Raw genomic sequence first — 139,433 nt, 5'->3', positions numbered from 1 at the left:
GCATAAGGTTCGTGTTACGGAGGACTTTCTTTTAATTGGCATCTATTAAGTGCTTGCTATGAGCCAAGTACTGGGGCAGCTACAGGATGATAATCAGATCAACATCATCCCTTTCTCACAGGTTATTCACAAGTTAAGAGTAAGGGAGAGAAATAGTAATAGTAATAGTGCCTACATAGTTAGGCACAGTCTTTGGCCCTCGGGGGGGCTCGGAAAGATAGCACAGTAAGAACACAATGATAATAGTAATAATAGTGGTATTTGTTAAACGCTTACTATGGGCTGAGCGCTGGGGTAGATATGAGATATTCAGATTGGTCACAGTTCCCGTCCCACATGGGGCTCACAGTCTAAATAAAGGGAGTAGGGTTTAATCCCGCTTTACAGATGTGGTAACTGAGGCACGGAGAAGTTAAGTGACTTAAGGTAACACAGCAGGCAAGTGGCAGAGCAGGCATTAGAAGTCCAGGTCCTCTGACTCCCGAGTCTGTGCTCTTTAAACTAAAAGAGAAGCGGGTTCCTGGGGCTCACAACTCAGCCACAATAACGACCCCGGCTACAGTCTTCACACTGTTTTCCAAATTGTGTGGAGCTCATAGGTCGCCGCTGCTTCTGTCCTTTCTGATACATTGCGGCCGCAAAGCAAGGGTCGCGGCATGGGGAACCACTGATAGCGCGGCAGAGGGGGGGTGTCAGAATCTTCATCATCATCAATCGTATTTATTGAGCGCTTACTGTGTGCAGAGCACTGTACTAAGCGCTTGGGAAGTACAAGTCGGCAACATATAGAGACAGTCCCTACCCAACAGCGGGCTCACAGTCTAAAAGGGGGAGACAGAGAACAAAACCAAACATACCAACAGAATCTTGCCTGTACAGCCGAGGTACAGTGCTTTGGTTCGCTAAATCAGCAAATGCCACTTCCATAGCAAAGCCCTTCCGATCGGGGTACCGGGGGAAGAGAAGCGACGTGGCTTAGTGGGTAGAGCACGGGCCGGGAGTCGGAAGAACCTGGGTTCTAATCCTGGCTCGGCCGTACGTCCGCTGTGTGAATTTGGGCAAGTGGCTTAACTTCTCCGGGCCTCGGTTATCTCCGTAAAATGGGGATTAAGATTGTGAGTCTATCGATCCCAGCACTTAGAACTGTGCTTGGCACAAAGTAACCGTAATTATTAAGAGAACTGGGATTGCCCGGAAAGGACGGGGTTGTTTGGAGGACGTGGGCCGGCCGGGTGCGAGTGGAAATCACGGCCTTGGGTGAAGCCGTCTGTCCTCGTGGAGCCGCGGATCTCGGTGGGTTTGCAGTCAGCTAGATGCTGGGAACCGTCTTTCCAAAACTGCCAGAGGTAGAAGTGCTGTAGTAGGGTCTCACTGCCCCCGAAACAGTCATCCCTGCCTACGCATCCCACTCCAAAGAGCCTTTCCTTTTCCGGCTCCTGTCTAGTCGTGCGGAGGACAGCTGCTTTCTTTCCCTGATGCCCATCTCAGTTACTTGCTTTTCCCTTAGTCTTCGCAAGGAAGTGCCAGGCTGCCCTGAGGACCCTACTCAGAAATGCAGCGTGGCTCAGGGGAAAGAGGACGGGCTTTGGAGTCAAGGGTCATGGGTTCAAATCCCGGTTCCACCACGTCAGCTGTGTGACTTTAGGCAAGTCACTTCACTTCTCTGGGCCTCCGTTCTCTCATCTGTAAAATGGGGATTAAGACTGTGAGCCCCCCGTGGGACAACCTCATCAGCTTGTAACCCCCTCGGCGCTTAGAACAGGGCCTTGCACATAGTAAGCGCTTAATAAATGCTATCATTATGATTATTATTAAATGACTTACGAAATGGGTGAGGACACAAATGGTAAACTGAGGTACAGAGAACTTCAGTGGCTCGCCCAAAGTCATTCCACGGGCCGGGGGCAAAGCTGGCGTTAGAGCCCGCGTCCCCAATTCCTCGCTCTGCCCGGCAGGCCATGCCACCTCCCTTTCCATCCAACAGTGCGACACCCAGTTTACCGCTGCTGGTCTCTTTCCAGGATCTCAGCCTCCTCGTGCCCCTCGGTGTGGGAAAAGGACGGCTGCGATCCGCCCATCGGTAAAATGTATTTTACTTTATTTTTAGCCTAAATCTTTGTTGGAGACCGGGCGTAATGTAGGGCACCGCCGATTAAGTAGCTAAACCGTAGCAAACTGGGTCATTCCCAACCCCTCTCTTCGTCCCGGGGGCCTGAGATCTCTGTCACGGAAGGGAGAGCCGGCCATAAAGCAGCCTAATTAAATAAGGGTAGACGGCAATTGCTGCCTGAATAGTAATGTCTGCGGGGACGCGCTTGTGGAGGAGGGTGGGCCGTGGTGGCGTGGATGTGCTGCCCGCTCGTGCCCGTGGGAAAGCGCAGCTCTGTCGTGCCCACGGGGTAAAGTTCCCGCTCGTGCTCGCGGGGACGCGCAGGCCCGTCCAAACCAAGACTGAACTCCTTGTCTTCCCTCCCAAACCCTGCCCCATCCCTGACTTTCCCATCACGGTTGACGGCACTACCGTCCCTCCCGTCTCACAGGCCCGCAACCTTGGTGTCATCCTCGACTCCGCTCTCTCGTTCACCCCTCACATCCAAGCCGTCACCAAAACCTGCGGGTCTCAGCTCCGCAACATTGCCAAGATCTGCCCTTTCCTCTCCATCCATACTGCTACCCTGCTCGTTCAAGCTCTCATCCTATCCCGTCTGGACTACTGTATCGGCCTCCTTTCTGATCTCCCATCCTCTTGTCTCTCCCCACTTCAATCCACACTTCACGCGGCTGCCCGGATCGTCTTTGTCCAGAAACGCTCTGGGCATGTTACTCCCCTCCTCAAAAATCCCCAGTGGCTACCAATCTGCGCATCAGGTAGAAACTCCTCACCCTCGGCTTCGAGGCTCTCCATCACCTTCACCCCCTCCACTGAGAGCTCAACTCCTCCAGGAGGGCTTCCCGGACTGAGCCCCTTCCTTCCTCTCCCCCCTCTCTATCCCCCCGTCTTGCCTTCTTCCCGTCCCCACAGCACCTGTATATATGATTGTACATATTTATTACTCTATTTATTTTACTTGTACACATCTATTCTATTTATTTTATTTTGTTAATATGTTTTGTTTTGTTCTCTGTCTCCCCCTTCTAGACTGTGAGCCCACTGTTGGGTAGGGACCGTCTCTATATGTTGCCAACTTGTACTTCCCAAGCGCTTAGTACAGCGCTCTGCACACAGTAAGTGCTCAATAAATACTTTTGATTGATTGATTGAGAAGTGCTGCCCACTCTTACCCGTGGGAAAGTGCAGCCTGCGGAGAAGTGCTGCCCGCTCGTGCCCGCGGGGAATAATAATAATAATAATAGCAATGGCATTTGTTAAGCGCTTACTATGTGCAAAGCACTGTTCTAAGCACTGAGGCTTTACAAGGTGATCATGTTGTCCCACGTGGGGCTTACAGTCTTAATCCCCATTTTCCAGATGAGGTAACTGAGGCTCAGAGAAGTGAAGTGACTTGCCCAAGGTCACACAGCAGACATGTGGGGGAGCTGGGATTAGAACCCATGACCTCTGACTCCCAAGCCTGTGCTCTTTCCACTGAGCCACACTGCTTCTCTAAGCGCAGGCCCGTTGTGCCCGTGTAGAAGGGCTCCCGCTCGCGCCCGTGGGGAATCAATCAATCGTATTTATTGAGCGCTTACTGAGTGCAGAGCACTGTACTAAGCGCTTGGGAAGTACACGTTGGCAACATATAGAGACAGCCCCTACCCAACAGTGGGCTCACAGTCTAAAAGGGGGAGACAGAGAACAAAACCAAACTAACAAAATAAAAAAAATAGAAATGTACAAGTAAAATAAATAGAGAAATATGTACAAACATAAATACAGGTGCTGTGGGGAAGGGAAGGAGGTAAGATGGGGGGATGGAGAGGGGGGCGAGGGGGAGAGGAAGGAAGGGGCTCAGTCTGGGAAGGCCTCCTGGAGGAGGTGAGCTCTCAGCAGGGCCTTGAAGGGAGGAAGAGAGCTAGCTTGGCGGAGGGGCAGAGGGAGGGCACTCTATTTACTTTACTTGTACCTATCTATTCTATTTATTTTATTTTGTTAGTATGTTTGATTTTGTTCTCTGTCTCCCGCTTTTAGACTGTGAGCCCACTGTTGGGTAGGGACTGTCTCTATATGTTGCCAACTTGTACTTCCCAAGTGCTTCGTACAGTGCTCTGCACACAGTAAGCGCTCAATAAATACGATTGATTGATTGATTGATTGATTGATTCCCGGCCCGGGGGAGGACGTGGGCCGGGGGTCGATGGTGGGACAGGTGAGAACGAGGCACAGGGAGGAGATTAGCGGCGGAGGTGTGGAGGGGGCAGGGTGGGCTGGAGAAGGAGAGAAGGGAGGTGAGGGAGGAGGGGGCGAGGGGATGGATGGACAGCCTTGAAGCCCAGGGTGAGGAGGTTCTGCCCCGTCGTGCCCGCGGAGAAGGGCTCCCGCTCGTGCCCGCGGGGACGCGCAGGCCCGCGGAGCAGCGCTGCCCGCTCGTGCCCGCGGGGACGCGCAGCCCCGTGGCGCCCGCGGGGAAAAGTTCCCGCTCGTGTCCGCGGAGAGGCGCTGCCCGCTCGTGCCCGCGGGGAGGCGCTGCCCGCTCGCGCCCGCGGGGACGCGCAGGCCCGCGGGAAAGCGCCGCCCGCTCGTGCCCGCGAGGAAGCGCAGCCCCGTGGCGCCCGCGGAGAAAGGCTCCCGCTCGTGCCCGCGGGGACGCGCACCCCCGTCGTGCCCGCGGGGAGGCGCTGCCCGCTCGTGCCCGCGGGGAAGGGCTCCCGCTCGCGCCCGCGGAGAAGCGCTGCCCGCTCGTGCCCGCGGAGAGGCGCTGCCCGCTCGTGCTCGCGGGGAAGCGCAGCCCCGTGGCGCCCGCGGGGAGGCGCTGCCCGCTCGTGCTCGCGGGGACGCGCAGCCCCGTCGTGCCCGCGGGGAAGCGCAGCCCCGTGGCGCCCGGGGAGAAAGGCTCCCGCTCGTGCCCGCGGGGACGCGCTGCCCCGGCGTGCCCGCGGGGAAAAGTTCCCGCTCGTGCCCGCGGAGAGGCGCTGCCCGCTCGTGCTCGCGGGGAAGCGCAGCCCCGTGGCGCCCGGGGAGAAAGGCTCCCGCTCGTGCCCGCGGAGAGGCGCTGCCCGCTCGTGCTCGCGGGGAAGCGCAGCCCCGTGGCGCCCGCGGGGACGCGCGGCCCCGTCGTGCCCGCGGGGACGCGCAGCCCCGTCGTGCCCGCGGGGAAAAGTTCCCTATCGTGCCCGTGGAGGGGCGCTGCCCGCTCGCGCCCGCGGGGACGCGCAGCCCCGTCGTGCCCGCGGAGAGGCGGTGCCCGCGGGGAACAGCTGCTCGCTCGTGCCCGCGGGGGAAACTTCCCGTTCGCGCCCGCGCGGGCGCGGGGCGGGCCCAGCTCCTTCCCATCGGCCTCGGGTTGCGGGCGTTTCAAACATGGAGGAGCGGGAGCGGGAACGGGAGCGGGAGAGGGAGCGGGAGCGGGAGCCGTCGGGCCCCGGCAGCCCCAGGCTGGACGTCCGCTCGTCCCGCTTCGACCCGCTGCTGGCCCTGTACGCCCCCCGCCTGCCGCCCATCCCCTACCCCGACGCGCCCTGCTTCGACAACCTGGCCCACTACGAGAGCTTCCTCCGGGGGCACGGGGGCAGGGCCGCCGGGGGCAGGGCCAGGGCAGGCGGCCCGAGCCCCGGACCCTCCGCGGGCCCCTCCTCCGCCCGCCGCCGCCGGCGCCGCGGGGCCTCCTCCTCCTCCTCCTCCGGGGGGCCCGACCCGGACCGGCTGCAGCGGCTGCGCCGGCTCATGGCCGTCAGAGAAGAGCAGCAGGAGCAGGAGGAGAAGGGCGCCAAGGGCACCAAGGGCACCAAGGGCACCAAGGGCACCGCGGACCGCAGGAGGAAGGCGCCGCGCAACGTCCTCACCAGGATGCCCCGTGGGTAACGCCGCCGCCGGGGTGGGGGTGGGGGGGGTCTGCCGTTTAAGAACAATAATAATAATAATAATGTTGGTATTTATTAAGCGCTTACTCTTCCTCACTGTACCTCGCTCTCGCCCCGTCCCTCCATCGACCCCCGGCCCACGTCCTCCCCCGGGCCTGGAATGCCCTCCCTCTGCCCACCCGCCGCGCTAGCTCTCTTCCTCCCTTCAAGGCCCTGCTGAGAGCTCACCTCCTCCAGGAGGCCTTCCCAGACTGAGCCCCTTCTTTCCTCTCCCCCTCGTCCCCCTCTCCATCCCCCCGTCTTACCTCCTTCCCTTCCCCACAGCACCTGTATATATGTATATATGGTTGTACATATTTATTACTCTATTTATTTATTTTACTTGTACACTTCTATCCTACTTATTTTGTTGGTATGTTTGGTTCTGTTCTCTGTCTCCCCCTTTTAGACTGTGAGCCCACTGTTGGGTAGGGACTGTCTCTATGTGATGCCAATTTGTACTTCCCAAGCGCTTAGTACAGTGCTCTGCACATAGTAAGCGCTCAATAAATACGATTGATTGATTGATTGATTGATTACTCTGTGCAAAGCACTGTTCTAAGCGCTGGGGTCGATACAAGGTAATCAGGTCACCCCACGTGGGCCTCACGGCCTTCATCCCCATTTTCCAGATGAGGTCACTGAGGCTCAAATAAGCGAAGTGACTTGCCCAAACTCACCCGGCTGACAAGCGGCGGAGCCGGGATTTGAACCCACGACCCCTTGACCCCAGAGCCTGGGCTCTTTCCGCTGAGCCGCGCTGGTAGTAGAATGGCTTTCGTTGAGCCCTTGTTATGTGCGGAGCGCTGGTGTAAGCGCTGGGGAGGTTACAGGGTGATCGGGTTGTCCCACGGGGGGGCTCACGGTCTTAATTCCCATTTTACAGGTGAGGGAACTGAGGACCGGAGAAGTGAAGTGACTTGCCCAGGGTCACACAGCTGACAAGTGGCAGAGCCGGGATTTGAACCCGTGACCTCTGACTCCAAAGCTCGTGCTCTTTCCGCTGAGCCGCGCTGGTGATATAATGGCATTTGTTAAGCGCTTATTATGTGCGGAGCGCTGTTGTAAGCGCTGGGGAGGTTACAGGGTGATCGGGTTGTCCCACGGGGGGGCTCACGGTCTTAATCCCCATTTTACAGGTGAGGGAACTGAGGACCGGAGAAGTGAAGTGACTTGCCCAAGGTCACACAGCTGACAATTGGCAGAGCCGGGATTTGAACCCATGACCTCTGACTCCAAAGCGTGTGCTCTTTCCACTGAGCCACGCTGATAGATAATAATGACACTTATTAAGCGCTTACTATGCGCGCAGCACCCCTCTAAGCGCCGGGGAGGTGACAGGGTGATCGGGCGGCCTCACAGTCCTCATCCCCATTTTCCAGATGAGGTCACTGAGGCCCGGAGAATCAATCAATCGTATTTACTGAGCGCTTACTGTGTGCAGAGCACTGGACCGAGTGAAGTGACTGGCCCAAAGTCACCCAGCTGACAAGTGGCTTTGAACCCGTGACTTCAGACTCTCTGGGGCCTCGCAGCCCTCATCCCCATTTTCCAGATGAGGTCGCTGAGGCCCAGAGGAGCGAAGTGACCAGCCCAAAGTCACCCAGCTGGCAAGTGTACTTCCCAAGCGCCTAGTACAGTGCCCTGCACACTGTAAGCGCTCAATAAATACGATTGATTGAAGTGGCGGAGCCGGGATTTGGAGCCGTGCTGCTTCTCTGATAATAATAGTAATAATGGTATTTGTTAGGCACTTACTATGCGCAGGGCACCGTGGCCCGGTGGCAGTAATAATGATAATGATGGTGTTTGTTAAGCGCTTACTATGTGCAAAGCACTGTTGGGGAGATGACAGGGTGATCGGGCTGCCCCCCGGGGGGCCTCACGGTCCTCATCCCCATTTTCCAGATGAGGTCACTGAGGCCCGGAGAATCAATCAATCGTATTTACTGAGCGCTTACTGTGTGCAGAGCGCTGGACTAAGTGACTGGCCCAAAGTCACCCAGCTGACAAGTGGCTTTGAACCCGTGACCTCGGACTCTCTGGGGCCTCACAGTCCTCATCCCCGTTTTCCAGATGAGGTCACTGAGGCCCGGAGAATCAATCAATCGTATTTACTGAGCGCTTACTGTGTGCAGAGCGCTGGACTGAGTGAAATGACTGGCCCAAAGTCACCCAGCTGACAAGTGGCTTTGAACCCATGACCTCTGACTCTCTGGGGCCTCGCAGTCCTCATCCCCATTTTCCATTTGAGGGAACTGAGGCCCGGAGAATCAATCAATCGTATTTATTGAGCGCTTACTGTGCGCAGAGCGCTGGACTGAGTGAAGTGACTGGCCCAAAGTCACCCAGCTGACAAGTGGCTTTGAACCCGTGACCTCTGACTCTCTGGGGCCTCACAGTCCTCATCCCCATTTTCCAGATGAGGTCACTGAGGCCCGGAGGAGCGAAGTGACCGGCCCAAAGTCACCCAGCTGGCAAGTGTACTTCCCAAGCGCCTAGTACAGTGCCCTGCACACTGTAAGCGCTCAAGAAATACGATTGATTGAAGTGGCGGAGCCGGGATTTGGAGCCGTGCTGCTTCTCTGATAATAATAGTAATAATGGTATTTGTTAGGCGCTTACTATGCGCAGGGCACCGTGGCCCGGTGGCAGTAATAATGATAATGATGGTGTTTGTTAAGCGCTTACTATGTGCAAAGCACTGTTGGGGAGATGACAGGGTGATCAGGCTGCCCCCCGGGCGGCCTCACAGTCCTCATCCCCATTTTCCAGATGAGGTCACTGAGGCCCGGAGAATCAATCAATCGTATTTACTGAGCGCTTACTGTGTGCAGAGCGCTGGACTAAGTGACTGGCCCAAAGTCACCCAGCTGACAAGTGGCTTTGAACCCGTGACCTCTGACTCTCTGGGACCTCACAGTCCTCATCCCCATTTTCCAGATGAGGTCACTGAGGCCCGGAGAAGTGACGTGGCCGGCCCAAAGTCTCCCAGCTGACAAGTGGCGGAGCCGGGATTTGAACCCATGACCTCTGACTCTGGCTGCCCCCTGGGTGGCCTCACAATCCTCATCCCCATTTTCCATTTGAGGGAACTGAGGCCCGGAGAAGCGAAGTGACCGGCCCAAAGTCACCCAGCTGACGAGTGTACTTCCCAAGCGCTTAGTCCAGTGCTCTGCACACTGTAAGCGCTCAATAAATACGATTGATTGAAGTGGCGGAGCCGGGATTTGGAGCCGCGCTGCTTCTCTGATGATAATAGTAATGATGGCATTTGTTAACTGCTTACTATGCGCAGAGCACCGTGGCCCGGTGGCAGTGATAATGATAATGATGGCATTTGTTAAGCGCTTACCATGTGCAAAGCACTGTTCTAAGCGCTGGGGAGGTGACGGTGATCAGGTTGTCCCACGGGGGGCTCACAATCTTAATCCTCATTTTCCAGATGAAGTCACTGAGGCCCAGAGAAGTTAAGTGACTTGCCCAGAGCCACACAGCTGACAAGCAGCGGAGTCTTGATTAGAATCCATGACCTCTGACTCCCAAGCCCGGGCTCTTTCCACTGAGCCACGCTGCTTCCCCGGGTTTGGGACTCGGAGGACGTGGGTTCTAATCCTGGCTCCGCCGCTTCTCTGCTGGCTGACCTTGGGCAAGTTACTTCACTTCTCTGGGCCTTCGTCTGGAAAATGGGGGTGAAGACTGTGAGCCCCACGCGGGACAACCTGATCACCTTGTATCCTCCCCAGCACTTAGAACTGCGCTTGGCACATAGTAAGCGCTCAACAAATGCCATTATTATTATTATCTGGGCCTCAGTTCCCTCATCTGGAAAATGGGGGTTGTGAGCCCCACGTGGGACAACCTGATCACCTCCTATCTCCCCCAGCACTTAGAACGGCGCTCAGCACATAGTAAGCGCTTAACAAATAACATTATTATTGTTTCAGTCCTCTCTGTGGACCGCTTACAGGGTGCTGTACTAAGCACTTGGGAGAGAACAGTACTACTACCACCACTAATGATAATGATGGTATTTGGTAAGCGCTTACTATGTGCTGAGCAGTGTTCTAAGCGCTGGGGGGGATACAAGGTAATCCGATTGTCCCATGTGGGCTCACATCCCCATTTTACAGATGAGGGAACTGAGGCACAGGGAAGTTAAGTGACTTGCCCAAAGTCACACAGCTGACAAGTGGCGGACCGGGGTTTAGAACTCAAAACCTCCGACTCCCAAGCCTGGGCTCTTTCCACTGAGCCAAGCAGTTATTCATTCATTCATTCATTCATTCATTCAGTCGTATTTATTGAGCGCTTACTATGTGCAGAGCACTGTACTAAGCGCTTGGGAAGTACAAGTTGGCAACATATAGAGATGGTCCCTACCCAGCAGTGGGCTCACAGTCTAGAAGGGGGAGACAGAGAACAAAACAAAGCATATTAACAAAATAAAAATAAATGGAATAAATATGTACAAGTAAAATAAATAGAGTAATAAATACATACAAACATATATACATATATACAGGTGCTGTGGGGAAGGGGAAGGGGATCTGTCTGTTTCTGCCCACAAAGAGCTGGGGGGGGAGAGGGGATGCCCCGAGCCCAGGGGTCTGCGGGATGGCGAGCTGAAGGGGGGGAGCGGGGCTTGAATCTGGGAGTCAGAAGGGCCTGGGTTCTAATCCCGACTTCACCGTGTGTCTGCTGTGTGACCTCGGGCGAGTCACTTCACTTCTCTGGGCCTCAGTTCCCTCATCTGTAAAACGGGGATTGAGACCGTGAGCCCCACGTAGGTCCAATCCAATCTGCTTGTATCCACCCCCGCACCTAGTAGAGTGCTTGTCACATAGCGCTTAACAAATGCCGCGATTATTACGATGAGCTTTCGATCAGTACGATCGATCGATTGGCTTCGAGCTGGAATAGGGCGGGCCGCCTCTGGTCCCGTAGAATCCCACGGGGAAGAGAGAAGGAGAGGGAGAGGAGACCAACAGGGCGTTTCAAAGAGCAAACATCCGAAGAGAATCCGCAGGATAAACGTGCAGGAAGCCAAGGAGGCTAGACTAGGTGATGTGGATGAATCTCGTATAAAAAGAAGAGTCGATCCTCTGCCATTTGGCGGCCTGGCCGGACATCCGTCCGGTGACCTACTTAGCCATCTACAGAAAGCCGGCCGGGAATCGCGGCCCAAATCATGAAATGATCAAGCGCTCGTTAAATGATAAAGCGCTACCTTTTGACCAACTGCTTGCGCTGAAATGAGTGAACGGGTATTTATCGAAAAAGAACGTCTTCGCAGACGCAGCTTTTTTGTAAGTCCAGTGGTTTAAAATGTTAGAGAAAGCCTTCTGTTGTCCAGCTCGCCTCCACCGGTGTGTTGGCATATCCGTGTTACTCCTAACCGAGAAAAGAATAGAGTCTCTGTTTTGTTTTACTCCAGGCTCAAATGTAATCTTGCTACGTTTTCTTATTGTAACAGTGCTTTCCTTTGGGCTCGTTTTCCCACATCTCGGTTTTGAACCTCTCCTAATAGGAGATGAGGTTTCCATTTGCCTATTTTAAAGCGTTTGAACAGTCAGACAGTTGTAGAATAATAATAACAACTTGAATTTGTTGAACACTTCTGTTTTTCCAAGTGCTTTCTCCTCAGTTATGTCATTTTACACCAGATGAGATGACAGAGAGGGCAAGCTCCCATTCGACTTTTGTGATCATCTGCCGGGGATTTGAACGCAGCAAGAAGCGAGTGGCCAAATTACCCTCCTGGCACAGGTGTCCTTGACTCTGTCTGGTCCACTTCCCCTACATTTGAAAACGTAAAATGGATCATTGGCCCCCAAGATCCAGCTTCGTTATCCTCAGAGGTGCATTTTTTTCAGGGGCGAGGGGGTGGGAGAGGGATAAATCAAGAACATGGAATAGCACCTTGTTAAATCTTTAAATGCTGGTGAAAGTCACAGATGTGAAAGTTAAAAGGCCCCAGGCTGGGTTTGCTAATTGGCCTACATGTCTATGTGGTGTGGAGTGCAGGGGAATGTTTCTAAAGTAGATATTTCAGTTCTTTTTCCTCTTTTAAAGAAAAGATGGAGGAAGGCCACTCAAGCCCCAGAAATAAACAAAACCTCAGAGTTTTTATACGAAAGAGCAGTGGGGGTGTGATGAAAGTATTTCGTATTTGAGGCAAGATTCAAGGGGGCCTTTTAAGTGCTGTTAAGTGCTAATACAGCTTCTACCTCCGCTTCCACATCTTCCATGCTGTCTTTTTTTCGGGAATAACCTACATTTCGTCTGCCGAGGCGTTTCCCTCTCATTCCAAAAAAAATCACTTCTTCCCTGCTGCCGTCATCCATCATGCTGGAGCAGTTGATGATGGACTTTTCCCGTTGGATGAGATCAGGACCGAGAACCCATGTGAAGGAATTGATTATTATATATCGTAGAGTGAGTGGCTTGTGTGACACCACTCACACTCTCTTGTCCCTACCAGTCAGGTTCCTGTGGGGGCACTTGATGCAGTGAGAGAGTAGTAGTAGTAGTAGTAGTTTGTGGGGGTTTTTTTTTGGGGGGGGTGTTGGGGGAGGCTGCGCATGACCCATTTACGGTCAAAGTGACCACAGCATAGTGCCGATGGTGTGCCGTAGTGCCACGGACCCACAGGTGGTTGTCGTGGAAGCCGCTGAAGATGTAGGTGAAGTTAGCTGGGAATGCAAGAACTTGCTTTGTATATTCAATTGCTTCACTTATAAATGTATAGCAGGCCGGGTTCCTTTCTTGTATAGGCTGTGCCCAAGACAACCAGTTTGCTTTGAGTGTGTAAGAAGAATTAAGGAATCAGTCTTATTTAGTGTGCAAAGTGCTGTACTAAGCACTGGAAAGAATGCATGGATATTGTTTCAGACACAGTTCGTGGTCCGCACAGTGCTCGTCAAGGGAGGATGGCAGACAGACAGGGCTCATAAAGGGAGCTCTCTTATCGTGGTAAAGGTTTTTGACCACCGCATGTTGCATGAGGTGGACAGGCCCAGAAGGAATCCTGAAAGGCACCGGCAAATGTGGGCGGCAAACGCCATCGTGGCTACCGAGGCAACAGGATGATGGGGGACAGTGGTACGGCCTACCACCGGTACGACTCCACAGGCACTTGCAGCTACAGGTGTGTCCTGCCAGTAAAGTGTTGGTGGGCATTTCTCAACATGCAGCACCCCGGCTGTCTACGTTCTTCATCATCATCATCAATCGTATTTATTGAGCGCTTACTATGTGCAGAGCACTGTACTAAGCGCTTGGGAAGTACAAATTGGCACCATATAGAGACAGTCCCTACCCAACAGTGGGCTCACAGTCTAAAAGGGGGAGACAGAGAACAAAACCAAACCTACTAACAAAATAAAATAAATAGAATAGATATGTACAAATAAAATAAATAAATAAATAGAGTAATAAATATGTACAAACATATATACATATATACAGATATATATATATATATATACGTTCTTGTTACACTCCATGCCCCAACGGGGACGTGACTAGCGGCAGTGAGTGTGGGTGGTGATGCCCAAATCACCCTGACTACAGTCAATTTTTCATGCAGGTTCTCGGTCAGTCACGAGTCACTTACTGGTACTTACTCAGCGCTTACTTTGTGCCAAGCACTGACCAAGATTCTTTTTTATGGTACTTATTAGACGCTTACTATGCGTCAAGCACTATTCTGAGTGCTGGGGTAGATTGAGATGATCGGGCCAGGTTCAGTGTCTGTCCCACTTGGGGCTCACAGTCTAAGTAGGAGGGCGAATGGGCATTTAATCCCCATTTTGCAACTGAGGCAACCGGGGCACAGAGAAGTTAAGTGATTTGCTCAAAGTCACACCGCAGGCAAGTAGTGGAGCCGAGTCCATGCTTTGTCCTCTAGGCCACAATTCTTCCCTTGGTAGGCACGATCTTTTCCCACAAGGAGCTTACAGTCTACAGTGGGAGACACCCATTAAAATCAAGCCTTAATCAGCCTGTTGCTATCTGCTGTGCAGCTGGTCATAGCACTGCTAGATGAGACTGTGAACCCGTTGTTGAGTAGGGATTGTCTATCTGTTGCCAAATTGTACTTTCCAAGCATTTAGTACAGTGCTGTGCACATAGTAAGCGCTCAGTAAATACAATTGAATGAATGAATGACTGGAGAGCTGGGCCTCACACTGTTGGCCTCTCAAACAGCTTAACCACTTGAGCCTGAAACAGACAGCTGGCAGCCTTTCATCCTGAACCCTGAAGCCCTGCCCTTTGCAGGATCACAGGCACCTAGTACAGTGCTCTGCACATAGTAAGCGCTCAATAAATACGATTGATGATGATGATGATGATGGGGAGAGAAGCTCAGCCCCAGTGGCGGCGTCACCTGAGGCCGGGGAATGAGACACCCAAGAGGTGATCAGCGGAAAAGATGCAAAGAGGTTACCTCAGGCCACCCTTAAAATATTCTCTGTTGACACAAATGCTTGGGAACTGGGAGCAAGAGACAGATCCTCAGTGCCAGATGTGCCATTGTATAATCGATCATTTTTGCTGCATCGAAGGAGAAATGTGCTTGGTGACCAGCGAATTTCAGGAGTAACCTTCATGTTACATGGTCACCTCCAGCTGACTGTTCTGGTCTCTAAGTCATGTAGAGCTGAATGGATTCTTCAGGCCCAGCACTTTACTTTGGCACGTTGGTTAAGAAATTAATCCCTTTGATAGACAAATGATTTGTTCCTGTCTTGTTTAAAGATTCTGCCGAATTGAAATTTAGATGCAGAGACTTCTTCGAGTCAAGTCAATTAAGGGCTTACAGTGAGCAAAGGGCTGGACTAAGAACGGGGAAGGATACATGGATATCGTTTCCGATACAGTACCTGGTCCACGCGGGACTCACAGAGGGAGGACGACAGACTCAGGGCTTACAAAAGGGAAGCCAAAAATAGCAGAGTAAAAATGGAACAGAACCAGAAATGACAGCAGTGAAAGAAAACCCATCTATTTCCCATCTCCTCCTAGCCCCAGTCTGGGATACCTGGCCTGAATTGGCACAAGCCTTCTAATGTTCTAACTGTTGAGAAGACAGACTTTGTCTTGCTGCAGCTCCTGTGGCAGCAGGGGCTCGGCTTCTCAGCGTGGGTACGAGTGTGGCGAGCTTGGGGGGGGTCCCGCTGTCCCTCGGCCGCTGCGGGGGCTGGGGCTTTGGCTCCCACAGAGGTACGGTGAGGGCCTGGGAAGTCGGACCACCTTCCCTGGAATCTGGAGCTCTGGTGAAGGAGAGCTTGGGAGGGAGGTGGTCCGGTGCTTCTGCCCACCCTCTGCTCCAGCAAGAATTTTCCATTAGTGGGAAGCCGATCCACCTGCCAGTGATAAAAAGTTGACTCAAATGCTTTTGGTAAAAAGCAACATAGTTTCTCTGGTCAATTAACTGGGCCTACCCAGTGCGGGAAGTGAGCTGGAACTGGCCAGAACTCAACTCTGGCACGGGAAAAAGTCCCAGAGAGGGTGCCTTGGGGAGAGAGGAGGGAGCTGCCCGGCCAAGGAGGAGCTCACTGAACCACCTCCAACTCCTCCTGTCTGCCGTCTCTTTGGTTGCCAACAATCCCAGCCCCACTTCTCCCATTTCACACCCCTTCCCCCACCCCAAGTCTCCGGGCTGCGTGCCTGGCAGCTCCTTCGGTGTCTGGCTGGCCGCCTGCCCCCGCCAGAAGGTCTGCCTCACCACCAGGGTGGTGAGAGCAGTGGGGTCCGCCGGTCTTCTGCTTAGAAGTTTTTCCTATTTTCGGAATTGACCCCACTCCTTTTGTTTCTTCTGGCAGTAAATGGGTATTATAGAAAGACACAAGACGTGGAAGAGAGTGAAGAACATTCTTAACATCTGGTACGAGGCTGGGTGATGTAGTTCCGTGGAAGCTCAGTGTGTTGTAGGAGGCGGAGGGACTTGCGTGTAACTGGGATCGTACTATCCTTTAAAAGCAGCCCCGTGCGAAGCTGCTTGTCCTGGGAAGGGAGTTGGGCATGACAACCTACAAAATTGATGGTATAGGAGGATGTTTTGTATTGTTTTTTTTTCTGAACTACGTTACTCTGGTGTGGACTGTTCCTCTTCTGGATCCGTTTGGGTGGGCTTGGCTGTTGGTTCCAGAGATGCACCCCGCAACCTCGACTCTGTTTACGAGCTAGCCGTGGCTCTCTTCTCTCATTTCAGTGCACGAAGGCAGTCCGCTAGGTGAACTCCACCGCTGCATTCAAGAAGGAGTGAAGGTCAACGTGCACATCCGAACTTTCAAGGGACTGCGCGGTGTCTGCTCTGGCTTCTTAGTCGCATTTGACAAGTTCTGGAACATGGTACATAAGCTTTTATTGTATGACTTGAAAGCCTCATGGGCCAAGGGGATTGGACTTTCTAATTGACTCTGTACCAACATAACTTTTTCCAGAATGTTGTTCAGAGCTGCACCTGAATTGCTTTCAAGTGGAGCCTGGAGTCTTGAGAAGGTCTGGGATCTCTTAATCCTGACAGTTTCCTGTTTCCCTAAACCCAGTTGCAGTCATTTTGGCTATAAAATACATTTTTTCATTATACAATTTAGATATTTCTGGATGAAGTGTTAGAGAACATTCTTCCCACAGCCAAGAGGATCTACAGATTAGCCCAAATAGATTCAGCAAAGGAAGAAGAGTTGTGCATATGCTTATGGTGTGGTGCTATTATGCTTCACCACAGCCTCAGCCTCCTGGTACCTGACGCACAAGACTTTGTGCTTTTTGTTTTTTTGCAAATTTAAAGTATTTAATATTACATGATAGCAGTGAGTGGCAAGAGCATCAATCATTCTGCTAGTGGTGGAAAAGCGATCATCTAGGAATTTGAATCCGTGGTTACTGTTACAGTTTTCCCCAAACACCCGATCCTTCAAGAATATAACCGTGGCATACAACAGAAATGGGTGCACTTGCCTTTACTCTCCTCAGCTCTTCCCCAGGCTCTGTTATTTCTTCCTCAGCAGTCCTGGCAGCCTTCCTTCTCGAGCTTTTTCCAGTGGGTCAACTCACTCGTCTTCCTTCCTCTCCTCCTATACAGAGTTGACAGAGGAGTTCTGTTGTCAGTCAAATCAGTAAATCAGTCGTATTAACTGAGCACCTAGAGTGTGCAGAGCACTGTACTATGCTCCGGGGAGAGGGCACTATAAAAGAGTTGGTATTTAAATGATCATGTTGTTGTACTTAATTGGTCATGTCCTGGTGTTCCATGCCCACACCGGGAACTAATAATGAGAAAATGATTCGTGTCAGTCAAAGGACATTGGAGCCATTCTCTACCAGGCACAACAACAGGATTTGGGAAGTGGAGAAGGAAGAGAGAGAGGAAGAAGAGCCCGATGTTCTGGAGTTTCAAAGTAGGCACTATGATGAAAACAATTTTTTAATGGCGTTCTTATATTCAGGCTGTAGGCCAGAGACTTTCCAGGGACGAGGGTGGGTGGGAGTGCAGATAAAAGCTTCTGAAGGGAGTTGGATCACGATCGCAAATGAATACGAAATCATTAGCTTCTTTTTCGGCTGAGTTTGTCACCAGCATTTTAATGTCATCTATTTTCAATGTCCTGCCTGTGAGCAAGGTCACCTGGTGACTGCACAGTGGTTTTTAATTGCGCTTTGAATTTTTCCATCTCCTCTGACTTTCTAGGCTCTGACAGATGTGGATGAGACATACAGAAAACCTGTCCTGGGTAAAGCATACGACAGGGAGCCTCAACTCACGCTCACCAGGGTAAGGCAGTTTCTGTAGACGTACTGAGACCACAGTCTGCATGCTTTCACTCTCACCCTGCCTCAGTTCACCGAATCCGGAGCTGGGATTTCCCAGCACGAAAACCCCATAGTTGGGAGCTAGGCCTGCCGTGAGGAAGATTGGAGCTTTCTGCCTTCTTCTATAAGCTCAGAGCAGTGATCTACAGTGTCTAAAGCTAATGAAATGCCTTTTGATTTCAGTGCTCCGGAGATAAATGCTGTTGGGCCGAGTTGTTTCTGCCCAACCTCATGAGACAAGATGGCTTTTTTTCTTGGCCAAGTCCCCCTGACAACTCTTTGATGGATTGGAAAAAGGAAATAGCCCATTTGCTTTCCAACTCATGTCAGTCTCAGCCGGGCAGGGAAGGAAAAATTGGGGCTAGGGGATTGAAAAAGTGGCTTTGAACGACAGAGAGACAGGTCTGTCTCCCCGTTCCTCACGTCTGCGTGACTTGTTTCCTTTCAGCTGTTTGACAGGTTGAAACTGCAGGATTCTTCCCTAAAAAAGGAAGCGGATTCCAAGTCTGCAGTGGCGGACTCCACACTGTCCAGATATTCCCAGACATCTACGTGGAAGGTGGCCTCAGTGTGGGGGAGAGGAGACAGCGAGAGCGGGAGCCAGAAGCGGTCCCGTTCGGCTTCCTCTTCGCTCCTGGCAGGCGGGAAAGAGGTTGCCAAGTCCGAGCCATCAGGCAGGACTACGCGGACCGAGGGCTCGAGCGCGGGGGGCACTAATTCCAGGGGCCGGTCCCGTAAGAAAAAGCAGAGGCCCAAAGTGGATTACCAGCAGGTGTTCACCCGGCACATTAACCAGATTTTTATCCGAGGCGAGAACGTCTTGCTTGTCCACCTCGCGCAGTGACCAGCTGAGGCACACACGGGTCTTTGTATTTAAAGAATAAATAGCATGAGTTGTAGTTGTGGTTCTGTGCTCCCCAGCAGCCCAGGGAAACGCAAAGTTGTGACGGTACCCTCTGATCTTGGCTGAAGAGAGGGAGGAGCCAGATTCAGTGCACTCTGACTCATCGGGCAGATCCTCAGAAGGGAAAGGGCAGCGGGACACTCACTGGAGAAGGGCGGGAGGTTGCTCTGGTCAGAGGTAGACGGGAGCCTATTTACTAAGATCTGAATTGGTTTCGGGTGCATTTCTAAATGCAGGCATTAAACACCAAGGGCAGATGATACGCTGGTCCTGGTGGGAATGTCTACAACTCCATCAGATGTTATAGGGTAAAGGAAAAGATTCCCCCAAAGAATGCTTTTCTCACCTCAAAGTAAGTGAATTAAATCTTCAAGAAATTAATACCAGGAAGAGTGGCTTAAATTGGGGGCAGGCTGCCCCTCATTTCCACCGCCAAATTTGGTTTTGCAGATTGGCTCCTTACCCTTTTTTAAAGTCTGCCTTTTCTTTAGAGGTTGCACTGTATCAGGACCTCCGTCTGAAAGAGCGAGGCCGGAGAAGGAGGGTAGGGTTAGGTTTGGGCAGACCTAGGGCAGCAAGCCATTATCTGCCTGGCCACGTCGGTGTCCGTGTCGTACAAAGAATGGCGGTGCCCAGCCAGGCCCACCTCAGCGAGGCCAGTGTCCGCATTTGGACGACCGGCTGTAAATGTGAAGAGGCTGCGCCGTGACTTGGCATCATCCTTTTTTTGCTGTTTCTCTGAGCTACGTGCCATTGTGCTGCTGCATGAAATGGGTGGTGTGGCCTAGTACAGTGTGAGCTGTCTCGTGAGCTAGGAAGTACCTCGCCGGAGGTCGCGTCTTTCGTGTCTGGCTTCAGTGAGCCGCCGAGTCCAGCATGAACTTGGTACTATACATATCGAAAAGCCTCAACTCTCCCTCCTGGAGATGGAAATGCGGGGTGCCTTTCATCATGGTCCTAACGTGAAACAGGGAAGCGGGTTCTTCTCTCACGACAGGCCAGGGGGGCTAGTGCTCATTGCGAAGCGGAGCGCGTTGCCTCGGAGGCACCCTTAACCTGAGCTGGAAAACTCTGCGGGAACCTCTCAGTTATGAAACTTCCAGAAAATCTGTTACACTCCTTCCTACTTGAACAGTTCTCTGCTCTATAAATCACCCAGTGGAGACCAAGAGGGCTGGCTTCCCCCTCTCCCCCTTCAACAGCAAAAGGCAACTTGTTCAAAGTCAGAGTGAGGAATGGCTAACCCGGTAAGTTGCCAGAATGGAAAAGTTTTCTCTTTTTTATAGCATCTTGGATGTACAACAGAATCCCTGTAGAGAGAGTAGCAGTGAGACCTCAGAGCTCGGTACAGAGTCTGGTCTCATTTGTAGGTGCTACCCCTGGATCTGCCCCTGCCTGGATCACTAGGTGACTGTTGACAAGTCAGTTACAACCCCCCCCCCCCGTGCCTCAGTTTCTCCATCTGTCTTATGGGGAGGTGAAATACCTACCTCAGTGGAGTGTAGGGTGGATGAAATAGGGGAAACTGTTTCAAAGACAGTGCTGTATAAGTGCCAGGCATCTTTTTACAGAGTCAACTTCCACAGCCTTTCAAGAGTTTTACTGGCAGGTACTATGTAATTAAGTCAGTATTTATCTTTAGGAATAAGATGTGCTACTCTTGTTATCAGAGATGCCACCTTTTCATTGTGAGCTTGGGGGTGGAAAGGTGGGAAGGGTTTTAAGGAGGATGGAGATGGGGAGGAGAGAGGCTTCAAAGAGCTAAGAAGTTCGAAAGCCACCATTTTGGGTCATTTTGACTCCCGTTGAAGGGGGTCGGCTCTCCCCCACCCCCAGACCCCAGGGCACCAATCCAATTGGATTGTTTTTGTAATCTAGGCAGTCAGGAAGAGCCTAATCGGGGGCATATAGTTTATGGGGAAATGGAAGATAAACCCCCATTAAAATGAAAAATATTCCTGGAGTTTGGTGGGTCACACGTATGAGAGTATAAACAGGGGCAGCCCTCAAAATCATTTTGGAAATCATTCTTTTTAAAAAGTCATTAGGCTGTAAAAAATTCTATTCAGCCCACTTTTCCAGTGCCATCCCTCTCTCTCCTCTGTAGGATGAGAAGACGAGTGTTTGTCTTAGATTCATTCTGAGTTCTCCTCACAAACACGTTCCCCGGAAAATATGTACACTCATGCATGTCTGTAGGATTCTGCTGCTTATCTAGGTACAACTGTGTTCATTTAAATTATTTTAGAACATGTATATTATGTAAGACTATATATCTGCACTGTATAAACCTTGGGCTGGGCCTTGGATGCTGACTTTTCAAATGAATTTAATTCAGTAAACATTTCATCTAGTGGAAAACTTTGATAGTTTTCTTTAAAAATAACCTTGTTCTGCTTTTATAAAATCACTCTTTCCTCTCTCCTCTCAATCATTGAAAATATTTCAAAGAGGAGAAACAAGCGTTTCTCAGGGATTCATCTGCTGCTCTTCCTTAAATATGTAATCCTCTTCGTTATGTCACAAAAGCCACGAAGGTGTCGGTTGTCAGATGTAGGAGATTTGATGGCAAAGAAGGACTAATCATTGGCCCCTCAGTTTGGAAAGCATTAAGACAATCTATGTGTAATGAGTCTTCTGTGTGCAGGAAATCTGCTTTCCAATCTTCTCTAGGATATTGAGTTGGGGGATCTTGCCGTAGGGATAATGTATTTGAGGATTTTCTGATTAAGACTTTTAAAAATGCCTAGGAGAATGACTCTAAACAAAAAAGTTTCTTAAGCTGAACCTTTATTGTATCTGAAAAAAGTCTTCCTGGGGATTGCACAACACTGCTGGCTTTTAAAACCAGGAGTAAAAGGAAAGCTCCGACTTATATGCGCAAGATTTCTCAGTAGGCATCATTCATGTAAATAGTTGGGGAGGACACTGTAATCACCCGCTCTTCCTCCCCGCAAAAAAATCACTATTTAAAGATAGAACTGATCTCTAAACTCAGGTGTGATCTGACGCTTGATTGGGGGGGGATTGTTAGTTCGATACTGACTTACCCCCAGGGATCAGGAATCATCGGTGCTGTCCCAAAGCCCTCTGGAACAAAGGAAACTTCCTCATTCTTGCAGCCGCTCCCTTGGAGCAGGATCAGCGGTGCCCTTCCAGTAAAACCTTAAAGTACTTATTTCCAGGAGGGTCCAGATGGTTCAACGATCCTCTCCCTTGAGACGGGAAACAGAAATCAACAAAATCCTTCGAGAGAGAGAAAAGTCTTGTCTCTTAAGCCCGTATTCAGGTTTTCACAGTCCTACCTAAACAGGAAATGATATCTTGCTGGCTGCATTGGAAAGCTTGGGAACTTTTCCTCTCCTACTGTAGCTGTAGGATTTCATCTGTGGAGTTCCTGTCAAAGCGTACTGAGGTTGGAGGAGGAAGGAGAATTAAGACTCCTCTCTCGGGGTTTTACAAACCCTTTTCAGCACTGCTGTGAGGGCTCTTACTCTTGAATGATGGAAATGAAAGCTTGCTGCCAAGGAAGGAAAAATGGCGTAGGATGTATTTTATTAGCGACTAGCTTCATGGCCTAGGGGAGGAAATGAGCACACCTGAGAGTTTGTCAGCCTTGTATTCATTTAGAATGAAAAGTAGTTAGAACAGCTGGTATAAAAGCCTCATTGGATTTCTTTTTTAATTCCTCTGAAAAGTTGGGAGCAGTCCCTCAGGAAAGATATGAAAGCTGCTCCAGCTCCTTTCCGTGATTGCTTCTGATATTCACTGCTTCGGAGTAAAGTGCGACCACATTGTGGTTTAGTCGTCGTGTCAGATGTGTGAAAAAATATTACACTCTTCTTTTTGAAGGGCATTATTAAGCCGGGGCTGCCTCCCTGTAGTCCTAAGTGTGCCGAGACTTAGGGAAACTGGGCTGGAATCCATTAGCCAGTTGTCATGACAGTAAAGCAAGTCGTGGGTGATGTCTGGAAAAGTGAAATTTCCTCCATGCAGGTATCTGAAGACACCCAGTCTTCCGTCTGGCATCGCAGCCACCAGAGGCACTGGAGGGATTTTGCAATATACTGACTTGTACCGTGTTTGTCTTTAAAAGGCCAATAGTGATGTGAATGTAAGTAATTATATTTGCACTACCCCGCTACCTGCTAAAATACAAAAAACAATGAATTGGAATCTTTAATGCAAATTGTGTCTAATATTTTCTAAGTGTCTGCCCTTTAAGGAGAAATTGCTTCTTTGAACCTAAATGTGAGTGTACAATGTTCTGCTTAATTAAAGTACTGTATATGAAGTCCTGGAACTGCAATAAAATCTCACTTTAATATGTACCCATCTGTTGTTTTGGTTCCTGCTGAATTTTGGTAGCTCTCATCCAGGTCAGCGGCTTCCTCATTGTCATAAAGCTGCCTCCGAGGTCGTGTCTGGCTCGGACAAGTCTTGTGGCGCCATGTGACACATGTGACCTGCTGCCGGTAACCTTGGCTCCTCCAGGTGATTCATGCCACTGGTTTTGTTTTGTTTTGTTTTTTAACTGATACCCAATTCCATTTGTTCACCAATAAAATTAAGTCCTAGGGAAGGACAGTGGACTCACTTTGATTTCACCAGCTCTCAGGTGTGGACTATGGAATTATTACATAAACTAGCTCACTGAATTCAATCTTTTCTCTTTGGCACAGTCTTCTCTGAAACTACCCTGTGCACTGACTCCTTGCATTCTTTTCCTGTGCACATTTAATGTATCTCCTGGCTGATCCATCTTCATACGATCCCAGGCACAGAATGGGCCTTTCACTTGTTCTGCCCGTTTGGTGCCCTTTACCACTTGGGTATAGAATTGTCAAGCGGAGGAGTCCAGGGTACACCCCACTAATTACTTCTGCAAGCTGCACTCTACATCCTAAGTAGCCCCTTTGCTTTTTCTCCCCTGATTTTAATATAGGCTACCAATCACCGACTCTTTATGGCCTGTCCCTCTGCCGTCTAGCATTTGATGGTAAGTTAAAGATGGTATCTCGTGACATTATTTAGCTTGTCTTCCCTGGTTGGGTCCTCTGCTCTTGCTCCATCAGTAATCGTTGCACCTTCCAAGTGTCCAGCTATTTTGGGAATGATTTCCCTCTCTCCTTGAGTGTCATCTGTATTAAAGAGTTGGGCAAGATGGTTGAATCTTTGGAGATGGGCAAATTGAGTGGGGTAAATGGGTGTTTCATTTCCAAGATGTACAGTTCGTCCCTCTTCTGTCTAGCATTTGATGATAAGTTAAAGATGGTATCTCGTGACATTATTTAGCTTGTCTTCCTTGTTTGGGTCCTCTGCTCTTGCTCCATCAGTAATCGTTGCACCTTCCAAGTGTCCAGCTATTTTGGGAATGATTTTCCTCCCTCCTTGAGTGTCATCTGTATTAGAGAGTTGGGCAAGATGGTTGAATCTTTGGAGATGGGCAAATTGAGTGGGGTAAATGGGTGTTTCATTTCCAAGATGTACAGTTCAGTGGAGAACAGAGGGTAGGGACAGAGTAAACCATCCTCAGGACTAGCGGATCTCGTTGGCTTCAGTAATTCTATTGCTCTGCTGGTAGAGTGCATTTGTTTGAAAAACAGTGACACTTGTTAATCCTCCCCATTAAGTCTGTGAACAAAGGGAGTCAGTATCATTCTTCCAATTGTATAAATAGAGAGACAGAGGTTGAAAGATTTGCTTAGATGAAAGCAGTGCTTATGGCGGGTAATAGTGCTTTTCGGAAAGACTCTTTAGAACCAAGATAGGCTAGCCTGAGCCATGGAATTGTGAAAATGTGTCGTTAAAAGGTGTCTGGTCTCTTCCTAAAACCCACCAAATAAACCCTGCCCCATCTTTCAATATGTACAGCACTTATGTACATTTCTTTAAAGTGTGTTATAAATTTATTCATATTAACGTCTGTCTCTCTAGACTGTTGAGTTCGTTATAGACAGGGAGAGTGTCTGCTAATTCTGTTGTATTGTACTCTCCCAAGCATTTAGTACAATGCTCTGCACATAGTAACTGCTCAGTTAATACAAATGATTGGTTTTTGAGGAGCTTAGAGAATACAGTATTTGGGGGCATTATTAGTGATAATGGAGTTTATAATTAGCAAAGCATTTGTGGATCAGCACACAATAAACAGCATTGATAAGGAAATTGGAGCCATGTCACTCAACCTTGGCTCATTCATTCAGTTGTATTTATTGAATGCTTACTGTGTGCAAAGTTCTGTACTAAGCGTTTGGGGGAGTACAATACACCAACAGACATTCCCTGCCTACGAGCTCACGGTCCACTTTATCTTGTAGAAGATTGACTTGTTATTCAGTAATTCACAACAGTGGAGGAAAAGAAAGGCCGTTTGACATTTGAAGTGTAAAGGGGCAAATAGAAGAGGAGGAGAGATGCAGCGGCCCCTTGCTGTCTTCTTCCTGGAGTGGAAGAGACCCCGTAAGCGCTTCCCCAGGTCTTTAGCCTACTCACCCCTTTAGACTTGTGTCCTCTTCTTCTTTAAAGAAGACTTCTTTTAGACTGTGAGCCCACTGTTGGGTAAGGACTGTCTCTATATGTTGCCAATTTGTACTTCCCAAGCGCTTAGTACAGTGCTCTGCACATAGTAAGCACTCAATAAATATGATTGATTGATTGATTGATTTAAAGAAGCAGCATGGCTCAGTGGAAGGAGCATGGGCTTGGGAATCAGAGGTCATGGGTTCAAATCAATCAATCGTATTTATTGAGCGCTTACTGTGTGCAGAGCACTGTACTAAGCGCTTGGGAAGTACAAGTTGGCAACATATAGAGACAGTCCCTACCCAACAGTGGGCTCACAGGCTAAAAGGGGGAGACAAAATCCCAGCTCTGCCGCTTGTCAGCTGTGTGACTTTGGGCAAGTCATTTAATCAATCAATTGTATTTATTGAGCGCTTACTGTGTGCAGAGCATTGTACTAAGCGCTTGGGAAGTACAAGTTGGCAACATATAGAGACAGTCCATACCCAACAGTGGGCTTAACTTCTCTGTGCCTCAGTTACCTCATCTGTAAAATGGGGATTAAGACTGTGAGCCCCACGTGGGACAACCTGATGACTTTGTATCCTCCCCAGCGCTCAGAACAGTGCTATGCACATAGTAGGCGCTTAACAAATACCCAAATTAGTAGTAGAAGTAGTAGTAGTATCTTCTTACTCAGTCACCACCAGATGGCACTGGGTTAAAGTGTAATCCTCGATAGTCCCAGAAGTGCAGGAGATAACGGGCCTCCAATCAACCTAGTGATTTGCTGCTGATTTCCTGGACTGCGGTTTGAGGGAGGGAGCCAAAGAGAAACCGGTTATATTTTAGTAGCAACATAATATTGTCCCGAGGTGACCCTTGGGTACCGGCCATCTCAAGGTCAAAAGCTATCTGATGACCACCTGAGCCAGCAGGCGGAACTCGGAAGTGAGGGTGGGATACCGCCGTCGACCCCCGGCCCACGTCATCCCCCGGGCCTGGAATGCCCTCCCTCTGCCCCTACACCAAGCTAGCTCTCTTCCTCCCTTCAAGGCCCTGCTGAGAGCTCACCTCCTCCAGGAGGCCTTCCCAGACTGAGCCCCTTCCCTCCTCTCCCCCTCGTCCCCCCTCCATCCCCCCATCTTACCTCCTTCCCTTCCCCACAGCACCTGTGTATATGTATATATGGTTGTACATATTTATTACTCTATTTATTTTACTTGTACATTTCTATCCTATTTATTTTATTTTGTTGGCATGTTTGGTTCTGTTCTCTGTCTCCCCCTTTTAGACTGTGAGCCCACTGTTGGGTAGGGACTGTCTCTATGTGTTGCCAATTTGTACTTCCCAAGCGCTTAGTACAGTGCTCTGCACATAGTAAGCGCTCAATAAATACGATTGATTGATTGATTGATTGATACCGCCCCCACGACCAAATCTGCTAGATTGACAGCCCAAGCTGGGAATACAGAAGGTGTCCCTCGCCCCCATGCCAATCAAATTAGGTATGGAGGAGGGGGGAGGGCAGAGATTGGATAGACTGAGGCCGGAAGCTGGAAGGGCCTAGGGGCACAGGCAATAAATACCTGTCGCCTCTGACCTTCGGGGTCACAACAGCAGGACACGTAGCAGCAGCCCACGTGTCTCTCCCTGCCCAGAAGGCCAGATGCCCGCTCTACAACCACAACCAACACACTGAGGCAAGGGCCGCGGGATGGGTGAGTGTCTCATGGGTGGGATCCGGATACCCCTCTGCTGATGGGAATTATGAGTGGATTCCTCCCATGTAGGGAGAGCACATTGTGAGAGCTAGCCGCCCACCACGTGCGCGGGGAATGGAATGAATTCTTCCCATGTGGGAAAGTAAGTGGATTCTTCCCGAGTGGGAAGTGCACATGGGTGAGAGTTAGCCAACTCACCCGCGCGCGATTAACGGATGACTGTGTTCCTCCCGTGTAGGGAAGCTCTAATATTGCTAATTGATTACATTCCTCCCAAAAGGGAAGCGCAATCCATTGCACCTAAACAATTACATAAATTCAATTCACCTCGCGGAATAAATTTTATATAAAACTTAGGCTTTCCGTCCCCGGTCTCTCTCTCTCTCTCTCTCGCCTCGCCGATCACTGAACGAACCCGTCCCCGGACGACGGGTGACAAATATCAATATTGAATTTACTTCATCTGAAGCAAAGGGAAGTCAGCCCCTTGCCTGTAGCAGTCAAGGAATGAGTGAACTGTGTTTGTATCTGCAAACACTATCTCTGTTCCCCCCAACCCACAAATGATAGGGGTCAAGCCTGATTTCCTTTTTTTCCTCAGCTGTTCAGTCAGGAGGCCCAGGTTCTAGATCTCACTTCTGTCACTTGTCCGCTGTGTGACCTTGGGCAAATCAATTAATTTCTCTGTGTCCAGGCTCCTCACCTGTAAATGGGCATAACATTCCTGTTCTGCCTCCCTCTCTTTTAGATGGTGAGCCCCGTGGGGGACAGGGACTGTCTGATCTGATTAGTCTTGTATCTTCTGACAATAAATAGTATGTGCTAATAAATAATAATAATAATAATGGCAGCATTTATTAAGCACCTACTATGTGCAAAGCACTGTTCTAAGCACTGGGGCAGTTACAAGGTGATCAGGTTGTCCCACGGGGGGCTCACAGTCTTAATCCTCATTTTACGGATGAGGTAACTGAGGCCCAGAGAAATTAAGTGACTTGTCCAAAGTCATACAGCTAACAATTGGCAGAGCTGGAATTTGAACCCACAACCTCCGTCTCCAAAGCCCGGGCTCTTTTCACTGAGCCACGCTGCTTCTCATACCATCCTTGTTATTGGCGACTCATTTAAAGTTCAATACTTGAAACCCAGCTAGCAGCCTGAGTGGGGAGAAGACCCTTTGATAACTTGAATCTAGTGCTCAGTATGTTCCAGATTGCACTAGAACTCAGAGCCAGGACCAACGGTCAGAGCTGTGGGCCTTTTCCATCCTAAAAGGGACAGAAGCGCTCATGAGCTATCACTCTGAGAATCATTTAAAGGGGCTTTGTCTTAGCACCTCAGCAGTCCTCCAGCTGAGACACATCAGCACAAAGTCTGAGGCAGCATCATCATCATCATCAATCGTATTTATTGAGCGCTTACTGTGTGCAGAGCACTGTACTAAGCGCTTGGGAAGTACAAGTTGGCAACATACAGAGACAGTCCCTACCCAACAGTGGGCTCACAGTCTCAAAGGGGGAGACAGAGAACAAAACCAAACATACTAACAAAATAATAGAAATAGAATAGATATGTACAAGTAAAATAAATAAATAGAGTAATAAATATGTACAAACATATATACAGGTGCTGTGGGCAGCAGGACTCCGGTCGCCAAACCGAGGCAAGAAGGGTGGGCTTAGGTAGTAATTTTATCTTTGTTTGCAGAGCTGCTTTATATCATCCTTCTCTCTCACAGTTCTACATTCATCCATTCTTCCAGTCACATTTGAGTGTGCAAAGCATTGTCCTAAGTGCTTGGGAGAATACAATATAGCAATAAATGCACCGTGCCCACATTCTCTTATCTGTCCTCAGGACAGATAAGAGAACAGGTGAACTTCACACCTCTTAAATCAATAATGAAGGGCTTAGCTTCCTTTTGGCACAAAGTAAATTCAAATAGATTCTCCTCAGAGGGAAGGACAGGTCAGATTTTACATAATGATCCCTACAGACAGAAGTCAAATCCATCTTAGTTTCCTGCAGCAGCAGAAGGCCCCCCCAGTGCAGAGTGTTTGTCGTTTGCTGCTTTTTTGGTGGTGGGAAGAAATGTTTCCCTTAAGCACAACTATCCCCTCACTTCAAAGGGGAAGGCTTCCCCATTCGAGGACTTGTTAAGAGCCCTCGTGCATAAGCAGGAAGATGGGGAAGGGGGCGTAGAGCATCTGATTAAGTCCCTTTACTTTAAAATGAATGTGGAGAAACTGGAGCGGGTCCACCCACGAGCAATAAAAGTGATTGAGGGTGGAGAAGATAATTCCTAGGAGGAAAGGTTAACAGAATTAGGGGTGTTTAACCTGGAGAAGAGATGACTTAATAATAGTCTTCAAGAATATGAAAGGTTCCGGGAAGAAGACACTAATCTGTTTCCCCATGGCCCCAGAGAACTCCACAGGAGGAAAGAGGCAATTTAGAGAGTTCAGCTGGAAAACTTCCCGGGCTGTCAGCAGGATCAAACCCTGGGATAGGCTGCAAGGGCAGCTTGGGGAGACTCTGGGTCCCACATTGGCCTTTTCAGCCACCCACACTCAGAGACTGTCAGTTCCTTGAGGGCAGGAGTTATAAGTGCTTAGTACAGTGCTCTGCACCCAGTAAACGCTCAATAAATACGATTGATGATGGTCTCTACCAATTCTATTGCGTTGTACTCTCTGCTTAGCGCACAGTAAACTCTCAGTAAATGCCAGTAGAAGCAGCACGGCCTAGTGGATAGAGCATGGGCCCAGGAGTCTGAAGGACCTGGGTTCTAATCCCAGCTCTGCCACTTGTCTGCTGTGTGACCTTGAGCAAGTCACTTCACTTCTCTGTAAAATGGGGATTCATTCATTATTCAATCGTATTATTGAGTGCTTGTGTACAGAGCACTGTATTAAGTGCTTGGGGGAGTACAATACAACAATAATCACACACACTCCCTGCCTACAGCAAGCTTACTGTCTTGAGGAACTGTACAACTGTGAGCCCCAAACGGGACAGGGACTGTGTCCAATTTGATTAGCTTGTATCTACCTCCGTGCTTCACTTCATCTGTAAAATGGGGATTCATTCATTCATTCAATCGTATTATTGAGTGCTTGTGTACAGAGCACTGTATTAAGTGCTTGGGGGAGTACAATACAACAATAATCAGACACACTCCCTGCCCACAGCAAGCTTACTGTCTTGAGGAACTGTACAACTGTGAGCCCCAAACGGGACAGGGACTGTGTCCAATTTTATTACCTTGTATCTACCTCCATGCTTCCAACAGTGCTTGGCACATGGTGAGCACTTAAGTACCGTGACTACTATTATTAATTATTACCATTGAAGGATTGATTGATCATAGATCAGTCGTATCTCCTTCGGGTATAAAGCACAGCTCTATATTATTTCATCCCTGGAGACGTTTAAAATGAGAGGAGGCTACTGTCTGCCCAGATGGTGAAAGGATACTGACACTTTGGCGCCTGAGTTTTTCCTTCACTTCTCCTTTTAGACTGTGAGCCCACTGTTGGGTAGGGACTGTCTCTATATGTTGCCAACTTGTACTTCCCAAGCGCTTAGTACAGGGCTCTGCACACAGTAAGCGCTCAATAAATGCGATTGATCGATTGATTGCGTGCACTGCTGCTCATGGAATTGGGGAGCAATTGTTGTTGTTCCTACTCTCCTATTTTGAGGCAGGGGGCTGAACTTGTTGACCTATCGAGCTGCCTTCCTTATTGTTGTGTTGTACTCTTCCAAGCGCTTAGTACAGCGCTCTGCACACAGTAAGGGCTCAATAAATACGACTGAATTGAACTGAATCCCAATTAGTACTGGTTTTGAGACAGGTTACTGGGTCACGCGTGGGACACCCATATCTCTGTAAAAGAGGTGATTGGCAGAAAGTTACAAATGTTGAAGTACTTAGCACTAAGCTTCCCCCTCAGCCATCACCCAGAAGTGAGACAACCAGGTCATCTGCAGCTCAAACTCTTCTCAACATAATTCAAATTGATTCACAGAAACTGTAATTACCCAAAACAAACTGCTAGGAAAATAGGGCGAAACAAGATTCTCTCACATGATCCTTATTGTTAACATCAACTATTCTTTTAATGTTTTTCCAAAGGTTGGGAAGGGAGTTATATTTCTTCACTCTGTCTACTACAGTGTTATAGTTGAGTCAGCCCTTCAAGGGCACAGCCGGAGAGTTATTTATTTTACTTGTACATAGCTATTCTATTTTATTTTGTTAGTATATTTGGTTTTGTTCCCTGTCTCCCCCTTTTAGACTGTGAGCCCACTGTTGGGTAGGGACTGTCTCTACATGTTGCCAATTTGTACTTCCCAAGCGCTTAGTACAGTGCTCTGCACATAGTAAGCGCTCAATAAATACGATTGATGATGATGATGATTGTGCTGTGATTTGCATTCAGACTCCTCTACCTCACCCAGCTGGAGGCCCCCATTGTGACCAGAAGCATGTTTTTAAAGCAATCTGGTGCTATTTCAGTGGCTTTCACCTCTTTTCCTTTTTCTTGATTACTTTTTGTAATTTGTCTCCTCCTCCCCAACCCCCCTTAGACTGAGTTCCATGTGGATAGGGACTGAGTCCATCCTGATTATCTTATATCTCCCCCAGTGTTTAGTACTGCGCTCGACAAATACCACAATTACTTTGTTATTGTATTTTCATTCCAAGTTTTCTTTCCCAGGTGCCAGGTTTACTTGCTCAAATTTAGAAAGACAAAGAATCCATTGAGTACCTCAGCGCTTAGAACAGTGCTTCACACATAGTAAGCACTTAACAAATGCCATCATTATTATGACGCTTTGGGAAGCAGGGATTGTCCTGTTCCAGACTCTGCACTTGACTTGCTGTGTGACATTGGTCAGGTCGCTTAAAGTCTCTGGGCTTCAGTTTGCCATAAAAGAAGTATCCAAAAACACATCCAATAAATTATTGCTCATGGCCCAACCATTATTCCCCTGACAACCATTGTTCCAATCAATCGATGGTATTTTTGAACACTTACTCTGCAGAACACTGTACTGTTTGGGGAAAAAGCAATACAATTGAGTTGGTAGATATGTTTCCTGCCCATAATGAGTTTACAGTCCAGCCAGGGAGATGGTTCCACAAAGAGTGGGTGAGTACAGTGCTCTGTACATAGTAGATGCCTAATAAATAATAATAATAATAATGACATTTATTAAGCGCTTACTATGTGCAAAGCACTGTTCTAAGCGCTGGGGAGGTTATAAGGTGATCAGGTTGTCCCACGGGGCAGTCTTAATCCCCATTTTACAGATGAGGTAACTGAGGCACAGAGAAGTTAAGTGACTTGCCCAAAGTCACGCAGCTGACAATTGGCGGAGCCGGGGTTTGAACCCATGACCTCTGACTCCAAAGCCCGAGCTCTTTCCACTGAGCCACGCTGCTTCTCTATAACACTGTTCTAAGCGCTGGTGAGGATACAAGGTAATCAGGTTGTCCCATGTGCCGCTCACAATCTTAATCCCCACTTTACAGATGAGGTAACTGAGGCACAGAGAAGTGACTTGCCGAAAGTCACACAGCTGACCAGCAGTGGAGCCGGAATTTGAACCCATGACCTCTGACTCCCGAGTCTGTGCTCTTTCCACTGAGCCATGCTGTTGCTGAGGAGGATGTATACAGCAGATGCTGTTTGGTTTTATTTATTTTATTACCTCTTTTTTGTTATAATGCAAAGCTATATGCAACCTCCTCTGCCCTATACTTGGTTAATACAGGATGGCTTGGGATAAAGCAAGTTAGGTATTTAGTAAGGCCTCCCTCACTTATCGATCCAAGACTGGCCGGTGGCATTAGAAGCCCCTCAGGTGTGCATTGGGTGGGTGAGAGGTGTGTTGCTTCTTTCAGGTCACTAAGATAGTTACTGTAGTGGGAATTTGTTATGAGGTCGTTCAATAGTCTGCAAAAGTGAGTGCTTCCCCTCAGTCGGTGATTGATGTACTCCAGGGAATGGCTTACCAGTTTACCAGACTGTAAGACTCACTGAACCAGAACAGAACACAAGTTTTAGCAGCTTGGGTGTGTTTTGACGCGTCTTTCTTTGAAGTCCCAAGATCAGAATCGTGTTGGCCTGAAACCTATTTGCGGTGACCTATTTGTTTTTTATGTAGATGTTAGGCACTTACTTTTTGCCAGGTACTGTACTGAACACCGGGGTGGACACAATAATAATAATAATGTTGGTGTTTGTTAAGCCCTTACTATATGCCAAGCACTGTTCTAAGCGCTGGGGTAGATACAAGGTAATTAGGTTGTCCCATGTGGGGCTCACAGTCTTAATCCCCATTTTACAGATGAGGGAACTGAGGCCCAGAGAAGTGAAGTGACTTGCCCACAGTCACACAGCTGACAAGTGGCGGAGCCAGGATTCGAACCCATAACCTCTGACTCCAAAGCCCGGGCTCTTTCCACTGAGCCACGCTGCTTCCCTGTACACAACACAAGGTACACAAGTTAGTCACGTTGGACACAATCCATGTCCGACATGGGGCTCACAATCTTGACCCCCCCCCCCCATTTTATAGATGAGATAGCAGAGGCACAGAGAAGTGAGGTGACTTGCCCCAGGTCACCCAGCAGATGTGGTGGAGCCAGGATTAGACACATCACGGCCTAGTGGATATAGCACGGGTCTGAGAATCAGAAGGACCTGGGTTCTAATTCCGGCTCTGCCACTTGCCTGCAGTGTGACCTTGGACAAGTCACTTCTTTGTGCCTCAGTTCCCTCATCTGTAAAATGGGGATTAAGACTGTGAGCCTCATATGGGCCAGGGACTGTGTCCAACCTGATTATATTGTAATTGCCCCAGCGCTTAGAACCCTGCCTCACACATAGAAAGCACTTACAAAGTACCATTAAAATACAACAAAAAAACCCCCAGATCTTCCGACTCACACGACCATGCTCTTCCCACTTCACCACACAGCTCTCAACCCACATTTTACATTTTGTCCACCTTACTCTGCCCTTCTAGCATTGGACAAGAAGATGCACGTTGATTTTTAGAAAAGTTTCTTTGATTGAAAAGTGGGTTCTATATTCTAATATGGTAACCCCTGGGCTAATCTGACCAGAGATAATACAGTTTACCCCAGGTTACATGTGCTCCACAATAGAAGAGCACATTGCAACTCTATTGTGCTGTCCAAAGTGTTTAGTATAGCGTTCTGCACACAGTAAGCTCAATAAATACCACCAACTAATGGATTGATTAACTCCTAGGATACATCCTACACTGTTTGCTGATTTCCCATAATAATAATGATGGCATTTATTAAGCGCTTACTATGTGCAAAGCACTGTTCTAAGCGCTGGGGAGGTTACAAGGTGATCAGGCTGCCCCACATGGGGCTCACAGTCTTAATCCCCATTTTACAGATGAGGGAACGAGGCCCAGAGAAGTTTTAAGATCCAGTCCCAGTATTTCTGCTGATTAACTGCAGATTAACTTAATTAATTAAATTAAATTAATTTAAATTAATTAAGTTAATTAATTAATTAATTAATTAACTGCAGGTTAATTTCCTCCCAGTTGCCCCCTCTTGCACCCAGCCCCCGAACCATCTTCCCTTATTGCTGGCCATTTTTCTGCTACACTCCATTCAGGGGCTTCCTTAGTACTACTGCTAATAATTGTATTTGTTAACTGCTTATCTTGTGCCAAGCACTCTTCTAAGCACTGAGGTAGATACAAAGTAATCGGGTTAGACACAGTCCTCTCCCACATGGGGTTACAGTCTTAATCACCATTTTACAGATGAGGTAACTGAGGCAGAGGGAAGTTAAGTGACTTGCCAAAGGTCACACAGCATCATCATCATCATCATCAATCGTATTTATTGAGCGCTTACTATGTGCAGAGCACTGTACTAAGCGCTTGGGAAGTACAAATTGGCAACATATAGAGACAGCTCCTACCCAACAGTGGGCTCACATTCTAAAAGGGGGAGACAGAGAACAAAACCAAACATAATAACAAAATAAAATAAATAGAATAGATATGTACAAATAAAATAAATAGAGTAAAAAAAATGTACAAACGTATATACATATATACAGGTGCTGTGGGGAAGGGAAGGAGGTAAGATGGGGGGATGGAGAGGGGGATGAGGGGGAGAGGAAGGAAGGGGCTCAGTCTGGGAAGGCCTCCTGGAGGAGGTGAGACAGCAGACAAGGGGTTGGAACCAGGATTAGAACCCATTACCCTCTGACTCCCATTATATCGTCCCCTCACTTTCCCTACATTCGACAGACAGCAACTGGGCCAAATTGTGAGCTAAGCCCCATTGTGATTTCAGGGGTGCAGGGATAATGATATTCTTTAGGAGTTAGCCGAGAAGGGTGCTCATTAGTATCTCGTCAGTCATGGAGAAACAGTGAGATGCTTTGATCTTCCCACAGTCCACTTTCTTGCCTTTCCCCTTGAAGATTACGATGACGACGGCAGCTTTGGAATTTTGTTATATTTCTTCAGCATTCCATATGTGGAAGGGATCTGAACAGAACGTGCCTTCTCTGCTCGTAACTTCAGGCGGATCTGGGAGTTTTGCCATTCTTCAGCTTTCCAACTGCCACGGTGCTGTTTTCCAAAGTTGGAACAGAGGCCGTGTCCTCACGCACTGGCAAGCTCTCTTTTCTTCAGACGATCTCATTCTCAACGCAGAGGGGTGGTGGTAGCAGGATAATTGAAGTGCTATGGATAACTGAAGTGCTATCATTTCCGCATGATTCTTTCCTTATCTGTAACGAGAGTAGGGCTGCCCAGGTCTATCTTCAGGGCTGTAAGTTTATAGAGTATGTCTAGTTTGCTGTCTGTCTCTTGATTTTTTTTTATGGTATTTAAGAGCTTACTATGTGCCAGGCTTAAGTTCTGGGATAGACGCAAGCTAATCAGGATGGACACAGTCCATGGCCCACACTGGGCTCACAGTGTTCATCATTTTACAGATGAGGTAACCGAGGCACAGAGAAGCTAAACGATTTGCCCAAGGTCACACAGCAGACAAGTGGAAGAGCCGGGATTAGAACCTAGGTCCTCTGATTCCCAGGCCTATGCTTTAACCACTAGGCCATGCTGCTTCTCTATCTATGTCTCTTTATAATAATAATAATAATAATGGCATTTGTTAAGCGCTTACTATGCGCAAAGCACTGTTCTAAGCGCCGGGGGGGGGGGGGGATATAATGTGATCAAGTTGTCCCACGTGGGGATCACAGTCTTAATCCCCATTTTTACAGATGAGGAAACTGAGGCTCGGAGAAGTTAAGTGACTTGCCCAAGGTCACACAGCAGACTTGTGGTGGAGCCGCGATTCGAACTCATGACCTCTGACTCCAAGGCCTGGGCTCTTTCCACTGAGCCACGCTGCTTCTCTTTCTGTCTCTTTCCCTCCCTTTTCTGTCTTTCTCTTTCCCTTCTTGGACTACTTTCCCTCCCTAATGAAACTGTGGGTACAAAAGAGAATTTAGATGGTTTTCTTCACCAATTTAATTTATTTTTGTTCTAATTAATAATAATAGAATTGGGTCACTAATGCTTTTATAAATAAATTACTAGTCATTTGCAGCCTTTAAGAAGTGTGGCCTACATATGAATTCATAGTCACGTATGCAGCCCATCAGGAACGAGTTTGACGTGTCTGGTTTAAATTTTTCTACCGTCGACACAATTTGTGCTTTCGTTCCTTTTCCATGAGTTGAGAAGCAGCGTGGCCTAGTGAAAAGAGCACCAGTGTGGGAGTCAGAGGACTTGAGTTCTAATCCCGACTCAGCCATGTCTCTGCTGTGTGACCTTGGGCAAGTCATTTAACTATGCCTCAGTTACCTCAACTATAAAATGGGAATTAAGACTATTCCCTATGTGGGAGAAGGACTATGTCCAACCTGATTACCTTGTATCTACCCCAGTGTTTACTATAGTGCTGAGCACATGTTAAGTGATGGAAAAAATACCATAAAAAAGTTGAAATGTATTACATTGAGCTATCCACTGTTCCCCACATCCCTCCTATCCAAAGCACATGGGCTGGTCATAGGTTAAGAATGCAGTCTGTGGTCAAGGAGCAGAATACTTCTGGTTGACCTCATTAACCTTGTCTTCCTTTTTTTAAATTGGTTTTGAGCACTAACTATGTGTCAAATACCATTCTAAACACTGGGCTAGATACAAGATGATCAGGTTGACCACAGTCTATGTCTCACTTGGGTCTCACAGTCTTCATCCCCATTTTATAGCTGAGGTAACTGAGACACAGAGAAATTAAGTGACTTCCCAAGGTCACACAGCAGACATCTGCTCACTTGCTTCATTTGTCCTGCGAATGTAGCTCCTTGATATTCTGGTATATAATGGGGATGTTCTTTATTCTCTTTGCCCTGCAAAGTCCCAGTCCCCCTTTTAGACTGTGAGCCCACTGTTGGGTAAGGACTGTCTCTATATGTCGCCAAGTTGTACTTCCCAAGTGCTTAGTACAGTGCTCTGCACACAGTAAGCGCTCAATAAATACGATTGATTGATTGATGGACCTGGCTAGGCAAGTCAAGCACTTACTTCTTGGAACACTTTTTCTAGGGTGAATAATGTAATCCAAAATAGGACTACTCGGACATCCAGCTTGCTGCCTGCATTTTTGGAATCAGTAGCCAACATCCTGGGTTATCTATTTGCCTAAATCATTTTCTTTAGAGCATGGTGTAGCCCAACACAAATAGGATGTGCTTGTATAGAGTACAATCTATGCAGTCAGTATTTGTTTATATATACACATATATGAACTTTAGCATGCATCCAGTTACCTGTGAGAAGCTAGAAAATTCAGTTGAAATGTATTCCAGAGTGTATTTTAGAATTTAATCCACTGAATGGGGTTGTTCTTTGTTCAGTTCCATGCAGCTTTTCCTCCACCATTGAGGCCTTGATACAGAGGAGCTAATGCAGACATTTCCCCTCAGGAAAAGTGCCACAGACACTTAGGCTGCGAGATCAACTAATAGGCATGAGACAGGTGCTCTGCTTTTCACTTGTAATGTGAGGAAGTAATTGCTTCATTTGGGTTACCTGGCACAGAATCCAGGAGCATCTCTCAGAGAAACATCTCCGCTGCCACCAGATCTGTTGAAGTCAGAGATGAGCTGTACCCTTTCCCTTCTTCCAGAGCTATCCAGTGAGTCTAAGAACCTTCCTTCCTCCAGGGCCAACTCACAGAGCTAACATTTTTCCGATTTTTCCAGAGGCGAGGCAGAGCAGGGCAGGACTGAGTTCTCCCACTTAAAGATTCCCGAATGGGTTGACACTGCCTTTCTCATACCCGCTGAACTCCTCCCTTCTCCCTACTTTTTAAAAAAGTGCTTACTATGTGCCAGGTACTAAGCGCTGGGGTAGATACAAGCCAATCAGTCGGACACAGTCCATGTCCCACAGTCTTAATCCCCATTTTACACATGAGGTAACTGAGGTACAGGAAAGTTAAGCGACTTACCCAAGCACACATAACAGACAAGTGACACAGCAGGGATAGAATGTAGGTCCTCTGTCTCCCAGGCCAGTGCTCTTTTCTACTAGGCCATACGCTTTCCCCTTGCAAAGGGAAAGTCACTGTGAACTACACGAATGCCCGATCTCCATGACCCATGCCTGATTTTCTTGGGCTGTATGGCTACACAGAATTCATTCATCCAATCATTTATTGAGCAGTTACTGTGTGCAGAGCACTGTACTAAGCTCTTGGGAAAGTATAATACAACAATAAACAGTGACATTTCTTCCCCACAATGAGTTTACAGTCGAGAGTGGGGTATATCTGCAGTGCTGTATTGCTGCTTGCCACTCCTAGTGCCTCACTGAATTTCAGTAGCCTTCCATTTGCCAAAGCACAGTCACTCCAACCATCATTTCCTTTGACCTGCAGGCAGCTATGTGAAGCAGGGATGTATTATCCCCATATTACAGATTAGGAAACTGAGGTGCAGCGAGGTTAAGTGAATGATCTGAGATCACACAGCAGCTCAGCCAGAAGTGAAGACGGCACATGAATCCAGGTTCCCTGACTCCTAGGATGAGCAGATGATTCCCAAATCTACATCTCTACTCCCTATCTTTCTCCTTCTCTACAGGCCTGTATTTCCTCCTGCCTTCAGGACATCTCTACTTATATGTAAGTAGGAAGCTCAAATTTCACATGTTGAAAACAGAACTCTTCCCACCCAAACCCTGTCCTCTCCCTGACTTTTCTGTCACTGTAGACAGCACTACCATTCCCCCATCTCACAAGCCGTAACCTTGGCATTATCCTCAACTCATCTCTTTCATTCATCCCACACATTTTCCAAATCCTGTTGGTCCTACCTCCACAACATCGCTATAATCCATCCTTTCATCTCCATCCAAACTGCCACACCACATTGGTCCAAGGACTTATGATATCCCACCCTGATTACTGCATCAGCCTCCCTGCTGATCACTCTGCCTCCTATCTCTCCCCACTCCACTTTGCTCTTCTGCCTGGATCATTTTTCTACAAAACCATTCAGTCCATGTTTCCCCACTCCTCAAGAACCTCCAGTGGTTGCCCATCTACCTCTGCATTAAACAGAAACTCCTTATCATTGACTTTAAAACACTCCATCATCTTTTCCCCTCCTTGCCTCTCTGATTTCCTTCTTTAACCCAGCAAGCTCACTTCACCACTTTATCTCCATCTCATCTATCTCACCAATGACACCTCATTCACGTCCTGCCTCTGGCCTGGAACATCCCCCTCACCCCCCATCCCTTCGTATCCCTCGAATGATCATTCTTCTCCACTTCAAAGTTATTAAAATCACTTCTCTTCCAAGAGAAGCCTTTATTTCCTCTACTCCCTCTTCATTGTCATTACCCTTGCTCTTGGATTTGTACCTTTTATTTACCCCACCCTCAGCTCCGCAGGACTTATGTACATAGCTATAATTTATTTTAATGTCTCTCTTCCCCCCAGAACATAAACTCTTTGTAGGCAGGGAACACGTCTACTGAATCTGTTATATTGTACTCTCCCAAGCTCTTAAGTAAGTGCTTAATAAATGCTATCATTATTATTATTACAGTGCTCAATAAATGCAATCGATTGAAATGATTAAAAGACTGTCAAATTGAGGGCCATATCTATAAATTGGGACTATTTCTAGGAGACACCTTTAGTTCATTATGGACTGAATCACCTAAGCAGAAAGCTAAAAAATACCAAGGTAGAATAAGGGGATGGACATCATATAATCCACCACTTATCTATGAGTACAATCCAAAGTTTTGCTGATTTTAAAACACAGCTTAATCTACCATTAAAAATGCAGAGAATCTAAACGATAATCTACAACTGGAGTTCGGTATAGATAAGGACAAGTCAACTCAAATGGTGAAAAGCAACTTACTGCAATGGAAAGATCCACTGCCAGTAAAGGCCAGATAATTGAAGAGTTAGAGCAGAGGGAAGCTTCCTTCCCTTAAGAGGAATTAGCCATGCCTCAGTTAATGAGACGCTAAAGAAAATGTTCAAGTTCCGTGTGGAGAAATATTCAAAACACAGCTCGATATAAACAATAATGACAGCTTTAACTAATTTTGGAAGCAGTTCTAAAGTACTCATTTTGGTATTTTAGAATAGCCCGGTTCGGAGCAAGAACTTAATTTGAATCTGTCACCAAATCCTGTTGGTTCTACCTTCACATCATCACTAAACTCTGTCTTTTCTTTCCCATTCAAACTGCTACCATGCTGACCCAAGCACTTATCCTATTTCACCTCGACTACTGCATTAGCCTTCTTGCTGACCTCTCTGGCTCCTGTCTCTCCTTCTTCCAGTCCATTCTTCCTTCAGATCATTTTTTTTTTTTAAAGTGCAGTCCACATCCTCCGCTCCTCAAGAACCACCAGTGGTTGCCCACCCACCTCCACATCAAACAGAAACTCTTTACTTTTGGCTTTAATCACTCAATCAGCTCACTCCCTTCCTCTCTTACTTCCCTGATTTCCTATGACAACCCAGCTCACATACTGCGCTCCTCCAATGCCAATCTACTCACTGCACCTCAATCTCATCTATCTCTCCATCAACCCCTTGCCCATAGTCTCCCTCCGGCTTGGAACTCCCTCACTCTTCATATCTGACAGATCACCACTTCCCCACCATCAAAGCCCTATTAAAATGTCATCTACTCCAAGAGGCCTTCTCCAACTAAGCCCTCATTTACCCTACTTCTCCCTTCTGTGTCACCCTTGCACTTGGATTTGTACCCTTTAAGCACTTGCTTTCACCCCTCCCTAAGCCCCACAGCATTTATGTACCTATCTGAAATTTACTTTAACGTCTGTCTCTCCCTCTAGACTGTAAGCTTCTTGTGGGCAAGGAACATGTCCATCAACTCTATTATATTGTACTCTTCCAAGTGCTTAATATAGTGATCTAAACACTGTAATGGCTCAATAATAATAATGATGGCATTTGTTAAGCACTTACTATATGCAAAGCACTGTTCTAAGCGTTGGGGAGGGGGAATACAAGGTGATCAGGTTGTCCCATGTGGGGATCACTGTTTTAATCCCCATTTTACAGATGAGGTTACTGAGGCCCAGAGAAGTTAAATGACTTGCCCAAAGTCACACAGCTGACAAGTGGCAGAGCCGGGATTAGAACCCATGACCTCTGATTCCTAAACCCATGCTCTTTCCACTGAACCACTCTGCTTCTCAATAAATACCACTGATTGAGGTGAAATATGATGCAGAGTATGTAGATTGCAGAGAAGTAATTAACATTTCAATGGATATTTCAACCAGGATGCAAAATTGAGGGAAGGTTTTTACAGCAAGCTAGTTGTAATCTGAACAAATTAGCTATTATAATTTGTCACATTTTCACACCACTGAAAGATGGGAATAGAGACCCATGATTCTGCAGCAAATCTATGAAGAATTCAACAGCAAATTCAGATGTGGAATTGAAAAGAACTGCTCAGTACTCCCCAGGGGAGGAAGTGTGGACACTTTGATTCGATTTTATGTGGCTCAAATATGATCTCCCTTATGGCTGAAGGAAGGTTTACTATTTCCTGAGAATCAGTGTTACTTGGGTGGATCACCTTCGACCTGTTACTCCGCCCCAGCCACCCAGACTGGGTGGTGTTTGGTAGGTCTAGGAAAACTGGTATTTTCTGAGATTTGGCTGAGAGGCTGGACTAAAGAGTGGCCCTACAAGTCACGCTCTTCCTCAAATGAGTGGCATTAGTATCCCAGGAGTGGATGTCCAATACCATGATTTTCATTTTTTTTCTATGCCCTCCTTCATGATGCTCAGTAGTTAATTGGCCTTCCTGGCAGCCACCAGGTACAAATCCACTTCATTCAGGTTATAACTAACTTGATTTAAAGTATTCCTTCAGTTTTGCATTCTGGAAGGAATATCCATTGAAATGTTAATTACTTCACTACCCTCTACATACAGTAAGATGGTCCTCTCAATCACAGATTTTCAGAGGTACAAATAAAGCTTTGTCATTACATTTCATCGCCTCAGTTAATCAATGCTATTTTTTTATTTAAATTTTTATGGTATTTGTGAAGTGCTTACTCTGTGCTAGGCACTGTTCTAAGCACTGGGGTAGATACAGGGTAATCAGGTTGGACACAGGCCTATGTCCCACATGGGGCTCACGGTCTTAATCCTCATTTTACAAATGAGGCAACTGAGGCATAGAGAAATTAAGTGGGTTGTCCAAGGTCACACAGCAGGCAAGTAGCAAAGCTGGGATTGAAACCCAGGTCCTTCTGATGCCCAGGCTTGTGTTCTATCCCCTAGGTCACACTGCTTCCCACTAGGCCATGTTGCTTTACTGAGTGCTTACTGTTTGCAAATCATTGTATTAAGCACTTAGGAGAGTACAATACAATAGAGTTGGTAGATGTGTTCCCTGTCCACAAGAAGCGTACAGACTAGAGTGGGGAGAAAGATGTTAAAATAAATTATGGATGCATACACAGGCGGGGAAGAAGGTAGGGTGAAAGCAAATGCTTAAAGGGTACAACTCTAAGTGCAAGGGCAACAGACAAAGGAGAGGGAATAGGGAGTGGGGGAAATGTGGACTTAGCCACCACGGATTTGAAGGAACAGTCAACATTTATTCCTAAAATCCCCTTCGGATTTGAAGGAACAGTCAACATTTATTCCTAAAATCCCCTTCCTCATAGCTCACAGCCCAACAGATCATTTGCTCAGCCGCGCTGGTTTGATGGGGGCAGGGGAAGGGAGTAGATTGAGCAAATGCACGGTTGTTGATCAGGGTTGTGGATGAACAATGAATTCAACTTCTGTCTTGACAGAAAGGACTGTAAGATGGCTCTATTCCAGACGGGCTCAGTGGAAGAAACCATTTGATTCTGAGCAGTCAGAAACCTAGATATTTATCTGAAGTAGATTTACATTATTAATACAATTTCTGAATTGATAGATCATGGGACGGAGTCCAGGAGACTGCGGTTTCACTCTAGGCACAAAAATAGATTCTCTTGTAACAAGTCCATAGAGAGATAAGGAATGGCAAAAAAAGCAATTGCAAGATGATTTCAATTACTCTCAAGAATCACCTAGAGGAGCAGTGTGACCTAGAGGCATCAGCATGTGTCTGTAAAGTAGAGAATCCTTTTTCTTCAATGCAATGCCTTGCTTTTGCTTGCTTGCTTGTTTCTGCCCACTCCCTCAGCTTTGTGAGGTCTTTCTGGAATTCAACCCCATCTACCCAACATTTCCTCACCTTAATGACATCTGCGGACTTGGAGGTTTCACTGGGTACTCCTTCATCCGGAGTGTTTATGACTGCCTTAAGCAGAATCAGTACTGTCAGTGATTCCAAAGGCATCTCCCACTCCTTTAACTTACCTATCCAGATAAAGGACTGTTTATTCTAACTCTTTGTTTCCTGTCCTTAAGCCATGATAGAACATTCCCCCCAAACAGGGGTTTGATAAGTTTATTTTTAAAGCCTTTGGTATAGAACACTCTCAAAGGCCTTTTGAAAATCTAAATATATCACATCCACTGGTTCCCTTATCCACATGCTTATTGATGCCTTCAAAGATCTCCAGCAGATTAGTGAGGCACAGTTTCCCCTTTCAGAAACCCATTTTTTCTTTCCCCTCAGGTTGTGTTTCTTAAGTGATCCTAAGCTGAATTAGATTCGACCAATTTGCCAGGTATTGAAGTGGGAGATTCAAAGGAGTATAATTCCTAGAATCACCTCTGTGACCTTTCTTAATGTCTGAAGTTGGACCAGCCACTCTTTATGAGTTTTCTGTCCTCCTCACTCGGGAGAACTTTCCATTTTCTGAAGAATTACTTTTCCCTCCTAGGACCTCTTTTTACTCTGCCAGTTTCCCTTGCTGGGTTTCTTTCTGCGGCCCACATTTTACCTCTCAGTCTCTAATATGGTGTTTCGCAACAACTCCCGGGCTTCCAGTTGATTGCTTATTTTTTAATCTATTCCTTTTACATTTTTCCCAAGGTCTGGATTTTGTCTTGCTTTGCTTTTCTAAAAGAAAATAGTCTCATGCTGGGGACTTTTTAGCCCTTCTTTCTCCACAAGATTATAGAACTGATTTGAAGTGTGATCCCTCTGCAGAGCAACTCTCCCACACGTCCAGCACTCCTCAAATTTAAATCCATTATTTTCTTACCTTGTGCTTTCCCAGACAATCAGAAAACAATTATTTATCCTTTACAAAAACTTGGCCTTCTTGTCTCATTTTGGAGCACTTTTCAGACAGTTGCAATCTCCCACTAGACCGTAGGCTAGTGGGAAGCAGCATGGCATAGTGGGCCTGGGTCAGAAGGTCATGGGTTCTAATCCCAGCTCCAACACTTGTCTGCTGTGTGGCCTTGAGCAAGTCACATCACTTCTCTGTTCTAATCCCAGTTCCACCACTTGTCTGCTGTGTGGCCTTGAGCAAGCCACGTCAATTCTCTATGCCTCAGTTACCTCATCCGTAAAATGGAGATTAAGACCATGCGTTCCATGGCAGGCAGGGACTGTGTCCAACCCAATTTGCTTGTATTCACCCAGCACTTAGTATAGCCTGGCACATAGTAGGTGCTTAACAAATACCATAATTATTATTATTATTATTAAGCTCATTGTGGGCAGGGAACATGTATATCAATTCTATTGTACTCTTCCAAGCGCTTAGTACAGTGCTCTGCAAAAAGTGAGTGCTCAATACATCTGATTGATTGATTTCAGACAGTTGCAAACTCCACTATCACTGCCAGCCCTATACCGGATCAGGTGTAACATGTTCGGCACACTTCTCACCCCAGTCTGATGATCTGTAACAGAGTGCTTCAGCAATATTTTTTTAATTAAAATATCATAATCCTTTCCCTCAACAATAATTTGGTATTATTTCTGCTTATTCTGTTTCTCACACCGAGTGCCACCTTTGGCTCGTATGTCCATCCTGGGCTTTACTACATATTCTTATAACACTGTGCTTCATTGAATTTTTCCTCGCCACTTCATGTCAGAAATGCCAATTATATCCAGGTTCTCATTATCAACCGCCTGCCAAGAATTCCAATCAGCCCATTTTATTTTTTAGGATTCTAACATTAGTACAGAGGAATGTATACGTATGTATTTTGACTTCACTTTCTTGCCAATTCCTATGCCTGTCAGTTTCTCTAATTGGGTGGCAGATTTATTGGTCCTTGTTTTTCTGAAATGTTCTACTTCATTTTTTCCCGATCCCTTCAGCAATTCCATTGCTTTGAATCAATGATGTTGATGATGCTGAATCTCCCTTCAGGAGCCTCCATTCTTTCAGACTGATAACCTGTTTTGAGGAATTAATTATAATGGCAGTGGTTGTGCAATCAATCCATGTTACTTATTGAGCACATACTGTTTGCAGAGCACTGTACTAAGCACTTGGCAGAGTGCAATGGAGTATGTAGATATGATCCCTACCCTCAAGGAGCTTACATTCAAGAAGCAAAGAATGCAGGCTTGGTTGTAGTGCGAGAGGAGAGAGGATAAATAGGAGGGAAAGAGCTGATTGAGTGTTTTAAAGCTGATGATGAGGAGTTTCTGCTTGATGGAGAGATGGATGGGCCACCACTGGAGGTTCTTGAGGACTGTGGAGATATGTGTAGAATGTTTTTTAGAAAAATGAGCCAGGTACTGGAAAGAAGTATGAACTGGAGATAAAAACATCTGGAAGCAGGGAGGTCTGAGGGGAAGCTGATGAAGTAGCTGAATTGGGAGGAATAGATACTTGGACCAGCACGGTGATGGCTAGGGAGGAGTGGAAGGGGTGACTTTTGGCATCATTCTGAAAACAGAACCCACAGAATTTGGTGACTGACTAAATATGTGAATCCAAGGAGAGAGAAGGATTGAGAATAACACCAAGATTACAGGCTTGTGAGACAGGGAAGGTGATGGTGGTTTTGACAGTGATGGGAAGGTCAAAGAGCATGATCCAAGAGCAGGTCAGTCACTCAATCAGTCAGTCACTCAATCATATTTATTGAGCCCTTACTGTGTGCTCTGCACGGTACTAAAGCACTTGGGAGAGTACGATGTAATAATAGACAGACACATTCCCTCTCCACAATGAGCTTACAGTCTACAGTGTAGCTCAATCAGTGACTTTGTGGGAGCTGGTTGGTGACCCTTCCCTCACTGGGCCCATTTCCCCTGAGGCAAAATGGGGAGATAGCGATCCTCCTCCACAGAGGCACAACAGCCCCGGGAGGAGTAAGCTGACCACAGGCTAGGGATCCAGACACAGGCAAGGGGAGGCAGAAAACCCTATTGAAGGTGGAATCCCTCCAAGCAGGCTCCTGGGGGGCTAGGGATGTAAAAACCACATCAGTCAATAGTACTTACTGAGCACTTACTGTTTGCAGAGCACTCAGCTTAAAGAGTTCAACAGAGGTAAAAGACAAAATCCATGCAAGCAAGTAGCTTCCACTCTAACCGCAATGGTAAGTAGCTGGCATTCCTGACTCTCTCTGAGCACTCTCCAGTGAGTGATGTCACCACTGCCACCCCACTCCCCCTGCAGCACAACCGTGTTCCTATCCAGGAGGAAAGTTCTTTTCCATTTTCATTAGTGATGCCATCCAAGAAATTCTCTGACCCAAAGCCGGGCACACCGAGCAATGGCTCAAATTCACCCTCCGGATTCCCACCATTGGCTTTAACGCACTCAATCACCTTGTCCTCTCCTACCTCACCTCTCTACTCTCCTACTCCAACCCAGCCCGTATACTTCGCTCCTCTAATGCTAACCTTCTCACTCTATCTCAGTCATCTATCTCATCGCTGACCTCTTGCCCATGTCCTGTCTGTGGCCTGGAATACCCTCCCTCCTCATATCTGACAGACAATGACTGACCCCTACTTCAAAGCCTTACTGAAAGCACCTCTTCCCCAATAGCCCTTCCCTAAGCCCTCCTTTCCTCTTCTCCCACCCCCCTCTGCGTCACCCTGACTTGCTCCCTTTTTAATCATTCCCCCATCCCAGCCCCACAACTTATGTACATATCTGCAATTTATTTACATTAATGTCTGTCTCCCTGCCGCTAGACTTTAAGCTCATTGTGCATTAGTTTATTGTTGCATTGTACTCTCCCAAGCGCCTAGTACAGTGCTCTACACACCAGAAGTGCTCAATAAATATGATTAACTGACTGATTGACAGACTCCCCCCTCATGGGCCTACACACTACATACAACTGAGCTGTAGCTGTGGTCCTGATAGAGATTGGTTGGCACCAAGACAGGAATTTACTTGGACCTGGTAGAGAGAGAAGGCACGATTTTGAACTGGGTAATCCTGGGCTCTGGAGTTTCCAAGGCTTAGGCCTCCTTAAACAGCCCAGTGTGTAAATCAAGAAATGGTGGAGGAATTGGGGAGCCCAACATCACCAACATTTTGTTAAGAGACTAATTGCCGAGTAGCATATGCACGTGGGACCATTAGTAATTCTGTAGCTATGCAAATTAAAACAGTGATGTATGATTTATAGCTTTAATAATGTTCTGAAGGCTCTTAAATTTTAATCACTTGCAACATCCTTTTTAATATTCAATTACTTTATTAACTAATTAGGTCACTTGCTGAAAAAGCACATAAGGCTGGTGCTATTTTAATATCAGCTGAGCATCACAAAATACCTTTGAAATGGTGTAAATGGCTTATTTATTTTAAACAGATCATTAAGATGTTCTAATTAATAAACCAATTATGAAGGCACCAAAGTGTTAGATACCAAAGTACAATAGCACTGCCCATTGTATTGGTTATTTTCATAAACAGATTTTGAGTAGTGAAACAAATGCAAACCACCACAAATGTGCATGCCTAAACAATTAATTGATGCAATAACAGATAACCCAACTGGATCTAGCCTAACATCTGCTCAAAACAGAAACCCACAACATGCATATTAGCTCTATCAAATTCAACTTAGAATGGAAAATCAAGCACAAGCTTGCTAGGGTGGTCTAGTGGAAAAAGCATGGAACTGGGAGATGGGTGACCTGGATTTGAGTCCCAGATCTTTTACTGCCCTGCTGTGTGACCTTGGGCAAATTACTTAACCTCTCAGGGCCTCCCAAGAAGCAACGTGGCTCAGTGGAAAGAACCTGGGCTTTGGAGTCAGTGGTCATGGGTTCAAATCCCGGCTCCGCCAATTGTCAGCTGTGTGACTTTGGGCAAGTCACTTCACTTCTCTGTGCCTCAGTTACCTCATCTGTAAAATGGGGATTGACGGTGAGTCCCCCATGGGACAACCTGATCACCTTGTAACCTCCCCAGCACTTAGAATGGTGCTTTGCAAATAGTAAGTACTTAATAAATGCCATCATTCTTATTATCAGTAAAAGGGGATCATGGGATAGATTGAGTCCCATGTGGGACCAGAACTTCTTGATCTCAAAGCCTTGTATCTATCCCAGCGCTTACCACAGTGCTTGATACATTGTAAGAGCATAATAAATTGCCATTATTATTATTGAACTTAACTTCGGGTTCCCTTTTGGCCACCAGAATCTCCATTAGAGAAGAAACCCTGGTTTTTCTGTTCCTCTTACTAGGTGTGATGATTGCATCCGTCAAAGGACAGGATTGTTTCCTAGGCTGAGAGAGAGATACACAAGGAAAGTATAAAAGGTCACCAGTCCGAACTATCTGTTCCCCAGCTTCAGGATCTTGGAAACAATAATGAAAATGAATTGACTCATTCCCATAAGTGACTTTTCATTCTATTTCAGAATGGCTTAAGAATGCCTGCAGACGGAATCAGGGAAGAACTGCTTCTATGGCCTTTGAAAGATGCAAGAATAGGACTCCTGCACTTCATTTCAGTCTTAATTAATTAAAAAAAATTTTTCCCAATAATGGACTTTTTGGGACAGGTGGAACATGGGCGTTCCAGGCAAATTTTCCTCTAGTCAGAAGCATTCTGCTTCCTGCTCCACAGACATCTCTTTGGCATCCTCTCCAACCTGCTTCTGTTTCTCAGATGGGTAAACTATGGCCCTAGGACACTGGGACATTCTACCACTTACTGATTTCCTGCTTCCACTACTGTGGTCTTCGAAGAGAGCCACTGAAAGCTTTTCCCAAAATACTCTCCAGGCTTTGGCTTCTGGGCAAGGGCTCAGCTCCTTGGAAGAATCCACCCCTTGAATGACCTTTGGAGCTTGAGACAGCTCTCTCTTCCAGGCCCCATCCATAGGGTTTGGCTCCGTTGAGATGCTCTGTCTCTTTAGAGCTTCTATGGCTCATGACCAGCATCAGAACCCCTTTAGGAGGCCTTAATATGCTTTGTTCCCTCTCAGAATCACACCTGGATAGTTTCCAGTACTGTAGCAGTCTCGGTTTGGGAAGGGAGAGTCAAGCAGAGGCATACCCATTCCATTCCTGGCTTGGGCAGTGGCTAACGAGAGGAAGACAATCTGCTACAAGACAAAATTTACTTATGCTGGGCAGCAGTGGCATAGGAGGGAGTCTAGGGTGGAGACTCAAGTTTACTGCCCAGAAGAAGGCAATGATAAACCACTTCCAAATTTTTACCAAGAAAACTCTATGGATACACTACCAGAATGTATTTTAGATGGAGAATGTGTCTGGGAGAGATGTGTCCACGGAGTCACGATGGGTTGGAGACAACTTGACAGCATAAAACAAGACAATCTGCTTTCATTCTCCTGGGATAACTGGCATCCAGGGTCATATATTTTGGGGGTTAGGGTTGGGTAGTTAGTTTACCTCTCATTTTCTCCATTGATTAAAAAGGGAATAAACCTTCTTCTTTGTTTGAGTCATGGGAGACGGGTTGCTGGTTTGCGCCCATACCTGTGTGTGTGTCTTCCAAATGGTGTGATGTGAGAAAAGTTGGTTTCCTTCCCCGGCAGCACTCACAGGAGACCACATGAGTTTGGGATCAGGGAGTATTGTGAGCAGTAAGCATCTAACAGATAGGGGAATTAAAGTATAATAAATGTTCACATCCTCTGGGAGCATTTGCTCTTTTTGAAGATGAATGCAATTAAAGCTGTAAACCTAATTTTGTGATGAGGGAAGCCACTGACTTCTATAAGTTGGAAGAAAGGGAAGCGTTGGAACACTGCCAAACAGTCATGAGAGAGCTGATCGGGGACACTTCTATGCCCGGAAAAGTTCTGGAAAAACTCATTATAAAACCAATGTGCAAATACTTTGAAGAAAATCAGCATGGCCTAGTTCACAAGCCTGGAAGTCACAGTTTCTGTGTACTAATCCCAGCTCCGTTACTTGTCTGCTGGTGAGCTTGGGCAAGTCACAAATTTTTTGTGCCTGTTACCTCATCTGTAAAATGGGGATTAAGACTTTGAGCCCCAGGTGGGATAGCCCATTGTTGGGTAGTTGCCGACTTGTACTTCCCAAGCGCTTAGTTCAGTGCTCTGCGCACAGTAAGTGCTCAATAAATATGATTGAATGAATATGGTCTGTGTCCAATCTGATCATCTTAAAGTTAATATTTAGAGTGCTTAATACTGTGCCCGACGCACAGTAAGAGCTTAACAAATACCATTTAAAAAGAGAGAGAGAGAGAGAGAGAGAATGTCATGTTAGATTACAATACAGCAGTTTTCTTTAAAAATAAAAAATAAAAAAATCCCATCAGACTTTCTGGGATAGGCTAGATAGACTGAGGTGAAGCAAAAGATATATTTTAGCCTGACTTTCATCTTTCACAGTGTATTCATAGATCTGGATAACATGGTCTAGGTCCCATGAATAATTAGCAAATGGTTAACTAACATTTTCTAAAAAAAAAAAGGCTTTAAGTCACACAGGAGCAATTGTGGTTTCCAACCGTCTCTTCAGGTTGCAAAACCTGGACTTATCACAGGCATCATATGGGGTTTCTTGAAAACTTACATCAGGGTCAACTGCCTATCATTTAGGATCAGAAATAATGAAATCCTGGAACTGTCTGCTAGCAATGCTCATCACACTCCATGAGGGCCAGCAGAGAATAAATGACCTTTCCAATCTTAGTTTCCCAGCCACCACCGCGATATATTTATCTATTCACTTGTGCTTTATTCAAATCTCTTTTTGCACTGTTTTCTGTGTCTATTGTCTCTCCCAAGTAGATTTCACGCTTGCCGAGGGCAGGGATCATGCCCTTCTTGGTATTTTTCCCCAATTGCTAAGCGTGGTGCTGGGCACCCAGTACGTGCTCAATTAATGCTGTTGATACTGATGACATCTGGATTTCAAGGAGCTTTCAAGGAGCTCACAATCTAGGGGAGGCATAGTGAGCTGAGAAGGAGGACTGACATAAGTAGAAAGGTTTTAAAGATACAATGAACAAACCCCTTATATGAGATGGCACAAGTATGAGCTAGTTGGGAAGCAAAAGCAGCAGACAACCAGCTTGGTGACAGGCAGTCCAGAAAAGGATAACATTTTTCAGGAAAAGGCTTCAGAATGATTGATACCAAGGAGCAGCATCAGAAAGATAGTAGCAAATGTGACAACACCATAAAGGATGATCTTTGTCACCAATGGTATTTATTGAGCCCTTTATGTGAGGGGAGAAGAGATGGATTTTTTTTCAGCCATCCTAGCCTATGTGAATAAACTCACCCCATCAGTAAAATAATCTCTGGGCCCAATCTAAGGACCAGTGTCCCCTAAGGGACAAAAAAATCACCATCTTCTACTCATTAAAGTGATGTATCATAATAAGGGCTTAGTCCTAGGCCAGTGTTGCTTAACATTTTCATTAAGGAGCTGGATGAAAATACAGAGCGTTTGCTCATTAAATCTGCTATGCAAAGCTTGGGCCAGCTCCTTGGAAGATCAACTCAGACTTCAAGGTGACCATGGTAAATTGGTCAGAAAGAATCTGCACGAATTTTAGTAAGTGCTGATTAGAATATAGAAGAGGAGGAAAAACCCCGTATAAATTAAAAGGTGGAGTGCAACCCTGGGAAGGAACAATTGAGGGATCACAGTGGATGACAAGTTTCAATACAGTAGGCAATGTAGCTGAAAAAGCACATTATAGCCTTATCTATACACTCAAGCTTGTGGGAAATGTAAGGTAATTCTCCCACTATATATGCCATACTAGAACACAAAAATTATGTTTTTGACGAATCTGTATTCAAAAAGACTCACACTGCAATATCGAAGTTGTACACATGGGTAAAACTGTTTCTTCCAACAACTGTTTTATCCAGACTGACACCTTGTGAGAATGTTCCCTCATTCCACAGGTTTTCAAACGGAAACATGAAATCTGAAATGAAATCATGTTCTATATATAGAACTGACCACACTTGAAACTGGCTGGTACAGGAACTTTCGCTTTGAGTTCACTAACTGAAGCGAGACATGGAAGTCCAGAGGAGAGCCGCAAAGAGCATAAGTCTGATTTATAAAGTTAAAGGGACTGAGATGGTTTGACCCGAAGCAAGTTTTTGTGGTATTGGTTGGTGTTAATGGTCTCCAAAGGTTTTTAGGACTGTCACTCAGAAGTTGGTAACCAGTTATCCTCCACCTCTACTGAGTAGAGAAGAGGAGAAAATGGAATTAAATCATGTCTAAGCGATTGGGTATAGAAGGTCTGTCAAACATTAGGAGACCCAAGGAGGTTAGGAAAGCTCTGGTTATCTTTAAAAATGAGATAAATTCTTATGTTTTGAGTTTTTCAAATGGCATCTTACCTGTGGCTACAAGAACGACTCTCCCTATGACTTTGGTACATGGCGCCGGCCCTGAGACATTTGATTCACAACTGTCGGGTTTCCAGCGTTTGGTTTGCTTCTTAACGGGGGCTTTTGAATCCTTCGATAGCCTTCTGTTGTCTGTTATGGGATTTACAGACATAAGTACACATCAATTGGAAATCCCTCCTGTCGTGGCCGAATTCTATTTTGGAGGATGTGGAGAAAGGTCTTGGAAGAGCAAAATTGGAGACCAGCCTCAGAATTAAGTGGCACACTCATTCCTAGCTTCCTCTGTCTGACAAATGAGGAAGAAGATGCCCATTGAATGATGGCCACCAAATCAGTCGCTCAGTAATGACTGCCAGCAAAAATAAGAAGCTACAAAGACAACGGTACAGAATAGTTAATTGTTAACCTCACAAACTCGATTCAATGTGACAGTGACACTTCACAGCACATTGCATCCAATTTCATTTGAAGCTGACAAAGATTGTTTCTGCTTTACATCTATTGGTTTATTAATGGTCTACAGCCTCTTAAGCAGATGCATATTCATTAGGTAGCCAGCTGTTAGGAGGTTCCCAGATGTCGAATGTAGCTGTCTTGGAATGTACTTTTTTCTTACCATGAAACAAAGTAATTGAGGTCCTATTAAAGAACCAGTTAATTACTAAAGCGCTACCTTATGGCATACTTTTTACATTCAAATTTGAGAACCCTTGGGACAGCTAAAAAAATTGGTAAAGACTATTTAGGCATTACTCATATTTATATTTGTTGTATTAACACATGTACACATACATGTTGTGGAATTATATTCACAATGAAAGGAAAGATTTGACTGCTTAATATTTTCTGGTATACTTACCTTATTCTCTATGAGATGCCAAGTAAAGAAATGTTCATTCATCTAGTTAATTATATTTTAATTTAGAATTGATTTTAAATCAATGTTTAGAGAAATATTTTAAGAATATTCTTTGTACAGAGAAAATTCTTCTTGCTTTTTTATCTTTTTTTTTTTCCAAAGGGAATAAATTTTAACACCATAATTGAGAAGTGTCAATTGGAAATGAGGGTAGGCTCTCACAGTCACACTGATCAATCAATTTATTGGGCACTATGTGCAGAGCACTGTAATAAGCACTCACTTATAAACACTATAATGAACACATTTATAAATTTGCTCTCTAAACCTAACCTTTCAAAAACACGATGATCTTCAGTCGGCAAACTGAAATACTATTAGTCTATATAAACATTCAGTAGACTAGAGAACACATTTTCTTTGTAGCTGGAATTCACCATAGAAGCCTTAGCTGCAAATGCAGTATTAGGTTTCTGACCCAATACCTTCAATGTAGCCCTTTCTCCTAAACCACTATTTCAACTTAACGTAAAAACAAGTTGATAAAATACAAGTTCATATGAACCCTATTCACACATTTGCTTAGAGATTATATAAAAAGTGGTTAAGAGAATATATTTGCATTTCTCAAAAAATACAAAACTGGAGTTTCTCAAAGATCAACTTATACACACAGAAGTGCTACTAAAACATTCTACTGAATGAAGGTATCAAAGACCCACTGAGATAGCCCAGTGTCATAAAATATCATTTCCATGCTGTAGATTGCTATTCAAAAACTGGACTACAAAAAACCTAACAATTTATTAGTATTCCAAAAGATCAGAGTTTGTTTCTCCTCTTCACACTTTCAGAAGCTAGTTAGTAATCCAGATGTCTAAGAAATGGTCACACTTTATGCATTAGATGGAAAAGTCTTGAACTCTATTTTGATGTTCCATTTGATTGTGCTCAGAATCCGCCCCATAAACTACTATGTTATACTCTCCCAAGCGCTTAATACAGTGCTCTGTGCAGTTAAGTCCTCAATAAATACAGTTGACTGATGATAAATTAATGCAGACATAACAGAGTTAATCTCATACCGAGTCAGTCATTCTAATTCAGGAAGAATATTCACCCATTGCAGTCTCAGGAATACATGAATATTTTGAAAATTTTGGTTGTACTCTCCAGTTTGGTGGTAAAATATGTTCTGTGAAGTTTTTGTTGAGGGGATGCTTTTGTTCTTCCTCTTTTAAACTGCCTAAAAAGGATACAACAGTAAATATTTTCAATGATCCCAACGTTCTTAAAGCTCACTATTTTAAAATGATTTACACCTTACAGTGCTGGGCAGCTTTATGAAAAATATACAAATACATAGATCCCACATTTGTTATGAAGTCAAACCTTTTAACTCCAGTCAGGAGGTAAATGAAATCAGCCAGCAAGTCATTCACAAGCAATCTTCCTTCTTGGTGAAGGAATGTTGGCTGGAATGATTTTCTTCCAGCTTTAAAACAAAATGAACAAAAAAACAACAATTTCCCAAGTGTGGGCTGAAGCTTGAACCCGTGTCTGGCAGGTTGCTCTACAATGGGGGACTGCCCCCTTCAAGGCTGCCTTCCTAACAGGATTTCTCCCGCTGGCTCTGGTTTGAAGCCTGCTTAGTTCATTCCTTCATTCCGGGTTTTCAGACCAGATCACACAGCTAGGATCAGCTCACGAAGACTGCAGGGATACTGAGGTTATTGCTTTCTATAGCAGTACTTTACTAATCAGAATATTTCACTGAACATGTAATTCATTTTTAATATCCCCAGAAGCTAAGGATCCTGAAGTTGTTAGGCTTCCCTTGAAGAACAATCAGAGGCTCCTGGGCTTGACTCACCAGGATAACCTACACTGCAAATTTAGGAAATGTTGCTCCAGTCAACCGAAGTCCATTTCTCTTCACATTGTTTTGTAGACTGGTATAATCTAAATGCATCAAGATAAATACCGAAAAAACAGTCACTGAGCTGCCATTTACAAAATAATAGAAATCCATTCTTGATATTTAACATCTAAATAGCAATTAAATCTACCTTGATGTGTGTGACAATTATAACAAACTTTCTCTGCAGCCCTAACAGAGCACCTTTCAGCAGGTGATAGTAGCAATCATAGCATTTATTAACCACCTGTAGGGTTCAGAACACAATTCTGGTTGAACATACGAGCAGAAAAATTTATGGCACTGTACCTTGAATGCTACTTAAGTAAAAGCCAGCCCATGATATTAATATAAAATAAATAAGAATTTGTCTGAGGGACTTCTGGCTTTAAATGAGAAACACCAACACTCCAAAACGCTCTCTAGCAATGCACTTTTTCTAAAAATGGCAAACAGGATAGCTTGAATTATGGAGTTAATCTCAATTTAATTTTTAGAACTGTAACTTTTCAACTCAAGAAATCTGTATAAAAAACTACAAAAACTATCTTCATTTGATGAGTATGATCTAGGAATGTTTACTAACCTGTTTAAAGACACTGCTATCACAACTGCTCACTGTAGGAAGCTAATCAATAAAGTAAAAGCTGGGAATCACAGAATTTTAACACACAGAAGGAAGCTCAAAAAAAGTACAATTTTATTTCAAGAGATCTATCCCTTCATCAATCAATGGTATTTATTGAACCCCTACTGGGTGCAGAACACTAAACTAAGTGCTTTGTGAGACTACAATAAAAATTAGTGGACATAATCCTTCCCCTCAGTAAAATGGTCTACATAGATGTAAGTGTCAAAGGGGGTTGTAAGTACTTAAATACTTGGGTGGTGTGGAAATGATGGAAGGAAGTTGGGGAATCCAAATGGGAAGATTGGAAATTATTCAGGGAATGGCTCCTGGAGGAGATGTAATTTCAGAAAGGCTTTGAGGACAGGGGTAGCTGTGGCCTGTTGAATGTGAAGAGTGTTAGGCAGCACAGAGGGTATATGAGCAAGTGGTCAGTATTGGAAGAAATGAGGTTTCGAAGTTACATATTCTTTATTGGATAAGAATTGAGCTCTTCGATTATTTTTCTGATGTTTTAATTCTAGTTTAATTCTACTGTCAGAAACAGTTTTCTTTTAACGCTAATCAGAAGTAATCAGTGGTATTTGAGCACTTACTGTGTGCAGAGCATTATATTGGGAACTTGGGAGAGTACAATACCATAAATCACAGTACTAAGACCATTAAACCGCAATCAGTCACTAAAACCAGATCTTTCTTGGTAAACAATTCTGAAGTGAATGCAGATGGGGATATCCATTTTCCTGGTTTTCCTCAAAGTAGTTTGATTTCAGTTTTTTTAACTTAAGAATCAGAGTACACTTATTCTTGCAACTCTGTACAGTTCAAAAGTTATAAGGTGATACCTGTCAATCTACCTAAAAATAACCCAAATTTGGGATTTTGTGTTTTAGGGTTTCCAAAGCAAAAGAGATGATTTCTACTGATCAGACACTAGAGCTCAGCTTGATTACTCTGAAGTAACAACACTTGAAAGCTCCTATTCTTTGAAACTAATTTAAACACATTGAATTGTTGAAAGATTAAAAACCGCAGTCAGCTAATTACACTCTCTCTCATCTCTTATTCAGCAAATGAATCACTTTTCATTACCACTTAGCTGAAGTACATGAATTTCTGCCTAATTAGAAATGTTGTAGATGGAGCATTAGCAAGACTGGAGCAGGTCAGGGTATCTTTGCTGCTTCATTTTTAATTCCTACCAGAAGAGTCTGATGGGATAGGATGGAGAGAAGAAGTCATTAAACAATTTTAAATTATTTATAAAAATTACTTTGCCCAAATTATAATTATTTTTTCTCCAAACGGCTTCAAACGTCAAATAGAATCAAAGAAAAAGCGGTTCAACATTGATTTTAATGAACATTTTAATGTTATGTATAACAGAACATTATGAATACAATGGAAACAAAGTTTGATCAATTTAATAAAAAAGAAATCCGACAGAGGGGAGGTAATAATTTGATACCTATATTATAGTGTTTATTTTCAATAATATTCCCAGCTTGTGAGTGAAACAATGCATTTTACACTCCAAACTCTAGAATCATGATTCTCATATGATCTTAATGCAGAATTACAGCAAGAAAACAAAAACATTAATTTCCTTTATTTCCATTAAATCAATAAAATATTTGACTGCTACAGGTCTCCTTTAGTAATATATATATATATACATGCATGTATATATATATATATATATATATATTCAACACCTCTTTATTGGATCCACGGCTGCTAATATCATATTTACACCAAAAAGAAATCAACAAGTATTGTATAAAATCTAAAAAACCAACACTGTTGGGTTTAATCCTTTATAATTAACTTATAAGACAGTAATGGTTTTACCTTTTCTTCTTAGACACCCCAATTTTTAAATAAATATTTTTGCTTGTTTTGACTGCTGATGACTCTGTAAACCAGTGGCTACAGGGATGAACATGGTAAGAAGTCTTGCCAGTTAATCAATGCAAATGACAAAGAATGACTGTTAAAAACAAAACATTGAAGGTTTTTTTTTTTCCTGAAAGGAAACCATACAGCAGCCCTGGATAAAGAATTTCTCCCAGTTCTTCATTTGATGTTAACTATAGTAGTGGAAGTGGGAAGAGAACCCATACCTATCACCGATTTCTCGAAGAGGTTTTGTTACAATAAAAATTTGGACAGTATAGCAGTGACTGGAACATTAGCAAAAGTATATACATTCCAGGTACCTTTGATTTAGCCATAATCACATATGTAAGTAAGCCTTTTGGACAAAAATAGATATTTTTATAAAAAACTGATCATTTGACTTAAGCGACTTCCAGCATGGGCTTGGAGTGGTAGTAAAAGGGAATGGACTGAATACATGACAAGGCAATTCGGGGACAGAAAAATCAAGTTCCTCGGGGGAAAAAAAGTATAAAATTAGAGAGCCAAACAGACTTGCTCCATACGAGTCTAGCATTCCCACAAATTATGGTGTTAAATTGGTTCCTAAAAGCTTTAATGGTGTCACGACGAAATACGGCCTGGTCTCGTTGGAGAAAGGGGAGCCTACAGCCTCATCTGAAGTGCTTCAAGCCTGCTGAATGGGAATACTAGGTCCTTTTTACAAAATAGCCTTTTTTTGGTTCTTTCTGCAAGTTCATTTTAAATAATAGATAAAAAGAAAAGGGCACCGATCTGCATTTTCCACCCCATCCCTCCTATCTGCGCAGCTAAAAATCCTTCATTCCATATGATTCTTTATCATCTATTTGCTAAAGTTGGCAAAATTTGCAAAGGCATCTTGCTTAGGCTGCACAGTTCCAGAAATCATGGCTATATTGGACATTCCCATGCCCACTGTGCCTGTCAAACCTAGCCCGGGAGCTGGCATCCCCATGTTCACATTCATTCCCATTATGCCCTGGTTCATCATGGGAGTGCTCCCAAGAGAGGTCATGCCCATTGTGCCAGTCATTACATTAGACATTCCCACGGACACGGGTCCAGCCAGCAACGGGCTGGTTTGCGATCGGACAGGCACCATGCTCGGCTGGGCGCTTAAGTTCACGGCTCCAAAACTCTGAGTCATCACATTCATCGGTTGTTGCATATCTGGAAGAAAAACAAAAAGCTTTTGCTTTAGGTAGACGTTTTTCACAAGCAAATAACAAAGGGATGCACTTAGAAAAAAAAAATTATACAAGGGCTAATCAGGTCGTTTTGTGAAGGACAGGCAACTACAATGATTCTCCCCCACTCTAGAGTGTGAGCTCACTGTGGGCAGGGATTATCACTCTTTATTTCTGTATTGTACCTTCCCAAACACTTAGTACAGTGCTCTGCACCCAGTAAGTGCTTAACAAGTACGACTGAATGAATGCTTTGTGGCTTGCTAGCCCCCTGCTTCAGCTGCAAGCCCCCTGCCTCAAGTCAAAGGTCAGCAGGAGGCCAGCATGTTGGGAGTTATCTAAACACAGAATCTGTTCTAAGCACAGCAGAAATTAGTAAACCACGAGGCATAAATAATAATGATGTTTCTTGACAGAATCTGAAGCCAAATTTGAAGAAGAATATTTCCACAATGTAATAAGAGGCTTTACAATTCATGACATTGAAAGTAATCACGGTCTTGGCAAGAAGAGAGTCAACTAATGTATTAATTCAAGGTGAAGGTAGAAGGATTGGTTTTAATCACTTACTTTGCTGTTGAATCATTGTGTTAAGCGATGGTTGCTGGGGTTTTGAAGGCTGCATACCGGGTACTAAGTTGTCTAGGCTGATGTTTACACTGGGGTCAGACCAAGTGGATGGCAGGGTTTTGCTGATGGATTTCTGGACCATATCTGTATTCTGATTATAAAGAGGATTAGGCTTCTGCAGCACTGTGTTAACATTTTGCAAAGGCTGAAAGAAAGAAAAATGTTCTAAAAGTGACACCTCTGTTCTTTTAAAATACACTTATCGATTCTTCATGCATAAAGGAAAATAGGTAATTCCCCCCTGAAAACTATCCTAAAATGAACCAGGTGGCTTTGTGACTAGACTTTCATTATACACCCTATTTAAATCATGTTGGGGCCTAAAATAGTACTATCTCCTTTTTGGTAACGCCCCATACAAGAGCCATGAAAGAAGCAGCATGCGTAGTGGATACAGCACGGGCCGGGGAACCAGGTCATGGATTCTAATTCCAACTCCACCACTTGTGTGCTGGGTGACCTTGGGCAAGCCACTTAAGTTCTCTGTGCCTCAGTTACTTCATCTGTAAAATGGGGATTAAGACTGTGAGCCCCACGTGGGACAATCTGATTACCTTGAGCCCGCTGTTGGGTAGGGACCGTCTCCTTTGTTGCCAACTTGTACTTCCCAAGCGCTTAGTACAGTGCTCTGCACACAGTAAGCGCTCAATAAATACGATTGAATGAATGAATGAATCACAGTGCTTGGCACATAGTAAGCTCTTAAATACCATAATTATTATTGTTATTATTATTATTATTATTACAGTGCCAGGCACATATTAAGTGCTTAACAAATACCATCATTATTATCTGAACATGTCTTTAATTTACTGATTTTTTTTCTTCACAACTTTTTCAGGTAACAAACTTCATGTATTTACTACTAACTGTGTTTAAAAAAAATCACCCCTTAAGGATTTTGAATAATGACAGTATTTGTTAAGCGCTTACTAAGTCCCAGGCACTCTTATAGCATTGGAGTAAATACAAGGTAACAGGCTGTCCCACGTGGGCTCATAGTCTTAATCCCCAATTTACAGATCAGGGACTGAGGCACAGAGAAGTGGCCCAAAGTCACAGGGCTGATAAGTGGCAGAGCTGGAATTAGAACCCATGACCTCTGACTCCCAAGCTTCAATCATGTTCCTTCCAATCAATGTTTTTTGTTTCTAGACTGAAAAATTCGATTTTTTTTTTTTTTGGCTGTTGTTCAATCACACAATGGTATTTCTTGAGCGCTTTTTAAGTGCAGAAAACTGAATTTAAGCGCTTGGAGGAGTACAACACAACAGACACGTTCCCTGCCAACAATGAGCTTACAGTCTAGATGGGGAGACAAATATTGTCTATCCTTCATATGAAAGCTGCTCCAACATACTGATCCTTTTTCAGTTGCCCCACTTTGAACATTTTCTAGGTTATATTCTTCCTCAAATGTCAGGACCGGAATTGCATGTTGTATCCTAGGGGCAGAGGCCCTTTGTTTATACAGTGATAAACTTTTGACTTTTTTTGGCTCATCTTTTTCTTGATGATGCCTAGAAAGATGTTGGCCTTTCTGGACTTTTCCACACAAACTAATTATTTAAGCAATCAAAAATATCAAGCCAAGAGGCAGAACACTGGGTTGGAATGATAGCTGGGATCTCAGCCAAGTGACAAAAATTCTGTTCTAAAAACTTCCAGATCTTTTTTTCTAAATTGTGAGCCCAACATCATGTGCATAGACAATTTAGCTTATTTTTCCCTAGGTGCAAATGACTGCCACTTTTTGTCTACTCATGTCGTCCACACCTCAAAACCCTCCAAAGACTACCCATTTTCCATACAAATTATGCAGAAACTATGACTTCAAGGCTCTCCACCAGTTGTCTCCATCCTGCACATCAGTACTACTCTCCAGCCTCCTCAACAGCTTTAGCTCCTCCAATACTCATCTTCTAATTCTACCTTACTCTCTACTTTCCTGCTTCCACCACCTTGCTCATGCCAGTTTCCCTGCCGGGAACTCTCTTCCCACATTAAATATGCCAAATCTTCTTAAAATCTCATCTTTGCCGAGTAGCCTCCCACAGTTAATCCCAGAACCCTTTGTGGCACTGACCCAATAGTCATCCTTGGTAATACTTATATGTATATTCAGTTGTATTTATTTAGCTATTTCATCCAGACATATTGTACCACTATTATATCCTTTTTCTTCCTCCTGGTCCCCCATATTGTACCACTATTATATCCTCCTTCTTCCTCCTGGTCCCCCTATTTTAAAATTATGCCTGTCTCCCCTTTTAGACTGAAAACCCCTCAAGGGCAGGAACTGTTTGTGGTTTCTGTTATGCTTTACTAAATGCCTCGTTCAGTGCTCTAAGAATGCCATTGTTTCACTTTACTCATTTATCCTCATCAGCACAATTCACCACACAGAAGAATTTATGGTCAATTTGTGCACGACCTTTTTCAGATCACATATTTAAACAAAGCTGATCTCCATCCAGAAAAGTTGTTCTTTAGCCCTACGAGTAAACACTTAGAACAGTGCTCTGCACACAGTACTCCAACCCCACTTGATGACTGATTTCTAATCTTTCATCCAGTTTTCTCTCCCTGAAAAAACATTCTCTCCACCTCCTTAGTTGCTTTAAAGCCTTTGGTGTGGAATTCTGTCAAAGGTTTATTTAAAATGTACAGATATTTAACTTCTTCTCCAGTTTGGGCTTCAGAGGCTGTAGTTATGGCTTCTCTGAAACAATGAATTCTTATTCTGCTGGCCAACTATTCTTGCCCTGGAAGCAGGTGCTCGAGGAGGTAGGAATACTTTGGGCTCTTGCTTCAACTGAACTCACCTGCCTAGCCCTTCTCTTGTCCTATATAGACATGATTTAGTATGACCAGTTTTTATATCCTGGTTTATTACGAACCCCTTCGAAAGATAGATTAGTGTAGCCTGACTTTACCTTACAGAAATCATTCCTCATTCCCCCACCAGATTACATTTTATTAGTTTTGGTATCCCTTGCTAAATACTCTCCTGCTTCTTGTACGGTCCACCCAACTTCCTGTTTGCATGATTCTTTATGGCTTTTCTTGTTCTCGGATGAGCTTTCCACTTTTGAAAAATTAATTTATTTGGGCTAAGACCCTCTTTATTTTGAGGGTTTAGAATGAAGACTTTCATTACTCAATTTCATCAATAAATGAATCAACTAATCGATCAATTTCATTATTTCCTTTTTGTTGTTGCTTGGTGGCATACTTCTTATCTGGACTATAAGGATTGTACATTTCAAATCTTAGATCTTTTAGATGGTTATTTGTTTTTAAGCAATAAGCCATTTCATTTCCAAATGGGCTAGCCTACCATCTGAAAGAACATCCTCTATATGCTGAAATCGTCCAGTATAAACACAAGGAAGTGCAAGCTTGGGAGCTGGGTTACCAACCAGAAACTATCTAGCACAGTAATTTCTACATGAACAGTACAGTTAGCAATGCGAAATGATGTACAAATCTTATATCATCTTTAGGGGTTTGTATCTCAGAGGTAACAGAACATGATATGATTCTTAGTTCCTAGTGATTCTTTTTCTTAAGTGAATAGTGGATACAGCTTTGCTTCAAATTTTTTACTATAAAAGACAGACAATATACATAATAATAATAATAATAATAATAATGGCATTTATTAAGTGCTTACTATGTGCAAAGCACTGTTCTAAGCGCAGGGGAGGTTACAAGGTGATCAGGTTGTCCCACGGGGGGGCTCACAGTCTTAATCCCCATTTTACAGATGAGGCCCAGAGACGTGAAGTGACTTGCCCAAAGTCACACAGCTGACAATTGGCAGAGCTGGGATTTGAACCCATGACCTCTGACTCCAAAGCCCGGGCTCTTTTCCACTGAGCCACGCTGCTTCTCTTGAGGACATGAGGACAACAGACTAAATCATTTACGAGCTGTAGTGAAGTCTTTAATTTTAATTACAAAAGGCAAACTATTCTTAAATCCCCACCATCTGATTTAGTGCTACTCACCCTGCAGACACTGAAAAACTATTCATGGATGATGACGATGAGGACTGTGAAACCACAAACACAAAGGATGGTACATGACCTCATGAACTGGCAAAGGGTCCTTGAGGAAGAAGGACACAAATGAAGGGCACTTACCTGTGATCTCGACATGGGCAGACCAAGGCCCACAATGTCAGTGCTCATCATAGCAAAATTCATACTTTGGGATGAGGTCATAGTTGCCTGAGAGGATCCTATCAAATCAAAAATATCAGAAGAATTGGAGGCAGCCGGAGGCTGCCCAAGAATTGGCTGTGCACTACTGAAGAGTTCTACAGCTGGATGCCCCTGGCCACTAAAAAGCTCTCCAGTGGAAGCAGCCGGGTTAGGAGAGGCTTGATTGAAGGCACTCCAGTCACCAAAGTCTCCATTGCCACTTGCTGCTATTCCTGGGAGAGAGTGAAGAAAAAGGTAAGAGACTTTCCGGAAGGGAAAGAACAAATTCACCACTCGGAGCTGAAACAAATTAGAACTGATTTGTGTCCATCCAGATTAACATCTGAGGTACAATTTCCATCTGGACACCTTTCTTTCTAATGAATATTCCACAACTTTAACTAGGTAGCGAAGGGAAAAAAAAAAAAGAGAAATAAAACCCTCAAATACAGATTCGGTGGATATGACACATGAACTAAGCAGATCTCCTCAAGCTAAATTTAGCACGTCTAGAGTGCTTCTAGCTTGACAATAATGATGTAAACTGAGATTCTGTCAAAAGCCACAGGGAATTTAAGCTCCAAATCATTTTGGCTTTTTGTTAGGAGCCCTGTATTTGTCAATAAAAATTCAGATGTGACACACAGGAACAAATGATATTACATAACCATTATGATGTGAACTCAATTTTACAACTCAGCAGGAAACATAGGAAGCCAAGCTACTTACAATGTCAAAAATCACCTAACACCAAAAACAACCTTGAAAGATAAGCAAGAAACTAAAAAAATCATGACAATATCAGGTGAATTTCTAGAAAATCTACTTAACCGGCTACCACCCTCTAACTGTAGGGTTCCTCAAGGCTCAGTTCTGGGTTCCCTTCTAATCTCCACCTACACCCAGTCCCTTGGAGAATTTATTTCGCTCTCACTACCATCTCTAAGCAGATGATTTCCCAATCTACCTCCCCAGCCCTGGCATCTCTTTTTATCTGCAGGCTCGCATTTCCTCTTACCTTCAAGACATCTTTACATGGATGGCCCACCAACACCTCAAGCTTAACATGTCCAAAACAGAACTTATCTTCCTATCCACCTGTCTTCCCCATCACCGCAGAAAACACTACTATCATTCCTGTTTTGCAAGCCCTTAACCTTAGTATTAACTTCGATTCATCTATCACATTCAATATGTCACCAAATCCTTGCTGGTTCTACCTTCAAAACATCTCCAGAATCCATGCCTTCCTCTCCATCCAAATTATGACCTCAGTGATCCAAGCATTTAACATATCCTGTTTTGGATTACTGCATCAGCCTCCTTGTAGGCCTCCCTGCCTTTCCCCTCTCCAGTCTGTACTTCCTTCTTCTTCCCAGATTATTTTTTCCGAAAACCCATTCAGTATATACCTCCTCACTCTTAGAAAACCTCCAGTGGTTGTCCACCCAACTCGGGATCAAAGAGAAACCCCTTGCCATTGGCTTTGAGGCACTCAATCAGCTCTCCTCTTCCTATTTCACTTACTACCTACTTCCTAATCTCCTACTACAACTCAACACACTTCACTCCTCTAATGCCAGCCCATTTGCCAACCCCCTGCCCACATCCCCAGTGCTCTGCACACAGTAAGCACTCAATAAATACGACTGATGATCCTCTGTCTTACCTGGACCTTCCTCTTCATAACTGTCAGACTACCTCTCTCTCCCTATTTTCAAAGCTAAATGTGTTAAAAATCACATCTTTTCCTACAGGCTTTCCCTAAGCCCTCCTTTCCCGTAACCACCCTCTCCTCTGCCTCGCCTTTGTGTTCACATCTGCGTCCCTTAAGCACTCGATATTCATCCCACCCACAGCCCCACAACATTTATATATACACACTTACATTTTGTCATTTCCCCTTTCTGTCATTTATTTTAATGCCTATCTTCCCCTCTACGCCGTACGCTCCTCGAGTGGCAGGGTTCACGTTTATCTAATCCAACATACGGTATTTTCCCAAAGCGCTTAATATAGTGCTCTGTACAAAGAGCTTAATAAACATCCTTACTTGATCACATTTTGGGGGTGCACTGGGGAGAAATGCCTAGACCCCACCCCCTGGTAAAAAGTGGGTCCTAAATGCCTCTAGCTAGCCTACCGCCCTAGCTTATAAGTAGAAGGCAGCCTAAAAATTGCTACCCCTTGGAGGCGACCATGGAATAAGTTAAAATGGGAGAAGGAAAAAGAAAAAGAACTAGAATTCAAGGTCAGAGATGAATGGTGGAGGGAGGAAAGAGATGGAGAGAGTGAAAGAAGAGAAATAAAGTAGAGGGCGAGGCAAGGTAAGAGCAGGAAAAGAGGTGGTGGGGGGTGAGGGAAGCAGGTGGTTGGCAGAGAATGAGTCAAGAAAGGAGGGAGAAGGATGCCTCAAATTCTTCCCTTTCTGAAAAAGCTCTGCTGGACTTGCTCAATGGTTCCTTTCCCTAGAGATTATATAACATGCATGCCTCTGGGAAATGTAGTGTCTTGGCAGCTAGCACTGAAGCAATGTTACCGACATCTCCCTTAGTCCTTACGGTCCTTAGTTTTGCCTCAAATAAAGGTCCAAACACTTCTAAACCATGCTCTGCCAATCATTCAATACGCGTCATTTATTGAATGCTTTCTGTGTGCAGATCACAGTATTATGCGCTTGGGAGAGTAACTATAACAGAGCTGGTAAGATGTTCCCTGCCCAAAACGAGCTTACAGTCTGGTGGGGGGAGACACACATTAATATCAATGAATAATTTATAATAAATAATTTATGAGTGAAAGGGAAAAACTAAAAGGCTGAGAGAAAAAATGTGGGCAGAAGCAAAGAGGGAGAAATGAGATACACAGACAAGGTAGAAATACCGGGAGAGAGGGAAGAAAGGTGAAAAATGGAGAATACTAAATTTTCATAAATGTTTCATGGGCATCAGCTGGTTCAAACATTCCTGCCAACTAAGAAATATCAGAACCGTGTGACTACCTAAATGCATATGTCAATCATTTTACTCACATCCATTAACAAATATGTAGTTTAGTTAAAAGAGAGACATTCATTTACAGAACCCAAGAAATAATTGCAATTTAATGTCAAAGTGGGCTAATCATTATTTTAGAGACTTATTACTTTTCTGCATTGAATTCCCTTACAAAAGAATTGTACTGGAGTACTTGGATACCGCATATTAAAATTTAAACGCACTTAAGGTATTTCTGATAAGAAAATGAAGAAATGTACTGATAGTGTACATCTCAACAAGGAACGTGAAGGATAAAAAGCTGTTGCCCCCTTTTAAAAATCCTCAAAGATTATTAAATAATCAAGGGAGTAAGAGATGTCTAGGGGGCTTGTTCTGCAATGATGAACCATTTTTGCATCAGTCTCAGCCCCTTGCATAATATTAATCAAATTAGATTATTCATGTTCAGGCACATAGAGAGATGCACCTTTTAGATTATATAAACAAATCCAAATTATCTGCATAGAAGTTGGCTTCACACATGCAAAGCTTGGCACACACTAAGTCCTTAATAAATGCCATTATCACTGTTAGCGTGTTTCCCTATTTGAATCGAGTCAAATACGGTATTTTAACTTTTGGCTTTCTGGACCCAAATTTCCATATGAAAAACATTTCAGAGACAATGTCAGGAGCTCTAAATGTTTTATGGATCGATTAACAGATGTTTCACAGAAGCCACTTAAATTAACTTTAGGATTTTACCATACCAAAAACAGGAATCTCCCACTCCCCTACTAAAACTACATATTTTATTGAAGGAAAACTATAATTCATCTGAACTTAAGAGTAATAAGTATATCTCCAGCTGAAACACCCATTTATAATATTTTATAGAATAAGGCTCTGTATAATTCAGTTTGCCCTATAAAAATACCTTCTCTTCCCTCAAAATATAGGGACCTTTATTGCTGGCTCTGAACTCTCATCTCTGTATATCTCTCCTTGTCTAGGATGGCTAGATTTGAAAAATGAAAAAGAGACCCAGATGCACTTGAGGGGGATTTGGGGGACATTGTGAGGAAGAGAGAGAATAGAATAATCCTGAAAAATAGGATAGAGTACCAGAAAACTCAAAGTAGCTCACAAATGTTTAAAAAAACATGGAATATGCATGTGACAGTATTCGTCACTGTGACCAACATAAAATTAAACCCCATTTCCTTCCCAAAGAGAATGCATTCAGACAGTGCAGAAGGATTCTGACTGTCTAGGTTTGCACTAAACAATTATAGGGGATGACTAATATTCTTTTCTCTACCTCTGCAGAGGAGAGATTGGGACATTGTGCTTTTTCCAAAATACCTTTTTTGGGATATTCAGCAAAAACGTCAAAAGGAATAATTTTCAGTGTTGACACTTTCGGTGTACTGTATGAATGTTTACATTCTTTTCCTAACACAATTTAGATGTACTAAGGGGATTCTTTGAGCCATCAAATAAGTTCCACTTTTAATTTCCATTTAGGGACTAAAGGAAATTGTTAAACTATTTTAAGGCTATGCCCGCATTAGGAAGTCATCTCCCATTTAAAGTGCTAGAAGATTCAACTGTCATTTTCGACATCTAAATTAGGAACTGATTTTAAACATGACAGACAGTCCACACCAATCTTAAAAAAAAAATTACCAAGTTTTGCCTCCAGGAATAGGAATCCTACTAGCAATTAACCCAAAATATACACTACAATGCTTCTGCTAAAATGTAACTTTTAATCTATCACTAACATACTATTCATTCCATTTCAGAATTGCCACAACTCTCTACAGTATATTTTTGTTCTCTGCAGGTATACCACTGTGACTTGACTCGATCTTTTACTGGCACAAACAATCTGATTTGTGACTTTTAATGTCTGATCTTAAAGGATCCCCCACAAAGGGATGCCATAAAGGAGGAAAAGTGCAAAAGCAGGTGGTATGTTATTTTTTTTTTCCTAATGAGAGTCCCTTGAACATAGCACTGGACCTCCTCAAAAATAAAAAAAAATTTTTAAAAAAGCTCACCATACCTTGTGATGAAGGGAAATGTGTTGAGGCAGCTGCTGAGCTAAAGTCAGCAAATCCTCCGAACGGATCGGATGATCCACCTAGAAATTGAAGAGAGAGGGAAATTACAGTGCTCTTATAGGGCCATGAAATCAAGAACCAGCAATTCCAAAGCAATTTTTATTAAACTTAATTCCCACCCCTTCCAAGTCTCATTTCCTGCATTTGAAAACCAAGGAAACCTAATGCCTATTATTATAACAATGGTTCCTTTAAGGATGTGCAGCAATATCATATGCCACCCAATGACAAATTATGCCATTACCATAGTGAAAGCCATCAACTTATTTCATTTTGAAAATCATAGAGCAGCAATACTGTTTAGCAAGGTGATCATTGTCTAAACTTGAAATATTACTAACTGAAATTAAACTTAACAGGCTAATGGGGCTCAAAAGCCAATTAAAACAAACAACGTCGGAGACCCAAGCCGAATTCTCTACTGAGATCTGATGATGGTGCTTACCCTGAAAAATTAGGATTTGCATTTATCCTTATATTTTACTATTGCAAGGATGGATTCTAGCACCGCGTTAATTTTTAAAGGTTAGGTTTCTCAAGCAAGAGTAATTTTCAAACCAGGCCTCTGCAAGGGTGTGGACAACAATTTTGAAAATCTTAGTTTTAAAATATCACCAAACAGCACAGAGAGACTAGGATTAGTCTACTGACATATTGTTTCAGAGAGACTAGAATTAGCCTACTGATATATTGTTTCAACTGAGAGGATTACTCCTGCAGCTGTTATTCTTAAATATTATTTTGATCATTTCCACGTCTATCAGGTTATGTGGACAATCATTACTCCCAAACAGTGATGCTTATTTATTTTTGTTTGTCCTTTAAGATTTCACCTACCAGCAGTTACAACCTTAAAAGCAGCAGCAGTTCAATTATTGTGCTTTTAGTGTTATGCGTACATTATATAGGTTACATCACAGCTGCTCAGTCTGCAGTGCTTAGAAACTAGCCAGGTGGGACTGGAACATCTGTGCTGCACTCAAACACCACGAGGGACAGTTTTCAACATCTGGTGCCATTTCTGAATTGTCTTATCGCTGCAAGACATTCTGCCCCATCTGCTTCACTCTACTGGGTTAATTAAACTAAAGCTATCTCCCTTTTTAATAAATAGCTAGCAATAATAAAAGGAACAATTTAGATTTGGTTATGTGTGTACTTGTATCCTTCTCAATGTAATTTTATTATAGTCAATATCAGAAAAGCATTTTTTTCCCCCTAAGGGAATCAATCAATCAATCAATCGTATTTATTGAGCGCTTACTGTGTGCAGAGCACTGTAGTAAGCACTTAGGATGTACAAGCTGGCAACATATAGAGACAGTCTATAGAGCCCAACAGTGGGCTCACAGTCTAGAAGGGGAAGACAGAGAACAAAACCAAACATACTAACAAAATAAAATAAATAGAATAGATAGGTACAAGTAAAATAAATAGAGTAATAAATATGTACAAACATATATACAGGTGCTGTGGGTAAGGGAAGGAGGTAAGATGTGGGGGATGGAGAGATGGAATGCCATCTAACAACTACCAGTACAGAAAACAATGAAGTAAAGAAAGATGGGACATTCTTGTTCTTTACTTTCTTTCCTCATAGGGGCAATTTAAATTTGTTTTCCCTTCTAAAAATACAGATTGAATTAAATTTTGTAACTCATGCTCTAACAGCACACCAAAAACTTTCAAAGAGTTTTTTTTATTTTTCTAGAATAAAGAGTACCTATCCCGGATGGTAACACAAGGGTTAAAATTAACTTTTGCTTATTATGAATGCATAATAATGATAGTTATTCAATTAGTCTAAATTTTGAAAGCTGGAGAATGGTTTGCCATGTTTCTTGCCTTAGCTTAAACACAACGTAGTAATTTATTTACTTGCCAAATAATCTGTTAAAGATCAGCCACTCCATCCTGGGGAGAGTTATGGTCAGACTTCATAAAAAGAGCATCAATATAATAGGCTGTGGTCTGCCTTGATACTAGAGACTGTAGATTAAATTCCACTCAAAAAGATTTCCAAGTTATCTACTATTCAGACTTTATACTTCTTTTACCAAAAACATCAATTTATCCTGGTGTTTCTTCTTGACTACCTAGGATTTTTAATACTATATTAAGTTTCCATTTCAAAATGATTGGATTGTTCAGTGAGATATTAGTGGAACCTAGGCTGAAATTCAAAGAGCCCTTTAGCCCAGAATTTAAAGTTCTTGCTTCCTGATGTAAGTAATATTTCAGTATCCCCTACACCCATTACATCTCAGTCTTGAGGTTTAACTTCAGCAACTTCAACTCAAAGTGTGTTTCTTGTTAAGGTCTTTTCAATCAATTAGTTGTATTTATTGAGTGCTTACTATGTGCAGAGCACTGTTCTAAGCCCTCAGGAGAGTTCAATACAAGAGAGTTGGCAGAAATGTTCCCTGCCCACAAAGAACTTACAAGCAGAAGGGTCTGGCATCCATTTTACAGTATAATTTATGCCAATCGAGAGCCACACATTCGAGAGTGGACAATACCTCCTAATTTCTTAACAGAGATGTTAAAAAGCCTTGCTTGATACAGGATATTCTCCTACAGCCTGTGCAGAAAGGCTCTAATAGTCCATCACCAGTAAGCTGCATGTGAAAGCTAGTTTTAAACTTCTCAACATGAGCCATCCTTTAAGATTCCCTCATGAGCTCTGTCATTATAAATGAACCATTTCCATCTGCCTTCTCAGGGCAGGAAAGAGGTTATTTACAATCGCCAGCTGGTAACATGTATCTTTTTCACAGAACTGCTGTAGAAAGGAAAATTATAGCCAAACTAGGGGTTGTTAAAATAAAGAAGGGATAATTTCTTTCAAAAAGAGAATCACACATGTGCACCAAAACTGATGGAGAGAGAGAGAGAAAATATATATATTTTGAACTCATCTATTTCACCACCGACCTCTCCCTCTCACCTTGCCTCTGGAATGTCCTCCCTCTACATATCACACAAACAATTACTCTATCTACCTTTAAAGCCTTATTGAAGTACATCTCCAACAGACCTTCCCTGATTAAGCCCTCATTTCCTCTTCTCCCACTTCCTTCTGTGTTGCCATTGCCCTTGGATTTGCTCCCTTTATTCACCCTTTCCTCAGTCCCACAGGACACGTACATATCTGTAATGTATTTAATGTCCCTGTCCCCTTCTAGTCTGTAAGCTGCCTGTGGGCAAGAAATATGTCTACCAACTCTTATACCCTCCCAAGCGCTTATTACAGTGCTTTGCAGACAGTAACAGCTAAATATGATTGACTGTACTTTAATATGCAATATGGAAAATACTATGCTTTTAATTCATTTCAAACACTTAGTTTGAATAACTAGCTTAAGCCATAGCTGCTATAGACAGATTTAGAAAACTGCTATCTATAGACTTGGAATGGAAATTCATACTCAGATTTTTGAAAATTTGACTTTAAAATTAATTTTAATTATAGCATGAGGAGGGGAGGAGGAGGAGGAGAAAGTGACTATGGGGAAATCCATTTTAGAAATCTAAAGGAATGGTTGAGAGAGCCAGGAAGACAAAGGATCAGCAGGGTGAACTCCCAAGGAAAGAATTATGGAGGGCACACCAACAAAGGAGTTGCTAAGGGAAGTACAGCAGTGGACTCAGGGGATGAGAACTGCTGTGCTCTTCCTGGGGTTCAGTTTGGAATTCCAGATCAGAAGGATATAATCATTCCTGATTAGTTTTAACATTCTATTAATATAACTACTATTCAAACCTTTAGTTTCCGCCATCCTTCAACAAATCCCAGTTACCTGTTTATGCCCAAAGTGGGTGCCTATGTAATCCATGTGCGTAAATCCTATTTGTTATATGTATATATGTTTGTACATATTTATTACTCTATTTATTTATTTATTTTACTTGTACATATCTATTCTATTTATTTTATTTTGTTAGTATGTTTGGTTTTGTTCTCTGTCTCCCCCTTTTAGACTGTGAGCCCAATGTTGGGTAGGGACTGTCTCTATATGTTGCCAATTTGTACTTCCCAAGCACTTAGTACAGTGCTCTGCACATAGTAAGCGCTCAATAAATATGATTGATTGATTGATTGATTCAGAGGCTTGCTAACCCAGGAAGGAGTGGAGTGTTGGACATTCTTCCAACTTCAGCAGCCAGTCTTTAGGCTAGCAAGGTGTTGCCTAGCTGCTTCTCGTACCTTTTCCAGGTTCCCAATTTGAGTCCCAGGATAGTGCCTGCAAACAACTGGGACAGTTTCAGAGTGCACTACTGTGAACTCCATGAAGGTCTCTACCCTGACTATTAGCTCTCTGTCGGCAGTAGGATCCTGGCGATATATCCCAGGGTCCAACCATAAAGGCCTGGAAGCATCATAGGCATTAATGTTCTAAAACAAAAACTTAAATTCCTATGGTGCTAGAAATGACTACTGGAATTCTAATTAAAGGAATCATATTACACAATTCAGAACTGCACAGTTGTTCCTCACTGATGTTTTAAAAAAATCACATTAAAATCCTTAAAACAAATATAAAAAATATTGCTCACAGAAGTCATCTTGAAACTTCTTGAATATGCAAATGCATACCCTCTTTAGAAAACTTCCCACGGTGGCCAATAGTAAAGTTTGAGATTGTTTTAACTCAATGGAGTACTTTACAATATTTTTACCATGTATGTTTCTGAAGATGCCAGCAAGAAGTAAAAATAAAAAACCATAAAACCACGAATACTTTCTCAGAGTTTCATTTGTGAGCCGCACAGTTGCCTTATCTACTTAACTTCACAGTTCATGCCTATATTGCTTTGCAAGATGGCACCAGTAAGTGTAGATCCATCTGGTAAATGGCACTCAAATGGCCTACCAAACAGTACTGTTACATCTTCTCATTCCTAGATGTGACACATTTAATCTTGAACTGCAATTTTTGTTCCACTGGTGGAATTGGCAATGTTTGGTACATTTTAAAACCACTCAAACTACTACATTTTTCTACTGAAAGTACATTTTTCTTCTGATTACTTCTGCTGTTGGAAAGTTGGCTTGCTAAAGCAAATAACTAAAATACAATCTTTTGAAATGATTTTTAGACAATTAGGTACACTGAAATAAATGTCGAGGCCCAGGCCCTTGTAAATTTCATTCAGACTTTATACCTTTATGAATGTATAATTTCTTTCCCGTCTTCCTTTAGATTGTAAGATCCCTGAGGGTAGAGGCTACATCTCCTATTGTGCTCAGCAAGTCTTAATACAATGCTCTGCAAAATGTAGATGCTCAATAAATATGACTGATTTATTATGGCTGCTCTGTCAGATCCTGCTACATTAATACTGACTGTTGCTTCTTATTTAATTAGTCAAACTTCTGTTTGCACATGAGAAAGTACGCAGATTTTTCTTGCTCTCTAAAAGAGGCAAGCTGGTGCTTAATAATTCTCTCTGTTCAAAGAAATCTTGATAAGTGAGTGGGGAATAAAAGTTAATCACTTTCCTGACCTTCCCAGTTAATTTTTCTGATTGCTCTATTACAAAACACACTGCAACTGCACTGAAAGTCTTAAATATTTCATGTTGGATAGTCCAAAGTAGTTGAATATATAACATTCTATATCTGTATTGCATATAACTTCAATTTAACTATTTTAGAGTTCTATGCCTCAGACGATTCAGATTAACAATAGTTTAAAGATAGGATAGTTGAATGGCTAAATCACAAAAGTTCTCCACAGGCCCACTTAAGTCAAACCTAACAGTACGAAATCCTTGTCTTTACAGTACTAATTGTATCTCGCTAAATTGTTTGCTGATAGCAATTAACTACTGGTACGTTACTGTCATGATTTAGTATAGGGAAATCACATACCATCGGGTTGAAAAACAGTGGGTTTAAATCAAGCAGAAAGGACAATTTTGACACTGGATTGTGTTACGTGAACAGTGCCACTGTCTCTCAAAATCTCATCCTGTAGACATCTGCCTTACTGCCTAGGACTTTGCTCATTGATTCATTCAATCGTATTTATTGAATGCGTACTGTGTGCAGAGCACTGTACTAAGCGCTTGGGAAGTACAAGTTGGTAACATATAGAGACGGTCCCTACCCAGTAGTGGGCTCACAGTCTAGAAGGGGGAGACAGACAACAAAACAACACATATTAACAAAATAAAATAAATAGAATAGTAAATACGTACAAATAGAGTAAAATCTGTACAGGTGCTGTGGGGAGGGGAAGGAAGTAGGGCAGGGGGGGATGGGGAGGTGGGGAAGAGGAAGGAGAGGGCTCAGTCTGGGAAGGCCTCCTGGAGGAGGTGAGCTCTCAGTAGCTCTTTGTTGAGATCATAATGATACTAATAATGATGACTGAATAATAATAATGATAATAATGATGATAGTAATAGCGCTTACTATGTACCAGGCACTGTTCTAAGCGCTGATGTAGATACAAGGTAATCAGGCTGGCCCATGTGGAGCTCACAATCTTAATCCCCATTTTACAGATAAGGTAACTGAGGCCCAGAGAAGTGAAGTGGCCTGCCCAAGGTCACACAGCAGACAAGTGTCAGAAGCGGGATTAAAACCCACGTCCTCTGACTCCCAAGCCCGGGCTCTTTCCACTAAACCAGGCTGCTTCTCATGATGATGAAATATGGCTTAGGGAAGACAAGAAGTTTAAAATGTTTTGGGTCAATTAAATGCCTGCATTGGCCCACTGACCTGGAACTAATCATAAAGAAATCCCAAAATTATGTTTTTGCTTAAATCCTCCACATTGTTGGTTTGGTGCTTACATTTAGTTGGCTCCATGACCATTTAAATCACAAATGACTTGTTTTTAAGGAAACGGCTTGTACCTTGCAAGCATGGTTTGTGCATGGATTTCAATTAAACGTAGCACATGTAGTAACACGTAGTACGTGTGCTACGTACTTGGGAGAGAACAATGAAGTTAGAAGATCTCAACCCTTGACCAAAATGAGTTTCAAAATCTCACTGGTAAAACCAATGAAATAATTTACAAATAGGAAAAAGTACCTAATAATAATAATAATAATAATAATAATAATAATAATAATAATAATAAGGGCATCTGTTAAGTGCTTACCATGTGTGAAGCATTGTTCTAAGTGCTGGGGGGGATACGAGGTGATCAGGTTGTCGCACGTGGGGCTCACAGTCTAAATCCCCATTTTACAGAACAGGAGACTGAGGCCCTGAGATGTTAAGTGACTTGCCCAAAGTCACACAGCTGACAAGTGGCGGAGCCAGGATTAGAACCCATGACCTCTGGCTCCCAAGCCCGTGCTCTTTCCACTGAGCCACGCTGCTTCTCTGCTTCAAAGACAAGCACTAAGCAAATAATGTAGAAAAATGTAATGACCTGGATTCAGAAGGACCCCGAAAATGAGGAGAACGCTAATGTGGCAGATTTGAAGTGGGATGATGCTTCACAGAATCAGCCACATAGAGCTGATGGGTGAAGCCACTGAGTGGATACATTTTAAGAGGGAGTAGTACACGGAAAATAGTAAGGGACTTACAGTATAGGTTTGAGGGATGCTCACAGTTGGGGGAAGAGGCAAAGGAGGAGCCTGCAAGAGAGATTAAGAAAGAGTGGCCAGAAGTGGGAGGAAAACCGTATTAGAACTGTATTGGTGAGACCAAGATTAGGAAGTGCTTTCAGGATGAGGGAGCAGTCTACAGTAAGCACCTGAGATCAAACAGGGTTAGGACTGAGAAGACCATTAGTTTTGGCAAGGAAGAAGTCATTGGTGACCTTGGAGGGTGCAATCACAATTGAGGGAAGGGGGCAGAAACCTAATTGTAGTGGGTCAAAATGGGTGTATACAGAGAGTAACTGATCAGTCAAAAGGAGTTTGCACACAGGAGTTTGGCCAGGAACGGGAACAGAGAAATAAGGTGATAGCTAGAGGTGTAGTGGAACAAAAAAGCTTTTTTTAGTATGGGTGAGACTTCACTACATTTGAAGGAGAGGGAGAGACCACTAGGAAGTGAATGACAATGGACAGGGAAAAAAGAAGAATTGGAACAAGTGCTTATAGAATATGAGAGGGACGGAGGCACAGGTAGAGGGAATGACTTTGAAAGGAGGTGGGAGACCTCGAGAGATGTTTGGGAAGGGGCAGAAGGGAACTTGGGGGGAGAGTGGGCTCATGCCTAATCAATCGTATTTATTGAGCGCTTACTGTGTGCAGAGCACTGTACTAAGCGCTTGGGAAGTACAAGTTGGCAACATATTGAGACAGTCCCTACCCAGCAGTGGGCTCACAGTCTAATGGTTTTAATTTTAATAAAGTAGTTGATGAGGTCACTGGGTGCAAGGGAGGAGGAGTCTCTGAGGGCTGCAGGAGGAAGTTAAAGGATTGGAATATTGGTGGGGGCAATGGGCATAGGAATCTATTTTTTATGATACTTGTTAAGTGCTTACTATGTACCAAGCACTGTTTTAAGCACTGGGGTAGACTCAAGTTAGTCAGGTTGGACACAGTCCCTGTCCCACACAGGGCTCACACTCTTTTACAGATGAGGTCACTGAGGCACAGGGAAATGAAGTGACCCACCCAAGGTCACACAGCAGATATGTGGTGGAGCTAAAACTAGAGCCCATGACCTTCTGACTTCCATGCCCGTGCTCTATCCACTAAGCCAAAGAGCATCTCCTATGAGGGAGAGGAAATGTAATGGTAGGGTGGATCTTCAGCACTCCACTGAAGATCCAGAGCTTAGTACAGTGCCTGGCACACAGTAAGCGCTTAACAAATACCATAATTATTATTATATCCCTATCTCCTCTTCATCTAACAGCCACAACACTGGTTCAAGCACTCCAGCTTGACTCCTGCATTAGCCTCCTTGCTGACCTCCCTGATTGCAGTCTCTTCCCTTTCTAGTCCACACTTCTCTGCTACCCAGAATGCTTTTTAAAAATGTAGTTCTTACTTACTTCCCATTCCTCAAAAACTCCAATTGTTGACCACCCCCCACCACATCAAGGAGAAACTTCACTTCTGTCTTTGAAACACTCAAACAGCTCTATAAATCCAATTTTAATCCCTTAAACATTGTGGACGTTGGATTTGAAAAACAGTAACTTTACCTGTAGGTTGGCTATTGCCATCAAACAACAGATCGACCAGGTCACCAGATGATTTGCTCCCAGGCACTGCTGAAACCTAAAAAGAGATCCACAAATTATAAACTTTATGATATTGCAATACTGCTATGACCTTTGAAAGTAACCTTCCACCCTTTCAAAATGTGGAACGGGTCACATATTTTTCAAACACTTTTAAATACATGGACAAACAGGTACGCTAGCACCAGCACTGGCAGCGTTTTAAAGTTTGGGCATCTTTGAAAATGAAGGCCAGCTACTATAAACATATACAATGTTGTTGGACACATCCACAGAGCAGAAGACAAAAGGAGAGCTCAGGGAAGTGAGTGGAGCACATTCAGAGAGCTCCCTAAGGAGCTGTGGTTGTGTGCAGCTACTGTCACATCAGGGTTGCTTAGCCACTGCCTGGGCAGCTACATAGCCATTTTGGATCCACTATAATGTACTTCCTTCCTGAGCTGGCAAGAGTTACGTATGATAGATATATGTTGAACATTCTCAAACAGTACTGTGGTCTGCACAGAGTAAGGGCACAATACGTACTTTTTATTGACTAGGACTCACATGCATTTGGATCCTGGAGTTGGGCACTGGTTTCCAAGTCACAGCCAGATGCTGATGTGCTAGTGGGAAAAGGCCGGCCTTCACTGGCTGACTTTCACTAGCTTACAAGTGGGTAGTTGCAAAACCTCACTCTAGCCAAAACTACAAGTCTGGAATTTATTTTCCTTAAAGCACTCAGCACTCCTCTTCATCTAACAGCCATAACGCTGGTCCAAGCACTCCAGCATCAGTCTCCTTGCTTTAAGGAAAATAATCTGTGGGCATTATTTCCAAATACACACATTTTAAATAAAAGCAGCAGCTGAATATTTCCACAACAGCAAACTTGAAATACAGGATATTTGATATTTTCTTGGGTATTCTTCTCCCCTCTTAAGACTAGAGAGTATTCTATAAAATACATCACAGCTATAGGTCCACTGACGATTATTCTTAATCTACACTGCAATAATTTATTTGTCCATTTTTATGTGTGGCCAGGCCTTCTGGACCTAAACTTTCACGCCAAATACAGAACTATTACTTTAGGCATTAAAGACAGTCACGGTAAGATATATTTCATCACAACTTATTACTGATTTTGCAGGAACAGATTAGTAGCAAAAAGAGTATTACTGAAAGTAAATTCATTGTTGTAATAGCATTTTGATTATTCTATTTGTGTATATTTTATGCCTATCTCCCCTTAAGAGAAGGATTTTGTCCCAGGAAATTACTGTACCTTGTTTAAAAACTGACCACTTAGAACAGTCATAGGAATTTTTCATCGAAAACAATAACACTTCTCATTGGAGTGAGTGAGGCTAAGTAAAATACATATTCGATCAACAAAATACAAAGCCAAAGGTGTTTTTATGCTATTTTAAAGTACGGATGATTCTGAACAAGAGACACTTACTTTGGCTCTTAAATGCAAGAATAAAAAGCAGTAATTTGAAATCATTCATCTCTCTTAGGAATGTCTGAGTGTCTACTAGGCACAGAACTCAATATTGGAAATCAAAGGAATATCATAGGTTTTTTTTGGGTAACTACTATCATGTAAAATTGTCAATGCTTTTTACTTTTCCAGATGGACACTTTTGTTTCCTTTGTAAAACTGAAGTGCAGCTGTAACGGTTGTTTTGTTGCTTTTTTAAAATCTTTGATTTCTAGTACTACCCCCATCAGCATAATTTAAGATGTTTACTAAGTATATTAGGCAAACCACAACTGGCCACCAATAATCCAAACCAAGCGACATTTTATCCCAAAATGGGAGTTAGAAAATAATAATGGCATTTATTAAGCACCTACTATGTGCTACACACTGGGATAGAAAAAAAGACAGAGTCTCTTTCCCACATGGGGATCACAATCTAAAAAGAGTCAGGGTACCGAGGGAACTAAGAATAGATGAGAATACTGAGGCACAGAGAGGTTAAGTGACTTGCCCGAGATCACACAGAAAGTCAGTGGCAGAAGGGGACCAGCTAACGAAAGAGAGGAAGCAGAAATGCAGAACACTGGGCAGAATACCAGAATATCACCTATGTGGATGAACTTCATTTTGCAAGATGCACATTTTTACTATGGGTCTGGCCACGTATGGGCACAGAGTGAGGCATTTATTTGTGGAAAGATACTGTAAACCTCCCTTTTTAGATCCAATTTTTATGTTGAATACAATGCTTTTCTCAACCATTTGTTCATTTTGCTTTTCATTCACCAAACCTTGAGATGAAATCTCAACAGAGTGATCATAACATGGTTCTACTAGTAGAGATAGGAATGGTAGGAAACCAAAGGAAGCTTTGGTCACATGGAGTAAGTTTTTGCATTATTGTCTGGTTAACAAACTTTCCCAAACAAGTACTACAACTGCATTCATGGAAAGAGAGTAATCAGACATTTTTTTTTTTTTTTTTGCTAAGAAATGTTCTATTATTAATGACTCTGGGTAATCTGTGGCAGGATCCCCCCAGTTTATGTGACTGACTGAGATTTGGTCAGGCTAATCCCATTAAAATAGTTGTCCTGACAATGGTTTACAAGGATAGTGAAAATATGTGCTGCCAATCTCACCTTTGCTGAAGACTGCGGGGTGTGAGTTGCGACATTTTGATCTGGACTTGCTTTGTCTCCTGTGTAATGTGCTGCTGCTCCAAGATCAATTGTTTTAGAAGGATTTGCTGTGCGTTTGTGTCTGATCATGGTTGTCTCTGTGGCCTGGGTAATATGGATATGCTTTGTTGTTACAGTCTCCTCTTCGTCTTTAAATTCACCTTTCGGAGATTTACCTCTTCTTGCTTTCTTTTCCTCATCGCTATCACTGAAGGTATTTAAAAAGGGAAAAAAAAAAGCAACGAGCCTTAATAGTGCCATCTTACTAATTCCAAGGAAATCCATACTCCACACTTAGGGAGCAGTGGAAAGCTCCTAAATAATTATTTGTATGTGACAGGGAGGGACACCCACTTAAAATTATAAACAATATGAAAATGATAAGAATATCCTAGATAAACATGAATATTCTCATCAACAAATGGTTTGGTGTTTTTTTTCCCCAAGTCTCTACAGCAGAGTTTTTCTAAGTGTGGGCTTTTCTTGGTCACACAACACAAATACAACCATCCGTACAGACAGCCCTGGCAAAAGACTTGCTCTTAAGTGCAAAGTATTTTCTTCCAGCTCCCCCCTTCTCCCTCAAGTTTTACTTTTTTAAATATCGCTAGTGGCTGCCTCTCATTGGTTTTCTTCCTCCTTTCCACATCAGAAAAGTTGCTGGGAGCCCATTAACCTTTGAGAAGGGTTTATCTTCTTCCATCCTCCACCTCCTCCCTCTCCAATACGTGTTTTATCCTATGCAACCATTCTTTTGCTAAAGCTCCTCTTTTTTCCTTCTTCTGACAACAGCCAAGGAACTCAAACCCTCTTGAATTTTCTCTTCACAGTCTCATCTGTGAGGCAGAAGTTCCAGGAAGAAAATGGGATAGAGTAAAATGTGAGAGAACAGCAGAGAGTTAGAGCACCACTGGTTGATCACTTCTTTTCCTCCCTTTGGGAGGGAATTTTTTTGTGTTGTTTAAGTGTTCTAATTTTTTAAAGACAGCATCCTTCCTTGAGTTGGATGGCAGTGGAAGGCTAAATGGAAAGACCTGAGACGTATGATGAATTTAGTGAACACGCTAAGGTCAGTGACTTTGGGGAGGCTCAGAAGTGAGATGGATTGGTGGTTCATACGATGAACAATCCCTATTAAATGTTAATTTGGTGGCAGAGGTTAGGTTCGCCTCATGTAGATTCAGGTCAAGAATAAAAAAAATACCCACTGCAGTCTTTGAAAGATCAAGAAATATGCTGAAAAAGTGTAACATGACCAAATACTACGGAATCTGCACAGCACACACACAGATTAGAAACCTCAGATTTGATTCATTTTTTTGGATACACCTAAAGAGAAACCTTATAAATGAATGGAATACATTATGAAAAGAAATAAAGGCTGTTAATAAATTTAATACCTTTTAATAAATGTTAATGATTTTTATACTGTCTTGTTAATCTAGATTTAAGATTCTATGATTAAATAATAATGGTATTTATTAAGCGCTTACTATGTGCAAAGCACTGTTCTAAGCGCTGGGGGATACAAGGTGATGAGGTTGTCCCACGTGGGGCTCACAGTCTTAATCCCATTTTACAGATGAGGTAACTGAGGCACAGAGAAGTTAAGTGGCTTGCCCAAGGCCCCACAGCTGACAAGTGGCGGAGCCGAGATTCGAACCCATGAACTCTGACTCCAAAGCCCGTGCTCTTTCCACTGAGCCACGCTGAGAGTGTGATACATGAAAATTGAATTCTATACCCTGTAGATGACTTTACTGATTTCAGATATTTTTTCACTCTTCTTGTGACAAGTCATACATGCCAATTATTTTTTAATATTTAATTTTTCCACTATACTAGTTTATTACTGATATTTTTTTTCTCCAAATCGTATGACGATTAACAAAACAAGATGGCTCAATTCCTATCAATCAGGGGAATTATTTCAGTAAGCTTGTGATACACTAACTCTTCGGCAGTGATTTCTTAGGAAGTTATGGAAGCATTTGATCATTTCACAACAAAGGATAATACAACCTGCTGCAACACACAATGTGGTGAGTCTTACCACATTACAAGGAAATTTTTTTTTGCAGGAAAATTAATGGGTCACATGAATAAATGCATACCAAAGGGTGCATATATGTGCATACTGCTTTTAAAACCACAAAATTGGAATACACAAGAGCCCTTCCAAATAAACTCAGAAGACAAAATGTTTATACCTGCACCTTTCTGGAGAGTCCTCTCTGTCTTTCCTTCGGAACTTGCTGATGGTGTCATCAATTGTGCTTCCAATTTTATCACTCAGTTCACCTAATTTATCGCTGAATGGAAAAGCACTCTTGTTTTTATCCCACTCCTCATCCCATTTTGACTTGGGCTCGGGATCGTATCTCTCACCTGTATAATGCATTAAAAACACAAGCCAGGCTAAAGACATTAAATTCAAAAATGCTCCCAAACCTTACTTCTAGAGCTTTTCCTCTTACAAAACTGCTACCTTACAAGTTTTCAAAGATCCTACAGTGCTGAATCAACACAATTACAGCAAGGCACAGCATGTAATGCCAGTCATTAAGTTGCAGGAATGCAGAATCAAAATCTTTTGTTTATGAAAACTTACACAACCTTAATGCACAGCACACCACAGTACTTTAAAATGCTGTTGAGAAGAAAAGCACAGAAGACAAAAATCAACACAATCTCAAAAAGCAAACCAGAAATAAAGTTTTCTAGTTTTGCCATGCTTATGTAGTACATATTTCTGAATAGTTTGCCATTTATTGAAAAAAGATTTCACAAGTTTTAAGCATCTGAGTGCAGTAATCACAATACGTACACTGTTAACTCCTAGCATTTATCCTGAATCTTTGTTCGTAAGGCAAAACTTTAATGTCCCGAAACCAGGGAGCAAAACTGACTCCCCAAAAACCTATCTGAAACTTGACATGGGGTCAGCAGAGAGAGGATGAGGTACATCTTGTGTTGTGTTAAGCTTTGGAAAATCAGAAATCAACACCCGAGTGGCAGTTTTTCTCACGTTCCCTTCCTGTCCTTGGAGCAGGTGCTAAAATGCCTGAATAGGACACTATACATACCTGAAGTTTGGCTGTTTAAAGTAAGAAAATCTATGAATTGGACCTTTACAAAGAGGGCTTTTCTGTCTTTATAAAAATTATGTGCATGGAATTTTTGTTTGGTTTGATTTTTTGATGATGTGGTTTGGATTGCATCGTTTTTGGGATAGAAGGGCGTATCTTTGTTCTTCTTGTAATTGTTAACTTCCGAACTTGTCAAACAGCTAACAAAATACCTCAATTAACCCTAAATAAAACCATCACAAGAACCACGCTCAGTAACAGCTTAAGAAGCTAATGGAGTAACAGTAATTTCTGCTGCTGATTTTCTTACGGAGATTGTCCATCTGCTAGGGTAGCATCTGCTACTCTGAGACATCTCAACTATGTCTGCTACTAGCTACCAGGGAACCCAGCAAGAGAGTAATAATAATAATAATGATAATTGTGGTATTTGTTAAGTGCTTACTATGTGCCAGGCACTGTATTAAGCACTGGGATGGATACAAGCAAATCGGGTTGAACACAGTCCCTGTTCTGCATGGGGCTCACAGTCTTAATTCCCATTTTACAGATGAGGTAATTGAAGCACAGACTTGGCCAAGGCCACACAGCAGACAGGTGGTGCAGTGAAGATTAGAACCCAGGTCCTTACGACTCCCAAGCCGCTGTTCTATCCACTGTGCCATGCTGTGGCTCAGGGAAAACCATCATCACTAGTGCAAAAACAACTCAAGTGCATTTCCTGTCAATGTCTGTCCACTTTTTTTCCTCTCTCCAAATGCTAACCTAAAGCCTTCTGAAAATGGCTGGCTGGAGACGGCATTACACCCCTGCACAGCCATTGCTGGCTGGGCAAACCTACAAAGGGATGGAATGTTTGTCTAATGGATTAAAAGGAAAAAAAAAATCCTGCTATATTTTATTTTTATGTGAGTATAGATTGTCCTCCAGCAACATTTGCACTGTTAAAGCCCAGTGTCTACAGCATCACCTTCAAACATGACGGACAGTTATACATTCAGATATTGGAGCTAATGAGCACCGAAAGATAAAAAGCAGGCCAAGCAAGCAAGAGTACAGGCCAAAACCCATAAAGTGAATAATACATCCCTGAGTAATTAATATCTGACTTCAAGGTTTAGGTAGGCCTAAATCTTCTACAGAAAACAAGAAACGGGAAACTAAAACACAAACCAAGTAGTTAGCCATTACTAATGGTCTTAGAGAAGAATGATGGTCGGAAAAATTTTTTTTTACAGTTTTTTAAAATTGGAAAATACCCATTCAATAACAAAGTCACAAATTCTGGAACTATGACTGCACCTCACAAAAAAATCATGCATTACTTTAATATCTATACAAACACTTTAAACATCATTGTAATGCAGAGAAATCCAGATTTTTTTAAAAAAACTATTATAAATGGGAAACCAAATATGGCAGATTTGTCAGAGTCCTTATGTAAAAGATACTGAATGATGAGCAACACTTTATTTTTTCATATTAGGAAACAACTCTTGAAAATCCTATTTAAATTTCAATACTTAGTTCCCTAGACTGCATGAAACTTGATTGGAAAAAGATGTGCAGGCATAAATGTGTGACAAAAGAAATGCGAAAATACCCAATGGATATTCTGTATCATATGAAACAGTAAAGAAATCAGAAATACCATAGTCTGATTTCTGAAATCTCTTATGTAAGTTTTGGGGTTTTTTTTATTAGATATTCAAATTACACCAGGAGCTGAGAGATAAAGGGGAGTACAGTAGGGCAAATGAATTAAATCTGGTGAGACTTTCATTTAAGAAACTAAACTATTCCCATATAGTAAATTCTGATAATATATATTTAAAATGACCTACGTAATTATTTTGCTGAACAAACAATTCCAGAACTGGGGTCCGTGAAAAAAAAAGTCAAATTTCTGATATGCTTTGATTTTAAGTTGTAAATATTACATTTTACATGATGTTTTCTGACAGAAGAGAATTTTTCTGCCACAGTTTCAAACCAAGAAATAGAGGGTATAAGCCACAATAATTACAGGCAACACATTCTTTATATTCTAGCTGAGAGAGGGAAAAATATGCTAAATTTTTGAAGTACAAAGTAAAAAATGGCAAAGGAAGAATTCTGACACTGGCAAATCACTGGCATTAGTGATTTCTACCCAGTCTAACTGAGAAAATTGTAAACTAGAGATGAGTAGGTAACTGCTGGCTCATCTGTGACCTACAAGAGGGCAGTAAGGGAACCCATGGGAACATGTAGCAGAGATGAATTGTTCCTATTTGTCCTGTCGTGAATAAATCGAAGTGGACCACTAATATTTTAAATAAATACCTACAATTTAGTCAACAGCAAGTACGGCCCTCTTAGAATGATTACTGATACCATGAAACAGCTGTAACAGGTCTGTGATTAGGGAACAATGAGCCAGTGGTGCTGAACCATATGTGTAGATTAAAGGTTCTGAGATCAAGCATTTGTTTTCTTGTGGAATCTAGTCTTTGCGAAGGGAAGTACATTTTGGAAGACAATGCTCTATGCAATTCTTTTGGGGTGCAATCTGAATGGGGCACACCTCACACTTTGCCCCTAATTTACAGTACCTGGGATTATTCAGAGCACATGAGAACACCACCTATTATAATTCCAGGGCTGAGAACCATTGCAGGAACCCTGACACTGTCTGACAGACACAAAGTCTGTCCGCTTTGGCCTTACGAACCATTTGAATCTTTTGTATATCTCTGTTTCTCTACTGTCTCATCTTAATCCCAGCAAGCTATCGATAGGGTGACTGGGAGAAGACAGTGTTGTCAGCAACAACAGGCAGCAGAGACCAATCAGTGTACTGTTAGGCCAAGAAGGATACAAGCACAGAATTCAACCCCATGTCAAATCACCCTGCCTGCAATAGACCAAATCCAAACTTTCGGTACTGTATTATGACAAAAAGTAAAAACAATCACATTTATTGTGTGCTTACTGTGGGCAGAGCACTGTACTGAGCACTTGGGAGAGTCAACACAACACAACATGTGAACAGACACACTCCCTAGAATAAATCTCCATTTTATTTTCTGGCTCATATCAGGTACCAGATGAAGACAGGTTGTGAAAGACAGATTCAATTACTTTTTTTTTCCCCCCTAATTTAGTAGCAGATTTGCCTTGGGCAGGTATGTGAACGAGATGTATTTATTCTTAGATGAAGACCTTGTCTACTTCCCTTCTTTGGCCTCGGTAAGACAGCAGAAACAAAAGTTCTAGGGGATCCAATTCCCCACTACACTTCACATTTTTAATAATAATAATTGTGGCATTCATTAAGTGCTTACTGTGTGCCAGGCACTGTATTAAGTGCTGGGATGGATACAAATTCATCAGGTTGAACACAGAGGAGCAGCGTGGCTCAGTGGAGAAAAGCACGGGCTTTGGAGTCAGAGGTCATGGGTTCAAATCCCAGCTCCGCCACGTCTGCTGTGTGACCTTGGGCAAGTCACTTAACTTCTCTGAGCCTCAGTTATCTCATCTGCAAAATGGGGATTAAGACTGTGAGCCCCATGTGGGACAACTTGATCACCTTGTATCCACCCCCCAGCGCTTAAAACAGTGCTCTGCACATAGTAAGCGCTTAACAAATGCCATTATTATTATTATTATTATTAATCCATTTTCCAGGTGGGGCTCACAGTCTTAATCCCCACTTTTTCAGATGAGGGAATTTAGGCAGGGTTAAATGAAGCGACTTGCACAAGGTCAAAGAGCAGACAAGTGGCAGAGCCAGGATTAGAATCCAGGTTCTTCTGACTCCTTAGGCCTGTGCTATAGCCACTTGGCTATGCTGCTTCCATTTCCTGAGCATTTAACTCTGTGCAGAGCACTGGGGTAGATGCAAAACAATCACATTAGACACAGTCCATATCCCACGTGAGGCTCGCGGTTTAAATCTCCATTTTACAGATGAGGTAGCTGAGGCACAGAGATGTTAAGTGAGTTGCCCAAGGTCACACAGCAGACAAGTGGCAGAGCTGGGATTAGTTAAATCCTTCTGATTACCAGGCCCATGTTCTTACCATTAGGTCTGCTTCTCAGGATTTAGGAGACATGATCCTTGCCCTAAAGGAGTTTCCAAATGGTGGAGATAGATACTAAAATATAGGTAGGAGGAAGTGCTACCTATATTTTGTGCATATAAAGAAAGTGCACAAAGTGCACAATGGGGGAGGGGGGAGAGTGGGTGAGAGTGTGTGTGTGTGTGTGTGTGAGCTGCTCATACACGAGTCAATCACATTTATTGAGCACTCACTCTGTGCAGAGCATTGTACTAAGCACTTGTGAAAGTACAATATAAATGCTTATAATATATATGCATTTGTATTCCCTGCACACAACAAGCTTACAGTCTGGAGTACTTAAGTGATGCAGAAATGCTGAAGAGGCAGTAGGGCGATGGGAACAGAGTGGGAAGATGAGCGATTAATCAGGGAAGGCCTCCTAGAGGAGGTTTCTTCATCAATGGATTCAATTTTTTTTATATAAATTTAGTTTCTAGAATAAAACTCCAATTAGCAGACTCTACCTTTATTGGTTAAACTGTCCTGGTTTTACTAACTGTTGGTGATGATGAATAATTGTCTCTAAGTTTATTATTAAAAATTCATCTTTGCTTCCCCTATTCCCTAGATGATAGCTGGATAAGAAGATTCCCATTATTCATCTTGACATTCATCTTGAATGTCACATACACTTTAAAGGTAAAAAGATTTTAAGTTGTTGCTAGATATCTTTTGTCTCTAATATTTTTATTGTTCTTGCAAAGGCCTGCAGCGCCATGATAATATGGAATCTAAATATTCTCTCCAACATCTTGCTTAAGATGGCACAGTACTCACTGTATCTGAATCCTCCGACACTGTCTGAAGAAACGCCAACATATTTGTCTTTGTTTTTCTTTGCCTTCTTTCTCTCTTCACGAAGTCGATCATCGTCTTGGGCAAATTCTACCATTTCTTTCACCTTTTGGCGTATGTTTATACCCTGATCTTTGCCATTTTCATCTGCATTATGAAAAGTAAAAGAAACTTTAGAAAACACAAAACAAGGTATAAGCAAAAACAGAGATACCTCAGTTTTGATATTCTCTACTACACTGCTCCAAAAAGCCAAAAAAAAAAAAAAAAGCTGAAGCACAATTCTATAAGAAGTCTCAAATATTAAGCGCTCTACTAAAAGGGAATAGTAACAATAAAAACATGAGATGCTTATATACTTAAATGTTATTTGTGAGAAAGAAAAAAAATGTGAAAAGCAAATTATTTTATTCAAATTTTAACACTTCTAAAAAGCAGTCACATACTTTAGTTTTATTAGTACGTTTTGGAAACTGCTAGAATTCTGTCTTGCTGTAAAGCTGAATTTTTAAAGTGCTTTCAACTGGGTTACACTACGAACTGAAATTTGCTTCTTTCTCTAGCCTTTTTCACATTCAAAACACACACTGGCCTTGCTGCTTTTGCACTGTAAATATTATTTGGTGGGAGGAAAAAAAAAAACCCAGCAGCTTCAAACAGATGTGTGTGTTTTCGAGCTCTAACCTTTTCTTCCCATATGATTAAAGCTATTCCTTTATGGACACCACAGGGGACCAGTCTCTAGTGCATATTTTAATATAAACCCGAACACTCATGTTGTGTTGGTTCTGTTGTTATTAGCCGGTCTTTTCTGCAAGTTCTTGTCTTCACTAATTAATACTCTAGGGTCCCACGTCTTGGATTCTGCACTCTTCACACAACCAGCAACAGTCACATTCTAATTAGAGCGGAGAAGCTTCTAAGCTGGTTCAGGTGACTGACAACCCCAACTACTGTTTTAATTTGCTTATAAGATTTTTCTAATGCTCACCTACAAAGTGGTAATTTTCCAGGGATCGCAAATCATAAATGTGTTCTCTGGCACTTGTAACAACACGCTCTGATCCGTTCCTTATGAGGTAAGCTAGGAGCAGCAACGACTATAAAAAATACAAAGCATCTATGATTGCATGAATAAAAGCTTCAACTGCATTCTTTTTCTTAAAGTGATTTTTTAAAGTACAAAAATTCTAGTTTAATAAGTATGGTCATCAATAGCGATGTTACACTGTAAAGAAATCAAAATTTTTATGTTTTAAATCAGATCGGTTATGCTTTCAGTTCTGCAAATTAAAATGACTCCTCTATTAAGTGTGACAAAATTAAAGTTTTTGTTTCAAGAATTAGAAGGTGAGAAGAAAGAAAAGAGTGAACAGACATTCTGCCTTTCGGCATTTTCAATTACATGATTTTCTAGGACTACTTTTGCATTTTTTCTATGAAAGCAATTTTAAGATATATTTGTAGCTCTTTGGGAAAAAATGTACAAATAAGAGTATTTCCATAAAACACAAATAAATTAAAAAATCATGAATTGCTCCTGGTTTATTTAAAATTTTAAAAGTTAGCAACCAAAATCAATTTAGTCTGGAAACAGGTTGTTAGCTGAAATAAGATTACTGAATTACAGAGTTTCAAACCTGATTACCAATTATTCAAAGCTTTTGGAATTTACATGTTATAGTACTATTACTCATTTGACTTTCAGTACACAGAAAACAATTGCTCCATTTAAAACCCAAAAAATAAGTGTTTCATTTTAGGATACCATATTATCACATCGTGAAATTAAAATTAGATTAAAATGACAATGGTTATATAGTGCCCTAGAAATTTCAATGAAGTTGGCATTTACATTTAATGACATTTTCCTTAAAAAAGTTAAGCCTGTAAAGCAAGTCTATTAAAATTATATAATCCAAATTTAGACTTGTTTAAGATTTTACTTAAGTAAAATCTGATCTTAATATTCGCAGTAGTTTCTATATGGGTTTAAATGCTCTATAATTTTAGAAAACATTTATTTTTACATCTTTTCATGGTTAGTATTATTGTACATCGGTATAAATTAGGCAAAATTTTCTTGCATTAATATCATAAAACCACAACAGTCTTAACATGGAAAGTTTCCATTTGAAAATGTTATGTAACTATGGTTAGATTATCCTTTGACAGGTTAAAGTAAAACTTAACTACATAATGGCATATAATAAAAGTAAATATAAATAAAAATATTTGCCACATTTAATAGCATTACTAGCTACCGAATTGGCTTAATTCAACATTTTCTTTCACATTTTGAGTTTTACACTCGGCTCCTAAAGGGACACATAACAAATGAAACAAGCACAATTCCCACGGTTGCCTATCGATATTAATGGTCTCTCCTATTAAAGTGTGTGAAGTGCAGTTCCAGATTTATCATAGTATACAAGTTTCAAAGATTTTTTTTTGTCAGAAGCAAACACACAACCAGAGCGTTAAATCTTAACATGCTAAATCACATCCACACCTTATAAACTCTCCTCCAGTTCTTCTTGTTGTCCTTCAACATTCTTGACCACAGCATATTCATAAGTTCTGGAAATTGTTCATACATAAACGTAGCCCTAAGAAATAGAGCAAGATATTGCAAGCTATTGCTGCAATTTAATTGTGACAGTAGGTGGCAGGCTTGGTCTGTCTTAGATTTTCCCACAATAAAAGCCTTCAAGTATTTCTCGAGTAAAGTGAGTTAATTCACAAAATTAAAATAAAACCGATTTCTACCTATATTTTATACTAAAAAAAAAATCGACGATATTCACGGCTCCCCTAGATATTAACTATTTTTTTTAACGCAACTACCCCTAAACCCATGCTTAAAAAGTGAACACCAGTATCTGGGCTCAAGAAAGAAGAATTTAAACTTTGAAATAGCCCTCGTTTAAGCCAGCAATGGCCCCAACACCTCAAATCTCTGTATCCCACAGTTTCTCACACCACACTAACAAACAGCCTGTGGCATAAACGGACTAGAACTATCAGGCTCGCGTCAATTTTCTGAGTTTGGGATCTACTGAGATGCCACAAAATTAAGCCACATCTGAAAGCGGAATACGGCTTGACTTCAGGGGCAAGTTTTACATTTCTGTTTAAAGCTATGCCTTCCCTTTCTGCACTGCTGAGTCAAATTATCACTTACTTGGCAATCTCTCCCATGAGTTGCCCGGAAGGTCCCCAAGGATCATCATTGGTTGCTTCTCGAACCTTGGATTCGATCTCTGAATAATTCATAACAACGTTGGTGCTGTAAAGGAAAAAAAAATTGCACATACACACAGAGATTAGCATCAAAACTGAGGAACACATGAAAACTTAATAATGACACTATTGGGTGTCCTAATGAGGTAACTCTACAGGGTGGGAGAGAAAACATCTTTAGTGCAGAAGCTACCCTGAGGACCCTATACAACGCATTTAAGTTATCTTTAAGAAGATTTTAACTATTCCATTAGCCTTCAAGAATACAGATGAGAGACTAGGGATTACATTAGAGTTGGAATATGTCCAGTAAAAAAAGATGGCTTTTGGTCAAATTAAAACTGGAGCCGAACCGCCAGAGTCTATGATAAAACGAAGTTGCTAGACTTCTGACCAGATCTGGTTGGTAGGCAGGTTTGTGTATTGCAACTCAATCACCCAAACTGGAAAGTACTTAGTTGGGGGTATTCATTGTCAACATTATTTAATTTCCAAAATGTCCCTGAAAGGGTAGAGGTAATCAAAAATAAAATTTTTTTAAGAAAAATTTTAAATTAGAAAGGGATATGGAAAAAGATGTATTGATAGGGCTCTTGATTTCACATTCTTACATCTGTGCTAGTGTTCCAATGGTATATCACCCAAGGGGAGAAATAATTCATCATATAAAAACATGGCATAAGCTTCACAGTACAAGCCACATAAAAGCTTAACGCTCTGGTCATTAATGAACACTTTGAAAGTAGACATATAAATGAGCCCAACTCAAATCTACAGTTTTTCCAAACGATAGTGCTAGTGGATGAGTGATTATATTATAATTGGTGACATCCATACCATTCTAGAGAATGGCAAAACATCTATAATGTTCATTTTTGGTTCAAATTAAAATACATTTTTATGGAGGTTTTTGTCTGTGGGAAAATAGGAATTTTGGGGGTAAAATTGGTTTCCAAATTAGCCGCTCATAAATAGGCTCTCAAATGAAAAAGAATCCAAATCATTCCAGAGAAAAATAATCAGAAACAACACCACCACCCTATAAAGAAAAATCTTTGGGGAAAAAAGCTAATAATCATTTAATTTCTTAAAATCTCGTTACTGTATAAAAACGTAAAAATGCTCAATGTATTTAAATACCATCCGTGGAAGTTTTTGAGGAATGTCAAGTAACAATGCGGTTGACCAACAAAGCTCTTGGGAAGTAAATCCAGAAAAACATGAGCTGATCTCCTCAACTATTTTGGAGGTAGAGGAAACAAAAATAATACCAAAGAGTTGATATGGTAGCCTACTTTCAAAACAATTTGATTCAACCTAATAACTGAAAAACACATTATTAAATATAAACTCAACAGCACGTACCAGGCACACAGCAGGCCATGTTCTACCGTATACTGCAAAGCTTATCAAAGAGAGCAGTGGATATGATTCTGTGTGGCCTACACATTAGTCTTCTCTGCAAGAAAGCTCTTTTTCGTTTTCGTTTTGTACTTCCCAAGCGCTTAGTAAAGTGCTCTGCACACAGTAAGCACTCAATAAATATGACTGATTGATTGATTACCCCTTAAGCACTTTGAAACTCAGGCCACCCCTGGGTCCCACAGAACTTATCCTGACGCCCTGCTGCTGGCCCCCTCCGTAATTTATTTTAATGTCCATCTCCCCTGCTAGAATGTATGCTCCTTGCAGGCAGGGCTGATGTCTACCAACTCTATTATACTGTATTCTTAGTACAAGTGCTTAGAAAGGGGCTCTGCACACAGTAAGCGGTCAAGAATTGACTGAAAACCACAATTACACTTGTAATATTTCAACCTAGAAATCTTATTGAGGACCACCTCAATTTTTTTTATTTAGGCAGTTTAATACATTTCAAGACAGGCCAATACGAGTTAACTCTGGTTATTACATACATATTAAATATTGTTAGAATCCTTATTAATGTTAAAGCTTTCAGGACTCTAGTTTTTGGTTAAGGTCAAATGATAAATGACCTATTTTTAACCCCTTTGTGAAGCTCTCAGTTAAAGGACTATCTTTGTTGTGATGAGTGGTAAAGGAAGGAATTATAGGACATTGTTTCCTATAGTTCTTCAAGTAAAAATACTGAAATGTGCATGAAGCATGTAAAATATTTTCGTTTCAGTTACCAGCTTACAGTAAAAAACAAATACCAACTTGATAGACTCAAAGTACAATGGCTAAATAGCATCCAAAGGAGAACAGAACAAATTTTAAAATTTAAGTGTAGTAAAACTAAGTAGGAAAATATGCTCCATTTCTAAAACTATCATAGCAAAGTTATTGTTCTCAGAAAATTGGAGAAAGCTATTTTATAATGCCAAGATGAGATCTAATGGCACAGATCGTTCCAAAACAAAATATCTTCAAGCTACATTTAATTCAGAAACAAATGTAAACGTGGAAAAAAGTTACATAGTTTGGCTCTTTTCCAGGTCTTTTAAAAATAACTATTTCTAAAAGGTGGAAATAGGGATTTATTCTTCCTTTCCCATGTTTTCTATGGCCCTAATTCCACGCTCTACCCAGAATTCTTATGACCTTTTAGGGGAAAAAAAAAAAAGACATCCAGATGTTAAGGGAAAAAATGACTAGTTTGATTTCCAAGACTTCCTGGGATTGATATACACATAGTAGCTTAGAGAATTTTAAAACACTAGAGGGGGCACTCTGATTAGTTTATACTGGTCACCATCCAGACAATTGTTAATTTTTAGTACATTTTTACAGTACTTTGCAAACAGACGCACAAAAGGTAACGCTACTCCAACATAGCAATCGCTTAGTACTGTACTCTGCACACAGTAAGCGCTCAATTAATACGACTGAATGAATAGCAGAACATCTAATTCCTTTTGGATTTAAATTAACATTGAATCCCTAAAAGTGAAATCCTATAAACCAGATTACAGAACTGTCTGATCGATCAACGGACTTTACTCAATCAGTAGTACTTATTGAGGACTTAGTGTGTGCCGGGTACTGTACTAAGCACTTGGGAGAGTACAATGCAACAGAGCTGGTAGACAAGTTCCCGGTCCACAATGTTACAATCTAGAGGTAGCCCAAAATGTGTGCTTCCTTAAATCATTCAAGTTCAAACACGTAAATACTATAACTTGGTGATAAAGATGTAAAAACTCTTTGATCTGCTTTCCTACTTATATTTACCTTTATATAATTGAAATTTGGGACGTTAAAAGGCCTACATTTTATACTTTCAATTTTTTCCAGCACATTATTTAAACCAGCCTTCAAAAAAGTTGTAAAAGAAAAAAAAAACAACTTATGGCCCACCAAAAATTTCCAAGGCTGCAAAATTTCAACTGGCTCTACCCATATTTGCCAATGTAGCCCTCTACTTCCTATGCCAATAAGCATTTACTTTTTTTTTTTTTTTTACTTCTAGTGTATATTCCCAAGCACCTATATACTGTCTCTGCACACAGGTGCTCAACAAACGTTGCTCCTGCTGAGTTACCTAGATATCAACCCAAAGTATTTATTAAGTGCATGCGTGCAGGGCATTATACTAAGTGCGTGGAATAAGCAAAAGGCTCAGTTGACATGATTCCTGCCTTCAAGAAGATTACAATCTAGCACTGGTGGCAGACAAAAACAATTTACAGATAGAAAGAAGAGGAAAACGTGGATACATACGGGAGTTAGTGAGATGTGTCCAGTGCTTGGCACATAGTAAGCGCTTAAATACCAATATTATTATTATGTGTACTCGTGTCCAAGGTATTCACTGAGCCCTTACTGTGTGCAGGCTATAGTACTAAGTACTTGGGAAGGTACAAGAAAATTGGCAGATATTCCCCACCTGCAAGGAGTGTGCAATCTAGTAGTGCTCCAGGAGGTTGACAGTACAAAAATCCCTCAATATTTAGAAGAGATTGGTTAGAGAAAGCCCCCCAAACAAGGTGAGCATTCCATGGCAGCTGTGTTTCAAATGCTAGATAACATAGCCAACAAGTCACAGATGGATGGGTTTCCCAGGGAAGAAGCGCTAACAAGCTACTGAAAAAGCTAAGATGCATGAGATGCGGCTGCTGTCAACCAGAGACAGCAGGGTTAGAAAGTGGAGTTGGGAGCTGCCACAATCACAGCTATGGAGAAACCCAAACAACAACAACAACAATAATCAGCAGGAGCAGAGTGACTACTGTACTTCAGTGCTTATGGGCGTGTAACTGTTGAAGTGGCATACAGGGGATGGGGACCAAGAAAGAAAAGAAAATACACACTGGAGAATGAAAAATTAACTAGGGAAGACCTTCAGGAAGAGATGGATTCAGAAGGTGTCTTGAAGAAGGGAAGAGCTGTGAGGATGTGAAAGAGGAGGGAATTTGGGGGGTGGGCAGTGAGCAAGAGACTGGAGGGAGAAATCAGAATGAGGCACTGCACAGTCTATGAGGTCCTTGAGGGCAGGAGTTGTGGCTACTACCTCTACTGGATGCAGTGTGGCCTAGTGTAAAGAGCATGGGACTGGGAGCAGAGGATCTGGGTTCTAATCCCGGCTCCTACACCTGCCTATCATGTGACCTTGCACAAGTTGCCTTAACTTCTCTGTGCCTCAGTTTTCTCATCTGTTAAATGAGGATTCAATACTTGTTTTCCTTAGTCTGTAACCCTCACATGGGATAGGGACCGATTATCAATAAATATGATTGAGCTTGTATGAACCCCAGTGCTTGGCACATAGTAAATGCTTAACAAATACCACAATAATAATAATTACTGTACTCTCCCAAGCACTTACTGCAGTGACAAGGCATTCAACAAATACTACTGATCGACTTACCTTGAAAGGAATGAGACTGTAAGCTCACTATGGGCAGGGAACCTGTCTGCTATTTCCGTTGTACTGTACTTTCCCAAGCACGTAGTAAGCGCTCAAATACCACTGATTGATTGATATAAGCGAGAGCATATGGGAGAAGAGAGTGCATAAGTAGTACAGAGGCACACTGAGTGCCTTAAAGCCAATGGGTAGGAGTTTTGGCTTGGTGTGAACAGGAATGGGCAACCATAGGTTTATGAGAAGCGAGTAGATGTGGGCAGAACATTTTAGAAAGATGAACTGGGCAGCAGAGGGAAGTATGAATTGGAAGCTTCCTTGCTAATCTACCTGTCTCCAGTCTCTCCCCCTTCCAGTCCATACAAGGAAGCTGTTGCAGTAGTTAAGCCAGGTTATGACACACAGCTGGACCAACTTTTGGACAGAGAGAAAAGGGCAGACCCTGAAAATGTTGTGGAAGAAAAACTGGTAGGATTTGCATGACAGACTAAATATAGGGGTTTAAATAGCAGGCACAGTTGAGGATAGTGCCAAGTTGCAGGCTTCAGGGACAGGAAGAATAATAGCACATCAACTATGATGGGAAAATTAGGTGGGTGGGAGATTTGGAAGGGAAGATGAGTTCAGTTTGAGGTGCCAGAAGGAGATCCGGAAAGTCAGGGAGAGGACAGGGCTTGGAAGGGAAGATAAGGAGCTCAGTCTTGGACATGTTGAGTTTTAGATGGCAGGCAGACTTCCAGATGGAGACGCCCTGAAGGCAGGAGGAGATACGAGCGTGGAAGGAGAGAGAGAGAGAGAGAGCAGGGGGTGGAGATGTAGATTTGGGTGTCATCAGTGTAGAGATGATAGTTGAAGCTGTGGGAGCGAATGAGTTCACCAAGGGAGTGAATATACAGAACAGATGGGGACCAAGAACTGACCCTTGAGGAACCCCTACACTAAGGGGACGGGAGGGGGAGGAGGAGCCCGTGAAGGAGACTATGTGCTTGGAAGAGAAGTCCAGAAGCACACCATATTCTTAATCCTCAAAGGCCTTAAAATCAAATAAGGGGATACAATAACAACAATAATAATGATGATAACTGTGGTATTTCTTAAGTGCTTATGTGCCAGGTACTGTTCTAATCACTGGGGTAGACACAAGATAATCAGGTCAGACAGTCCTTGTCACACAAGAGGCTCACAGTCTTAGAGGGAGGGAGAACGAGAACTGAATCCCTATTTTACATATATAGAAACTGAGGCATGGAGAAGTTGAGTGGCTTCCCCACTGTTACACAGCAGGCAAGTGGCAGGGCCAAGATTAGAATCCAGGTCCTCCGGCTTCTAGACCTGTGTCTTTACACTAGGCCATTCTGCTTCTTTAGCAAACATTTGTTATTTACAGGAGGATGAACAATGATATAACTGAATAAAAAATTGAATATACATGCATACATTAACTATATAAATAAGCATGTATTGTGTTGCATTAATTTTTTCAAGGTTCACTGCTTTCTCTGACGCTCAGGGCATGGACTAATTGCATGTTTGATTTAAGTGTCCTGTCATAATACTGAAAAAAAAGGCTGATAAACTTTGGTATCTATTCTAAACAGCCATTTCACTGTGTCAAGTTGGAGACCTATTTGCTGCAGACTCAAGTCAAAACGGTAGCCTCTTCAGCTTTCCCAAGACAGAATGCAAAGCTATAAAAATACAGTTGTATTTTAAAGGATAACAACCAGACTGATTAAAATCAATCCCAATTAGGATCAACTATTTAACCTATTTGCACACAACATCACTAGGTGGTTTCCTAAGAACTCTAAGAAAATAGTGCTGGGTCGCTTAAGTCCCCTCTTTTTGCAGATGAAAAGGGGTAAACTGCTCAATTTTGGCCACTCAGGACCACTTAGTTCCCCTGAAGATGTAATTTACTAAATGGACCCCAGTGACTTTAAATAAATAAATGAATCTCCAAAGAGTAAGCAGTTTACCGTTTTTTTACAGGTAGGATGAAGACCATCAGTTACAATATATAGTGAATTCTCACCAACCGCTGTGTGTGATTCCATTTAAGTATGTGCACATGCAGCTCCCACAAAATATTCAGTCTCTTCATGGGGGTGCCCCATCTCTTCTCCTGGTCAGATAAGTCCTTACCCCATCATTTCCTCAGTCTTTTTCCCCAGGGGACAGTTTTGCCACTCTCCTTTCCTCCCACTCCCTACAATTCAGTCCCCCACATGGCTAGGCTCTCTGAGCCAGTGGCTACTTGGAAGAGTTTGTGAGTCAAATTCCCTACCACAACAAAGACCAAAAAAATCTTTTATAACTGCAACAGATCGGTTGGAGAACCTGATCCAAGTGAGAAACCGATTAGTGGGGAGGGGGAGACTCTCTCTCTCTCATTTTCCTCCAACTTCCCCCTCTCCCCCACCAATAAAAGCTCCTGTAATATGATGGGGGAGAAGGAGTGGGAATAGTAACTCAACCCCACCTGCTTGGCACTTCAAAAGTTTACTGTCATCTTCAAACCAGAAGATTTCACTGCACACTCCCCTTTCCAAAACATTTATGAGGATATTTAACAAAACCTTTCAGAAACATAATATGAAAATGAGGGTAAAATGCTATCTTCTCTGGAAAGTATCACCTTTTCAAATGTTTTTTTATCATAAAAAAGCCATAAAATAAACACCGGGAAAAAAAGGGAATTGCCTCAGGCAACTAGTCATTTAAACCCCAGGAAAATATGTTCTCTTTCTGAATTTCAAGCCAAAACATAGGGGAAAGAGTTAAAAAAGCTTATGAACTAAAAGCATCATATATTTGGGGTTATACCAAATATACCATATATTTGGTGTAAGCCTCAATATAAGCTAGTGTGCAAGATCAAAGTTTTAGAGTTTGGGTATTTACCCACATTTTATGTATCACTGTTGATGATGGGCTTTTAATTACCTAAAAATGACTATTCTCCCTTTTTTTTTAAAAAAAGAGGAACAAATCTACTGTCAATGATTACCCTACCTGTAATTGATTTTGTGCATCTCTCCTGCTACCTTATACCTCCCTATCTCCTTCTACAATCCAACCCACACACTTCACTCCCCTAAAGCCAACCTGCTCGCTGTATCTCAATCGTATCTGTCTCCTGCCAACCCTGTCCACATCCTCCCTCTGGCCTGGAAATCCTTCACACTCCATATTCAATAGACCACCACTCTACCGATTTTCAAAGCCCTACTCAAGTCATATCTCTTCCAAGAAGCCTTCCCTGACTAATCCCCTTACTTCTCCTATTCATCCTCCCTCCTGTGTTGCCTTGGCTCTTGGAACTGTACTTCTTAAAAACTTTAATAATCACCCACTACCATCCCCACAGCACTTATGTACATGTCCAGGTATAATTTATTTTAATGACTGACTTTCCCCTCAGCCTGTAAACTCTTCGTGGGCAGGAATCACATCTCTCACATCTGTATTGTACTGTAGTCTCCCAAATGTTTAGAAAAGTGCTCTGAATACAGTAAGCCCTCAATAAATTCCACTAATTAAGTAGTCTAGATACCCACTTCAGTAAACAGAAAAATAGACCTTAAAGAAGCACATGAGTTCTGAAAACCCCAGGGAGTTGTGATGACACAATATTTCATTTTCTATACATGAATTAATCACTTTAGAGTATTTTCCCTGCCTCCTTTGTCCTTGTGACTGCAAATTTTATGGATGTATCTTGTTATAAAAGCATCAGTTTATAAAATAGCTTTTATCCAACACATGTAAAATTGAAAGATGGTTCTCGTGGTTGTTCTGGCAGTCACCAATGTCTTCTCCACTGGTTTAGTTGCCAGTGTGGGAATGAAAATCCACTCAAAAAGCAGTAATTGAAGAGGACTCCCTTCTATGTTGAGGCTCTGAGAATACAGCCTTCCTCTCCCAGATCAAAAACATAGACAAAGAGACCACGGAGTGAAGACTGATTCCTGGGCTTAAACCATCACTACAACCACTGTGGTAAAAGGCAGGAGGCATATTTGTCCAGTCACCAAATCCTGCCAGTTCTGCTTACAACATCTCCAGAATCTGCCCTTTCCTCTCCATCCAAACTGCCATCATGCAGGTTCAAGCACTTTGTTATATCTGGTCTCAACTACTGCATCAGTCTCCTTGCTACCAGTTTCTCCCCTCTTTGGTCTATTCTTCACTCTGCTGCCTGTATTTTTTTTTTCCCCTCAAAATTTGTTCTAAACATGTTCCCACTTCTCAAAAACCTCCAAAGTTGTCCAATCATCTGCACTCCAGGCGGAAACTCTCCATTGGCCTTAAGGCACACACTCAGATCTCTAGTCCCTTCCTATTCTCAATCCTCTTTCACTATAGCCTAGCACACAAACTTTGATCCTCAAACACCAACCTATCAATCAACTGTTTTTGAGTGCTTAATGTGTGCGGAGCACTGTACTAAGTGCTTAGGAGTACAATATAATAGAGTTGGTAGGCATGTTCTCTGCCGGCAATAAACTTTCTGTCTACAAAGGGAGACAGACGTTACAGAAATTATAGATATGTACCTAAGAGCTGGGGGATGAGGAGGGGTGGATAAAGGGTGCAAATCCAAGTGCGAGGGCAACACGGGAGTGGGAGAAGAGGAAATGAGGATTTAGTTGGGGAAGACCTTTTGAATGAGATGTGCCTTCAATAAGGCTTTAAAGGTGAGGAGAGCGAACATCTGTTGGATATGAAGAGGGAGGGCGTTCCAGGCCAGAGGCAAGACGTGGGTGAGAGGTTGTAGGCTAGATGAGATTGAGGTACAATGAGTAGGTTAGTACTAGAGGATCAAAGTGTGCAGGTTGGGTTGTAGGAAATCAGGGAGGTAAGGTAGAAGGGGCCAAAGTGATTAAGTGCTTTCAAGTCTATGGTAAGGAGCTTTCATTCATTCAATCATATTTATTGAGTGCTTACAGTGTGCAGAGCACTATACTGGAGCTTCTGTTTGATGCGGAGGTGGATGGGGAACTGTTCTTGAGAAGTGGGGAAACACTGACTGAACAGTTTTGTAAAAAAAAAAAAATATCTGGGCACCAGAGTGAGGTATGGACTGGAGTGGGGAGGTCAGCAAGGAGGCTGATTCAGTAATCAAGGTGGATAAAATAAGCGCTTAGTGCAGTGTTCTGTATACAGTAAGCGCTCAATAAATACGTTTGAATGAATAAAATAAGTAATTGGATTAACATGGTAGGAGTTTGGATGGAAAGGATACGGTGAATTTTAGTGATACTGTAAAGGATGAAACAACAGGATTGGGTGACAGATTGAATAAGTGGGTTGAATGAAAGAGATGAACCCTACTTACTGAGCCTCGATCTTATCGTTCTAATGCTAACCTACTCACTGTGCCTCAAACTCTCTGGCAGACCCTTGCTTGGAGCCACTCTCTTGCCTGGAACTCCCTCCCCCTTTATATCTGACCGACTACCACTCTCCCAATCTTCAAACCATACTAAAAATCATATCTGCAGAAAGCCTTCCCTGACTAATCTCTCATCACCCCTCCTGAATCATCTGCAATTGAGTACATATCCACTAAGCATTTAGGCAATACTCTCTACCTCTGCATAACTATGTAACCTTATAGTTGGTTGCCTCCTCTATGTGTAATTTAAAGTCTGCCTCTCACACTATATTGTAAGCACCTTGAAGGCAGGGATTCTGTCTTACTCTACTTTAATCCAGCTGGACACAGGCCCCATCCCAAATGAGGCTCACATTCTCAATCCCCATTTTACAGATGAGGTCACTGAGGCACTGAGAAATGAAGCGACTTGCCCAAGGTCACAAAGCAGATGGCAAATGGCAAGCCCCACACCCTCAATGGTGGTTCCTGGCCTCCAAGAGTTAGAAGAGGGATAATAAATCGATGAGACTAAAAAATGGGGAAGGAAGGGAAGGGAGGCATATAACACTCATTGTTAGGGAACAGCATGTCAGACTTTAAACAGAAGAGGGAGAGAGAAAGAGAGAGAGAGAGAGAGCAGGTGAAAAAGGCAAAGCAATAAAAGAGATAGATGGTACAGAGGAAGAGAAAGAGAGGGGCTGCAAAGCAAATAAAAGAATAGAAGGAGCTAATAATGGGTGGGACATTGTCAAAAAGGGCACTGAAAAGACATCTGACCCCCATAGAATTTGGCCCCAAAATAAAGTCAGAGTAGGCCCATACCTGAGATATTGCATATTGTTCTGATCAATACATTTTAAGGACACAAGAGTCTGAAAATGTCCAGAGAAGCACCCAGAGGGGCCTAAGAGTTAGAGATTAAGGATTAGAAGAACATGGACTAATACTTCAATCAATCATATGTATATATGGAGCACCTATGGTGTGCAGAGCACTATACTAAGCATTTGGGAAAGTACCATACAACAGTGCCAGTGAACACAATCCCTGCCCACAACAAACTTACAGTCTACAGGGACAGACGGATTTAACAGAAAAAATCAAAGAGAATGGGTAAAGGGGACAACGGGATGCCTAAAATAACAGGATAAAGAGTGACAAGGGGTGCCTAAGAGAACAGGGATAGAAAGAAAAAAAAAGAGTGAGCAGGAACATAATGTTTACCTAATCCTTCGTTTAGAATTGAAAAATGAGGTTGTTTCCATACAGACAGTAATAGGTATACTCCCCACCTCTCAAGCTCACACTATGACTCTTCTCTTTCAAGCCACCAAATTTTGTTGGTTCTTTTTCCACATCTCTAGAATCTACCTTTTTTACCTCCATCCAACTGCCAAGCTCTGTTGACCTCTCTGCTTCCAAGCTGTCATCTCTCCAGTCCATACTTCACTTTGCTGCCCAAGTCAATAATAACTGTGGTATTTGTTAGGTGCTTACTCTGTGCCAGGCACCGTATTAAGCACTGGAGTGGTTATAACAGTTCAGTGAAATTTAAAGGAAGTTCAGAAAAAAAAAATTTGGAGTAGGGAAAGCCTTCAGCAGTCTTCAAGGCCCAATTCCCGTCTTCTTGTACTGAAGGAACAAGCTTGGAGAAAAAGGTACCTGGTTGTATTTTTTAAAAGTATCTTTCAAGCCAATTATATGTGAGAGAGATGTCTATGTGCATAACACTGTGCCTCTAAGTATTACACAGGGGACGTTATTGGATTATACACCTTCTGTTTTCCTTCTTTACTTTCCAAGAGGGAACACTAAAATACTAAATGCTGAAATATGAGACTTTCTGCTTTTTTACTACCATTAATAGTTTACACTGAAACACTATACATCATCTTTTAAAATACCTCCCTCTGTAAAAGTTAAGGACTAAATATAAGAGAATCTTAATGGCAAGTTTACTAAGTAACCTTGAAGCTTTTAAAACCAAAATTATGTTTGGAATCATTCTTTCTTCAGATGGATAAAAGGCAGCTTTAAAACTGGCTCAGGGCAACCAAAACCGCTACAAATGCCATAGTACAAAAAAAAGGTTTTGCCAAAGCAAAAGTGTTCTGCTTTAACTCTCCTAAAAATATGAAGGTAAATCATAAACCAAAAAAGCTTGCTGTTTTTTCATCTATTCACCCCAGTCCTTAGAGAGTGGTACAACTATTTTGTGGTTCTGAATTTAATATTTTACAATCCTGTCCACTTCAATTTTAAACGAAAGACTTCACTGGCTAATCTGATTTTGTATTTTTTAAATTACTCTAAATTCTTCTGTTTTAATCTGCAATTGCCCTAAAATTTTAAAGTTTTACATGCTGATCAGCTTTTGAGGGATTGGAACCTCTGGTTCATCTTGTTATTTTCCTAGTTTCTTTAGCAGTATTGTACTAAAACTTATGTTATTTTCCTATAATTTCTTTAGCATTGTCACAAGCATACTTATTTAAGCATTGGCTTTCATTTTGAATACTCAATTGCCAGATGAAATCTGAAAATTTCAATAGTTTTTTTTTTACAAGAAGAATGAAGAAGATGTTTTAAAATGAACCAGTAATTACAATATTCAGGAAAGGAAAAAGGATACCAGGGATGGTGAACAGACTGACATTAAATAGTGGAAGCAGAATGGCCTAGTGGCAAGATAACGGGCTGGGGAGTCAGAGGTCCTGGGTTATAATTCTGGCTGTGCCACTTGTCTATTTATTTATTTTACTTGTACATATCTATTCTATTTATTTTATTTTGTTAGTATGTTTGGTTTTGTCTCCCCCTTTTAGACTGTGGGCCCACTGTTGGGTAGGGACTGTCTCTATATGTTGCCAATTTGTACTTCCCAAGCGCTTGGTACAGTGCTCTGCACACGGTAAGCGCTCAATAAATACGATTGATGATGATGATTGTGTGACCTTGGACAAGTCACTTAACTTCTCCATGCTTCAGTTATCTCATCTATAAAATGGGGATTAAAACCAAGCCCCACGTGGGACAACCTGATTACCTTGTACCTACCTCAGTGCTTAGAACAGTGCTTAGCAAATAGTAAGTGCTTAACAAATACCATCATTATTATTGTTGACGTGACAGCACTCTCTCACCTCCTGTTTCAATACCTCTAGACTGTGAGCTCTTTATGGGCAGAGACTATCTGTTTGTTGTTGTACTGTACTCTTCCAAGTGCTTAGTACAGTACTTTGCTCACAGTAAGCGCTCAATAAATACCACTGAATGAATGAACACCATTGGTTCAGTCATTAATGGACAGATTGGAAAGAAAAATCTCTGAGATATAACCATCAAGGACTCAGTGACCTTAAGAAGGGGGAATAAAAATCCTCAAATTCACCTGGTTTGTTGCTGCCTGAAAGAAATGAATGCCCCAAATATCTGGCTCACTTCAGAATATGAGTGGTATTGATTTAAAGCACAACTAGGCTGATGGGAGAAATTAACCATACTCACTTTGAGTCTTAATGGGTATTACTATATGTGTTGAGGGCTTATTATGCATCAGGCACTGTTCTGAGCGTTGGTGTAGATACAAGCTAATCAGAATGGACACAGTCCCTGCCCCACATGGGGCTCAGGGTCTAAGTAGAAGAGGGAAGCATTAATTCCCCATTTTAAAGATGATGAAACTGAGGCCCAGATAAGTTAAGTGACTTGCTCAAGGTCACACAGCAGGCAACTAGCAGAGCTAGAATTAGAACCCAGATCTAGGCTCTTTCCACTATGCTACTCCTTGGGCCACGGGTACTATGAAGAAAAACAACAAAGCTTGGAATTTTAAACTGGAGGTGAAAAATCAGTGAAAAGCAAACAACCCCAATCATTCCTACAATGGTCAACACCACTAATTATTTAAGGTCAGAAAAGATATTTTCTACTGACAAAGTGGTAATCTGAATTTGTCATTTATATTGATGGTCATGAAAAGACATGTTGCAGATGATACAGGTGCTCTAAGTCTAAAAGTAGACATTTATTGCAAGAAACAAATTCTAAAATACTTGGCTCTGTCTTGGATCACAGAGGGTAATAGTCCAGTGTTAAATACTACTTGATTTATATTTTTATGATTTTTTAAAAAACTGATAAAAAGGAATGACACCTAATAGTGACTGAATACATAAAAACTTAAAGTCTGCCATTCAATTCTTGCTGAAAAGAATTATTTTTGATATGCCATAAGAGTTTGAATTGTTTGTAATTTTTCAAGGAAACACTAATAATTTATGTAGCAGATGTGCAAAGCAAACTGCATAGAAAAAGATAAGCCAAAAAAACATCCTGATGTCTAAAACTGAATTATGACTCAGAGGAACAAACTATAAAGCTATTTCCTGTACATTACAACTTTAGTGGTTAAAAACTACCAAATAAAATATCTTGCTATGCAAGACCCTGTTTCAAACATTAAAAAGTCAAGACTTTAGGAATTATATTGATTCAAAGTCTAACGTATATGTTCCTGCATAATAGTTTCCAAATTCATCCTTTTTCATAAACTAGTTCACCCTTCATGTTTACAGCTCAGTATTTTTAAAAAATTGTTTTTAAAAATTAAAGCACTATTAATACTAGTTGAGGATCAGTTTGAATCCTAGAAGAAACAATAAAGATCATCCCTAAGGTTCCGGATTAGTGGGCTTAGAAAAACATCCAATTCTACAGGTATCAAATGTACTTTATTGGAGGACACTGTACTAAGCTCTTGGGAGAGTACCACACAACAATATTACAGACACATTCCCCTCCCACAGTGAGCTTCCAGTCTAGAGAGGGACACAAACATTAATTAAATAAATTACAGATAGGTACATAAGTCCTGTGGGGCTAGGGATGGGGGTGGTGAATAAAAGAAGAAAGTTAGGGGGATGCAGAAGAGGGTGGAAAAAGAGGAAAAGAGGGCTTAGTCAGGGAAGGCGTCTTGCAGGAGATGTGCCTTTAACACCGAATTTGGAGGTGGGGAGAGTTATCTTTTGGATATGAAAAGGGCCCCGATGTGGGTGACGTGGGCGAGAGGTCGGAGGCGAGATAGACAAGATCGAGGTACAGTGAGTAGGCTGGCTTAGAGGGGTGAAGTGTGGGGGCTGGGTTATAGTCGGAGAGTAGCTAGGTGAGGTAGGAAAGGGCAAGGTGCGGGTGCTTTAAAGCCAATGGTAAGGAGTTTCAGTTTCTTGTGGAGGTCGGTGGGCAACTACTGGAGGTTCTTGAAGAGTGGGGAAACATGGATTGAACATTTCTGTAGAAAAATGATCCAGGTAGCAGAGTGAGGTATGGTCTGGAGAGGGGAGAGACAAATACCAGCTAACTACTGGTCCAATGACAGGTGAATATGCTGTTAATACTGTGAATTTGTACAGGACTTAAGTTTTTTTAAAAGCACTACCACAAATTATTTTATCCTCACAACACACCTTTGAGATGCAAATAAGCAGGTATTATTCCCATTAAAATAAATATATTAGTAGCAGTGGAATTTTTTTTTCCTGGAGCTCTTTTATCTAATCTGCTGATTCTTCCTCCATAGTATTTCCTACTTTCAAAACCCTCCTAAAAATCTCACATCTTCCAGGAGATATTTTCCAATGAACCCTCACCTCTCAGGGCAGGTCATCTCATCAGCCAGCCTCAGTCCTTTATGTGTACATCCATTTACTTATTCTTACTTCTTTTTTCCCCTTACTCTTGTTTTTACCATTACTGATTTCTTTCTTGTTTCCATTATAGGTAAACTATTTGTGACTGTTTCCTCCATCAGATGGTAAGCAGCAACTGTGTACTGGGTATACTCCAAAACACTTAGTGCAACACTTGGGACACACAGTAGGTGCTCAATACATATTGTTGATGATATTCTTCAACCAGGGATTGAATCCCTAAATATATTTCAATGAATCTTCAGGCATAAAGCCATTAAGCAATGACAGCAGCCACCGCTCTGCTGTATTGGAGTTACTTTTTGCCAGGCTTCCTGTTGAGACAAGAAAGAGCTCAGAGAAGCAGGGTAGCAAGCACTCAGGGCTGATGAGAAGAAACTATCTATTCCTGCTGCTGGCACCAGATCTTTGAGTTTGGGCTTGTCCTAGGAGCACAGAAAGAAGTGATCCCCAAAACTCCAGAGGCATGAACTTAAGGAACTGGTGGTGGTGGTGATGGCAGCAGGGACAGTTTCTCTTTCCCTCTGCTCCAGTGGCTGCTAATCTAACCATTCCCTTTATGGAGACTACCCAAATGTGTATGTGTGTATTTGTGTTTGCGGGGGGCGGGTTGAAAAGGGTATACTTTAGGTGAGACCTTCAGGCTGCAAGAGTAATTTCTAAAAGACACATAAGCAGCTGCAATCTAGAATAGTATTTTACTCCCCCACCCCACCATAAAGTAGCAGCTTAAAGGTAAGGAAATGTGGCATCATTTGGCAGAAAGTTCCCAAAGTACCTTTTCTAGTTCATTTGCGACATTTTAAAAAAGCACAACTGAATATCAGCGTGGATGGCCAAGCAAAATTTCTTCCTAAATTAACTCCTTTAGTTCTGTGCTATGCTTTCCCTTCATGTTTTCGCTACAATGCTGTTGGGTGTTAGGGAGTTTCTTTTTGATAACATGAGCCCTTTTGGACTTGGGGTGCCACTTTGTGGGAAGAAGCCGGTTGCACACATCTATGAGAACATCCAGATGGGTGAATACATTTTCCTTAATGCAAGGTTTTGAAAGAATGCAATTCTCACATTACAGGACACCTGGGTGTATCTTAATTTGTGTGTTTAAGATGAAAACCAGGCAAAGGGCCCTGACAAATGGGAGTAGGGAGGGAGGAAGGATCGATGGCAATGTGATGGTAGTTGTGAAAGTGGTGGTGGGGGCATGAGTGTGAAGCCTGGAAGGTGTGCCAGAAGCAATTTGTTGAAGAACATCTACATATTTAAAGTCCTGAGCGTTTACTCTGTGCAGAAAGGATGGGCAACAGGATCATGAGGACCAGAGATTAAGGAAGACTTGAATATAAAATATTCCATATTTGGCCCGAAGTATCGGAAACGACTTGAAGGCATAAGACAAGACAGGACGAATGCAGTGAAAAACTTGGTGGGAGCATTCTTAATGAAATGAAAAAGGTGACAATAGCGAAGAGCAATAATACCTTAACACTTCTACTTTCTCACTTGTTAATTTAAGTTACTAATTCAAATGTTTTGAAATTGAATTTGAATTGAATTTGAAATTGAAATTGATGTTTTTCATTTTGAACAGAAAGTGGAAAAAAATGGGACTCTAATGAAGAAAATCATAAACTCCTCTGGGGCACAGTGAATATCTACTAATTACAGTTTGCTTAGTACAGTGCTCTGCATACAGTAAGTGCTCAGTAGATACTATTGATAGGGAAAAAAAAAAAATCAACAAGCATTTGCCCAGGCCTATATACTAGCTGAATAGGAGAAACTTAGTTAAAAGAAAGATTTATTTTTCAGGAGGGGAGGAAGGTACACTGAAGGGCTTTCCTGGCAGTTGCCATATCAATTTTAAGCCTTTTGTGAACATTTATTTACATTTTAAAAGTAAGAAGAACACTTGAAGGGATTTTGTGTTCTGGTGCCTTTCACTGGACCTAATTTTAGAGTAGTTGGCTCTGTTGTGAGTCTCCTTCAATGGTCACCCCTAGGTCCTTAATGGACAAGGCTTGCTTCTTGCAGAAGCAGTGTGGTTCAGTGGAAAGAGCACAGGCTTGGGAGTCAGAGGTCATGGGTTCTAATCCCTGCTCTGCCACTTGTCAGCTATGTGACTTTGGGCAAGTCACTTAACTTCTCTGGACCTCATCTGTAAAATGGGGATTAAGACTGTAAGCCCCACATAGGATGGCCTGATCACCTTGTATCCCCCCCAGTGCTTAGAACAGTGCTTTGCAGGTAGTAAGCACTTAAATGCCATTATTATTAAAAAATATAAATAAAACGAAACAGAACTCAGAGGAATCAAGATGCCCTAGTCTAGAGCCAAGAGACTCCCTACCTACGCTTAATACATGTCTGGTTTTTTTATATAGATTTTGACCTGCTGTGCTTTTTGCCTTCTTCATGAAAAGGGAGAATTATATAAAGAAAAGGAACAGTATAGGCAAGCTAACTCTAGGCAGAAAAGCAGCAAGAAGTCCCATGGAAAGGAGCTATTTTTCACTTGGTTGGGATTTTCTGACTGAATTCTATGCAGTAGGATCACCTTCCTGTTTTATGGTTTACAGAGAAGCAGTAGGTGTAAGTCTAGAAAATTTCAATTTCTGAAAGCATAACTATTTTTAAACAATACAAATTTAATCTCAATGCTCTGTACGCTCAATATTATTAAATTTCTGTTTGCTAAATATTGACAAATACCAGTATTCTAAATACTGATGGAACTGTATCTCTTCAATTAAACATGATTTTAAATTATTCACTAATCATGTTAAACAGTACTCTTGGAAGTAAAATAGCAGTTACAATTAGAGTAGCTATTAAGATCTCAAATCGAATTTTCACAATCAAGGCTGCCTTCAGGATTTCACTTTCATATAACCCAGCCTCTTAACCTCCCTAGTGTAGTAATATTATATATATATATATATATATATATACATATATATATATATATATGTAGTTCTCACTAAATTGTGGCATTCAAAAATATCAAAATTCTAGTTTTCTTTTATATTCTATACCTTTACCTAATTTGAGGAATCTACTTTAAATATTTTTAAAGGTATATTTACAAAAGCTTGATAATCATTAACTTATTCCTTACACCTACCTAGTCTTTGCTGTTGATTGTGATCATAACCACTTTACCAACGTTGCATTGGAGGCACAGAATGGCAAAACAGCTTGCAAAAGGACAAAAAAATTAATAGAAAAAATGCTCAAGTTTTTAGCAAGTTGCTTAGCCCATTTACTAAGTGAAATGACTGATAAATTGATAGGTAACAACCATGATGTAAACTATTTACTATAACTCTACATGTGAGTCTCACAACTTTTTCTCAACTCTAATCATCATCATCATCAATCGTATTTATTGAGTGCTTACTGTGTGCAGAGCACTGTACTAAGCACTTGGGAAGTACAAGTTGTCAGCAAAGTTCTCATTTACAGTGTTAAAGCAAAAAAAGGCTGTTCTGTGTACGTCCCAAATTTGCAGGCAGGTTATGAACAGTGAATAATCACAATTAAGATCAGATAGATACCTGACAATTTAATGGATATGAAAAATTGATGAATGAACATATTTGCGAACGTATCTTTCGATTTTTCTGAAACAGTCCTGGCTCCACCACATACCTGCTGTGACTCTGGGCAAGTCACTTAACTTCTCTGTGCCTCGGTTCCACCATCTGCAAAATGGGGATTCAGTGCCTTTTCTCCCTCCTCCTTAGACTGTGAGCTCTCTGTGGGACCTGATTATCCTTGCATCTACCCCAGTGCTTCGTACAGTGCTTGACACACAGTAAGCACTTAAGCACCAATTATTATCTTTATTAATCTGTCTCAGGACAAAATATCACTATTATAGCTTCAAGAAAACAATTGAGATTACTTTTAATATATCTTCATCTCTTACTTTCTTGATCTTCCTGCAGGAAGAACATTTAAAATGTTACGTTACAAATAAACAACTAGCAACTATCAAGTTAGGATATTTTCCACTGATGATGCATGAATAATTTATATGCAGATACCCTTTACTGTACACAGGGCATTTTGGGGGGTTTTTTGGTTTATTTTAATGGTATTTGTTAAGCACTTACAATGTGTCCGGCACTGTACTAGGCACTGGGGTAGAAACAAGCTAATCAGATTGGACATAGTCCATGCCCCACATAGGTCTCACAGCCTTAATCCCCATTTTACAGATGAAGGTACAGAGAAGTTAAGTAACTCGCCTTAAGGTCACACAGCAGACAAGTGGCGGAGCCAGGATTAGGACCCAGGTCACTCTGACTCCCAGGCTTATGAGTTATACATAAAAGCTTTGCTACAAAGGAGATTTTTCAAAACTTCTTTAATGAAATTTAGGTTTTTGAGCTTTTAGTTTATTTGAACAGTTGTCATATAAGCCATGATCACAGTTTAACCCACAATTACAAGTTTTCTTCTTGTCCCTCAGCCCTATATGGAAGCTAACTGGATAAATGCTCTGCACACAGTAAGCGCTCAATAAATACGATTGAATGAATGAATAAATGCTATATATTTTAATACATGCCTAACAAGATTCACTTCAAAATACCCCATAAACAAGCCTGTAATATTCTATTTCCTGTAAAAAAAAAAAAACAACCCACAAAAAACCCCAGCGGAAACTTTAGGGGAGCTGTCAATAAATTCCATGAAATTTTAAATAATTTTTAAAGGCCCAACACTTTAAACATAAAATTTCAACCTACTGCCTTTCCTATATAAATTTATCAGAAAAATTATACGATTTCATGCTCAGACATTATTAGGATTGTTGACTACAGCAACAAGACCGTATTTCTGTGTGAGATGCTCAGATGTAAGGCCAATGGCACTGTGTTCCCACAAACACTACCCATAGCAAAAGACACCTGTAAGAGTGATTAATCCATTAAGTCACAAATACTATCAATGTATAAGCTAGTCTACATGACTACATCATTCAAAGACAGAAACTGTCTCCCTAACTAATAATAATAATAATAATAATAATAATAGCATTTATTAAGAGCTTACTATGTGCAAAGCACTGTTCTAAGTGCTGGGGAGGTTACAAGGTGATCAGACTGTCCCACTGGGGGCCCACAATCTTAATCCCCATTTTACAGATGAGGTAACAGGCACAGAGAAGTGAAGTGACTTCCCCAAAGTCACACACCTGACAACTGGCGGGGTGGGATTTGAACCCGTGACCTCTGACTCCAAAGCCCATGCTCTTTCCACTGAGTCATGCTGCTTCTCTACTTTTTCTTATTCAAGCAACATTTTTTTTTTCCACTGATATAAACATAGAGAAGCAGCGTGGCTCAGTGGAAAGAGCATGGGCTGGGGAGCCAGAGGTTGTGGGTTCTAATCCTACTCTGCCACTTGTCAGCTGTGTGACTTTGGGCAAGTTACGTAACTTCACTGGGCCTCAGTTCCCTCATCTGTAAAATGGGGATGGAGACTGTGAGCCCCATGTGGGACAACCTGATTACCTTGTATCTACCCCCAGTGCTTAGAACAGTGCCTGGCACATAGTAAGAGCCTAACAAATACCAACATTATTATAAAGTGAGTTGCAAAATCAACAAACTATCAAAACAATGGAATGTGTTTTAGGTTTTACAGAGGAATTAACATAAATTAAATATATCTACATAAAATTACTCAATGGTATTTACTGAGCGCTTACTGTGTGCAAAGGTGTACTAACTTTTTGGAAGAGTACAATACAACAGAGTAGATACTTTCCCTGACCACAACAAGCTCACAGTCTACATAAAGTTTATCTACCTTGCAATTAACCAGGCAATCTGGCTGTTTCCATTTCTGATCTGCTGTTTCTAATATCTTTCATGATTTTTAAGAGTACGCCTTGATTAAAATGTACCCTTTGAAAATGAGAGCCTTCATAGCAATTCTATCTACATTCATTCTTCGAAGTCTGTTGTGAGGTCCATATACAAGTTAGATTCCATTTATCTTAGATTTCCTAAAAACCTATACTCCTCAAATGCTTAAACCAGTGTTTTTTCAAACAGGGTCAATGAGGGCACGTCAAAGGATCTACTGGCCCCAAATGCTGATAGGTTCAAATAAACCTTTCTGCCACCCAATCTGAGGGCTTTGGCACACCCTGAGTCACAGATTCCACTCCCAGGTGACTTGACTGAATTAAGAACGGGGCCCTCAGGTTAAATTTGAGAACTATTGGTACAGAATTAAAAGAGATAGAATCTGATACATCCTTGTGAGAAAAGCGGCCATAAAAATGTCATTCAACAAAAGACGTGACTCAAATTCGATCATCTCCATTAGTTTCAGGGACCCCTTTTCCAATTCCACTTACGAGGCAGAGCTGCAGTAAAATCTGGCAGAAACAACTAAAGCAGCTATTCTACTGTTCTGTATTAGATTACTGATACTTTGGGATCGCGTTATAATATATCTTTTTGTTGCTGGACTTAGTTGTAGAAAGGTATTCACCCAGGGATATTTTCTTTTTAACCGACCTGCATTTTAGAACAGACAATGTGACGTTTCCTTTTCAGTGGTATCATATGTTAAAGTGGTTTCACTAGCAGATCAAATAACAATGCTGCCCCAAAATGAGCACATGACAATTTCACTTGCATCACAGCTTCCATTTTAGTTTCTGCAGAAGAGGTGAAATACTATAATAATTGGCCACTTGTAATGAAACAAATAATGATTTAAAAAAACTGGGAAAGCCTTCCACTTCGAATTCTTTCCCTCATTTAGAACTAAAAAAAGGAATATTAAAAATTCAATACTATTTCAAATAACATCTTTTATGTTATCTGAACCTACTTTCCACATTTGTGGTAAACAGATGTGACTAGCTTGTGTACAGTGCTGACCACTGAAAGTACCTTTCAAACTCTAATATGTAATGCCTTAACCAAACTAATAATGAAACACTGTTTTATATGAAAGCAACTAGCTTCTTGATCAGCCAACTGCAGCACCCTCCAAGGAAAATATAAGACTCTCTTGCATTCCTTAACACAGGAAAGAAAATCAAAGCCATGCTTGTGGAGTTGGGGGCTGGGAAAGGATGACTGAGATAAACAGCTAATAGCTCCCCTATTTCAACAAAACACAACACAACCTAGAACATATTCCCCATGCTGGAAAGGGGTTGTATCCCATCTGATTATTTTGTATCTCAGCACTTAAAATAGAGCTGAGCACACAGTAAATGTGTAATGCAATCATTATTATTATTTAGTTGAATGTTGTATAGACCACATATCCCTCTCCTATATAGGCTTATGCTATTTATGGGAAGAGTTCAAAATGAAAACATTAAAATGGTCGTTAAACTCCAGAATTTTGAAATACACACGGTTCTCTAAAAAGTGGGGGGTGTTGTTCTTGCAGAATCCAGCACTTAGGAAAATACAATCTAGTACCCCTTTTGTGTCCAACACTGCACACAAAGGCACTCCACAGCCAATACTTTTCCATACTGGAAGAATGTTTGTCATCACATCCTATCCAAACGGCTTGATGAAACTTGAGTACCATATTACGAATTTGTACTTCGTACTGTGTTCTGTACAGCAAATTTGAAGTATTTCTAGAAAAGTGAGCAGTACAGTGCTGTGAAAACCCTTGTGCTCAATAAATACAATTGAATGAATGGTTAATTGTACTAATTCTATTCTGAAAGTTCACATATAAAGCATCAAATATTAGACAATCAATAGTTTATCAAGTTTTTCAAACCCAATGTTTTCAAGACCAAAGCCTCCTCACAGTATTTACTTGTGGAATTTTAAATCTTTTGAATTCTGTCTTCAATATGTTATTGTTGCCTAGTACATTAGAGGGTAAGTTAGTACTTATTTTGTTTCTTGACTTCTTGACTTCCAGTTTAATGACTGATAGCTGATCATACAATCTATGTAAATAATGTGCTGAGAGACTAAGAATGTATTTAAAACATTCAGGGTAAAAAACTTATTGCCTATTGTTGGCCCCATTCAAGGCTTATTTTTTCCTTGTGGGTCTGCCTTCCTCCTCCCTTTAGGATATGAGCTTCTTACAGGTCAGGGATTATGTCTAAACTGATGTTCAAATATTTTCCTCTGCTCATTTGTTCAGTGCCTTGTATTCAATTAATTCAATCAATTGTACTTATTGAGCGTTTACTGTCTGCAAAGCACTGTACTGTACATACACACACATATATACGTAATGCTTAAACAGTATATATACACGCGCACAGATATATACTGTTTAAGTAACTAATGTTAATTTTTATGACTACCTCTGGAGAAAAGGTTTATATTATAAAGTTTGAAATATGACAAATAAAGTTCTAGTATAGCACTTACAGAAAGAAAGAGGAGATGAGGTTTAATTCCTGGTTTAGGCAGATGTAGGTACTTCACATGAAGAGAACCAATGGAAAGTAGGAGACCGTATTTATGTTTAAGGGATTTAAATTTGAATTTGGAAGACAAACTGTTGTGTGCAGTTTTGAGCAATGCACAGGTGACATTTATTCACCAATGAAAATAATTTTTCAGGACAGCTCAGACAAACATTTCAGCTTTTGGGTGAGGGTTATTCTCTGTGGAAACATGCCTTCTATTTCCCTTTTGTGAAAAAGCATTAACGAAAATTCAGAGAGGCTGCTGGGGTGCCAAATGAATTTTTTTTACAATCTCAAGAACAGAAGGGAACGAATACAATTCAAAAAACATCAAAGTATGACTTTTTTCCTAGAACCACTCGCACTATTCTGAAGTCCCCTTTCTCCAGTGCCCTTCAAAGATTTCTTTTTAAGATCTCTACTGGTTTTAGAACCTAATGCATAGACAACTTTATTTTGGAACGTACTGCTGGGAATGGTAATTAGAAGCTGACCAAAATCAACTAACATTCTCTTAAGGAATATGGTTTTAAGGAGTTAGAGACTGTTGGTTTTAAGGAGTTAGAGAATGTGTGTTCTGAGTGACAATATATCTTTAAATGTTACACTTCAAGGCTATTTATTTTCCAAAAGTCTTCACAAAACTGCACACACCATTAAAAATGAATTTAGATTTGCTTCCCCTAGTTATTAGATGCTAGTTATTAAAAGTTCAACATTCACATTATATTTCAGGTTCCTTGTTTCAGGTGAAATATGACATGAAGCTGTCAGAAAAAAATCTAATTCTAAGTAAAAAAAACTTCACATTCTACTAAAAACCTTACATTTAGTCTCTGAAAGTTTAAAGTCTAAATCACACATTCATCATAGTACACTTGTTTGAAAGTCTTTGCAGCTTAACATCTAATTCCTAGGCTGAAGCACCCTTCCTCCTTTGACTTTTTCAACAAAAACATGTCATTTAGCTGATACACCATTCAGTAGCTCAAAATTCTGCTCATCCCACCTATACAAAACACACAAGCATTACCATAACATTGTGTGGGCAATTTTATAGACATTCACATTGACTGTTACTATGAAGCACAAAACCAGAGTAAGAGTTTTTGTGGAGGTGGATTGGTGTGTGTAGGAGTTATTTTCCCTAACAAACGTCCAAAGAAAGAAAAAATTAAGAGGGGACCTTCCAATAACCCAGGACTATGGGCCCATGTCCATTATAGAAAAGGTTCTATTACAGTAAAGATACATTACTCTTGCATGAAAGTTGGGGGGGGGGGGGGGGGGGGAGGAATTCCTGTCCCTTTGTAAAAAGGATGGGGGATTGTGGACTCCAAGTGCTATAACAAATTCTGCTACAGCCCATGATACTTAGAGGTCCTAAATTGGTACTGAATTGTGATTTAAAGCCTTGAGGTTAGAAATCAATGCTCTGATAGTAATGAAACCTAACTCCCTCTAGACTGCAAGCTTGCTGTGGGCAGGGAATGTATCTACCAATTTTGCTACACCGTACTCTCCCAGGAACTTGGTGAAGTGCCTGGAACCCAGTAAACACTCAATATATACAACTGATTGACTGATTTCAATGATCTGATCCCAATCATGGTTATAGACATACCAAATGTATAGAACCTGAAATGTTGTTTTACTATGAGCCCTACTGTAAGTAAAAATTGATAAATTTATTTATTGAATTCTTCAATAATTATTTAAGGAGCTCTAAATAATAAGGAAAAGGAATTGTCATCTGGGTTGTCATCTCCAAGCCCTATGACTGGATGGGATCTACTGTCTTACCGGCAAGCCAAGTAGATGCTGAGTTATATTTGGCCACTTAGGATCAGGCTTGAACAGGACAAGAAAAATGCCTGTGATGGCTTTCAGGGAAGGTGCTTACTATTGCCAGCCCAACCCTGGCTCTCAGGGGAACTAGGGGGTAAGGACATTAATTTTATGCTCATTTACCACAGAGTCACCAACAATCTTCTCTCACTGCCTCAACAAACCTGTAGACCTATCCACCCCCTCAAACATACATCTTCCCAGATGACCTCAAGATTACTTGGCGTGCTGTCCCTCTGCAGCAGATTCTCGGGAAAGAAATGGCAGCAGCAGCTTCTTCAGCCTAAAACAAGGGGAGTAAGTTGGGCTGCTTATGGGAAAGGGGCAGGATCTGCTAGGTCTCCATCGATGCTGCAGTCTGAAGAGAAAATAAATCACCTGGTCGAGAGACAGAGCCTGAGAGAGGTGTGTGTGGAAAGTATACTTCTGACTCTTTCTCCCTTCCACTCAACCTCCAATCTAGTCAACACAAAAATTATTGTTTTGTAAAACACACATAAATCGACATGTTATGCTAAAAAGTTTTCAATGTGTAATTAGTGTCTCAGGATTTAAGGACATAGTAAGTTTCAGACAGTGTTGCATCCCAGCTGAAAACGGAGAGTCAATTTCTGAGACTAGCTCTTCATGCTACACTGCCATCAAGAGCAGCTCACTAGGAGCAAAGTGTTACATGAAGCGATAAGGAAGCAAAAGGGAAAACAGCTCCAAGCGCAGTAAACATTAAGCATAGCACCACAAGAGGCAACCATTTTTGTGCCCAATGTGATGGGTCTGGGGATCCCACTTTGTCTATTAAGCCATGCAGACACTTGCCGATGAAGTTCACAGCCAGTGGTGTCTTCTTTAAATAAGCAAAACTATAGATACATAAATAACATACCTATGTATTGTTTCAACATTCTTGTAACTAAGCACAAGGTATACTGATTGTGGCAATAACACACTAGAGCACGTTAGCATTTTGGACCTACCAACTGTACTGTACTCTCCAAGGCACTTAGTATATAGTCAATCATTTATAAAGCACTTACCTTGTCCAGAGCACTGTACTAAGCGCTTGGGAGAGTACAATATAACAATAAGCAGACATTCTCTGCCCACAATGAGCTCCTAGCACTCTGCATAAAGTAAGGCTCAGTAAGTACCACTGCCATTGTCCACAGGATGCTTGGATATGGATATGAACACAGACTTTACACTTCAGTGTCTTTTGTCCAATGTTAGCAATGTATGGTGCATGTATTAAAACTCAAACTGCTTTAACAGCTGTAATTTCCATTACAATACAGCCCAATGTGGCCATAACTGGATTTCAGTTTAAGGGCAGGCACATGTCTGGTGCCGTACTTTGATCTTCAGGTTAACTTGTAAATTTGAGGGCACCCTAGTGAATTGAGTAATACATGCCGGCTGGGGGTGGGAGGTCCAAAGGTGGTAAGGACTGGTTTCCACAAAGAAAGAGGCAATATATTATGCAAATCAAAACGGAAAGCTTTTGCCTTACTGGTATTTAAAATCTCTGACCACTTTAGAGAAGAAAACTCTGGCAAAATAAGCCGAACGTAACACTGCATGATTACTTGGTTGCAGTATGTCTTTCTAAAGACTTCTTTTGGCAATCTAAGACTCTGCTTTGCAACAGACCCTCCATAATCCGTTCTAGCAATAGCAATGGATAGTGTTTATTGAGTGCTTATTGAGCACTGTATTAAGCACTTGGGACAGTACAATACGACAGAATTGGTACAAAAGAGCTATTGGATAAGAAAAAAATTATTTAAGGAAGGCTATACTAAACCAAGCATTCTTTGCCAAACTAAGTATGATCCAGGCAATCTTGAACAGGGCTTTGGTGACCTCTCAAACAGGGTTTGAAAGGTTCAGATACATCATCATCATCATCAATCGTATTTATTGAGCGCTTACTATGTGCAGAGCACTGTACTAAGCGCTTGGGAAGTACAAATTGGCAACATATAGAGACAGTTCCTACCCAACAGTGGGCTCACAGTCTAAAAGGGGGACACATTACTTTTGATCTCATATTCACCACAAATTTCTTTGCACTTTCCAAACTAACCTTTTGATTATTTTTTTAATCACTTTAAACAGCAAGAAAAAAAGGAAAACAACTTACTTTGTAAATATCACAAAAGGAGCAACAAGTTTCACAATACTGGAATCAGAGGGATTCCTTCCTGGGTAAGACTATCCAAGATGATCAAAGTGTTTCTTTGAGGAAAACAGGCTTTTTAAAAATGTAGTTTTAATGGAACTGTTAAATGGGAGACAGGTACTCTGAGTCTGGTAGGTAGAACATAATAATAAATAAATAACATAACTTGGTGGCACCTGGCAAAACAGCATGGAAGCAATATGGCCTAGTAGATAGAGCATGGCCTGGGTGTCATAAGAACCTGGGTTCTATATTCGTCTCAGCCACTTGTCTGCTGTGTGACCTTGGACAAGTCACAAATCTCTGGGCCTCGATTATCTCATCTATAAAATGGGGATTAAGACTGAGTTCCATGAGGGACAGGGACTGTGTCCAACCGGATTAGCCTGTACCTACCCCAGTCCTTGACATATGGTAAACACTTAAATACCATCATTATTGTTATTACCTAATCATAGAAAGCCAAATACTTTAGTGGATATATCAGTACATAGATGAAAAAGTTACTTGTGAAGTAACTCACTAGAGGGCACTGGAACAAACATAAGCGATAATTAAGTGGTTCTTTTAAAACCACCCTGTACTGCAGAGTTAAGCAGAACCTGCTTAAATTACAGGAAATCCCCTCTGGTGAAGGTAGAAGAAAATACAACTCAAAACTACGTTTAATAATCTAAATTCCGAGTCCATATTTCCATGCTAGTTTTTAGAGGAAAGGACAAGTAATTAATTACCCATTATTACTTGGACTGTGAAGCCCCGGGTGGGACAGGGATTGTATCCAATCTGATTATTTCATATCTACCTCAATGCTTTGTACAGTGCTTAGCACATAACTTTTAATAAACACCACAATTATTATTATCCTATCATCACTTCAGTCACCTAAGCACTTGGGTATTCACTCCCTTCCCCACCCCAAACCTACATGCACATCTTTATACTCTATTGCCCTTTAATACATTTTAGTCAGTTTCCCCCGACTAGACTGTAAAATCCTTGAGGGCAGGGCTCAGTTCCACTAACCCTTTTCCAAGTATTTAATACAGTGCTCTGAGCAGATTACACACTCAAAAATACTATTGATTGACTGATTATCTTAACAGTAGCATCTCTAAAACTGGTTCAAGAGAATAGATTGCAAAGGGAGGATCAAAGGGCATATCTACTCAATTTATTTAATTCTTTCAATTGCTTGGAAAGGCTGAATAAGGAGAGCTGAATCTTGAAATGGTGGGAAGAAAGAGAATATTTGCAAAGAAAGGACCCTGAGGTTGTGGATAAAAGCAGTAGTCTTGATCAATAGCACTTAATCAATTCTTATTTTATAACAGAGAAATTATGCAAGGACTCAAGAGTACTTGAGAGCAAGAACTGTAGTATTTAATGCTCAAAAGGGCACACATGAGAACTTCTATAAGAAATACTCTAGAAACAAGGCAGCTGTACTCTTACACAGTGCAATGTATGAACAGGTACGTGCAAATAAAAGCAAACACCAAAAACTCCTTCAGAGGAATTTTGTTGAGCACACTACAGTTACCTGAACACTTTCTCTGTAAGAACAGACTTAACATCTATTCTGCAAAAAATTTAAATCTTTGGCTAAACGAGTAAAAATACTCATCTGAAACTCAAGATCACCAACAATTATTGTCCAATCTTCTGGTGTTGATTCATAGCATTACAAACTACTAATTCTTTTTTATTGCATACAGGTGCAAAACTGGTCCCCAAACCAGAATTTTGGCTTAGTGGAAAAAGCACGGGCTTTGGAGTCAGAGGTCGTGGGTTGAAATCCCGGCTCTGCCAAGTGTCAGCTGTGTGACTTTGGGGAAGTCACTTAACCTCTCTGTGCCTCAGTACCTCATCTGTAAAATGGGGATTAAGACTGTGAGCCCCCCGTGGGACAAGCTGATCACCTTGTAACCTCCCCAGCGCTTAGAACAGTGTTTTGCACATAGTAAGCGCTTATCAAATACCATCATCATCATCATCCCCTCTTCCTAGACATGAGACAGCTGAGCATACCCAGAATGGTGGAGAACCTCACAGCTTTGAAATTCCATGTTTTTCATGAATTTTGAATTCCATGAGAAGCAACATGGCCTAGTTAGTGGAAAGAGCACAAGCCTGGGAATCAGGAAACCTGGTTCTAATCCCAGCTCTGCCAATAGCCTGCTGTGGGACCTTGGGCACGTCTCTCTGCCCCAGTTTCCTCAACTGTAAACTGGGGATTCAGTACCCGTTCTCTCTTACTTACACTGTGAGGCCCATGTGAGTTGTTGACTGTGCCCCACCTATAATAATAATAATGATGGCATTTGTTAAGCGCTTACTATGAGTGAAGCACTGTTCTAAGCGCTGGGATAACTTGTAGTATTTAATGCTCAAAAGGGCACACATGAGAACTTCTAAAAGAAATACTCTAGAAACAAGGCAGCTGTAATTTTACACAGTGCAATGTATGAACAGGTACATGCAAATAAAAGCAAACACCAAAAACTCCTTCAGAGGAATTTTGTTGAGCACACTACAGTTACCTGAACCCCAGAGTTTAGAACAATGTCTGATGCATAGTAAATGCTAAACAAATATCATTATTTGTAGAAATTTGTAATACTGAAGAGGCCCCCATGTGTGTCTTGAAGTTATTCTCTCCAAATGCTTTAGAAAACATTAACACACACACACACACACACACACACACACACACACACTCTAAAACTGGTACAGGAACAATCTCATTTTCTTATTGATTCAAGTCATTAATTTTTTCCATACTGGACGTCAAAACTGAGATGAACTCACTGCTCAACTCAACTATTCCTTCAAACAACTGGGATACATTTATAGGGAAAAGCTGATGTGCTACAAATTGACATTTCATAGCAAAAATTTTAAGAAGCAAACATTGTGCCCCAAAACATGAATCTTGCCTGAATTACAGTTGATGGAAAACAAAAGACGACCCTGGAATCTTCAGGCTCTAATCATGCCCCAAATTTTAGTTCTTCAGTTTTGAATCTCCCTCTACCTCCCAGAAGGGAAGAAACAAACATTCTTAAAAAAAAAAAAGCAATGGAAAGAAAGGTCCGACAAAAGCCTCTTTGGGTTTTCTTTTCCCAAGGGGTCTTTATTTAAATGTTGCCCCTGTGTATCTGCAGTTCAGCACATTAGAATCACAAAGAATTTGTAGTAGAAACAAAAAATCAATGTTTTATTTTACTGCTTTGAAAAGACAAAACTAGGGCAAAGAGTAACTAGGTAAAATAAAATGAGCTGAAGTTGAATAATTTAAGTGCTTCATCCAATAATGTTGACAAAAGGGAAGTTCCTAAACTTATCAAATTTCAATTCAAAGTTACCTGCCTAGCTCACTGTACTTGGTGTAACTGATCAACCTTACATGGTTGATCAAAAGCTTTTCTACAATCTAAAATGTTAAAAAGGTCAGGCCTTAAACTACAGTTGAAGTTAAAATCCTAAAAAAATTAAAGTTTTCAACATTTCCTGGCTGTTGAAAAAAGCCGCAGATATTAACCTCCAGTATTTCCCAACTTCAGGACCTGACCAAATAGTTGCAAGAGTAGTTTGTTTTTAACCAATCTTGCATAACCTCTAAAAAAAAAAAATACAAGGAAGGAAGCAAGCTTTCAGAAGTCAACTTCATTTTCAGGTAGTATAGCAAAGGGCTAATTTGGCCACTTAATACATTTGACTGTCTCCATGTCCAAGTTTGCAAGCTTTCTGGAAAATGAAAATTGAGCTAGACTGTAAGCTCCTGTGGGCAGGGAACAAACATGATGATCAACTCTTGTTCCATACTCTCTGAAGCACTTAGTACAATGCTCTGCACACAAAAAGTGTTCAATAAATACCATCGACTGATTGAAATCTGAAAGATTTCACTGAAGTACACCTTCACTGATGACAGTGATTGAAATGAAGATTCAGTCTTAAAAGACTGTCCTTTTCTCAGTAATGACTCTTCAGTGAAGGTAGTGGCATGCCAAAGGAGAAGAAAATGTTATGGAGAGAGACGGAGACAGCAAGAGAAAGTGAGGTAGCATACTTTCATTGATGACAACAGTGTAGTGAGCATGAGTTACACTCCTCTAGTAATAATAATGATAATAATGGTGGCATTTGTTAAGTGCTTACTACGTGTCAAGCACTGTTATAAGCGCTGGGGGAATGAGGTTGTCCCACGTGGGGCTCACAGTTTTAATCCCCATTACAGACGAGGTAACAAGCACAGAGAAGTGAAGTCACTCAGCTGTTAAGTGGAGGAGCAGGATTGGAACCCATGACCTATGACTCCCAAGCCCGGGCTCTTTATTCTTCTCATTATTATGTGAAGCACATTATTATTACTGTACATGTTTGTTACAAGCTTGCTATGTGTCAAGCACTGTTCTAAGCACTGGGGTGGACATGAGTTAATCAGGTTGGACACAGTCCCTGTCCCCCCCGGGGAGCTCACAGTCTACTTAAAGAGGGAAGAGACTTTCCAAATCTCTGGGAATTTCTCTCCAAGGATACGGAACTCTGGACTGACCGCGGATGGGGACCACTTTCATTCATTTATTCAATCGTATTTATTGAGTGCTTACTGTGTGCAGAGCACTGCACCAAGCACTTGGAAAGTACAAGACGGGAGACAGACTTCCAAACAAGAAAACAGGCTACCCCACTCACCCAGGCTTTCCAGATCCACTTGAAACCAACATCATCGAGGCCCAAGGGCTCCTCATTCATTCATTCAACCGTATTGAGCGCTTACTGCGTGCAGAGCACTGTACTAAGCGCTTGGGAAGTACAAATTGGCAGCATATACGACGCCCAGATGACAGACCCCGAACGCTGAACCAGCGTGCTCCAGTGTCACGCTGGACAGGAAAGGGACAGGTAATAATAATAATTCAAGTGCTTAGTACAGTGCTTTGCACACAGTAAGCATTCAATGTGATTGATTGAATGAATGAAGAATGGTATTTGTAAAGCACTTTGCACACAGTAAGCATTCAATGTGATTGATTGAATGAATGAATAATGGTATTTGTAAAGCACTTACTATGTGCCAAGCCCTGTTCTAAGTGCTGGGGTAGATACAAGGTAATCAGGTTGCCCCACATGGGGCTCACGGTCTTCATCCCCATTTTCCAGATGGGGCCACTGAGGCACAGAGAAGTTAGGTGGCCTGCCCAAGGTCACACAGCAGGCAGAGCCCTTGAGCCTCGTTGATGTTGGTTTCAAGTGGATCTGGAAAGCCTGGGTGGGTGGGGAAGCCCATTTTGCTTTGAAATCGGTCTTCTCTCCTTCTAGACTGGGAGCCTGTTGTTGGGCAGGTTCTGTCCCAATCTGTTGCCCAACTGGACTTTCATTCATTCATTCAATCATATTTATTGAGCTCTTACTGTGTGCACAGCACTGTACTAAGCGCCTGGGAAGTACAAGGCAGCAACATATAGAGATGGTCCCGACCCAACAACGGGCTTACAGTCTAGAAGGGGAGACAGACAACAGAGAGAAGCAGCATGGCTCAGTGGAAGAGAGCCCGATCTTTGGAGTCATTTATTCATTCATTCGTATTTATTGAGCGCTTACTGTGTGCAGAGCACTGTACTAAGCGCTTGGGAAGTACAAGCTGGCAACATATAGAGATGGTCCCAGTCTAGAAGGGGGAGACAGACAACAAAACAAAACATTTCAGAGGTCATGGGTTCAAATCCTGACTCCGCCAACTGTCAGCTGTGTAACTTTGGGCAAGTCACTTCACTTCTCTGGGCCTCAGTTCCCTCATCTGGAAAATGGGAATGAAGACTATGTCCCACGGGGGGGCTCAACCTGATCACCTTGTAACCTCCCCGGAGCTTAGAACAGTGCTTTGCACATAGTAAGTGCTTAATAAATGCCATTATTATTATAACAAAACATGTAGACAGGTGCTTTCCAAGCGCTTAGTCCAGTGCTCTGCACACAGCATGTGCTCAATGAAGACGATTTTTTTATGGCATTTATTAAGCGCTTACTATGTGCAAAGCACCGTTCTAAGCACTGGGGAGGTTACAAGGTGATCAGGTTGTCCCACGGGGGGCTCACAGTCTTCATTCCCATTTTACAGATGAGGTCACCGAGGCCCAGAGAAGTGAAGTGACTTGCCCAAAGTCACACAGCTGACAAGTGGTGGAGCCGGGATTAGAACCCACGACCTCTAACTCCCAAGCCCAGGCTCTTTCCAGTGAGCCACGATGTTTCTCTGTGAATAAAGTGGCGGAGGCAGGATTAGAACCCACATCCTCCGCTCTTTCCACTGGGCCGCCCTGCCGGCTCAGTGGCAAGAGCCCGGGCTTTGGAGTCAGAGGTCATGGGTTCAAATCCTGACTCCGCCACTTGTCAGCTGTGTGACTTTGGGCAAGTCATTTCTCTGGGCCTCAGTGACCTCATCTGTCAAATGGAGATGAAGAATGTGAGCCCCTCCGTGGGACAACCCGATCACCTTGTAACCTCCCCAGCGCTTAGAACCGTGCTTTGCATATAGTAAGCACTTAATAAATGCCATCATTATTATTATTATTATTGTTCTCTGGGCCTCAGTGACCTCATCTGTCAAATGGGGATGAAGAGTGTGAGCCCCTCCATGGGACAGCCTGACCACCTTGTAACCTCCTCAGTGCTTAGAATGGTGCTTTGCACATAGGAAGTGCTCAATAAATGCCATTATTATTATTATTGTTATTATTCTCTGGGCCTCAGTGACGTCATCTGTCAAATGGGGATAAGAGTGTGAGTCCCTCCGTGGGACAACCTGATCACCTTGTAACCTGCCCAGCGCTTAGAACGGTGTTCTGCACATAGTAAGCGCTTAATAAATATTATTATTATTATTCTCTGGGCCTCAGGGACCTCATCTGTCAAATATGTTGCCAACTTGTACTTCCCAAGCGCTTAGTACAGTGCTCTGCACATAGTAAGCGCTCAATAAATACGACTGAATGAATGAATGAAATGGGGATGAAGAGTGTGAGCCCCTTCGTGGGACCACCTGATCACCTTGTAACCTCCCCGGCGCTTAGAATGGTGCTTTGCACACAGTAAGCGCTTAATAAATGCATTATTATTATTATTATTCTCTGGGCCTCAGTGACCTCATCTGTCAAATGGGAATGAAGAGTGTTAGCCCCTCCGTGGGACAACCTGATCACCTTGTAAGCTCCCCAGCACTCAGAACGGTGCTTTGCACATAGTAAGCGCTTAATAAATGTCATTATTATTATTCTCTGGGCCTTAGCAACCTCATCTGTCAAATGTTGCCAACTTGTACTTCCCAAGCGCTTAGTACAGTGCTCTGCACACAGTAAGCGCTCAATAAATACGACTGAATGAATGAATTGGGGATGAAGAGTGTGAGCCCCTCTGTGGGACCACCTGATCACCCTGTAACCTCCCCGGCGCTTAGAACAGTGCTTCGCACATAGTAAGCGCTTAATAAATGTCATCATCATTATTATTATTATTCTCTGGGCCTCAGGGACCTCATCTGTCAAATATGTTGCCAACTTGGACTTCCCAAGCGCTTAGTACAGTGCTCTGCACACAGTAAGCACTCAATAAATATATATATATGTATATATGTTTGTACATATTTATTACTCTATTTATTTTACTTGTACATATCTATTCTATTTATTTTATTTTGTTAGTATGTTTGGTTTTGTTCTCCGTCTCCCCCTTTTAGACTGTGTGCCCACTGCTGGGTAGGGACTGTCTCTATATGTTGCCAACTTGTACTTCCCAAGCGCTTAGTACAGTGCTTTGCACACAGTAAGCGCTCAATAAATACGATTGATTGATTGAATAAATACGACTGAATGAATGAATGAAATGGGGATGAGGAGTGTGAGCCCCTCCGTGGGACAACCTGATCACCTCTATATATTGCCGACTTGTCCTTCCCAAGCGCTTAGTCCAGTGCTCTGCACACAGTAGGCACTCAATAAATACGATTGACTGATATTGCTGACTTGTCCTTCCCAAGCGCTTAGTAATACGGTGCTTTGCACACAGTAAGCGCTCAATAAATACGAATGAATGTAGAGACGGTCCCTAAATATGTCTGTACATATTTCTCTACTTATTTATTTTACTTGCACATATTTATTTTACTTTGTTAATATGTTTGGTTTCGTTGTTTGTCTCCCCCTTCTAGACTGTGAGCCCACTGTTGGGCAGGGACTGTCTCTATTATGTTGCCAACTTGTACTTCCCAAGCGCTTAGTACAGTGCTCTGCACACAGTAAGCGCTCAATAAATACGATCGAATGAATGGATGAATGAATGTTCCCAACTTGGACTTCCCGAAGCGCTTCGTCCAGCGTTCTGCACACAGTGAGTGCTCAATAAATACGATTGATTGTCAAATTGTACTTCCCAAGTGCTTAGTACAGTGCTCTGCACACAGTAAGCGCTCAACAAATACGACTGAATGAATGGATGAATGAATGCTGTCAACTTGGACTTCCCAAGCGCTTGGTCCAGCGCTCTGCACACAGTGAGCGCTCAATAAATACGATTGATTGACTGTCAAATTGTACTTCCCAAGCGCTTAGTACAGTGCTCTGCACACAGTAAGCGCTCAATAAATACGACAATGAATAGATGAATGAATGTTGCCAACCTGGACTTCCCAAGCGCTTGATCCAGCAAAGGCTCTGCACACAGTAAGCGCTCAATCAACACGACTGAATGAATGAATGAATGAGTGAACCTCGTAACCTCCCCAGCGCTTAGAACGGTGCTTTGCACATAGTAAGCGCTTAATAAATACCATTATCATTATTATTATTATTAACCGGTGTGCCGGCCAGGCGGGGCCCCTTCTAGACTGTGAGCCCACTGCTGGGTAGGGACCGTCTCTATTATGTTGCCAACCTGTACTTCCCAATCGCTTAGTACAGTGCTCTGTACACAGTAAGCACTCAATAAGACTGATTGATTGACTGTCAAATTGTACTTCCCAAGCGCTTAGTACAGTGCTCTGCACACAGTAAGTGCTCAATAAATACGACCGAATGAATGGATGAATGAATGTTGCCAACCTGGCCTTCCCAAGCGCTTGGTCCAGCAGAGGCTCTGCACACAGTAAGCGCTCAATCAATACGATTGAATGAATGAATGAATGAACCTCGTAACCTCCCCAGCGCTTATAACGGTGCTTTACACATGGTAAGCGCTTAATAAATACCATTATTCTTATTATTATTATTATTATTATTATTAACCAGGGTGCCGGCCAGGCGGGGCCCCTTCTAGACTGTGAGCCCACTGTTGGGTAGGGCCCGTCTCTATTATGTTGCCAACTTGTACTCCCCAAGCGCTTAGTGCAGTGCTCTGCACACAGTAAGCGCTCAATAAATACGATTGAATGAATGGATGAATGAATGAATGTTGCCAACCTGGACTTCCCAAGCGCTTGGTCCAGCGCTCTGCACACAGTAAGCGCTCAATCAATATGATTGAATGAATGAATGAATGAACCTCGTAACCTCCCCAGCACTTGGAACGGTGCTTTGCACATAGTAAGCGCTTAATAAATACAATTATTATTATTATTAACCGGTGTGCCGGCCAGGCGGGGCCCCTTCTAGACTGTGAGCCCACTATTGGGCAGGGACCGTCTCTATTATGTTGCCAACCTGTACTTCCCAAGCGCTTAGTACAGTGCTCTGCACACAGTAAGTGCTCAATACATACGACTGATTGATTGTCAAATTGTACTTCCCAAGCACTTAGTACATTGCTCTGCACACAGTAAGCGCTCAATAAATATGATTGAATGAATGGATGAATGAATGTTGCCAACTTGGACTTCCCAAACGCTTGGTCCAGCAAAGGCTCTGCACACAGTAAGCGCTCAAGCAATACGACTGAATGAATGAATGAATGAACCTCGTAACCTCCCCAACGCTTAGAACGGTGCTTTGCACATAGTAAATGCTTAATAAATACCATTATTATTATTACTATTAACCGGCGTGCCAGCCAGGCGGGGCCCCTTCTAGACTGTGAGTCCACTGCTGGGTAGAGACCGTCTCTATTATGTTGCCAACTTGTACTTCCCAAGCGCTTAGTACAGTGCTCTGCACACAGTAAGCGCTCAATAAATATGACTGATTGATTGACTGTCAAATTGTACTTCCCAAGCGCTTAGTACAGCGCTCTGCACACAGTAAGCGCTCAATAAATACGACTGAATGAATGGGTGAATGAATGTTGCCGACCTGGACTTCCCAAGCGCTTGGTCCAGCGCTCAGCACACAGTGAGCGCTCAATCAATACGACTGATTGATTGATTTACGACTGCACGAATGGATGAATGAATGTTGCCAACCTGGACTACACAGTAAGCGCTCAATAAATACGATTGAATGCATGTTGCCAACCTGGACTTCCCAAGTGCTTGGTCCAGCGCTCTGTACACAGTAAGCACTCAATCAATACAATTGAATGAATGAATGAATGAACCTCGTAACCTCCCCAGCGCTTAGAACGGTGCTTTGCACATAGTAAGCGCTTAATAAATACCATTATTATTATTATTATTATTATTACTATTAACCGGGGTGCCAGCCAGGCGGGGCCCCTTCTAGACTGTGAGCCCACTGTTGGGTAGGGCCCGTCTCTATTATGTTGCCAACCTGTACTTCCCAAGCGCTTAGTACAGCGCTCTGTACACAGTAAGCGCTCAATACGACTGATTGATTGACTGCCAAATTATACTTCCCAAGCGCTTAGTACAGCGCTCTGCACACAGTAAGCGCTCAATAAATACGATTGAATGAATGAATGAATGTTGCCAACCTGGACTTCCCAAGCGCTTGGTCCAGCGCTCTGCACACAGTGAGTGCTCAATCAATACGACTGATTGTCAAATTGTACTTCCCAAGAGCCTAGTACAGTGCTCTACGCACAGTAAGTGCTCAATAAATACGATCGAATGAATGGATGAATGAATGTTCCCAACTTGGACTTCCCCAAGTGCTTGGTCCAGTGTTCTGCACACAGTGAGCGCTCAATCAATATGATTGTCAAATTGTACTTCCCAAGTGCTTAGTACAGTGCTCTGCACACAGTAAGCGCTCAATAAATACTACTGCATGAATGGATGAATGAATGTTGCCAACCTGGACTACACAGTAAGAGCTCAATAAATACGATTGAAGGAATGTTGCCAACCTGGACTTCCCAAGCGCTTGGTCCAGCGCTCTGTACACAGTAAGCGCTCAATCAATACGATTGAATGAATGAATGAATGAACCTCGTAACCTCCCCAGCGCTTAGAACGGTGCTTTGTACATAGTAAGCGCTTAATAAATACCATTATTATTATTAACCAGGGTGCCGGCCAGGCGGGGCCCCTTCTAGACTGTGAGCCCACTGTTGGGTAGGGCCCGTCTCTATTATGTTGCCAACTTGTACTCCCCAAGCGCTTAGTGCAGTGCTCTGCCCACAGTTAGCACTCGATAAATACGATTGAATGAATGGATGAATGAATGTTGCCAACTTGGACTTCCCAAGCGCTTGGTCCAGCGCTCTGCACACAGTAAGCGCTCAATCAATACGATTGAATGAATGAATGAACCTCGTAACCTCCCCAGCGCTTAGAACGGTGCTTTGCACATAGTAAGCGCTTAATAAATACCATCATTATTATTATTATTAACCAGTGTGCCGGCCAGGCAGGGCCCCTTCTAGTCTGTGAGCCCACTGTTGGGTAGGGCCCGTCTCTATTATGTTGCCAACTTGTACTTCCCAAGCTATTAGTCCAGTGCTCTGCACACAGTAAGCGCTCAATACATACGACTGATTGATGGTCAAATTGTACTTCCCAAGCGCTTGGTACAGTGCTCTGCCCACAGTAAGCGCTCAATACGATTGAATGAATGAATGAATGTTGCCAACCTGGACTTCCCAAGCGCTTGGTCCACCGCTCAGCACACAGCGAGCGCTCAATCAATACGACTGATTGATTGATTTACGACTGCACGAACGGATGAATGAACGCTGCCAACCTGGACTACACAGTAAGCGCTCAATAAATACGCTTGAATGCATGTTGCCAACCTGGACTTCCCAAGCGTTTGGTCCAGCGCTCTGTACACAGTGAGAGCTCAATCAATACGACTGAATGAATAAATGAATTAACCTTGTAACCTCCCCAGCGCTTAGAACGGTGCTTTGCACATGGTAAGCGCTTAATAAATACCATTATTACTATTATTAACCAGGGTGCCGGCCAGGCGGGGCCCCTTCTAGACTGTGAGCCCACTGTTGGGTAGGGACCGTCTCTATTATGTTGCCAACTTGTACTCCCCAAGCGCTTAGTACAGTGCTCTGCCCACAGTAAGCGCTCACTAAATATGATCGAATGAATGGATGAATGCACGTTCCCAACTTCGACTTCCCCAAGCGCTTGGTCCAGCGCTCTGCACACAGTAAGCGCTCAATCAATACGATTGAATGAATGAATGAACCTCGTAACCTCCCCAGCGCTTAGAACGGTGCTTTGCACATAGTAAGTGCTTAACAAATACCATTATTATTATTATTAACCGGTGTGCCGGCCAGGCGGGGCCCCTTCTAGACTGTGAGCCCACTATTGGGTAGAGACCGTTTCTATTATGTTGCCAACTTGTACTTCCCAAGCGCTTAGTACAGTGCTCTGCACACAGTAAGCGCTCAATAAATACGACTGATTGATTGACTGTCAAATTGTACTTCCCAAGCGCTTAGTACAGTGCTCTGCACACAGTAAGCGCTCAATAAATACGACTGAATGAATGGATGAATGAATGTTGCCAACCTGGACTTCCCAAGCGCTTGGTCCAGCAGAGGCTCTGCACACAGTAAGCGCTCAATCAATACGACTGAATGAATGAATGAACCTCGTAACCTCCCCAGCGCTTAGAACGGTGCTTTACACATGGTAAGCACTTAATAAATACCATTATTATTATTATTATTATTAACCAGGGTGCCGGCCAGGCGGGGCCCCTTCTAGACTGTGAGCCCACTGTTGGGTAGGGACCGTCTCTATTATGTTGCCAACTTGTACTCCCCAAGCGCTTAGTGCAGTGCTCTGCCCACAGTAAGCGCTCAATAAATACGACTGAATGAATGGATGAATGAATGTTGCCAACTTGGACTTCCCAAGCGCTTGGTCCAGCGCTCTGCACACAGTGAGCGCTCAATAAATACGACTGATTGCTGGTCAAATTGTACTTCCTAAGCGCTTAGTACAGTGCTCTGCCCACAGTAACCGCTCAACAAATACGATCGAGTGAACGGATGAACGACTGCTGCCAACTTGGGCTTCCCAAGCGCTCGGCCCGGCGGGGGCTCTGCACACAGCAACTGCTCAATCGATACGACTGAATGAATGAATGAAACCTCAATCAATCGATCAATCGCCTTTACTGAGCGCTTACTGTGTGCGGAGCGCTGGACCCCTCGTCCCCCTCTCCATCCCCCCGTCTTACCTCCTTCCCTTCCCCACAGCACCTGTATATATGTATATATGGTTGTACATATTCATTACTCTATTTATTTATTTATTTATTTTACTTGTACCTTTCTATCCTACTTATTTTATTTTGTTGGTATGTTTGGTTCTGTTCTCTGTCTCCCCCCTTTTAGACTGTGAGCCCACTGTTGGGTAGGGACTGTCTCTATGTGATGCCAATTTGTACTTCCCAAGCGCTTAGTCCAGTGCTCTGCACATAGGAAGCGCTCAATAAATACGATCGATTGATTGATTGATTGATTGACTAAGCGCTTGGGAAGTCCAAGTTGGCAACACGGAGAGACGGTCCCCACCCAACGGTGGGCCTCGTAACCTCCTCAGCGCTTAGAACGGTGCTGTGCATATAGTAAGCGCTTCATAAATACGATTATTAATTATTATTATTATTATTAACCGATAAATATTATTATTATTATTATTATCCGGTGTGCCGGCGGGGCGGACGGCCCTGAGGGAAGCGAACAGGGGGTCGGGCCGCCTCCCAGCCGGCTCTGAGGGAGCAGGACGGGACGGGACGGGCGAGGTGTGAGGAGAACAGAGGTGAGGAGAGGAGCCAAAGGAGCCGCCGCCATGATGGGGCCCAATCAGCTGGAGGGGCCGCGACCCTCACTGGGAGCCCGCCGTTGGGTAGGGACCGTCTCTGTGTGTCGCCAACTTGTCCTTCCCAAGCGCTTAGTACAGTGCTCAGCACATAGTAAGCGCTCAATAAATATGATTGATTGAGCCGAGGCCGACGCTCGTCCCCAATACTCACGCTTTGTCCACCAGCTCCCGCACCTTCCACATGTTCAGCATCTTCTGGGCGTCGGTCGGGCGGCCCGGGAATGGCCCCGGCCGCGGCCTGCTCCCCTCAGACCCCCCGCCGGGACGGGGACGGGGCCCGCTCCCTCAGCCGCCGCCGCCGCCGCCTCAGCCTCCTCCCCGCGGCCCCGCGCTCCCTCCCTCCTCCAGCCCAGCACGGCGGCGACGCCGGTGACGCACGGCCGACGTGGCGCTACGTCAGGCGGAAGTGCCCCCCCTTCTTCCCGAGGCATGCTGGGAGTTGTAGTTTTCGAGGGGGCGCGTTGGGCCCTCAGCCTGCCTCCGGGGACGTTGGTCCTGGCTTTCCGGAGCCTGCCTTCATTCATTCATCCGCCCATCCATTCATTCATTCAGGTCCTGGTTTTCCGGAGCCTGCCGTCATTCATTCACCCATCCATCCATTCATTCGTTCATTCAGGTCCTGGTTTTCCGGAGCCTGCCTTCCTTCATTCATTCATCCATCTATCCATTCATTCAGGTCCTGGTTTTCCGGAGCCTGCCTTCATTCACCCATCCATCCATTCATTCATTCATTCATTCAGGTCCTGGTTTTCCGGAGCATGCCTTCATTCATTCATCCATCCATCCATTCATTCATTCAGGTCCTGGTTTTCCGGAGCCTTCCTTCCTTCATTCATCCATCCATTCATTCATTCAGGTCCTGGTTTTCCGGAGCCTTCCTTCCTTCCTTCATTCATCCATCCACCCATTCATTCATTCAGGTCCTGGTTTTCTGGAGCCTGCCTTCATTCATTCATCCATCCATCCATTCATTCATTCAGGTCCTGGTTTTCCGGAGCCTGCCTTCATTCATCCATCCATCCACACATCCATTCATTCAGGTCCTGGTTTTCCGGAGCCTTCCTTCCTTCATTCATTCATTCAGGTCCTGGTTTTCCGGAGCCTTCCTTCCTTCATTCATTCATCCACCCGTCCATTCATTCATTCAGGTCCTGGTTTTCCGGAGCCTTCCTACCTTCATTCATCCATCCATCCATCCATCCATTCATTCAGGTCCTGGTTTTCCGGAGCCTTCCTTCCTTCATTCATCCATCCATCCATCCATCCATTCATTCATTCAGGTCCTGGTTTTCCGGAGCCTTCCTACCTTCATTCATCCATCCATCCATCCATCCATTCATTCAGGTCCTGGTTTTCCGGAGCCTTCCTTCCTTCATTCATCCATCCATCCATCCATCCATTCATTCATTCAGGTCCTGGTTTTCCGGAGTCTGCCTTCATTCATTCAGATCTACATCTCTGCCCCTGCTCTCTCCCCCTCCCTCCAGGCTCGCATCTCCTCCTGCCTTCAGGACATCTCCATCTGGATGTCCGCCCGCCACCTAAAGCTCAACATGTCGAAGACTGAGCTCCTTGTCTTCCCTCCCAAACCTTGTCCTCTCCCTGACTTTCCCATCTCTGTTGACGGCACTACCATCCTTCCCGTCTCACAAGCCCGCAACCTTGGTGTCATCCTCGACTCTGCTCTCTCATTCACCCCTCACATCCAAGCCGTCACCAAAACCTGCCGGTCTCAGCTCCGCAACATTGCCAAGATCCGCCCTTTCCTCTCCATCCAAACTGCTACCCTGCTCATTCAAGCTCTCATCCTATCCCGTCTGGACTACTGCATCAGCCTTCTCTCTGATCTCCCATCCTCGTGTCTCTCTCCACTTCAATCCATACTTCATGCTGCTGCCCGGATTATCTTTGTCCAGAAACGCTCTGGGCATATTACTCCCCTCCTCAAAAACCTCCAATGGCTACCGATCAATCTGCGCATCAGGCAGAAACTCCTCACCCTGGTCTTCAAGGCTGTCCATCCCCTCGCCCCCTCCTACCTCACCTCCCTTCTCTCCTTCTCCAGCCCAGCCCGCACCCTCCGCTCCTCCACCGCTAATCTCCTCACCGTACCTCGTTCTCGCCTGTCCCGCCGTCGACCCCCGGCCCACGTCATCCCCCGGGCCTGGAATGCCCTCCCTCTGCCCCTCCGCCAAGCTAGCTCTCTTCCTCCCTTCAAGGCCCTGCTGAGAGCTCACCTCCTCCAGGAGGCCTTCCCAGACTGAGCCCCTTCTTTCCTCTCCCCCTCGTCCCCCTCTCCATCCCCCCGTCTTACCTCCTTCCCTTCCCCACAGCACCTGTATATATGTATATATGGTTGTACATATTTATTACTCTATTTATTTATTTATTTATTTATTTATTTTACTTGTACATTTCTATCCTATTTATTTTATTTTGTTGGTATGTTTGGTTCTGTTCTCTGTCTCCCCCTTTTAGACTGTGAGCCCACTGTTGGGTAGGGACTGTCGCTATGTGCTGCCAATTTGTACTTCCCAAGCGCTTAGTACAGTGCTCTGCACATAGTAAGCGCTCAATAAATACGATTGATTGATTGATTGATTGATTCATCCATCCATCCATCCATCCATTCATTCATTCAAGTCCTGGTTTTCCGGAGCCTGCCTTCATTCATTCACCCATCCATCCATTCATTCATTCATTCAGGTCCTGGTTTTCCGAAGCCTGCCTTCCTTCATTCATTCATCCATCTATCCATTCATTCAGGTCCTGGTTTTCCGGAGCCTGCCTTCATTCATCCATCCATCCATTCATTCATTCATTCATTCATTCATTCAGGTCCTGGTTTTCCGGAGCATGCCTTCATTCATTCATCCATCCATCCATTCATTCATTCAGGTCCTGGTTTTCCGGAGCCTTCCTTCCTTCATTCATCCATCCATTCATTCATTCAGGTCCTGGTTTTCTGGAGCCTTCCTTCATTCATTCATTCATCCATCCATCCATCCATCCATTCATTCAGGTCCTGGTTTTCCGGAGCCTGCCTTCCTTCATTCATTCATTCAGGTCCTGGTTTTCCGGAGCCTCCCTTCATTCATTCATTCATCCATCCATCCATTCATTCATTCAGGTCCTGGTTTTCTGGAGCCTGCCTTCATTCATTCATCCATCCATCCATTCATTCATTCAGGTCCTGGTTTTCCGGAGCCTGCCTTCATTCATCCATCCATCCATCCATTCATTCATTCAGGTCCTGGTTTTCCGGAGCCTGCCTTCCTTCATTCATCCATCCATCCATCCATCCATCCATCCATTCATTCATTCAGGTCCTAGTTTTCCGGAGCCTTCCTTCATCTATTCATCCATTCATTCATTCATTCATATTAATTGAGCGCTTACTGCGTGCTGAGCGCTTACTGCACGCTGAGCACTGGACTAAGCACTTGGAAAGGACAATTCGGCAACAGATAGACACAATCCCTACCTTTATTATTATCGTTTCTCCTTTTGCCCCACGGTAGGGGATTCTCAGTGGCGTCTATTTAGTCATTCATCCATCAATTCATATCTACTGAGTCATCCATTCATCCATCCATATTAATTGAGCGCTTACTGCACGCTGAGCACTGGACTAAGCGCTTGGAAAATACAATTCATCAACAGACACAATCCCTACCTTTATTATTATCGTTTCTCCTTTTGCCCCATGGTAGGGGATTCTCAGTGGCGTCTATTTAGTCATTCATCCATCCATTCATTCATTTTAATTGAGCACTTACTGTGCGCTGAGCACTGGACTAAGCACTTGGAAAGTACAATACGGCAACAGATAGACACAATCCCTACCTTTATTATTATCATTTCTCCTTTTGCCCCGCGGTAGGGGATTCTCAGTGGCGTCTATTTAGTCATTCATCCATCAATTCATATCTACTGAGCCATCCATTCATCCATCCATCCAGTTATTCATCCATCCATTCATTCATCCATTCATTCATTCATTCATCCATATTTATTGAGCGCCTGCAGTGCGCTGAGCACTGGACTAAGTGCTTGGAAAGTACAATT

General features: G+C 42.7%; 2 protein-coding genes across 4 annotated transcripts; one reads left to right on the top strand and one right to left on the bottom strand.

Annotated features, from left to right (window-relative positions):
* The first annotated feature begins 5,354 nt into the window (after positions 1-5,354).
* Positions 5,355-23,055, top strand: LSM11 (LSM11, U7 small nuclear RNA associated). The gene is made up of 4 exons (XM_038740043.1): positions 5,355-5,951; positions 16,217-16,356; positions 17,699-17,782; positions 18,269-23,055. The coding sequence occupies exons 1-4, from the start codon at positions 5,459-5,461 to the stop codon at positions 18,662-18,664; spliced, it is 1,113 nt and encodes a 370-aa protein (XP_038595971.1). The 5' UTR covers positions 5,355-5,458; the 3' UTR covers positions 18,665-23,055.
* A 34,978-nt stretch (positions 23,056-58,033) lies between these two features.
* Positions 58,034-135,610, bottom strand: CLINT1 (clathrin interactor 1). Of its 3 annotated transcripts, none has more exons than XM_038772019.1 (12): positions 135,517-135,610; positions 92,739-92,843; positions 92,067-92,163; positions 90,546-90,654; positions 89,537-89,701; positions 83,775-83,952; positions 81,526-81,772; positions 78,877-78,952; positions 69,691-69,768; positions 64,582-64,874; positions 60,374-60,578; positions 58,034-59,786 (listed from the first exon to the last, which is right to left on the bottom strand). In XM_038772019.1, the coding sequence occupies exons 1-12, from the start codon at positions 135,555-135,557 to the stop codon at positions 59,440-59,442; spliced, it is 1,941 nt and encodes a 646-aa protein (XP_038627947.1). In that variant the 5' UTR covers positions 135,558-135,610; the 3' UTR covers positions 58,034-59,439. The 3 variants fall into 3 exon arrangements, with proteins under 3 accessions (XP_038627947.1, XP_038627948.1, XP_038627949.1); XM_038772020.1 differs by having other exon boundaries at positions 83,781-83,952; XM_038772021.1 differs by having other exon boundaries at positions 60,374-60,524; positions 135,517-135,609.
* Positions 135,611-139,433: the final 3,823 nt, after the last annotated feature.

The sequence above is a fragment of the Tachyglossus aculeatus genome, chromosome X1 (assembly GCF_015852505.1).
Source record: "Tachyglossus aculeatus isolate mTacAcu1 chromosome X1, mTacAcu1.pri, whole genome shotgun sequence".
Taxonomy (NCBI): Eukaryota; Metazoa; Chordata; class Mammalia; order Monotremata; family Tachyglossidae; genus Tachyglossus; species Tachyglossus aculeatus.
The sequence above is the reverse complement of the archived record's forward strand: the minus strand, read 5'-3'. Positions and strand labels throughout refer to the sequence as shown.

Excerpts from the sequence above, each read along its gene's own strand:
- CLINT1 (XM_038772019.1), bottom strand. The coding sequence starts at position 135,557 with ATGCTGAACATGTGGAAGGTGCGGGAGCTGGTGGACAAAGC. Across the intron at positions 90,655-92,066 it reads ACTGGAGGAGAGTTTATAAG|TCGTTGCTGCTCCTAGCTTA; the intron begins GTGTGGATGTGA and ends TATTTTTTATAG. Across the intron at positions 60,579-64,581 it reads TGCCCATGTCGAGATCACAG|CCTTTGCAAAATGTTAACAC; the intron begins GTAAGTGCCCTT and ends TCTTTCTTTCAG.
- LSM11 (XM_038740043.1), top strand. The coding sequence starts at position 5,459 with ATGGAGGAGCGGGAGCGGGAACGGGAGCGGGAGAGGGAGCGGGAGCGG. Across the intron at positions 5,952-16,216 it reads CGTCCTCACCAGGATGCCCC|TGCACGAAGGCAGTCCGCTA; the intron begins GTGGGTAACGCC and ends CTCTCATTTCAG. Across the intron at positions 17,783-18,268 it reads CTCAACTCACGCTCACCAGG|CTGTTTGACAGGTTGAAACT; the intron begins GTAAGGCAGTTT and ends GTTTCCTTTCAG.